This window comes from Peromyscus californicus, unplaced genomic scaffold (assembly GCF_007827085.1).
Source record: "Peromyscus californicus insignis strain IS unplaced genomic scaffold, ASM782708v3 Scaffold_16__1_contigs__length_79575227, whole genome shotgun sequence".
NCBI classification, from domain to species: domain Eukaryota; kingdom Metazoa; phylum Chordata; class Mammalia; order Rodentia; family Cricetidae; genus Peromyscus; species Peromyscus californicus.
Genome location: NW_026294458.1, coordinates 66656872 through 66801050, shown reverse-complemented (window position 1 = coordinate 66801050; position 144179 = coordinate 66656872). Strand labels below are relative to the sequence as shown.

Below are 144179 nucleotides of genomic sequence, written 5' to 3'. Positions count from 1 at the left end.
ATTCTCACTGTTGGCAGTGGGGCAGGGGGCAGACTGCAAGCTAGGAAGGAGATACACCTAGTTCCACTACTTCTTTGTATGCTTCAGGTTGGTGGCCGTCCGATTCACAGACGCCAGTTGCATTTAACAATACAATGGTGCCGGGCAGACCCTAATTTATCAATTGCTGATCAAACGGCATGCAGTTGGTGATGAACAATGAGGTCTCCTCACATGTTACCATCAAAGACTCATTTATCATCTTTCAGCTCTAATTGCCAAGCCCAAAGAGATTTTGCTGTTGTTTTAAAGAAAACATGGTATCTGACCACACAGTCATGACATTGCTCAAATAGCGTTAGAGAGCTGGTTTTCAAAATATGCAGCTTTAGAACTCTATAAGTGATGCATTTTAATTTTAAAACCAGTACAAAACAAAAGATACTGAACAAAACAAACTAGTTTTTTATAAGTGCTGCCCTTACCACGGGCTATATTCTCTGATATTTTTCTTTCCCGTCTGGTCTCTATCACATTTTTCAAATGCTGTTCAAGATGTTTAATGGATTTCACAACTCACTAATGGGTCACAACACACAGTTTGAAGCATGCTTTCCCCAAGGCCTCAATAATTCCCCTCCAGGGATTCACCAGACAAACCACAGAATATTACAATCAGCCAGAGAAAGATCAAGGAAAATTTATCCTAACTCTTCAGAAGGTCCAAATGGCAACGAACTTTCCTTGCAGAAGGAAAGGCCAGAAGCACACAGATTACTCAGAAAGTGAATCAGAACAGCATCCATTGATATGTCCTACACTGTCATCAATTCAAAGGGAGCCACCAAATGCTTTTCCTTCTCTTTCATACAAACTAAAACAATTCATTTTTTTAATTTTGAGTTAACTATGCTTCAGTAGTAGGAATGTTTCAAATATCATTCAAAATGCCTTTGTGATTGTTGGCCTTCATAGAAACTGGAAAATAAAACCCTCTTGGAAATGCTGGAGGACAGAATTTACACAAGAGAAACCCCTACCCAATGAAAAACAGAAGTAGGGAAAATTAGGCATAAGCCAGAACCTGAGGGGGAAAAAATGAAGGAAGAATGCACAAGAAGTCAGGCATGCACTTGTAAAAACATTAGGCTGGCATTGGTTTTAACACAAACAGATAAATTGAGAAGCCTTGGAACACTAAAATTTGGTGACCAGGAGATTCTAGGTAAAAGAGGTAGTCAAGACTCTTTGGTGTCCTAACTGTTGGAAACTATGGAGGACATGACCAGCTAATAAATATTACCAATTATTCATGAGGAAACAGCATTCAGAATTTATACATCTAAGGACCTATAACATGAAACCCAAGAGAAAGTCGATCCCCGGTGCCCTGAATAGAAGAGGAAATTTGGATTATAATATGATCTGCATTTTCTAGAGATCCCAGCTCTACCACAGCAGACATTAATACCTGTAGCTGGCCTTCTTAGACTGCCAGTCCCCAAATCATAACACAGAGACATTATTAATTATGAATGCTTGGCCTTAGCTTAGGCTTGTTCCTAGCTAGCTTAAAAAAAAAACTTAATTTAACCCATTTCCTATTAATCTATGTGCTGCCCTATGGCTCATTTACCTCATCTGTGTACTGTCCGTCCTGCTTTTTTGCTTGCTCAGTGTCTGGCTGGCTAGCCCCTGACTGGCTGACTTACTTCCCTTTTTTCTCTGCCTGCCAGCCCTGTCTATCCCTTCTCTGCCTACCTATTAGCTGTTAAGCTTTTTGTTAGACCAATCAAGTGCATTAGGCGGGCAAGGTGAAGCAGCAACACATCTTTACATAGTTAAACAAATGCAGCATAACCAAAAGCAACACATCTTCACATAGTTAAACACATATTCTATTCCACAACAAGTACCTATGAGTAGATAGACAGGAGACTCACTTCAGTCTAGAGGACACCCAAAAGTCATGGACTACCACCATCCATGAAAACATGTGTGATGTCTTTCCTCATAAGACAGGAGGACATTCCAGAAAGAGATTTTTGAAGTGTTCTTGTCTACAGTATCAGTATAAGGTGGATTGAAATTACAATATCAATTATGAAAAAGATTGAAACTATTTCATTTATATGATGAACTTATAAATGCACATAATAGATTACTACTACACTTTTGAGCTGGAATTGAATTTAAGGAAATAATCCAATGTATGGTCCTTCAATTTCATTATGCACCCAAACTACCTGGACACAGTACAGTACCTACCCCTTGGCTATAGCTTTGCTTTCCACGATTTTAGTTACTTGTACCCAAGTAGTCTGGAAATCTTAAATGGAAAATTCCAGAAGTCAGCCATTCAGAAATATTAGTTGACCACCATTCTAAATCATGTGATTGAGTTACACTCTGTTCTGTTTAGGACATGATTCATGCTTTTGCTAGGTGTATACACATGCTGTGTATAACACATGCTGGCTACTTGGTAGCCATCCTGACATTCAGATCAATTGGATCATGGTGGTTCTGTTTGAAGAACCTTTATTTGACTTAGCAATTGCCTCAAAGCACAAGACAGTGAAGCCAAGAAGGTGCCAGTACATAAAACATGAAAGAACAGGTTAACTCTGGTTCAGTGTGGACAAGCTTCAGGACACACAGGGAACAGAGTATTTTCATAGACTTCAATACTATTCACAGTGAACTCACAGAGCACAATCCCTTCATGTAAAGGGAATTGCTATACAATGAGTTATAGCCAGTGAGTAATAATAATCTTTTTTTTAAATGAATGTTATAAATAGGAAACAAAGGGTGCATTTATTAGATAAGAAAATTGGAAGCTCACAGGCAATCTCATCCTAGTTTCAACTTCTTATAGAGATGTTATTAGAAAACATTATACAATCTAAAACTATTTTTGAAATAATGAAAGAGATAAAGAGGTATAAAATTCCTTCATCAAGTTTCCACATAAAGTTAATGACAGAGAAAGAACTGGAATCCAGTCCTAGCCTATTGTTTATTCTAGCAAAGTCCATGTATGAATACACAATCTAGTTTAAAACTGAGCTACTCAAAGAGGTAGAAATCATTTGTATATTAAATTTCTCTTCATTCTACATCATCTGGAAAAGTAATGAAGAAGGTAAGTGAAAGACTTCAATAACCCACTTCTGCACTTTGTGTATTATGTATGAGCAAGAAAGACACATATTTATCATCATGACCTCTGAGAAGAGATTAGAGGGTAAAGAGGTCTTTTGAGTAAGAAACTGTGATACCCTGGTGAGATGTACATAAGGAAGATAGATAATTATGACAAAAGGAAAGACTCAGTTGCAAATTCAAGGACAGAAATCTGTGCTAACATAATTTTATATGAAATGAAATTTATTCCAAGAACAATTTTTATGAGATATAGGAGACCATATTAAAATGGAAACAAAAGTTTCTAGGTGATCACATTTCTAGATTACTATGACGATTATAAATAAGGACATGGATATAAAATCTTATCTGGGAAATTTCCTCTCACAATCCTAAACTCAGTGCTAGAGCCTGGATTCTACCCACATCTTTTCTCCATCACGGAAGTGTTTTCTACTGCTGACTAATCCCTCACTCTGTATATTTCTAGCTAGTCATCTATGAAGGGCCAGAATAGTGTCAAAGCATTTCAGAAGCTTAATAACCACTGTTTCTATTTACTTAGAAACTTTAGGGTCCTCTTGCCCCTTCTTCCCATCACTAATTTTTTGAAATGATTCAGTCTATGATGTTGCCTGCTTAACAGGAGCATAAATCAAGTGTAAAACAACTTTGTACCTGGTTCTAGTATTTCCTGAAAGCAGAAATTAGCATTCCAGACTTTTCATTAAACTCATTCAGAACTGAGACTTCCTGTGTTTAATCTCCAAAGAAAGGTCAAGAAATGCTTCATGGTAACAGGACAGTCTCAGTGTTGTAAAGTCTACAATTAAATCACATTTAATGTCTCCTTGGCATTAGTTCAACATCTTAGCCACTTACAGTTATAACATGATGATGCTCAAAATGCTCAAATTGCTTGAAATTTTCTTTAAAATTAAAAAACTAAAATAATTTCTACTGACATTTCTGTCCCCAAACATGCAATCTGAGTAGTAACTGAGTCTATAAGGAATGTATCCACAGCTGAGAAGATTAAAAACTTAGAAATATTTGATGTCTTGAAGATCGCTATTCTGACTGGAGAAGATAAAATCTCAAAGTTATTTTAATTTGATTTTCCTAGTAACTAAGGGTGTTGAACACATTTTAAAGTGTTTATTAGATATATATTATAGCTGGAGTTTACTCCAGTCCCGCTCAGGCCCACAGCCGCTCAGACCCAAGTAAACACACAAAGACTTATATTACTTATAAACTGTATGGCCGTGGCAGACTTCTTGCTATCTATTTCTTATATCTTAAATTAACCCATTTCTATTAATCTATAAGTTGCCACATGGCTTGTGGCTTACTGGTATTTACATCTTGCTTCTCATGGCAGCAGTGGCTGGCAGCATCTTCTGACTCAGCCTTCCACTTCTCAGCATTCTCCTCTCTGCTTATCCCACCTATACTATACTTCCTGTCTGGCTACTGGCCAACAACATTTTATTTATCAATCAATCAGAGCAATACACATTCACAGCAAACAGAAAGACATCCCCAGCAATGTATAAATTCTCCATTCAGGTATAAAATCCATTTTTAATGGAGTTACTTATTTTCTTGATGTTTTTTAATTTCTTTATGTATTTTAGATGTATTGTCAGATGTATAACTGGCAGAGATTTCCTCCCATTATCCACTTTATTGACTGTCTACTTAGGTGTACAGACTTTAAAATTTCATGGTATCCCATTTACCCATTGTTGGCCCTATTTCTTGAATGACTAGAGCTCTATTTTAAGAATCCTTACCTATGTTTACATGTTACAGTATTCTTTTTCCCTTCTGTTTTAACAGTTTCTGAGCATCAGGTTTTGTGTTAGTGTCTTTTATACATTTGGAGTTTATTTGTGTGTAGGTTGGGAGATAAGCATCTAGTTTCAATCTTCTATATATAAACATCCACGTTTTCCAGCACCATGTGTTGGAGATGCTCTTTTCTCCAGTGTGTACTTTTGAAGTCTTTTTTGAAAATAAGGTAGCTGAAATTGCATAGACTTAAATATGGGTCAACTATTTTATTCCATTGATCTATGTGTCCATTTTCATGCCTGTACCACATTGATTTTATTATATGGGTATGTAATATAACTTGAGATTGGGTATGGAAATTCCCTGGACATTATTCTTTTTGTTTAGGATTGACCTGGCTATCCAGGGTCTTTTGTGTCTCAGATTACATTTTGTATTGTTTGAAGAACATGGGGATTTTGAATGAGACTACATTATAAATTGTTTTGTGTAAGATAATCATTTTCACATATTCTATAAGCATGGGTAGGCTTTCTGACTTTCCATGTCTCCCTTCATTTCTTTATTGAGAGTTATAAAACTTTTACCATAGAGTTCTTTGAATTCCTGATGAGGTTTGTTCTGAGGGCTTTGTTATGGTAGTGGTTGTTGTTTGTTTGTTTGAGGATATTACGGATACAGTTTTCCCCAGGTTCCTTTCTCAGTGTGCTTGTCATTCATAAGAGAATTGTTAGGAAGGATATGGGAAAGCCAGGCGGTGGTGGCGCACACCTTTAATCCCAGCACTCGGGAGGCAGAGGCAGGCAGAGCTCTGTGAGTTCAAGGCCAGTCTGGTATATAGAGTGAGTTCCAGGACAGCCAGGGCTTGTTGCACAGAGAAACCTTATCTCAAAAAACTGAAAAGAAAAAAAGAAAAAGAAAGGCTATGGGGAAAGAAATTTTTATTCACTATTGGTGGGAATATAGAGTGGCACAACTGCCCTGGAAGTCAGTTTGAACATTCCTCAAAAATCTAGAAATAAACCTACCATATGACTCAGTTGTTCCACCCCTAGGAATATGTGCAAATATCCTACTACAGAGATATTTGTTCATCCATGTTCATTGCCATTGTATTTACAATAGAAAGGAAATGGAATCAGGCTACATGTCAATCAACTGATGAATAGATAATGAAAATGTGATACATATCCACAATGAGATTGCATTAATTTGTAAAGAAAAACAAAATATGAAAATTGTCAGCAAATGGATATAATTGGGAAAAAAATGAGTGAGGTGACCCGGGATCAGATAAACAAATGTCACATGTTTTTCCTCATATGTGAACCCTAGCTTTGGAGTGTTCTAATTTAGAGTGTTCAACTGTAAATACCTATAGATTTTCTAGAACTCTGTGAAAATCAATATATAGCACACCCAAACTTATGGCACACAAGGGAAATGGTGCTAAGAGAAAAGTTCATAGGACTAAGCACCTACTTTAAAAAAAAAAACTGGCATTATCTCATACTAGCAACTTAACAGCACTCCTGAAAGGTCTAGAACAAAAAAAAAAAAAAAAGGTAAGCACACCCAAGAGAAGTGGATGGCAAGAAATAAGCACACCGAGGGCTGAAATCAATAAAAAGGAAACAAAAAATTAGTTATTTGAGTAAATCAACAAGATAGACAAACCTTTTCCAAACTAACTAAAAAACAGAGATAGAATATCTGAAGTAATAAAATCAGAAACAAACAGGAAATAGAACAGATACCAAGCAAATCCAGAGAATTAAAAGGACAGACTTTAAAAAACATGTACTCCACCAAACTGGAAAACTAAAGGAAATGGATAATTTTCTTGGGAGGTACCACTTATCAAAGCTAAACCAAGATCAGATAAACAATTTAAATAGACCTATAACCCTTAGTGAAAAAGAAGCAGTCATTAAAAGGTTTCCAACCAAAAAAAAATGTTCTGGGCCAGCCAGTTTTAGCACAGAATTCTACCAAACTTTTAAAGGAGGGCTAATGCCAATACTCATCAAATTATTCCACAAAATAAAAACAGATGTAACATCATCAAATTCATTCTATGAGGCCATGTTAGCCTGATACTCAAACCATTTAAAGATTCAACAAAGAGAATGAATTACAGACCAATTTCCCTTATGAACATAGATGCAAAAATACTCAATAAAATACTTGCAAACTGAATCCAAGAACACATCAAAAGATCATCCACCATCATCTAGTAGCTTCATCCTTCATCTTTATATTTCAAGATACAAAAACAATTATATGTAATCTATTATATAAGCAAACTGAAAGAAAAATCACATGATCATCTCATTAGACACAGAAAAGGCCTTTTACAAAATCTAATACAACACCCCTTCATGATAAAAGTTCTGGGGGGATTGGGGATATAAGGAGAATACCTAAACATCAGCAAGCCTATAGCCAACATCAAATTAAATGGAGAGAAACTTAAAGAATTCTATTAAATCAGGAATAAGACAAGGTTGTCCATTCTCCCCATGTCTATTCTATATAGTACTTGAAGTTCTAGCTAGAGCAATAAGACAACTGAAGGCAATCAAAGGGATGCAAAGTAGAAAGGAAGAAATCAAAGCATCTTTATTTGCAAATAATACAATAAAACAAATAAGTGACCCTAAAAATTCTACCAGGGAATTCCTACAGTTGATAGACACTTTCAGTTATGTGCCTGGACTCGAGGTTGACTAACAAAAACCCATGATCCTCCTATATACAAATGACAAACAGACTAAGGAATAAATCAGGAAAACATTTTTCATAATAGCCTCTACTGACATGAAATATCTTGGGGTAATTTTCACCAAGCAAGTGAAAGATTTGTATGACAAAACCTTCAAGTCTTTGGAAAAAAGAAACTGAAGAAGATATCAGAATATAGAAAGAAAGATCTTCCATGCTCATAGAGTTACAGGATTAACATAGAAATGTCCATCCTACCAAATGCAACCTACAAATTCAACACAATCACCATCAAAATTTGAACACAATTCTTTACAGATGCTAAAAAGGACAATTCTCAACTTCAGATGGAAAAACAAAAAACCCAATCCTGAACAATAAAATAACTGATGGAGATATCACCACCCCCAATTTCAAGTTGTACTACAGAGCTATAATAATAAAAAACCACAGGGTATTAGAAACAAGCAAACAAACAAAAAACAGATACATCGATCAATGGAATCAAATTGAATACCCAGACATAAATCCACACACTATATGAACACCTGATATTTGTTAAAGAAGCCAAAAATACACACTGGAAAAAAGACAACATCTTCAACAAATGGTGCTGGTCAAGCTGGATGTCTACATGTAGAAGAATGCAAATCAATCTCTACTTATCACCCTGCAAAAAACAAGTCCAACTCCATCAAAGATATAACATAAAGCCAGACACACTGAACCTGATAGAAAAGATAGCCTTGAATGCACCAGCACAGGAAGAGATGTTCTGAAAAGAACATGATAGTACAGGCACTAAGATCAATAATTAACAAATGGGACCTAATGAAACCGAAGAGCTTCTGTAAGGCAAAGGACACTGTCAGTCAGACAAAGAGAGAGTCTAAAGAATAGGAAAAGATTTTTGCCAACTCTATATCTTATAGAGGATTAACATCCAAACTATATAAAGAACTCAAGAAACTAAATGTCAAAAAGACCTAAATAATCCAATTTAAAAATGGGATACAGATCTAAACAGAATTCTCAACAGAGGAATCTCAAATGACTGAGAAACACTTAAAGAAATGTTCAGCATCCTTAGCAATCAGGGAAATGAGAGTCAAAGCTACTTTGAGATTCCACCTTCACCTGTCAGAACGGCTAAGATCAAAAACACAAGTGACAGCTCATGTTGGCAAGGATGTGGAGCAAGAGGAACACTCCTCCATTGCTGCTAGGAGTGCAAACTTTTATAGCCACTTGGGAAATCAATATGGCAGTTCCTCAGAAAATTAGGAATTGATCTACCTGAAGACCCAGCTATGCCACTCTTGGGCATATACCCAAGGTACACTCCATCCTACCACGAGAACACTCACTCAACTATGTTCATTGTGGCTTTATTCAAACTGGAAAAAGAAAAACTAGATGTCCCTCAACCAAAGAATGGGTAAAGAAAATGAGGTACATTTATACAATGGAGTGTTAGCCAGCTATTTTTAAAAATGTCATCATGAAATGTATAGGCAAATAGATGAAACTAGAAAAAAATCATCCTGAGTGAGGTAACCCAGACCCAGAAAGACAAATATGGCTTATATGAACTTATAAGTGGATATTAGCTGCTAAATAAATGATAGGCAAGCTACAATCTGTAAACGCAGAAAGGTTAGGTAAAAAGGAGGATGGGGGGGGCAGAGGACACAAGCATCTCCTGAGGAAAGGGAAATAGATAGATTTTTCAGGTGTGTTGATGGGCTCTGCTGCTCAAGGTTACAGTCCGCCATGTTCAGACAGCTCTCTGAGCTCTGTGCCAAATAGAGGACTCCCTTTTCCCAGTGCAGCTTCCTGCTCTCTGCCTGACCTTATCTGCAAATCCTTGAGCTTGGATGCCTGACTTAAGTGTGACCTTTGACATAGTTCCCTGCAAATGCTCTCCTCCTGCCGTCCCTATAATAATCAGGAATTGTGCTGCAGCTGTATAGTAGGACCGTGATGCCAAATGCAAATTAAGCAATGCCTCAGCCACTGTCTCAATCCTATATATTTCCCTTACTGGAATAAAACTGAGCTGTCTCACTGAAGCTGACTCCTGGAAAGCTATTTCTGCCATATTCTCTGAACCCTGCTGTGTTGATACTTTTTGTCTCAAGAAAATAAGTAAATTGGCCTATTGATATATCACATTTTCCACAGGATAACATTTCATGAATCTTCCCAAATGTTTGTTTCTGCTGTTCTCTACAGACATATAATGCAAATATTCTTTTTGTAGTTGCAGTCTGATTACAAATTAAAGCTGGCTTTGGAGTTGGAGCGTGGCTCTCCTTCTCTAAACCAAAAATAAGTAAAGTAAAATCCAAAATCTCTGTCTCATGGCAGAAGAGCCAGCCACCTGATAAGGGACAAAAGAAAAACAAAAATCAAGGGACTATTTTATTGCCACTAATTTCATAATCCTTTGGTTTTATTTTGACTCTTTAAAATTTTTTCATAAGGTATGAATATTATCTCAAAATTTATAAGACATATATATTTGAACTTTTTGTCATGATGTTAATGGTCATATAGAGTATTAACTAATTTTAGAAAATAAAAAGCTTCATCTAGCTTCCTGTACATGATGATTTCAGGTTTGAGTCTCTATCAAGTAACTAGGAATTAAGTTTTTGTACTCTGGATGTACATAACATTGATCCTTTAACCTCTTTGAGATCTGCTGCATATGACATTTAAAATGTTTAAGTTTTCTGCAGTGAACAATGACCATGCCTAACAGTGACCTTTGAAGTCTCCAAAAGGAAGATGGGGCTCCACAATGATGATTCCACCAGGACTATGATAGCACCACTAAACTGAAAAACACCACCTAAGGATTGGCTTTGGATTACAAACTACTCAGGACCATTTCAAGGTGGCTAGTTGAGATGACCCAGCCTCACGATGACTATCACCAGGACTTGAGACAAGCTCTGCACTTTCCCATCACATAGAGACTGGACAACAAATGATACAGTTACTTCTCCCAGGACTTGACAATTAACCCAAAATTTTTCTTTTCAAGATCCCCCAAAGATGCCATCATCCCCAGACAGCAGGAAGTAATTTTAAGAACATGATGCCCACATTCCCAAGAGATGGGGTGGGTGGTTTTTTGCTTTTCAATCGGTTATGGATATTTGTCATTGTTAGGGTAGTTGGTTGCAAGTTGTTATTGGTAATGGTTAAAAAAAGAACTGAACAAAGAAGATTAGATTCAGGTTTCTTGTTTTGAAAAGAAAAAAGGGTAATATAGATATGATACGATGAAAGGGTAGATTTTTTTTAATCTACTTTTTAAAAGCAACTACTTGTTTTACATACTTTTACATTGATATGGATCTTTGTATATTGATATAAATTTGAGATTATTTTTTGTTAGAATGTACTATACATACATTTCTACTGTTGTTCAAGGTATTGTACCTATACAACTCATTTAACAATGTAATGCAAATTCCTAGTCCTTGAAAGTTATTATTACCAACTATTTAGGATGATAAGGAAATGTAGGTTAGTAGTTAGTCACCTATTACAATCAAACTTGTAGTCATAAAGTCAAACAGAGATATATTTTAGATAGATCAGCTTCAAACACTTCAGAATTCTACAGAATATGGCATTTAAGATGTTTTAATAACATAGGTTCTGTGTGTGTGTGTGTGTGTGTGTGTGTGTGTGTGTGTGTGTGTGTGTGTGTATGTGTGTCAAGAAGACATGTCTGCTCCTGAAAGCACCAATCTACTTTGGATAAGATGATGGGCATTGAAGAAACTCCATAGGGAGTTAACTTTCTCTGTGACAAAAGTTAGCCACTGAGCAAGAAAGTGCTCTTGCCTCAACTGCTGACAGCATGTTGTCCAAATTTGACAAGCAGGACACAAAGAAAGTGACTGCTGAATTTTTCCAAGACAAGGTAGGACAGCCTTTCAGAATATCCTGCTTCACAGAAAAGTCTATCAGATATTCTAGACCTATAGGCTGAAGACAGATGCCCCAACATTGCAAAGGAACCTTGGGTGACTGTCCAGGCAGCCAGCTGTTTCTGTCATTTCTCACATTTTTTGAAGTCACTTGCTTGCACTTCCTGCTTACTCAGATAATATTATTTCTTTCTTGGGTCTCTGATGGAGTTGAAGACTTTACAGTTATAGTTTTCCTTATTACCAGATTCAGAAAAGAAATTTACTAAAGAAATGTAAAGTGTGTAATGTTGAGAGACGTTAAAAGATAATTTTGGTAATGCAAGTTAGAATGGAAAATAAATTAGGCACATCCTTTTAGACTCACCAAGATAGGACAGACATGGAGTATTTTCTCTGAATTTGTCGATTGCTAATGGACTAGACATAGTTGATGTATTTATTGCCTGTATATATTGTATATAGTTGTCGTCCTTATTATATATAGTTTTTCTTATATTAGTTATAGCTTTCTTTTTTTCATTTTAGACAATAAGAGGGGAAATGTAGTGATAGTTTGTTTGTCCTCTAACAAATAAAGCTTGCCTGGAGATCAGAGTGTGGAGATAGCCACTAGTTAACTATAAAGGCCAGGCAGTGGTGGCACACACCTTTAATCCCAGCACTTTGGATCCCATGTCTTTAATCCCAGCACATGGGATCTCATGCCTTTGATTCCAGTAGTTGGGAGTCGCATGTCTTTAATCCCAGCACTAGAGAGGAGGAAACAGGAAATGATACAGCTGGGTGAAGAGAGGAATATAAGGCAGGTAGAGACAGAAACTCCACCCCTTTTGGGCTGAGGAATTGATGAGGTAAGAGGTGGCTGTGGCTTGCTCCTTTGTCTCTCTGATCTTTCAGCATTTACCCTGATATCTAGCTATGGGTTTCATTATTAAGACCAATTAGGATTTGTGCCACACCCTGCTCATTTTCTCTGCTCCCTTCTCTCTCGAAAACCAGTGGTCAGTGTTCCCTGAGGAAGAAGGAAACTCACACAGGTGAACTGGGGATGGGTGAGGATGGGAGCTCCAGGGATCAGGTAGGGAGAAGACAGAATGGAGACAGAGAGTATAGGGAGAGACAGCTGGAATTGGGGGGTTATTTGGAGGGCAATGTGGAAACCTAGCATAGTGGAAACTTCATGGGTCTTACGTGGGTGATCCTAGTAAGGACTCCTAGTAATGGGGGATATATAGTCTCAATTGGCCATCTCTCCCACAGAAGATGGTGTAGAAAGATTGTAGGAGTCAGAGGGCATGGAGGATACCAGGAGAACAAGGCCCACCAAATCAGCTAAAGCAGAGTGCATATGGGCTTTCGGAGACTGAAGTAACAATCACAGGGTCTGCAGACATCTGCACCAAGTACTCTGCATGTATGTTGTGGCTGTTGGCTTAGTGTTATTGTGGAACTCCTAACAGTGGGAACAGGTGTGGGTTTGACTCTTTTGCCTGCTCTTGGGGTTCTTTTCCTTCTGTTTGGTTGCCTTGTACAGCCTCAGTGTGAGGACTTTTGCCTTGTCTTACTGTATTTTGTTTTGCTGTGTTTGGTTGTTGTCTGTTGGAAGCATGCTCTTTTTCTCTGAAAGGAGACAGAGGGTGGGTGCCTCAGGGGAGAGGAGAGGTGGTGGTGAGGGAACTGGGAGGAGTGGAGGGCGGGGAAATTGTATATGAGAATGTATTTTTGTGAGGGAAGAATCTATTTTCAATTTAAAAAACAAACACTTATAGAAGTCAAGAAACAAGAAAACGGTCATTGGAAAAGTGCTGTCTCAATGGAGGGAGGATAGTATAATGTAAATAATATGAAAGTAAAGAGGGAGAACACTGGAGTTTGAAGGATTAAACAAGGAGTGAGGAAAAAGAGGAGATTGGAGATGAGAGTTAACCAAAAGGAAGGGGTATAGAAAAGCCATATTGAAATTTACTATCTTGTAACTAATTTTTTAGTATAATTTTTTTTTTTTTTTTTTTTTTTTGGTTTTTCGAGACAGGGTTTCTCTGTGTAGCTTTGCGCCTTTCCTGGGACTCACTTGGTAGCCCAGGCTGGCCTCGAACTCACAGAGATCCGCCTGGCTCTGCCTCCCGAGTGCTGGGATTAAAGGCGTGCGCCACCACCGCCTGGCTAATTTTTAAATTATAATTTGAAGAGAGAGATATTCCATGGCTAGAAAACGCTTCTCCTAGAAGCCATAGATTATTGAACAAAAAAAAAAATCTCAGTGTCAAGAATAGGATAGCTTTTTAAGAGTTCTTGTGCTGAGAAACTTGGGGGCCCTAAAGTAATACAAGTTCTTGCCATTCCTCTTGGTTGCCCACCGAAGTTAGATGATAAAATAATGCTGGTGAAGATACCACATGCTTTGCTTTCATGATAGAGAGAAATGAAGTTAGAACTAAGCTGGAAATATCCTGTTTGCTGGCTAGATTTCCTAGCCCCAGCAGGCTGCTAGGTGAGAGAAGAACTCAATGGTCTTACCAGCTGTGGATACTACAAACTATGAGATCTTTCTGCCAGATAAGATATGCCAACTTGTGCAGCAGAGACACTAATATCACAGGTGAAGCCAACACTCTCTGGTTGGATGTAAGGCCCAATCCACAGAAAGGAGTGCATGTTTAGTACTGTAAACCTGCTGAAAAATCCAAGGTTAAGGAGGTCATAGGTCCTAGGGAAAGAGAGGAATACACTTTAGATAAATTGATGTTTAAAAACTGCCTTCTAAATATTTATATTTATACCTATAGGCAAGTGCTGCTCACAGTGTTAAGCAGAGTCTTCTTATTAAAGCCTTCACTTTCCAGTGAACTGTGGTGAATACAGGAAGTTGTGACTGCACAAGGTGCTCTGAACAAATGGCAAATGAGTTCTCAACCCTAAACAAGACATTTATACCATTCACTTTAAGGCCCAGTGAACAGTGTGGAAAGAGGGTCAAAAGAAGCTAAGAGCTGGAAAATAGGATGAAAGGCTGAGAAATGTCATCTTCTGGTTGAGACATGGCTATTAAAATCATGAACTCATTGCTGAGGATGCCTACATTGGTTCTTCATGAGAATGGGGCCATCACTAATTGGGTATGTATGGAGGAGAGGCTCAGGAGTCTTAACCCTCATAACTGGAATATTTGTCACTGATATATTCAGAAAGAAGGGAAGTCATTACCTTCAGTTCTGTACTCATGATGACCACACCAGGCTCCAATAGATAGTCCCAAAATTATGATTGTGGTTTAACTAAATGCGTCCTCAAACAAAACCAAAAGTCATGAGTATAGAAAGTAGATTAAAAAAGAAAGGGCGTTGATGAAGCTGGAGGAATAAAAGAGGACGTGAAGAGAGAGAGATTGGAATGCCTTATATGCATGTATGAAAAAACCTAACTAATAAAAAATTAAAACAAAACCAGCATATTTTCACATTCAGCTGAAGAAACCCTGCTATCTACAATTTGGTCAATAGCAAAGGCACAGTTTAGCTCACTCCTTGGAGTCTGGGAGAGCTCTAGCACCTTAGCTGGGGACACTTGCTTCAAGTAGCCTTTTTCATTTTCAACTAAATCTATTTCACAGTTTTTTTGCTGGTTGTTTCATTTACACTGCCAACTTTTAAAAGCTTGCTAAGGCTCACTAGACAATAAAGCAAGCAGAATTGCTTTTCATGAAGAGGGAAAGTCCAAAAGGCCACTTTTTAGAGAGAACCCACAGTTCAGATTTATTCAGAGAAAAACTTTTAGTTATTGAAATAAAATCCCAGCCATAGCTTTCAACTCCACATGCAGCTGAGGATAGTGCTATGCTAAAATAATGGACTTGAGGCCACCCATGCCTGCTTTCTGTCTAATGTTAACAACTGTAAACAACGTGTCTAGTGTTTGGAATAGTTCTCCTGGTGATAGAGAATCTATGATAGCATTTCTGTTCCCTGCACACCATAGGTTCTTTGTTTTCTGGGCTATCTTCTCTTCAATTAAGCCAGTTTTGATGCTGAAGGTCTTACAAATCACAGGAATTTCGCTTAACCCTCTGTTGGTAACAATCATGCATGTAACATCAAACTATGTCCAAATAGCTTGCAAGGGCAATAGGTCCAAAAAAGTGTTACTTGGATCAGGAATTCTTGGCTTCAGACAGGAATACTGTCTGTTTTTCTTTGTTCACAATATCTTCAAGAGAAGGATGGATGAACCTTGTAGTGGGTTTACCACTATAGGATGTTAAGTGTCACATCAACATTTGGTAAAGAAACTGGGTCAACACATCCTTCGCTGTCCATTCTCAAATCTTTCAATACAGTCTTAATACTCACAGACTGAGCATTTCTACTTGGGCTTCAGATGCAGCAGCATCATAATTCTGCAACCTAAGGGAAAGTGTGGTATTGGTTCCCAAGGAACAGGGCAGTACCCATAAAAAGAAAAACAGTGGTTAAAAAAAAAAAAAAGACTACTTTTCAGGGTCTCTAACCCAGTTCAATTTTAAGACAAAAATCCAGGCTAGAAAGTTCTTTTTAAAATAAAACAGAATGAGAGTCTAAAAAGTCTGGTATGCCAAGGAGGTCTTAACAGTCTGGGTGTGTCAGCTTCTTTGCTAAAGATGCAATATTGGATAAAGGTTCTCAAGTTTCCACTTGGGAACATTCTGTATACTGAGCTGGCTAGTTGTAAATATTGTTACACTCATAGCTTTACCAAACACCTCCATTATTACCACAGAGCCATAAAAATAAATTTTGCTACTCGTACTGTTTAATAATAGATTTTTAATTACTGCTTATTTTTTCCTTGGGATTTGGGAGGTTTGCTTCATTTTCTGTCTACTTTATGAAGAAATAATATACTCATGAATTATTTTCTCAAGGGATTATGGACACATTAAAAACCTTAGTCCTGACATTCATTCCACTCCTTCCCCAAACACCATGCCATAAGGTATGACTAACCCAAATAGTAATGTAAAATGGCAGCTTGTTGTACAACCCACTAACAGGTTATTTGCTTCCCCCATGTTTATTCATGTAACTGAAGTGGTTTTTTTAAATGTGTATTTTCATAATTCTTAGACATTTAGAAAGAAAAGAGATTTTTCTCCTAATCTCTTGAGCTATAAACTTTATTTGGCAATGTTACCTAGTCAATCAATTGAAAATAGACCTAGGCTATCATTTTTTTAAAAAATGTAATGCTTTAGAAAACAAGTGTTTCTTTGCATGATCTTTTATTTCTTTACTTACTGTTGTTTATCTACAGTGAGAGATTTTTGTTTGGTAGCATAGCAGCTGCTTGGAGCTCAGTGGGAAGTACTTTGTTTATTGGAATTGCCCCGGGTTAATCTGGATACTTGATGATGATATTCCATCTCTAAGCAATAGGCACAGCCTGAAATCTCAGTCATGATTTACTGGTCGCTTGGTTATGTTGATCTGCTTTTTGTTTGTTTGTGTTCCCATTAAAAGACATTTCACCATCTCGTTGTGCTCCTCTGCATCATTTTGCTTGCTGAGAAGAAAATGTGTTCTTTTTGGAGGATGAAGAAATCTTTGTATAATGTTCCTACGCAGGCAAATTCTATAAGCTTCTACCAGCTACTTCTTTGATGGACATGAATTGACAGCTTGTTAAGGCCTAAGTGCTTTCAAAGAGTGAGAAGGAAATCTGTGGAAAGAGTGGGAGAGTACAAAGATTATTTTCCTCTATTTCAGAACACTCTCTGGGGTATCTATTCCTTAGGGTAAGATTGCATGAAGGCACTTTCCCACTCTCGCCTCCAGGAATCTCACCAAAATGAGAGCAAACGATCAAAAGAAAGTGGAAGTCATAATCTTATGAGGATGCAGAGCAGTAGAGGCAAGAACAGGCCACAAAACATCAGTTTAAAATCTAGAAAACAGGCTGGGCGGTGGTGGCACATGCCTTTAATCCCAGCACTCAGGAGGCAGAGTCAGGTGGATCTCTGAGGTTGAGGCCAGCCTGGTCTATAGAGTGAGTTCCAGGACAGGCACCAAAACTACACAGGGAAACCCTGTCTCGAAAAAAAATCTAGAAAACAGATATGTGTGTAAAAAAAGCTGAGGACCAATCAGGCCTACAGAACAACAGAAGTGTGGGCAAGACAGATTGTGTTCCAAGCAGGAGGAATGCTTGAGACTCTCCACAAAGTACCATTCTCTAATGCATCCTTCCCTACTCCACAGCCCCCACCATGGAGTAGATCTTTGGGAAGGGGAATAGATGTCTGCCTGGTAGCAGTTAGGGTCATATTCTTACCACTTTCTCCCCAGGCACAGATGAAAATGAAAGAAAAGAAGGGAGAAGAATAATATCACTTCCTTTTATACCACTCAGTGGTATAATAATGCAGTACTGAGGTCAGTATCTAGATTTGAATAGGCACCTCTCTTGGGAAGCTATCAGCACATAACTCACGAGCATATAATTAAAACAATCCTTTTCTACTAAGCTTTGAACTGCATTAACGGGATTTCATCTTTCTAATTCTTTACTTATTTTTGTAATTATGTTTTGTTTTCATGGTATTGGTAATATTAAAAGTTGTATCAATTCCTCACTTACTTGCTGACAGAGAAGAGACAGTCTTAAAGTGAAGTGGGTGTTAAAAATACAGTAACCCCAAAGACAGACACCTTGTAAGCCTAATGGAGGCATATCTTCCTAAAAATATCCATTACTTTTCATTTTTATTTAACTGCTAAGGTGAGTTAATTCAATCCTAAATCCTGCCCAGTCGTAGAATCTATAACATCAGAAATGAATCTAAGAATCAAAAGGAACTTTCAGGGTGTATTTGTTTCAAGTGCAATGACTGAACAAAATCTCACTGTTCTAAGAATACAATCTTTTCAACCAATCCTGAGGTTGACCTTATTTCATGGCTTCTTCATTTATTTCTAGCTCTTGAACAAAGAATGCCTCTCTGAAAGAGAAAGCTCACCCTGACAATGTTGTAGACTTTCATTCTGTCTCAATAGGACAATCATCTCTGAACACAGGAGCCCTGGATGAAGCTACTTCCAAGTATCTAAGTTATGTGGTTTTAGACAAGACTGAAAAATAAAGTGTCCAGGCTACCTGAAAACTAATGCCCTTGGTTTTCTGTTTCTTTTTTATAAGTTGAAAACATTGTCTGTACCATTCTCTTGAAGTTCTCTTTACCTGGAATGAGAGCCTTATTCTAGGAAATACCCAGTCAAGGAAGAAGACACGTAATCTACAAGAATAAATTACAGTATACAAGCATATTACAATATAAATACATTCACAAAACAGAACATTTCTCTAAGGAGTAACAAAATCCATAGATACATAGCTTTGCCAGAAACTTATGCATAACAGTTAAAATTACCAAAGAGACTATATAGTTTCCCAGTTTATAACATCTGCAATCATATTTACATACTGAAGAAAAGAGCTAGAGAAGAAATATATGCCAAAAATGCAGAATAAGGAAACATGCAGAAATCAAATCTCTTGGAGACATAATAATTAGGAAGCAAAAGTCAAAACATATGTAGGTGGATTAACCTTGGAAAGGAGAAAATGCAGATCTTGGCTTGGGAGTTGAAATCTAGAAAAAGATTCTAATCTAAAATTGAAATCTATAATACAATGCAGAGAACAGACAAGCTATAGTTTTAGATATCTTAAAGCTGCACAATTAACCCTTAGGTGGTTGGAAATGAGACTGTCCAATGAGCCATGTAACCCAGACCCAGAAAGACAAATGCCACAGGTTCTCTCAACTGTGGGTCCTATTTTCAAATCTTTATATATGAGTGTCTAATCTAGATTAACTGCAGAAACAAGGAAAGTAAAATGGAGCCCATGGGGGTAGGAAAAGGAGCTCTAGAGAGGGTGATGGTAAGAAACCGGTGTAATGATGAGTGACATGGCAAAAAATGGGGGAGGGACTTTGTCTTGAAAGAAAGAAAAAAGGGTAACACTGAGGGAGAGGGAGGGGAGGGGGTAAAGAAGACTGAGGGTAATTGTAAAAGGCATAGAAAACATTCTTTCATGTTTACATAAAAATCATACATTTATAAGAATGAATATAAATATATATTATATATGCGCAAACTTAAACGTATATATGTAAACAGTTTAAACTAAGTTATGCCACTTGTAGTGACAATGCACAAGAGCATACACTACATAACAGAAAAACCAATGCCAGGCTTGGGAAACCTCCCTTTGAGTCATTGGTCAGAGGAGTCCAAGAGATTTTTTGAACAGTATAGGCTATTATTGTTAGCCTTAATTGTCTCCCAAGCTGCCACACATTTCAGACTCAGACCTTGAAGGAATTGAGCTGGAATCAACCAGCTCCATTGTATCAGAAGGTGCTACACAAGCTGTCAAAGGAGAAAACAATTGAAAGAAATACCAGCTATAATAATGTCTACATTTACCATGGTCTCCTATTCCTTGTTCTCCCTCTCTGTTGTTGATCCAGCTGGGATCTCCCGCTCCCCCGAGCTCTCTTTCCCTCGCCCTTCGCCCTTCATTACCCCCACTCATGTCCAGGCTGTTCATGTAGATCTCTTCCATTTCTCCGTCATTGGGCAATCTCCGTGTCTTTCTTGGGGTCCTGTTTTCCAGGTAGCCTCCCTGGTGATGTGAGTAGCAGTCCAGATCAACAACAGAGAGGGAGAACAAGGAATAGGAGACCATGGTAAATGAAGACCACATGAGAATAGGAAGAAGCAAAGTGCTAGAGAGGCCCACAGAAATCCACAAAGATATCCCCACAACAGACTCCTGGCAATGGTCGAGATACAGCCTGAACTGACCTACTCTGGTGATGGGATGGCCAAACACCCTAATTGTCATGCTAGAAACCCCATCCAACTACTGAGGGATCTGGATGCAGAGATCCATGGCTAGGCCCCGGGTGGATCTCTGGGAGTCCAATTAGCGAGAATGAGGAGGGTTTATATGAGCGAGAATTGTTGAGACCAAGGTTGGATAAAGCACAGGGACAAATAGCCAAATGAATGGAAACACATGAACTATGAGTCAATGGCTGAGGGGTCACCAATTGGATCAGGCCCTCTGAATGGGTGAGACAGTTGATTGGCTTGATCTGTTTGGGAGGCATCCAGGCAGTGGGACCGGGGTCCTGTGCTCATTGCATGAGTTGGCTGTTTGAAATCTGGGGCCTATGCAGGATCGCTTGGCTTGGCCTGGGAGGAGGGGACTGGGGGGTGGGGTGGGGGGAAGGTAAGGGGGGTGGGAGGGGGGGAGAACAAGGGAATCCGTGGCTGATATGTAGAACTGAATTGTATTGCAAAATAAAAATAATAATAATAATGTCTACAAATCACAATAATTACCAACAGAGCTAGATATGCCTAAGGGTGCAGTAGTGGCACTCACAGTGTGGGGATAAACAAAGGCCCACTTGATAAGAAGGAATTAATGCCTGATACTGTAAACCTAGCCTGTAAACCTGGGTTTGGGGAGGTCATGGGTCCAAGAGGAGAACCTACCATTGCCCCTTTTCTAAACCACTATAATTCCTAATTGCATTCTAAATTCCATCACAGAGACTATCACAAAAATTCACAACTGGTCAAAAATGCAGAGAACAACTAACTGTGGTATATTCATCTCCAATTGATACATCCACAAGACCAGCCCATTACCTAAGGCTCAGGTATTATCACCGAAGAGAGGAAGAACAGAGTGTAAGAACCAGAGAGCCAGGATGTCTGTTACAAGACAGTGTCTTGTATCTATGATAGGAAGCAAGTTGCATCCATAAAATTCTTAAAAATATTGCTGCCTAAACAAGATCTTCACAAAATAGGTGGGGGACATCTCAAAACACCCTTCTCCTAGAAGAATAGCTACATGCAACTAATGGCTGGTAGGAGAGGGAGACTGCCTTTTGCAGGTATGAGCCCCTGATAGGTAATTCAATCCCAAATGGCCAACCCTAAACACATACACATATAAGCACTACTAAATGGACTCAGCAAATTGTGTTTAGATATACATACGTTTATATATGCATATAGCAATAATAGTTGAAGAGGTCATGAAGTTGGGAGGGAGTTGGGAGCATTGGAGGAGTTGGAGAGAAAAAGAATGGGTAGAGAAGATGCAAATACAATACTCAAGTGAAATTCTAAAATTTCATAGTAATAAAATATATGCTAAAAATACTGTCTTGATTTGCATTTCTCTGATGATTAAGGATGTTGAGCATTTCTTTAAATGTCTTTCAGCCATTTGTGATTCTCCTTTTGAGAATTCTGTTTTGCTCTTTAGCCCATTTTTTAATTGGATTGTTCAGTATTTTGATGTCTAGTTTCTTGAGTTCTTTATATACTTTGGAGATCAATCCTCTGTCAGATGTGGGGTTGGTGAAGGTCTTTTCCCATTCTATAGGCTGTCTTTTTATCTTATTGACCATGTCTTTTGCCCTACAAAAGCTTCTCAGTTTCAAGAGGTCCCATTTATTAATTGTGCTCAGTGTCTGTGCTGCTGGTGTTATATTTAGGAAGTGATCTCCTGTGCCATGCGTTCAAGAGTACTTCATACTTTCTCAATGAAACATTTCACTATCAGGATAAAAATTTATACTGTATCAAGCTGATAATAGAAAAATAAATAAATAAATAAAAATGAAAAAAAATACTGTCTACCACCCTAGATTTGAGTTAACTGTATAGAATGGAAGTATTGCTGTAATTCTGCTTACTTCTTTTTTGGGGACACAGAACTAGAAAATTGTTTTGCTTATAGAGAAAGAGGGTGGCAAAAGTGTGTTAAAATACATCATGTTTTCATAATTAAGAGGGAATATACAAGTAAGGCCCTAAATGCATGTCTAATAACTGTGGAGCAGAGGTATTCATTTCTAAAGATGGAAGCCAGGGTTTCCTTCTCAGTGTCCCATTCTGAAAGCAAGTTAACCGTTCAGTCTACCAGTTGGTACAGAGTACAGTCCGCTTCTGGTACTAGTGGCTCCTGTCACCAATGGACTTACACGTGACAGATTATATCAAAGACAGTCAAGAGTAAGGTGTACTAAACCAGAACAGCATTGTCTGCAGTGCTCATTTGTAGAGATGACCTCATCTCAGAACTACACATTGACAGTGGAAAGAGAAAAAAATTTCAAAGTCCTTTGAATATGTTTAAGGTTCTGGTGTTATTACCAATAATTAGATAGACCTGTGAATAGAATGGAAGCAAAACTGCCCAAGTTGGCTGTCCCTCCATGCTCTTCTAATAGTGAGTCAGTACTACCATGAGTCATTGAAACAGATATAAGCATAAGCAAGATACTAGGTGAAGAGGGTTTAGGTCAGATGCCATAAGTCCATCAGTGACAGAGCCACTAGTATCAGAAGCCAACTGGACTCTGTATCAACCCCATAGAACTACCAATTAAAGTGCCTTCTGGATGGCTCATTTCCTAGCCCATTTTCCTCTAGAGAGTCTTCCCTTAGATATCACCAATACAGTTTCCCATGTGTGCCTCAGCCCCTTGTATCACAAACCAGGTTAAAAAATAACTTTCACTTTTCAAGTTGAAGTGTCTTTTTTTTTTTTTTTTTTTTTTTTTTTTTTTGGTGTATGGAATCAGATGTTAAGAAAATCCCAAGACAGACCTTCCAACCTCAGCAAAGAATTCTTTGGTCTTAACACAGTTTCCACTATAATTTACAGCACTCAGCATCTCTGCAGATCTTTGAAATATTTTAGAGCTCTAAACTTTCCATTGCATATGTCATGTATAATTTTCTACTTTTCACATTCTCTTTTAACAAAGTCATTTTTCACCACCAGGAATATTTCAATACAGTAATGTGTATGATACTTACACCCCTGATTTCATAATTCTTATCTTCACACCCCTGATTTCATAGTTCTTATTGTTGCACAGGAGGAATGGCTAGGAAACAGTAATCAATACACAAGGAAATAAAGATGGTGATGAGTGCTGCGTAGATAATTAATGTAGCGTGCTGGAGATGACGGCGTTACAACAGAATGAGAAGAGAAGAAGGTGACATTAAACTGGAAGGTCAGGAGAAAAGAGCATCACTAATCTGACTGCTTCTGATTCAAAATCCCAAAGACCATTAAAGGACATAATTAAGAATTTTCAATGTGTAAACTTAGAAGAACACTCCCTATAAAGGAAAATCTATGATGTATGTGTGGATCCATAAATTGTGTTCATGTATATATCACACGTGTAGATTAACTTCTCTACTTCATTTCTCCCATTTGTACACATTTGATTTCTCCCTCATTAATTTAGACAAGTAAATAGTTTTTTCCAGGTGGTACTCTGTCTGAAAGCAATGTCCTGAATATTTTGCTTCACTACTATGGCTCGTTATTTGTATATTTTCTGATTTGAATTCCAATGTATTACAATCCAATGTGCCACTCTTACCTCTCCCCTAAATGTGTTTGTTAGTTTTCTGTTGCTATGACAAAACATCATTTCCAAGGTAACTTGTAAGAGAAGGGTTTATTTCACTTCCAGTTCAAGCCTCAGCAGGCATGGAGGCTGGGGCAGGATGCTAGGAGCTGACATCTTGAACTTCAAAGTTGAAGCAGAGAGTGAACACTGGGAATGGCTCAAATCTTTAAGATCTCAAAGCCAGCCTACAGTGACATACTTCTGTTGTGGAATACTAGTTTAAGGTGTGTTGCATCCATTTATTCTGTGGAATAATTGTTTAATGATGCAAAGATGTGTTACATTCTTTTATGTTGCATTTGTTTAACTCTGTAAAACTGTGCTGCTTTGCCTGTCTAAAACATCTGATTGGTCTAATAAATTGCTGAATGTCCAATAGCTGCAAGAGAGAGGTAGGCAGGGCTGTCAGGCAAAGAGAACAAATGGGAGGAGAAATCTAGGCTCAAGAGAGAAAAAAGAGCAAAGAGTGAGAAAAGGAGAAAGAGAGGAGGATGCTAAGGGCCAGCCTATCAGCCACACAGCCAGCCATGGAGAAACAGGAAAGGAATATATATATATAAAGAAAGATAAAAAGCCCAGAGACAGAACACAGTTAAAGAGAAATGAGATAATTTAAGTTAGAAAAGCTGGTTAGAAATAAGTCAAGCTAAGGCCGGGCATTTATAAGGAATAAAAAGTCTCCATCTATTTATTTGGGAGCTGGGTGACAAGCCCCTAAAGAACTAAAAATTAAAAATAAATAAAAAGACCAACTACACACTTTCTCTAACAAGGTCACGCTTCTTAATCCTCTCAAAACAGAGCTACCAACTGGACAGGAAGCAGCATTCAAATGCCTGGGACTGTGGAAGACATTTCATGTGAAGCACCCCACAAGGCAATGTTTGGCCATCTAGGAAATGAGTATTCAAATCTGATGCCCTTTCTTAATCTAATAAACAAAGCTATGAGAGAAAAGGTCACTTGGTAATGTAATGTCTGCTTGTCATTCCCCATGTGTGCTCCTTGAGTGACTATGGTCATGTCAGCTTCCCTTAAAGAATGTGGGTAAACAAGTTTCCTGAATGACAAAGCTCCAGAGATCCCAACCAAAGCATCCCTGGCTATGCATTCAAGATTACTCTATCCTCCAACTCTGCTCTCATCTATGTTCCATTTTTAATTTATCTTCCAGAAAAATCCCTGGAAGACATCTGGGAAGCAGTCTTGGCAGTAGCGAAAGTTAGAAGCCAAGAAACAAACATACCTCTTCCTCCCAAGAGGGTAAAATTGAAACTAATGTTTTTCCCAGACAGTGAAGCAAATATGTTTTATATTTCTTGGTTTAACTTTTCTTGTGTGAATTATAATGTCATTTTTTAAACCAAAATTTACTGCACATCTCAATGAGACAAACCATGTTTAAAGGTCCTGATAAAAAAACAAACATGAACAGATTTACAGCATACTTTTAAAAAAAGTTACTGTAACTAACAAATTAAATAATTTCATCTCATTTTAATTAATTTGTTTTTAACCTAAAATTAATTCCTTTAGTTACTAGAAAGTGTACTATGGATGATTGATTGATTGATAAATAAAACACTGATTGGCCAGTAGCCAGGCAGGAAGTATAGGCGGGACTAACAGAGAGGAGAATTGAGAGAACAGGAAGGCAGAGAGGAAGACGCTGCCAGCCGCCGCCATGACAAGAAACATGTAAAGATATCGTGGGCTGTCAGACTGCTGGGGCTTGGCAGGACCCGGAGAGAAAATTCTCTAGCTACAAAAGTGTCAATAATATTAGAATCAAATTTGATATGTAACTCAATATTAATTACTACACAGGTAGTCTAAATATTGATCAGATATCTCTGTTGAAATTTTAAAACTAAAATTGAGATGAGTTGTAAACATAATAAACAAAGATTTTGAAGACATTATCCTAAAAGGCATTATAAAACATGTCATAAATGAGTATTTATATTACTTATAAATTGAAATGCTGTTTGGGATTGATTAAGTTAAGTAAAAGACATCATTAAATTGCTTTTACTTCATTTATTTTACTTTTAAAATGTAACTATGAAAAAAATTTGATTACATATGTGGTTCACATATTTTTACTGAACAGAAATTTTGCAGATCATTCGTTCTCAAAAATTCACAGGTGTTGGAATTACCTGGAAGTTATTTTAAACCAGTAATACGTTTGATCAAGAACAGTGCATAGTCAACAAAGAAATGAGCTCTGAGAAGATCCTAACTCAGGTGTGATCTATAGGTGGAGGTTGGAAGAAAAGCAACTGCAGAAAGATGGAACATGTGTCCAGGAAAATGATGCTCTCTTCTGGGAAACTTCAAGGATGTAGTGGTGTTTGCTCTGCCCATGACCTTGTGTTATAGGGCCCCAAGGAGGTGGTACTTCCTGCCCTTGTATGTGACCTCTTATGAGGGAACAGAGAAGGGTCACATGCCCCTTCTCCCTGTTCCTGCCCTCAAGGTGCATTTGCTCCTGGTTAGATCAGAGGATGACTTCAGCTGCCTACTCTGTTCTGTATTTGTGAGTGTATTTCCTTAATTTATATCTTAATAAATTCTGTTACCCACTTAATAGACTTACGTGGATTGATCGTAATATAAGGAGGCTTAAGTTGTCAGGTCTGGTCAGCAAAAAAGGACAGAAAGTCAGATGCAACTCAAGGTTTCCATGACGCCAAGTCTCACAGAGAATCATAATTATATTCAAATTCCAAGGAGATCACAACAAAGGGTTTCAGTTAGCAGAGAATTTGGATATATTTCCATTTTTAAAAAGACTGGGCAACTAAAGTACAAAAAGCTTTTTAGAACTGATCAAGAGTGAAAATCGACATACACAAAGACTACCGTCACATTAAAAGGAGGGTTGAGGAAGTATGCTAAAACAGCTTTGTGGAGTACAGTGATAGCTACTGAAAATAATGAATGAGAGCACTATTCCAATTTGGGAAACCTTCACTGTCTTAGTCACTGTTCTGCTGCTGTGAAAGAGCACCATGACCAAGGCAACTCTGAGGCCTTCTTACATTCAGGGATTAGCCCCAAGCTGGGAAGCATGGTACAGGCAAACATGGTGCTGGATCGGTAGCTGAGTGATCTACATCTGGATTAGCAGGCAGCAGGGAGAGAGAAAGAGAGAGATAGTGGGTCTGATCTGAGCATTTAAAACCCCAAAGCCTGCCTCCTACTGACATACTTACTTCTTCTAGAAAGGCCACATGGACTCCAAGACCACACCTCCTTGTGCCACTCCCTGATGACTAAGCATTCAAATATGTGAGGTGGGGGTCATTCTTAATCAAACCACCACACTTACCACTCACCATGCAATGTTAACTGAAAAGGGAGATGAGGTCATGATTTTATCAAAGGCATATTTACATACATATATTCATGCAGAAAATTTACACAAAGTAAATGAATAAAATAATATTGTTTCTAAAGGGAAAGGAGGATAGCATTCAAGAAGCACACATGACAGCATCGTGTTACTAAGCTGTATTATTTACTTTTCTGGTTGCTGTGACCACATACCCAACAAAAGCAAGAATAAAGAATAAATGCTGTGGGAGTGTGGATGCCAACTTTCCTTTCCAAATTTAAATTAATGTAGCATTTTACAATACAGATTGAGAAACTTGTACTAATTAAATGAAGGAGGTCTCTCTCACTCCTGGAAATATTTTTATTTGTGATTATCATTGCAGGCTAAAGTTTGTTTTGTTTTGTTTTAATACAAAAAGGCATCCCATTATGTTCTCTCTGTGCTTCAAGCACAGATAAGATACCATCCATGAGTTAGCTGTACTGGCTAGTTCTATAAGAACTTGACAAGCTAGAACCATGTTGGAAGTGGAAATTTCAATTGAAAAAAAAAATGCCTCGACTAGACTGGCCTGTGAGCAAGCCTACAGTATGTGCTTTCTTGATGACATGTGGGAGAGCCCAGTTTACTCTGGTGGTGTCACCCCTGCACAAGTGGTCCTGGGTGTTACAGAAAAGCAGACGGAGCAAGCTGTGGGAGTAAGCCAGTGAACAGCACTCCCCCGTGGTCTCTGCCTCAGTTCCTGCTTGCTTGAGTTCCTGTCCTAAAGTCCTTTCATGACACACTATGATATGGACTGGTAAACTGAAATAAACTCTTTGTTCCCTAAATCACTTTTTGTCATGGTGTTTTATCTCAGCAATAGAAACCCTAAGACGTGCACATTCCAGTTATACTAAAAATTGATGCGTTCAACCTCCAAATGGACAATAATGTTGGCCATTCTATTTCATGTCTCCATATAAAACTGTTCACCAGTGAAGAGGACATAAAACAGCTTCTAAGTACTTATGATTTCTAGGCTGCAATATCATAGCTTGTTACATGTTAATTTTATTTCCTGCTGCCTTACCAAATAATGAATAAAATGAAACTTTAAAAGTATTACTATTGAGAGTAAATTCTTCTATGCTCTGTGGTTTAAAAAAAAGATTTGTTAATGATAACTTTGAAATTCAGATATAAAAAAGACTAAAAGATTAATATTTTTTCTCTACTCGGCTAAGGATCAAAGCCTGAGTATCCTACATGAAAAATCAATTTTACCTCTTAAAAGCTAAAATTATGGACTGGCAAGATGGTTCAGTGAGTAAAAGCACTTGCTATTCTCTGTCTCTCTGTCTCTGTCTCTGTCTCTGTCTCTCTCTCTCTCTGTCTCTGTCTCTGTCTCTCTCTCTCTGTCTCTGTCTCTCTCTCTCTCTCTCTTTCTCTCTCTCTAATCCTGAGGTTGCAAATAAAAGTCTACTATCTCCTACCTGTCTTGTGTTTTTCCTGTTTTAATTTCTGAAAATTACATATAAAAACTTATATGACAGTAAATTTGTATTTGTTCAGATGGGTCACTGTTGGAACTCCCCATGTAACATCTAAGTCAAAATATCATTATAGCTTAGACTTAAAAAGAGCTTTATTTGATGCTGGCTTCTTCACTTCTAAAACTGCTTCTAGCTTTCATGCAGCTCTCAGAAGTGGCCTGTATGTCTTCGGGGTTTTAGTATTTCTATATTACGAAATCTGATCCATTTGGCCTAGTAATCAAAATTACTTTTCATCTGTGACTATTTTATCATAGTTTCCTTGGATTTTTATTTTTAAATTTTAAGCTTTTTTTTAAAAATTTCTGGAAACTTTTCTGCCTGTAAGTTTTCTCATTCCCTTGCACATAAATATGCTTGCATATTATAAGCTAATGATACCTTGAGTACTGCAAGATACTCTCTTGGATTGTGATGAACAAGCAAGCAAGGTGGCTTGATCAGTCTTTTGAACCATATCAGGATTTCTGTTCTCAGGATCTGGGAGAAACTTCTCCAACCAACATTGCACCTTGTTAGTGACACGAGTTGTGGGGTGTCAGAATATTCTAAATCGGTGGCTCTCACTATGGTGCTGACACAGCAGTTTCTTCAATAGGATCATGTTGGAAATGCAGGTTCTTAGGCCCACCTCTGACATCCTGAACTGGGTATGGGGTCCTCTGAGTGCTAGTCTAACAGCCTCTTCCAGAGCCATGTACATCCAGAGGTGGGAGAGATTGCATCTTCCATGCTTTGGTGCCTGTCCTCACCCTGAAGATCTGATCTATAGAGGCAGTCATCTTCTCATCCCAAAGACTATAACGCCATATCCCAGCTCTGCAAAAACTGCCATATACCTGTGTATTCCTTTTTAAAGACTTGAATTCTTTCTGTGTTAAGGTCTTCTCCAGGTTCCAATCATAAGAGTAAAAAACTGTTGAGTCTTACTCCAATGCATGAATGTGATTTATTCTGTAACTTAAGAAAAACAAAAACAGCCGGGCGGTGGTGGCGCACGCCTTTAATCCCAGCACTCGGGAGGCAGAGGCAGGCGGATCTCTGTGAGTTCGAGGCCAGCCTGGACTACCAAGTGAGTTCCAGGAAAGGCGCAAAGCTACACAGCGAAACCCTGCCTCGAAAAAACCAAAAAAAAAAAAGAAAAAAAAAAAAAAAAGAAAAAAAAAAAAAAGAAAAACAAAAACAAAACTGTAGGGACAAGTATTTCTGGGATAGGGAATCTACTTCTTCTAATGCAGACTAAAAGGCCTCAAGTCAGAAACGCAGGTTAAAATTAGAATAGATAGTGCCGTACAAGCCAAGTTTGTTCTCTGAGACACACGTGTACAAGAAGACACAGTTGTCCTTGGTTATATGTGCACATAGCGCCTCTCCCTTAAATAAAATAAATGTATTAAAATATTTTTCCAGGTTACAGTAGATTTGAATGGTGTCACTAAAACTTCAATGTGTTTGGCTGAAGGTGAGAGTGGAATTGATCCGGCTTCCTCTTTTTGGGTTTCCTCAGGCATAAAATGTAATCAGAGGTGCTGTATATTCTCATCCTTTGGTCTTTGGCCCATGTACATAGGTAAAAATTCTTCAAGGAAGATTGACTAATTTAAGGTGCAGATATATTTGACTTTGGGGGCATGTGTTGCTTCTCAAAATTAGTATTTTAGTTGCTTGATTTCAAGCTTAACAAGTAATGTCTTCCAATCAGTTTAGTATTTAAAAAATAAGAAAATGACAATAGCATATGTAGCAGAATTGTCTGTAAATATCTCCAGTTTCCTGTTTGCTGTTTTGTGGCTCTTACATCTTCATTTTTTTTTTTTAGTTTTTCCATTCCTGCCAGAAATTCTTTTAAATCTTATTTTATAATTTAATTTAATTTTACATATCAGCCACGGATTCCCTTGTACATCTTCATTTTCTATACAAGCTGTGGAATCCAATTTACCTGAAAAATTTCATGTTGGCAACAATATTAAGATCTATTTCATCCTCAATTTGCAGAATTATTGAGGGGAATGCTTTATTCTCCCCTGTTTCCCTTTCTGCATAGTGTTGAACACTTTGGTTTTGTTTTTAGAAAAAAGCTTCAGTGTTGGTTGAGTTTCCCCCATATGAACACCTAATTTGCTAATGTCTTTGTTTCCAAGTTTTGTAAGTTTTTTTTTTTCTTTCTCTTATCTAATTGCATAGGACAGTAACTCCAGAGCAATGGCGGTGGTCAGACACCTCTTTTTTCATTTTGTTTCCCCTGAATTGGTTGACATGCTTCAATTATTTGATTAATATACATTCTACCAGCTTTCAGCAGAGAGTCCGTGTAATTCCTGTAGTTTAACATTCTGGGAAGCCTTCACTGTTGTTGTTCTTTGTGCAATTACCTTTTAAATCCCCAAACTCCCATCTTCATATGTTTAGACAGGGAGCTAAGGTCTCCATCCGTTGCTTCAGGGCAGATGGGAAGTGTTGTGACCCAGAGGAGACAGTAGTCCCCAGGGTTTGGCTAAACTGTAGCAAAAGCCAAACAGTTCAGAAGTTCCTTCCTGATGGAGCCAAGCACTCTGTCATTCTATAGAGGAAAACTCAGGGAAGTGGGGAGGAGTCCGTCACCTCCCCACCCCCATCCCGTTTTGGTGCCACCCTGAAGACGAAATGTGAGCCTGGGTGGCCAAGGACGCCAAAGAAGCTGCCTCTTGTTTGACAGAGCCAGCACCTTTGGGCGGGACAAAGAGCCCCTGCGGCAGCTCAGCCAGGCAAGGACCACCGGCGCCCAGCTCTCCGAAGCCAGCTTCCTGAGGGCTCCGGCTGGGGTCATGGCCAGGACTGCTCTGGACCCTGCTCTCGGGAGCATATCCCTGTCCACCTGACCACCCTGTATCCTCCGCATCCCTGCTGGGTTTCCTGGCTGTCCCTTCACTCCACCCTCTACCAGGTCCACCCGTCTGTCCTACAGAGCTGCTTGGGGCCACCGGCTTGGATGGACGCGCTGAGGCTGCCCCGGCGTCCAGGGGTCTTGCTTCCGAAGTTGGTCCTGCTCTTTGTCTACACAGGTCAGTAGTAGCGGGAACAGGGAGAGGGGGTCCTGGGGCTTAGGGCCAAAGCAGGGCCGGCCGTAGAAAAAGCGGCGATTCTCTAGGAGGCAACACGGGATGCTCGAACCCCCACCTCTCCTTTAACATTGCTGTTCTGCTTTCTTGTCTGTTTGCAAAACAACTCAGAAACTCTCCTTTAAGGGATTTAATCAGACTAGTGTAAAAACACACCCAGGACTTAAGTAAACCCTGCTGGAGGCCCAGCAGAGACTTTTTAAAATACTTGAAACTTAAAGGCGAAGTTATTCTAAATAAACGCATTAGTGACTTTCGCATTTCATCTCAGGCTGCTCACGTTCTGAATTATCCAGTTTTTCCTCTTAGAATTCAGATACTCTAGACATTTCCCGTATTCTTTAGAAGATCCACAAGGACTGGGCAATCATGTGCTGTGAGCTATATGATTTGGGCGAGTGTTTCACCAGGGCCAGTAGGAGTTTCTTTCTTTTTTTAATGTGATTAAGCACCTGTTTGTGCAAAGCCCCTCATTTTCCTCCTTATAATTATTCCTAGTGGCAATTGCTAATAATTAATGAAGCAGAGTGGTTTTCTTGTTCTGTGATTGACAGGGAGCCTTACATGGCCTTTCACTGCTTACTCAAGTATAAAGTTAATTACAAGCTCACTCCTTGCATCCTCCTATTCACGGAGGGTGAGCTTAAAACATCGTGTGTTTCTAACTTTCTATGACAAAGACTCATAGGTTGATCTCTCAGTCTGCAGAGCTGTTCATTTCTCCATACTTACCAAGACACTGCAACTGAAAAGATGGTCTTCGACCTCATTGGTTGCAGCAAAATAATCAAATTCCTCACCCCCCACCTACCCCCACCCCAGCTCTGCCAGAAAGGAGTCCTCACTTGTAGAAAAATGCAATCTATCAAGATGCAAACTAGGGCCTAGAGTTGAGCACAGTTGGTCAAGTACTTGCCTACCATAAACAAACAAAAAAGGCTTGGCTTCAATCCCTTGCACTGCATTAACCACCTGCGGTGGCCCATGTCTTTTATCCCAGCACTGGGGAGGTGGAGGCAGGAGAATCTGTAGTTCCAGGTGATTATCAGCTGCATGGTTAGTTTGAGGACTCCCCACCCCCACCCCCAGGATATATGAGACCCTGTTTCAAAAATAAGCAGATTTTGAAAAGCAAATTACTATCTAAAAGTTATATTGAAGATACTCTAGGGGAAATGCTGACTTTCTAATATAGAAATTACTGCAAGAAGGAGGAGTGCCTCTTATTTGATGAAAATAATTCCAATTCTAGTGATTGCAGCATTTCTGCTGCTTAGATTGTACACAGGTTTCCGGTGTGGGGGCGCTAAGTATCAACTGCGTTCCTGATTTTTACATCAGCTTCTCTCTTCTTGTTCCTTGAAAGGGAAGATTCTTCCCACCTCTTCAGTTTATCAAAGAAACACAAACACAAGAAAATAGCAAGAAGCCAATGAAGCTTTAATGATGTTCTTGCCCTGACTCAGTAACTTCATGGAGCCACAGTTTCCTTGTGCTGAGTCTCTTCCCTGTGGTAGGCTGAACAGCTTCAACTTTACACACCTGCTCTTGCCTTTTCCAGTTCTTAGGACTACATGCACAGCTGCTCCAGTGTTCAGGGAACCAACATCACTGGACAGCAGTTAGGTGGTTTCTCTAGGCAGTTTTCCCTTTAAATTTTTCTCTCCCAAATTACTAATAAACTACAGAATATTTGTAGGATAACACTAGGCTATCTTGCTGTCTCATGTAAGAAATGCTAAGTTGATGAATTCTTTGATGGAAATTCCTAAACCTCATACATCAGAGGCTGTTTTAAGGTTGCCACATTCATTTGATACCAGAGCAGAGGCCATGCTCTGAGTTGTCAGAGGGTGATAAGGTGAGCTCATATATCAGTTTAATGCAGGAAAGCATGTATCACAGAACAGGTACAATCTTGTACTAGAGCTATCAAAGAAGGTTGCCATATTGCTATTTCAAAAGAGTAAGCCCCTTTGGGTAATGCTTATTTCATTCAATAAAATAGCCTCACAGACAGGCAAGGCTAAGAGCTCAGTCAATGTGCCCTTAGGAAGTCTGAGTAAGGAAAGCATGAAGGAATAAGACCCTTAGAGACTAGAATAGTCCTAGACCAAAAAAACATTAGGGTATAGTGTTAGCACAGGCTGCATGGTAAAATGGATAATCCCCAAAAATGGAGAGTTCAGTTTGGTTGGAATTAAGAGATGCAACTGGACACATAGGTTGTGGTTAGATGCCTGAACATTCAATAAATGAATTGATAGTTTCACAGCTCCCCCCGACACACACACACAAAAAGAACCCTAAGTGGATACATTGACTATGGCCTAGTATATTGCACAAAGTAAATGCAGTACATTCATGTTCTATTTGTTTAAGCCAATAAGAGTAAATTCTATGCTTAACACATTGTGTTTTTTCATGGAGGAACTTTTGGAAAGAGATCCCGATGAAGTGTCTATATTATTGTCCAACTCCCGTTTCAGGCTACAGAGACAGGATTCTATCAAGGTTTTACCTTCTGGGCCTCAGCCTATGGCTTCTGCTGCCCCCCTTTCCTTCCTCTCTTAGCCTCAGCTATAGCTAGCAGAAGCCATTTCTAAGCAAGGACTTTAAACCAGATAGTGATATCCAGTAATACACATTCCTGAAGGTGGGGTGGTCAAGTACCCTGGGAGAACCTCCAGATCACACCTTTCATTAAAAAATGCTAGACGACAGTTTGAACTCATTTTTAGGGATAGTTGAATATTAGGAGTGATGTTGTTTTATCTTCAGAGGGCAACTGGACTGTTCCATTATTTCGCAAAGGACAAACAGTCCATACTGTGCAGTCCAAACTATGATCTTCATCGTTTTAATCTCAATATGAGAAAAAGTAACTATGACAATACAATAAGCTTTGAGGTCTGATTGAGGCCTCAGTTAGGAAGGACTGTGATCATGAGTACATTCGTCAAACTACTAAATTTACCGTTTTCCGTCGTTTAGTTCTGGGAAGTAGACAACAGTGCTAGAAAACACCATAAAAACACCATAGTGAACAGTGTGTGACATGCATGGATATTTGCTGCAGGAATTATTCAGTTTCTTGGCTAGAAAATCTGGGGCTTGGTTTCCTGTAAAGTTGGCTCACAGTATTTTGATAACACCGTGTCCTTATGGCAGCAGTAACTAGTGCAATCGGGACAGTTGAATCACTGAATTCCTGGCAAGCTTAATTGTAAGTCTCTGTTCCCAGCACCACAAGTAGTGGAGTCTTGCCCTCATGATTTGGGTCGTTTTAGACAGTGGCACGTCTCTGCTAAACTCTGGAGGTAGCTGACTTGGCTAAATTCTTGAATCAATTCGACAACAAAAATATCAAGCTGGAGAAATTCAGTAAGAACACTGTAGAATAGGAAGCCTAAAAAAATTAGAGTGAGTGTCCTAGACAGGAGAAGTGGCATATACCTCTAATCCCAGTGTTCAGAAAAGTCAAGAGATCTGGAGTTAAACGTCATCTTCAGCATTCATGTAGCCAGTCCAGTCTGGGCTACATCAAGGTATATCTAGAAAACAAACAAAGTTTAAAAAATGATGCATTTCCTTGAAAACACTATTGACAATGCAGTAACTTCTCTCTTGGAGCTGTATGATTTATTGTGTTTCTCATGTGGATTTAAGTAAAATAGCAAAACTAATTTCCCTCTCCAGTCAAGTGGAAACCTTTAAAGTTCATTTTGTTGATATGTGATATAGAAATAAAATAAAATACAGGAAGAAAATATGACTTTTCTCATTTGCTCCACAAAAGACAATAACAACAAATAAACAAAAACATTAATTAACAACGTCAAACAGGATATATTCCATTTGGATAATATTTTAGGAAGACCTGACACAAAAGCTCCTTAAAATTTCCTTTTTTTTTTTTTTTTGGTTTTTTTGAGACAGGGTTTCTCTGTGTAGTTTTGGTGCCTGTCTTGGATCTCGTTCTGTAGACCAGGCTGGCCTCGAACTCACAGAGATACACCTGGCTTTGTCTCCCGAGTGCTGGGATCAAAGGTGTGTGCCACCACCACCACCACCACCACCACCTGGCTAATGTTTCCTTTTTTAGAAAAAGCAATAAAAGAACATGTGATAAAAAAAAAAAGATAATACTTTGTACTTTCAATATTGAAACTTTGATAGGAAACCAAAATCTTCATATAATTTATACCATACAATTGACATTATTTTCAGGAGCTGAATTGAAAATGCCTTATTTTAAAATTCTTGAACATACAGTATAAATTGTCAGACTACAATGCGTTTTAAAATATGTACCCAAAACACATCTACCATAATGTTTACTGTTTGTTAAAGCTCAGTGTTAACTCTACACTGAGAAAGAAATCATTTAGGTGGAACACAAAGCTCTTTAAGGTCAGTGTGATTCTTATTAAATATTTTTGTATGAATTTTCTTGTTGAAAAGCACACAAGAAAAAGCAATGTGGTCATATTAGGTCCAACATATCCTTTTAATCAGAAATTTCCTGCATCACATTGTGTTGTTTTATAGTTTATTGATTCTTCAATAGGACATTAACTAAACTCTCAATTTACAAGTTATTTCTATGAACATCTGTACACCAACTCATTATCTTCCAAGCCTAATGGATGGACAGTCTGCAGACTAAACTACGTAATTGTATATATAGGAACTATAATTATAGAGGTAACAAATAACATAAAAGGAAAAGCATTAAGGAATTACCATGACAAATATACACATTAGTTTTCAAGGATCATTGTTGGCATCACCTATGTCAATAATACTTTCCATTAATCGAGGTTATTAGAGAATCAACACTCTAAAGTCAGGAAGCTTTGTTGTTTAGAAACTATGAGAAGAACTCCATTGGCCACTTTATTGACTGATGAGTTGATACATTCCTGTCATCATAATCTTGTTCACCCAAAGCCAACTACATTAGAGTGTCCAGAGCAGGGACTTGGGAAGAAGGGCTTTATTTCTACCAACTTGGAGTCTATTGGGGAGAAAGGCCAATTTAGACCCTTAGAAGCGTTTTGGAATTTAGAGTGTGAAAATGAACATCTCTATGTGCTAAAAACCGGTTGACTGATTGAGACACGAACAGAATAATTTTTCCTTAAACTGTGACTTCACAACTTCAACCGCTCTCCTTTTGCATTGTAGAGAATTGCCTTGCTCAGTGTGGCAAAGAGTGCAGATCTTACTGCTGTGATGGAAGTGCACCCTACTGCTGCTCCTACTATGCCTACATTGGGAACATTCTCTCGTGAGTAGCGTAGAGCTTGAACAGTGCTCTTCTTCCTTTTGTCAAGTTACTCTTTCAAGTAATGCTAAGTTACAAGGACAGACAAGAGAGTGAGGGTTGGTGCAGAAGACGGTGGCCCCTGCCTGTAATTCCAGCACTAGGGAGGCTGAGCCAGAGGGATTACTGTAGGTTTGAAGCCAGTTAGGGTAACATAATTAGTTCCAGTCTGGTCTCGGCTACTGCATAAGATTTCATCACACACACACACACACACACACACACACACACACACACACACACGAGTGATTATTGGTTTAAAATCTTTACTAGAGATTTAATTATGCATTAACACCTCATGTATCGTATTAGTTGACAGATGTGTAAATTAATAAAAAAATTACCTCTATTAGAAGAGTTTTAAAGGGATCATGTCATTGTTTCTTGTGTGATTATAGTAATGCCTTATGTAATCACGTTATTGACAACTCTTTCATGATATGCTTTTGTCTCCTGTGTTGAAGGATGCATAAGCTAACATTTGTTGTTTAATTATGATCAGCGTATTTTACCAACCATGCCCTGAATTGTCTAATACATCCACTAGTTAAGGAAAAGGAGAGGTTGTGGATAAAGAAAACAACGGTAGTAAGAAATCTCAGTTATTTACATAATGTATATAAGACAACCCAGAAAAATAAATTTGGAACCTAAATGAAGGTAGGCATGAGTTATATATAACTTACACACACATAAAGTACAGATGGTATTAAGTGTACCCCGTATGGGATTAAAAACATATTTCAGTGCTGCTTCTGAGCAGAGGACAATAGAAGTGAAGCCTGCCTTCGGGTTGAAAGGCCAGAAAATTATTTCCTAAGTGTGGGCTTGCCTGTAAAGTTGACAAGTGAAAAACCAAGAGCTGGTAGAAATGGTCTCCCTGCAGTGAGCATCTCCTGGGGTTCCCTCTCAGCCATGAGCAGTGGTCCAGGCTCTACCCTGTTCTACTTTCCTTTTCCACGTGCACACGGGTGAGTGGGAGGAACTCTTCCATTCTCATGTAGTTCTGCTTATCTCTGCCTTCTGAAGGCTCAAGTGGAAACAGGGAGTGTTGGGCTAGTTCCCATAGGCCCAGCTGCTCTGAGAACATGTCCATTGAAATGCTCTGCAACAAAATCCTCCTTGTTTCTTGAAAGGGAGACATGTCACAGAAACTTTCTAGAATCCGTGTTAGCTCTGATATTAGAGTTCTGTTTGACTATAAACCTCACTCCAAAAATATTTGGGAATGTTCTTGGAGACTATTAGCTATAAAAGAAATGCCAGGATGAAATTTAAAATATGGAAATTTTAGTAATTTTAAGTGGAAATCAAATATTCAATAAAATATAAACTAAGTAAAATTTCTGAATTTTTCCTTATGGAAAATTCATTGAGAAAGCAATTAATTGCCTATCAGCATAATTTTTTTTTTTTACAGAAATGGGGTAACTCAAATATTAATCTATAATGATTTTTATGATTATAGATCACTTCATAGACCATAGATAATACAAAGCTTCTGATGAATGATTTGCAGTGATTTCTGAATGCCAGGTAGATGTGTGAGTGGAACCAGTGATGGGTATGAATGAGTAAGTCTGGGATTCTTTGGTCCTGTGCCCCTGAGGCTTCCATCTGTGCACTCACTACATTCCAATGTGCATTGTGCCCAGTTTCTCAACTCCACACTCCCTCTCAGAGGGAAATAACCATTGTGGACTTAACTGTTAACCAGAATATCTTAAAAATTGTAATTTGAAGATATGCTTTCTGTGGCTTAGATTCAAAAAATGAAATTTACACATTTATCTGGGTTATTAGAGTCATGTGATTGTTATGTGCACAGGAGAAAAAGGAATTGTATTTTAGAAGAGAAAAGTAAACACAGATGGCATTATATTTCAGGCAGTTAAAACTGAACTTTCTGTCAAAAATAGAAACTTCTGAGTAAATCTCTTGCTAAACAATTCTTAGGGGAAAAAAATAACTTTAAAGTGTTTTTCCCACTGGATGAAGGAGGATACATTTTCAGGATTTCCACTGATTGTTTTACATTTGAAAAGAGCTCTCAACTCCACCCAAGCTTTTTTTTTCTGTTATGCTGTAGTGGGGAAATGGGGGGTGGGGAGATCAGTTCTAAGAATGCTCACAAGAGTTCTTTCGTGAACATGTTTGCCAACATTTCTGGTTTGGAATTCAAAAACTATGCTTCCGCTTTCTCAAGCATCTGGGCATATATACTGTTAAATAATTTGAACCATCTTAACAGAAAGTTAAATTTTTATATTATCAGAAAAGTAGCAAAAAAGAAAACAATTGAGATAATAGAATATTGTCTTGAATAATTTTATAAATTGGTTTTAACCTCATAGTTTATTTTTAAAATAAAGATGTTAGTTTAGTTTTAAATAAACTTTGAAAGAAGTGAGGGAGAGCTCGGAAGATAACTTAGGGCCTTCTGTAATGTCTGTAAATAGGTTAAGTAAGGTCTGTGAGACCTTCTTCCTGTGGCTTCCCTCTGCCACTGTAGCAATCACAGCTGAGGAGAGAGGTGTTGCTTTTTTTAAAACGTGTGTGTGTGTGTGTGTGTGTGTGTGTGTGTGTGTGTGTGTGTGTGTGTTTACAGTGAGATGTTTAGAGAAAGCTTCATAAATGGCGTTTGATAAGAGTTTTGAAGGAAGGGTACATGTTTACACAAATGAACAGTGAATGAAGGGAAATTCCTTCCAGACAGAGAGACTCCTGCACACACAGCCAAAGATAGAAGCAAGGAAATGCTCTCTTGGCCAAACCCATCTTGTTCAAAGTAGCTGGAGGGGAAAGTTAAGCTTGGACTCAAAGACAGAAAATCGTGGGTCCGATAAAAGGTGAATTGCTGTTAATAGACTCTTATTGGCTATGCCTCCTCAAATTAAAATGAAATAATTCTGTATTCCATGGTAAAAGTAGACACCTGGCTTTATGTAGTGTGGACACAATCTTAGATACCACTCAGGATGTAGAGTACAAGATAATCTCCATTTTCCTCAAATGGAGATAAATACTAGAGTATTCTATAGATGAAAAATCAGAATGTACACTCTGAGACTGGGGATTATGTGGGACACTTTGGATAGACTCCACAACCTGATAGTTTTTCTATATTTAAGAGATTTTTGATAATATGAGCAGCCACTTGAAGTTTGGAAGCCTCTCTATGCTTAAAAAAAAAGGGGTTAATTTGAAAAATAAGGAATTTCCCATCAGATTTATTCATACACATCATTCAGCAACTCTCCTACAGAGAAGGCAGGACAGACACCTGATGGATAGGAAAAGAGATACTGCAGTGATTGGCACTCCCTAGAAGGGAGTCCAGGGGAAAGCTGTGGTTTGCAGAGTACTCTTTAGAACTGGGAGAATCCAAGGGAACACAGGGTCTTACTTAGTCACTATTTATTACTTTCCACTGTGGCAAACTAAAAACTAAAATTTTCTTACTGAAAATAAAGACACTCTGTCACATCAGAAAAAAAATAATTGTACAATCTTAAATGTGAGCCAGATCGGCTGAGAGTGTCAGCCAAAACATCCGATGTAGGGCTTAAATCTCTAACTCAAAAATAGGATTTTGTTTTTCCAGTCCTCTGCTGTAAAATGTAGACCAGTCCAAATACATCTAATAGCAAAAACAAAAAGTACCACAGAAAGAACCAATATTGGAGATCCTGGTGGGATTCAGTTTTTTTTCTTCTCAATGACATGTGAAAGATGTATTACCCACAATTTCACAAAGACAGCTAATAAATACCACTACTGTGATTTTTAGGGCCATGCCACGCATGAAAGCAAAAGGGAGCTAAAAGATAAAGGTTTTACATTTTCAAGTGACATTTGTGGTCCTGTGATCATTAAATAGTTGAGGATGCTAATTAAACTCAGGAGACTTTTGCATCAGTAAAGAACAGCATTTAAACTGAAATGAAATTGTTTTAGTTTCAGCAATGAGAAAAATAACTGAAAAGTAAGCACTGAGCAAAAAGTTGCTGGGTATTCTAGTTTGTTTTCTATTACTGTGATAAAACCCACAAGCAGGAGCACCTTCAGGGAGGAAAGAGTTGATCTGGCTTACACAGTCCATCATAGAGGGAAGTGAAGATGGGAACCTGGAGGCAGGTACTGAAACAGGGACCATAACGGAATGGCTTTGCTCACCATGGCTTGCTCAGCCTGCTTTCTTATACAACCCAGGAACACCAGTCCAGAAGTGGCACCATTCCCAGTGGGCTTGGCCTTCCCACATCAACCTCTAACCTACAAAATGCTCTACAGAGGTGCCCACAGGTCACTCTGTTGGAGGCAATTCTTCAGTTAAAGTTCCCTTTTCCTAGGTGACTCTACCTTTTGTCGAGTTGATTAAAAAAAAAAACTAACAAACAGTGAAAGTCTCATTTTTGTTTTAATAACAGCACCATGACGAAAAACAGCAACAAACAATGTTAAAATAAAGATGAACCTGATTGAAAATATAACAATAATTTCTGTTTTATCAAAGAAGAAAGTAGATGTCTCCCCAAAAGACAAGATTATGTATTGGGGATTATTGTATTAACAGGAAATATGAATTTTAATAAATGAAACTTTTCAGTCAAATTTATTATCTACTCTTTGTATATGAAGTCCAGTGATCATAAATATAATTTGCTTTAAGAAGAAATAAGTGAAGTTTCTAGGACATAGTCTCAACAAATTATTTGTGCAAATGCACTCCCAACTAACTATTCAGAGGCCCACACCAGGCTCCGGGATGAAGCCAGCAATCAAACACTGGTCTGCCCATGTGTTACTTAGGAGCTGGTGGATAGCAAGAGCTCTAAGCTGACTGCCTAGCCTGCTGTGGGAGGGAGAGCTGAAAGACTGGCAGGACCGAAGAGCAGGCTTCACGCTGACCTGAGGATGCCCTGAAGGCTTCTCGAAGAGCAGTTATTCTAAAACTGAACTGAAGGGCTGGGCGTGTTGCACAGTGGCTAGGGAGCTTGACTAACATGCACAAGGCCCTCACTTGGATCTCCAGCACTGCCTAACCCAAGTGGGATGGTACATACCTGTAATGCCAGCATTTGGGAGGTGGAGACAGAAGGGTCGGGAGTTCAAAGTCATCTTCAGCTATGAAGAGTTCAGAGATACCCTGGCTTCGGGAGACTCTGTTGTAAGTAAATAAATCTCAAAAGTAAAAGGAATTAATAAAAGTATATTCCACGTTGTTAAAACACTTAGAAAACTAAGGATAGAGGGGAAATTTTGGTTAATAAATTATCTTCCTGAAGTCAAATTATTTTGTATTAATTCCCATACTTAGGGGTATGAAATTGGATGTCTTCCTTTAAAGCCAGCAGTAGAGAAACCTGCCGTTCACTGTGGCTACTCAGCATTGTACCGAATATCTTAATCAGTATGACCCACAGATGGTATAAAGAAGGTAAAATAATTGAAAAGGCAAAAACTATTGTCATTTATGAATGATGTGACTGGAAATACAAAGACTTTTTTAAACCAACAAGAAAATTTCACAATCTGTACACCAAAATTAGTGGACTATTTATGCCAGCCACACATACTAGGAATCCTAACTCTATGAAAATAAACACCCTAAACCACCCTGGGGTCACAAGAGAGATGAGTTATAACTCAGCAGTAGAGTACTTGTCTTGTGTGCAGAATATCTAGGCTTCCATCTCATCATTCATCTGCTTCCAACAAAAGACTCGAAGTAAATAGCAAGCAACTCCATATCTGCTTGACATTTATGGAGCAATACAAACACATGAAAGTTCAATAGTATTATTTACTTTTGTGTCATTGTGACCAAAACACCTGATTGCGTGGCCCACTATGCTTGGGCAAAATCTCATGAGTAGAAGAGTGTGTGTGTGTGTGTGTGTGACAAAGAATCTTCCTCACTGCTTGTTGGCAGGAAGCAGAGAGGAGACAGGCAAGGGTCAAGGATAATATACCTTCAAGGACCTGTTTCTAGAGGCCACCTTCCTCCAGTTAGACCCCACCTCAAATTCCCAGAAAGTGCCAAAATAGCACCACCAACTGGGTACCTAGGCTCTAACATGCGTGCCTATGGGGACATTTCATATCCAGACCACATCAGGATCAGAGAGGAAGAGAGGCTGGCATCCTTCTGTGGGTGGGATAGTGTAGTGATGTCAATAATACTCAACTTTTCCAGTTCTTCCAGGACTCTCTGTCAATTCCATGTCATTTCAGTCAAAATCCTCAGAGCTGCTTTTTATCGAGTTTGGGAGACTGGGGCTAGGGCTTATATGTGATAAAGATCTTAGAAAACTAGAAATGGTTGTAATAAAAGGAAGGCAAACAGACATTCCCTATAGGCATGATAGATATGAACATTTATCATACTCCTATGATCCCAGTTACTCAGGGGCTCAAAGCAGAATGGGCTTGAGCCCAAGGCTAGCCAGGGAAGCATAGTGAGATCCTATCTCCAAAGCAAAAACAGTGCCTGTGAGATATCTCAGTGGGTCAATGTGCTGGCTGAGCAAGGCTGAATCTGATCCCTACCACCCACAGTGGAAAAAGAAAACCAACTCTAAGGAGTTGTCCTTTGATCTCCACACAAGCTCCACAGCACACACGGCTATGATCACACATATCACACATACACACACATGTAATAATAATAAATAATAGTAATAATAACAATGCATTAAAAATAAAAATAAACTTATCAAAAAATAAATTGTGCATTATTAGATCATGGATAAATTGAAAGAATGTCAGGCTTAGAAATTTGCTGGCCTCAATTTGATAACCTTGAGAGAAACAGCCCTGGCAGCCACAGGGAAGAGTGAGGCTGGAAAGGAACTAGCTCCGTGGACAGACATCAGAGAGGAAGAGTTCTTAGCTGTATGTCCAAACGGCCATTCTTCCCAGGCTAGCGACACAAACGCAGGCATTTACAGGCTTTTCAAATGGGCAGACAGCAATTGTCTAATCTATGTCTTCAAAAGCTGTAAGAAAGGATTTTAGTGTTTCCTCTGTGAAGAAACAATACAGGTTTGAGACCATGATAGGTTGAACATGATTTAAGTGGCACATGATGCATGTGTATAATCTTCATTATATATGCGTCCTATAAGTTAAAGACAAACTTAATTTATTGTGAAAATCATATGAATTTAATTTGAACAGCACTTCAAATTTTGGGTTTTGCTCTTAAGCTTGCAATAAGGAATCCCTCACTAACCCATATGATGGCGACAGCTGCAGCTAGCACAACTCCATCATCCATCATGTGGGCTGCAGTCAACCCGCCATTACCCCAGGAGCACGCGATGCCTCACAAGGCTCTGTCCCAGCATTTCTTGAATATTATGTGTTAGTCATTTCTGTTAGTGTAGCACAAACCTGGACACCCCTAACTTAGTAAGAGAAAGGGCTTATCATGATCTATACTTCCAGGTTTCCATTCAAAAGAGTTACTTTCTCTTGTAGTTTTGAGCCCGAGGCAGCACAGTATATCATGAGCAGAGTATGTCGTCAAGAAGGCCTGTTACCTCTGTTACCTCACGGTAACCAGGAAGAAAAGAGGGAGATGGAGGACAGGGTGTGGTGGCGGAGGGTGGGGGGAGGCTGGGTCACAGTATTGTCTCCAACAGCACATCCCCAACTTCCATTTATTGAATCGTACCTCTGAAAAGTCTCACATGTCCAATCACATCAAACCGAGGAAGAAGCTTTTAACACATGGGCTTTGGGAATATTCCAGACCCAAACTATAATATTGTGTTTTCACATTTCACCATGTCTTCAAAGTGCTCATCTCCCTGTGTGTGAGACAGTCACTCCTTGCTTTTTTTTTAAAGGGAGTAAGGCTTTGTCTAAGATAATTGTAGCTAACTCTAGATTAATTAAGTATACAGAGCTGACTTTAAGTCAGCTCGGCTGAATTTGAGTGTTTTATAGGACATACATTCAACTTTCCATTGCATTAATAGGGGTGAATGAAAAGGATCCATCGCCATCATTAGGAGGACCTCAGCACTGTACTTGGAGAGGTTCCCTTTCTTGAGCTCAATATCTGGATTAAAAGCTCTCTTCTCTGCTACTATACCATTGCTCTTTCTCTACCCTATTATCCATCAGTTTCTAAGGTCACTGTTTGCCCTTCTGTCCTCCAGGACTGCAAGGGTAAGAAGTTAGTGTACCAGCCCGTCATCAAATCTCTTGGTGCTAGAGGACCAATAACATGTCATTTTAATGCTAGTCAATTCTCCATTGAAGCATAACACCTTGAGAGTGTGTGGGCATTGAATTATTAATATGCATCATCTGGATAAGTATTTATTTAGAAAACTCAAATCACAATTTGCATATGTTATTGGCTTCTGAGACTATCTTTCCATGGAATACAAATTAGGTATCATCACAGCAAAGGGTCTGAGAGTCACTCATCACTTCCTAATCACGCTGTTTATGATAAATTAGAATGAGATGAGAGGGACTAGAGTTGAAACGCTGATGTGATTATAATGATTTAACGTCTGTATTTCGTGGTGAGTGTGCTCCGTCAGTGAGGCAAAGTGATCCACCAGCCACAGACTGTTATGGCAACGGCTCCTATGTGTCTTTATTGGCGTCCATGAATACGTGAATATTGGGGAGATAAAGTGTTTTATGAGAAGGGAAAAATTACATACACTGAGTGATTTTTTTTCTTTGCTCCATTATATCTGAAGAATTCTGGTAGACAGCTGTAGCCCAGAAAACAGCCCAGCTGTTTTCCAACTGCTGAATGTTAGAAAGAACACAATTCATAACTAATGAAAATTTCTGCAGGAAAAGATAATCTCATAAAGTCTAATAGGATTCCATCTTGAAGTGCCACGGGCGGAAGTCTGGGCTATTTAACCCACAGAATATCTGCGACTCAAGACAAACAGAATTTGTGGTTTCTATATCATTGTAATGGAAAGGGGCAGAAGGAAGTAGACCTTACCCGTAACAAGAGGCTTTTGTGCACATCACACAAAATTACAGAAAAAATTACTTCAACCATATTTCTATAGGCATTTGCACTGGCAAGAGGTCAGCAGAACAGTATCTCTCCATGCTACATTTTGCAAAAACCATAACTACCTGGGGTTGTGGAGTGCCAACTCTAAAATGTTAAAAAGGCATTCTTTCCCCACAGACATCAAGAATAATACAAGATCAGCCTCCAAGATATTACACACAGAAGAATTGTAGAGTTTATACATTTTTATTTTTCTAAATTTATTTTTGATAAAAAAAATATTAATTGTGCAAGTTCGTGAAGTCCAGTGTTGGACAACCGCAGAAGACATGCAATGGTCAGCTCTAGCTTACCTTTATCCATCCACCTCCCACTTCATAACCTGTGCAATTACTAGTCTATTTAAAATATGATATTTTTAGAGCCTCTACATACAAATATGGTGTTTTTGTTTCTAGTTTATTTTGCTTAATGCTGCCTAGTTCTATTTTTCTATAATAGTCTGTTCTTTCTGTTGCTGAATAGTGAATAATGGATATCATTATTTATTCACTCATTCATTCATCCATCCACCCTTCCATTCATTGATGGGAAACTAGACTGATTTCACATCTTAGATACATGATTAGAATAAACTTAAGCATGTGCTTTACATCTAAACACTCTAAGGTTGTAATCTCAATAAGTAATCCATTCTTACACTAACTGTAGAGTACTCACCATTTGCAAGATAAAACTGAACAGCAAACATTTTTGGAAGATGCTTGTCCTTCATAATGACTATGATGAAGGGAAGTTATAGAAGAAAAATCATGAATGTTTGGATTCGGGAAAAAAATGTCCCTGGAATTTTCTTAGTTTTTATAATTTTATTGAACATCCTTTGAAAATGGTTAAAAGGGGAATAATGGGAACAGTTTGCCTTTTTGTCATAAAGGGACTAGATGATTTATTTATACATGAAAATATTCAGCAAGGATTTGTGCATGTTTCTTGCCCTTAGTAAACATCAGACTTTGGAAATACCTGGACTAAGAGGGAAAAGATACAAGTGTAGAGTAAAATGACTTCTCTGAGGTCGTTCAGAATGCTGGAGGCTGTACAGGGTGCCACTCCTGGTGAGGGCTTTCTCTGGCTCTCTAAACTACAGACACCTGCTACAACCCCCTGCTGACACAGGAGCATCTCAGCCCCAGAGAGCACCCGAGGCCTTCAGGGAAGAAATCCACCCTCTCCATCAAAAGTGATTATAATCTGCTGATTGGAAGGCAGCTCAGTAAGTGATGTATCCCTCTGTTCAGTGAAAGTCATGCCTCCTAAATTACATGTCTGCCGTGTTACCATAGACTGACCAGGGATTTAGAATACAGAGTCAGAAGCAGGAACAGGTCTAAATAAAGATACATAACTCCTACTTATGAAAAAGAAATAACATGTGCAATAGCAAAAGCCAAGAGGTAAAGATTTGCTTCACAAGTAGATTTGTTATAGAATTCTAATTAATTTTCTTTTCAAAATTTAATTCATAAGCTAGCTTTCTGGCATCTATTTTGAACATGTTAGGCTCTTCTCTATTGGTACATGAATAATTAATGCACGCAGCAGTGTTCTGGCGGCTGTGCATTTCAGTAGTGTAATCATAGTGATCTATAGAACGAGTGTGCCTTTGCATGTAGCCATTTAGAATTGCCCTGATTAAGCCTTTCAAAGATTGTGCTAATTAACAGTTCTCTCAATAGAAGTCAGTGCTCATAAAACTTACAGGAGTGTTAAGGACAACAGCTTGCCTTGAAGATATGATAAATAATCCACGATCATAGGGGTCTCCTGACAGAAACCATTTCCAGTGGCAGCATATAAAAGCCAGATTGTATGCCAAATCAAAGCGATTGATTATTCCAAGGACTGAAGTTTATCAAATCTGAAACAATTTATTTTCATTCATCTTGTTGACTTTATACTGACTTTATACAGTCAATGTATTGTATGTGTCATAAAGTATGTGCAATGTTTATGGTATTTTATAATTATTTATTTATTCATTCATTCATCTATCTATCTATTTATTTATTTATTTTTGGCTCCTTATCTTGTACTGAAAGTCTTGGTTGTGATTCTGGGCAAGATGGAGGAAACACACTCTGCCCCATGCCAACACTGAAAGCAGCTCTCAATCCTGGACAGTGTGTGTGCAGCAGCTACCTCAGGGCTATGGATACTTGGCAGATCCAAGCCAAATTCAAACTTCTTCATAACGAGTTAAGCTTTTGCCGGGTTTTTTCCTCTATTCAACCTACTATGAACCAAACACAGTGCTGACATATAGGTGGACCTCAGTACCACACAGAGCTACAGGAGGAGCTCTTTAGCTCCAGCTGGGCAAGCAAAGTCTCTTTGTGCTCACACACTGCAGAGGGGGGATGGCATTCTGTAAAGTTTTTCTTTTCTCTAGTCACTTATACCCCACACCCTGGGTGAGCCTTCAAACACTGAAGCAGCAGTAGGTACATTACCAACAATAAGACCCAGCAGGACCCAGAACTAGGACAATTGCATTGCAGACCTGACTTTCTCATCAGAATGATGTAGCACCAGAAGGCCAGGATGCATCTCCAATCTTCCTGGAGAAAGTCTCAATCTCTCCCCCATTTATGCTCTCTCCCCCTTCCTTCCCTCCCTCTCTCCCTTTCAACCTATATATGAGCGCATTGTGGATATGTTCAAAGAGTTGGGGGTGGGGGAAGCACATCTTTTGGCAAGAGATCTGAAAAGGGGGTTATCTCAGGGAAGCAGAAAATACTATGGAGATAATAAAGATGGAGAAACTCAAGAAAGGTCCCTATAATTATATATGAACTCCTGAACAAATGTCTATTTACCTCAGATAGGGAATTAACAATCGACCAAAATAAAGGTACTTCCTAAGTTGAATTTAGTGAACCAGTGAGTTTATTAAGGTTACTTACAGGAGTATGTGCTGTGAGATATTCTGTATGCTCTGAATGTGTTGCTCTGATTGGTTAATAAATAAAGTACTGATTGGCCAGTAGCCAGGCAAAAAGTATACACAGGACAAAGAGAGAGGAGAATGCTGGGAAGAGGAAGGCTGAGGAGGAGACGCTGCCAGCTGCCGCCATGAGAAGCAGATGTAAAGATATCGGTAAGCCACAAGCCATGTGGCAACATATAGATTAATAGGAATGGGTTAATTTAAGATATAAGAACTAGATAACAAGAAGCCTGCCATGGCCATACAGTTTATAAGTAATATAAGTGTCTGAGTGATTATTTTAGAAGTGGGCTGCGGGACTGTGGGGACTTGGCAGGACCCAGAGAAAAACTCTCCAGTTACAAGTATGGGTGAGGGGTTACCTATGGGAGCAAAAAATGACTCAAAAGCAGTTACATCACTGAACTACTACTGTAGCATGGGTTCATGAGGGAGAATGAGGGGGCCTAGAAAAATCTTGTTAGTTTTAGGAATTTCCTGAAACTTCTGAGTTGTTTACTCCCTGAGTTTTAAGGACCCTCATTTTAGAATATGCTGAGTCTTAGAATATGCAGATTCCCTACAGCACAGAATGTCCCAACTTGGAGGAAATTGCTATATAACAACTGCCATTCATGGAAGTGGGATCTCTGTTCTCAAGAGAACCTAAGTGATTACTTTCTCTAACAGAATTCTGTCTTATGACATGGACTTAAGAAAGTACAATGTACAAGTTCATCATTACCCATCACACTGAGCACTGAGTAAAGGCCATCTCACAAAGGAGAGGACAATCAAAACATAGCAGGGATGTTGGTATTATCTGGCAGAAAACACAGAGAGGCTACTGTAAAATGTGGTAGACGAAGGGAAAATACTATTTGAAATTAGTGAGGAGACTAAATTCTTTTTTTAAAGTACTGAAAATATGGTGAACAGAATAAAAAAGGTAAAATTACCATGGTTAAATAAGTTCTCTAGATGTGCTCTGTGACAAAATAGAGATATCATGGTAAAGGACATAGACACCTAAAGAAAAACCAGTTAAAGTTATCCAGCTGATAATCTCCAACAAAAAGAAGAGATATTGAACAACAAATGAGCCAAGCCTCGAGTGCCTGCAGGGTCATAACTGACATGAATGCTTCATAAGATTCACAGAGGAAAGTGGTAACAGTGTGACACACTGAAGAAATGTCCAGTTTCGTGAAAGAATCTCCATATTTAAAAAATCTCTGCCAATTCCAAATAGGAAAAAACCAAATAAACTCTTACCCAGGCAAATCATAACAAAAAAAATTAAAAACTAAAGAAAATATTTTGGAAGGACATTACTATAGGCGATCTATGGTTTCAATCCTTCTTTGAAGGATTTATCTAAATTGTTCTATTATTACTAAAAACTCAAGAGTGAGATATTGGGGTAAAAACCTGACATATCAAGAAAGCAGCAGAGGAGCGACCAGCTGACCCTTTACCTCCATGCTTTCCTGAGAAAGGGCCCACCTATCTTTCTAAGCCCTTCCCTACTCTTTCCTGTTCCTCTCTATCATATCCTGGATCCACCAAAATCTCTATGGCTAATTCCAGTCAGCTAGTCACTGACTTTGTCCCTGATTCAAGGTTAATTTTATTAACAATCTCTGAGTGACACAGTGCGATCAAACATCTCACAACATTTCTTCTTTTATCAAAATAAAAAGGAAAGGTTTTAACTCTAACATGGTAAAACTATACACAACAAGAACAATTATCAAGTAACAATTACATTTACAATGTCCAATCCATTTGTATTTGGCAAATTCGGAGAAATTACCCCTATTGTATACCCTATCTTGATGAGTCCAAGGTTTTATATCTAAACCACTTTCTCTCATGGCTTGTATTACCATTCTAAAAATACCTTTTTAGATCTTAAAACATTTTCTTAGATACACAACTTAAACTTTTATATCTCTCAACCTTATAAACTTTACTATTATGGGAATTCTGTCACCGGTCGGCTAACCAATTGAAAAGAACATTTTGGTCCAAGAGGTAGAGTTTTCACTGGGAATGGACATAACTGAAAGATAAGGGATGCATGGGCCCTTTTGGAATGAGGAATGAGCAGCAGCAGCAGGGGAGCGGCTAGTGATTTGGTTCAGATTCCCTATTCTGTCTTACGATAATTGTACACGAATTTTACTGATAATAAACAGTTATCATTTGACTTCCTTTATCACTTTACATCTCTCTTTTTTTGTTTCTTTCCTGAATTTGGTAACAAGGAAAACTATACCTATAATTATCTAGTCTTTAACCTCATCAGAGAACCAAGAAGGATAAAATATTATCTGAATAATCAGGAAGTGCAGAGCAAGTAACTTTCAAAACTATAGAAATGGCAGAGATATCTGGCTGCCTGGACCATCACCCAAAGCTCCTCTGCACTGTTGTGTAGTGATATTTTATTTGTGCTCTAACAAATAAAGCTTGTCTGAAAATCAGAAGGAGGAGTTAGCCACTAGTTAACCAAAGAGGTCTGGAAGGCTGTACAGACAGACAGAAAGTGATAGAGCTGGGCAGAGAGAGGAAGTGATAAAGCGGGGCAGAGAGAGGAGCTCACTCTCTTTCAATGGAGGATTTCATAGGGGTAAGAAATAGTGGCTTGCTGCTCTGCCTCCCTGATCTTTCAACTTTTACCCCAATATCTGGCTCCGAGTTTTTTATTAATAAGACTGTTTAGCAATTTGTGTTACATCTGGTGCCCCATGTTGGGTGTCATTATGTTGTTTGAGGGTTTTGCTCTTTTGGGGGGACCTGCCACCCCCCCCAATAAATCACACATGGAGGCATATTCTTAATTACGAATGCCTGGCCTCAGCTTGGCTTAGTTTCTAGTCAGCTTTCCTTAACTTAAATTATCCTGACTACCTTTTATCTCTGGGCTTTTCCTTTTCTCTAACTTCTGTAAATCTTACTTTTACTCCATGGTTTGCTGTGTAGCTGGGTGGCTGGCCCCTGGAGTCCTCCCCTTCTCTGGCTCCTTCTATATCTTAGATCCCTCCTCTCAGTTTTCTCCTTCTATATTTACACTCTCTGCCTGCCAGCTCTGCCTATCCTTTCTCCTGCCTTGCTATTGGCCAGTTCTTTATTAAACTATCAGGTGTTTTACATAGGCACAGTAACACAGCTTCACAGAGTTAAACAAATGCAACATAAACAAAAGTAACACAACTTAAAATAATATTCCACTACAATGTTAGGGCATCCATCATTGGCCTACAGGCCTAGATTATCTGACAAATTTTTCTATGAAGGAGGAATTTTCAAGAACTGTCTTACCTTGTCTTAGCAAAGATTAGCAGCATACTTCTTTTGTGTCCTGCTTTTCCAATTTGGACAGTATACTGTCAACATTCAAGGCAGGGACAGTTTCTTGCCCAGTGGCTAACTTTGCAACAAATGAAAGCAAACTCCATATCGAGGTTCTTTGATACCCATCATCTTCTCTGAAGTAGATTGGTGCTGCCAGGAGCAGATGTATCTCACTGTTATGAAAAGTCTTACGCTATTAAAACATCTTAAATGCCATATGCTGTAGATCTCTGAAGTATTTGAAGACATCTATCTTAACTATATCTGTTTGACCTTGAAAACATATCTAATATGACTACAAGTTTGTGTGTTATAGATGACTACTAACCTGCATTTCTTAATTATCCTAAATAGTTTATAATAATAGTTTTCAAGGGCTAGAACTTTAAATTACATTTTTAAATGAGCTGCATAGGTACAATACCTTAAATAAGAGTACAAACCTTTATATATATATATATATACATAAATGTAAATATATACATAAATATATATGTGTAAATATATATGTATATGTAGTATGTTCTAACAAAAATATCCTTAAAATTGTATCAATAAACAGAAATCCATACCAATGTAAAATATTTGAGATTAATAGTTGCTTTTTAGTTTGAAAGTTGATTCAATAATCTACCCTTCTATCCTATCATTCCTATTTGTCCCCTCTTGTATCCTTTCAGAAAGGGATCCCTGAATCCAACCTCCTTTGCTTAGTTTCCTCCCTGAACATGACCAATAATAACTTGTAACCAACTCCCCCAATTGATGATAAACATCCATAATCCACTGAACAACCAAAAACCAGTCATCACACCTCTTGGGAATGTGGTCAATGTGTTCTTAAAATTATTGCCTGTTGTCTGATGGCAAGGGCCATCTTTTGTAGACACTGAGAAAATGATCAAGTCCTGGAAGAGGTAGCTGTGGTCCAGCCTTGGTATGATAGGAAAGTGCAGGGCTTATCTGAAGTCCTGGCTGGAGCAGTCTATGAGGTTAGGCTATCTTAGCTAACCACTTTGAAGTTGTCTACAGCCATACCACTCTGAACATGCCCGATCTCTTCTGATCTCGCATGCTAAGCAGGGTCATGCCTGGTTAGTACTTGGAGGGGAGACCACCTGTGAATACTGGGTGCTGTAGGGGGACGGACAGGAAAAGCCCACACGGTAGGAGTGAGGGTGTAGGGGCCACGTGAATGATAGTGATGGCTGTGAGGGGTGACTCAGGCAGCTGCAGAGTTGGCTGCTTCAGAAGACATCTTGTGATCTTGTGCTCCATGTTGGGCACCAGATGAAGAGTTTATCTAAATTGTTCTATTACTAATAAAAACTTGGAAGCTAGATATTGGGGTAAAAATCTGATAGATCAAGAAAACATTGGAGGAAATGACTAGCTAACCCTCTCTCTCCATGCTTCCCTGATCCAAAGGGCCTGAGACTCTTTCTAAGCCCCTCCCTACTCTTTCCTGGGTCCTCCATAATCTCTATTCCAGTCAGTTAGTTGTTAACTCTGCCCCCAGATTCAAAGTTAACTTTACTAGCAGGCTTGGAATATCACAGTGTGATCAAATATCCCACATCACCTCTATTTTTCATCAGAAATCACAGGAGACAGAAATGTGATACTTTTTTTTTAAGTTCTGGAAAAGTAGAACTATCTTTCTACAGTTCTGTATCCAGTCAAAATATCTCTCAGCAAAAAAAAAGCCATTTTGAGGTTAAGAAAAACTAAGATTGCATTAGTAAGAAAAACTATGACAGCATTCGGCCAGTGGATCTGATCTAAAAAGATTACTAAAAGAAGCTAAGAAATAAAGCAGATGGTGCCAGAAAGAAAGCTGGAATACAGAAAAGAAAATCAGATTAAGAAAATCTGGTCTGGAGCTGGTAAATATTAGCCTGCTTTTTGCCTCCTTGTGGTCTCTAAATTGCAGTTGATAGTCACATAGAAAAGCATAATGTGCTATAATGCACTTACAACGGGCACTGTCACATTACTGGTACAATTTCTAATGTAACTAAGGGCAAAGGGGGAGAGTTGATGACAGGGTTTCCTGTGAAAGTGATACCAAATTCGTTCAAAGTGCAGATAAGTCTGCCTTCTATTGTCCCCTTGAGCACCCACTAAAAAGCAACAGTTTTATTAATCTATAGTATAATATATTGAAATCCACAATCCGTAGATTAAAATAGAATGCCGCCGATAATGAACAATGTTCACTGTCAACTTGATTTAAAAGCATCTAGCAGTACACCTCTGAGTAAGTCTGTTTCCGGAGAGGTATTACTGAGAGTGGAGCTATGCCCTGAATTTGGTCAGGTCTAGCCTTATGGCAGGGGTCCTGGATTGAACAAAGAGTAAAGCAGAATAAAGGAGCCAATAATGCCATTCATCTCTCTTCATCTCCCCCTGTTTCTGGACTTCGGATACAATGTGATTATCTACCTCATTTCCCACTTGCCTCTATACCTTCCCCACTATGATGGGCTGTGCTCTCAAGTCATGAGCCAAAATAGACTCTTAAGTTATTTTAGTCATTTATTTTGTCACGGCAGTGAAAGGAAGTAACTAAAACACTAATAAATGTTTATATAACCAAAAATGAAGGAATAAAAAGGAATCAAATGAATGAAGAAAGAGAAGAAAGAGACAATGTGAATTATAAAATTGTAGGCTTAAATCTAAAAATACTAATAACTACATTAATAGTCTAAACATACCAAATAAAAGACAACAAATGACTTAAAAAATGCAAAATACTAACTCACATCTACACTTTCTATACAAGACTCATCTGAAGTACAATGATTTAAATTTGTTAAAAATCAAGAGGATTGGGAATGATATACCATGGAACCAGGAACTGAAAGAAAGTGGGTGGTGTGGCTACATTAATTTATGCAAAGTCACATTCAGAGCAGAGAGTATCATCAAAGATAAAGTAGGATGCTGCATAATGGTGCAGGGGCCAATTACTCAAGGATATGTGGTCAGCCTAAGGGCATATGCAGCTGCTAATAAAGAACAAAAGTTCATGAAACAGAAACTGGAAAAGCTGGGATAAACAAAAGACAAGTCCATACTTAGGCTGGACCTCCCCTCTCAGAAGAAAAAGTTACTAGAGTGGAAAACCAGTAAGACTTAGAAGACTTGACCTACACTGTGGAACTAATTGAAATGTGCAGAATACTCCAGTCAACAGATGCCAGTATCTTCTGCAAGTGCTTTCGTCAAGACTGTGTTAAGATAGACCATATCTGTGGTCACAAACACACTTAAAATTGAAATGGATGAAGTGTACAATCTGTCAATAACATAATTATACTAGAAATCATGAAACAGAATGATAAGAGGAAACTTAATGAAGGAAATACTTGAAAATCAGTCTACCTGCAAAAAATAACACATGGCCAAGAAATCCTAAGGCCAATTTAAAAAATAAAGGCTTTATACTGAACATAAAAAGTAAGGAATGGTGCTTACAGTGTCTGAAAAGAAATAGCTAGCATTAAAGCTTATATTAGGAAACAACTTCTTTGAATAAACAATCTGCTTCTGTCTTTGGAAGTCAGGGAAAGACAAAGGAAAAAAAAACACGAAGCAGAAATCAATGAGCATGAAAACAGAAGAACAGTGGGAAAAGTAATGAAGCCAAAAGCTTATCCTTTGAAAATATCAATAGAATTGACAAGTTTCAAGGAACACGGGGAAAATGAAGGGAGGGCATAAATTACAAGTGTCAGGAAAGAGTAACATATCTAAAGTATCTTTCATACTATTTTAGTCCTGCAGTTATGATTAATAACCATAAAATGGAGAAATGTCAAGCTACAAAATGAATTTAAATCAAGGGATACACATATCAATTCTTCCTCATTCTTCAAAATTTTCTGTCCATTCAATCAATAAATAATCATTTAATCCCTTTCTCTGGATTTTTCAAGCAATTTGTAATCCCAGTTCTTTCAACGTTTCTCCTTACCATTTGCATATTTATATATATATATGCCAGCTGAGATATCACTACTGGATTATAAACTATCTCTTTTGTTCACTACATAACCCAGTCCTGTAACAGTTTGGAGTATGATAAAAGGCCATCCATCCACTTAGTAGACATACACAGACTTAAATAAATAATTCTTCACTTGTAAGATCCAAAGAGAAAGAGCTGTGGAGACCAGCAAAGCCAGATTCCTCCCTGGCAGTATAATATCTATTAAATGGTCAAATTCATTTACTCTCCAACACTCCATTTCATCTTACTTCATAGGAGATCATGATATGAACTTCAAAAATCTTGTAAAGTCTAAACAATGGCAGTGCCCGACTCTAGAGCTGTGTTGGAGTGGATGCACAGCTGTTAGGTGCTGTCACCCATGACATATTTTTATTGAAAAGTATAGACTTATGCCTAACAAAGGTGGTTCCCCAACTGTGTTCAACCAAAATCTGTGAAGATGAGTCACTGAGCTGTTAGTAGGAAACCATAAAGTTTATGTTCATGTTTGTCTTCTCACTATAAAATGTATATATCTGTGTTATAATGAACATATATAATACTACAATATATGTATATCAGTCAGACATGAAAACACCTAGAAGATAGTTGTATATAAAAGTGTTTCATGTATATGAAGAATGAACATAAAAGTTTGGAGAAAATGATTCACCAACGGACTCTGGGTAAGATATACCAAGATGTATCATAGCAGTGAAATTAGATGACCTTGAATGAAAAAATAAAAATCTTGAAATATTTTTTCTTTTCTTTTTTTTTTTTTTGGTTTTTCGAGACAGGGTTTCTCTGTAGTTTTGCGCCTTTCCTGGAACTCACTTTGTAGACCAGGCTGGCCTTGAACTCACAGAGATCCTCCTGCCTCTGCCTCCCGAGTGCTGGGATTAAAGGCGTGCGCCACCACCGCCCGGCAAAAAATCTTGAAATATTTAAAGCAGTGGTTCTCAACAAGTGAGATTTTGCCCCTACAGTGGATATTTGAAAATGCCTTTTGAAAAATATTTAAGAAAAGTGGTGTCACTGACATCCAGTGGGTTGAAGTCAGACATGCTGCTAAACATTCTCTAACACACAGGTCAGTGTTCACCATAAAGAATGATTTGGTTCAAAATGTCAATAGTGGCAAGACAGAGAAACCCTGATCTGTATTAGTACACGTTCAGGGTTCTAAGTAGCTCTGTCGTATAGATGCATCCAGAAAAATTCTTTGAGCTTTTTTTGTAGATAGTTCAACATACTTACAAAGAATATCTAACAATTATTTACAGTGAACTAAAATGTCACTCTCATGAGACATTGAAGTGCTTGATTTTTTTAAAAATTTATTTATTTATTTATTTATTTATTCTGATTTTCCAAGATGGGTGTTTCTATGTAACAGCCCTGGCTGTCCTAAAACTCTCTTTGTAGATCAGGCTGGCCTCGAACTCACAGAGATCCACCTGCCACTGCCACCCGAGTGCTGGGATTAAGGCGAGCACCACCACGCTTTGTTGTAGAATGTTATTTTAAGTTGTGCTACATTTGTTTATGCTCTGGAACATTTGTATGATGATGCAAAGATGTGCTGCGTTCTTTTATGCTGCATTTGTTTAACTCTGTGGAGCTATATTACTGTGCCCATCTAAGACACTTAATGGTCTAATAAAGAGCTGAATGGCCAATAGAGAGGCAGGAGAAATGATAAGCAGTATTGATAGACAGAGAGAATAAACAAAAGGAGAAATCTTGGAGGAGAAGAAGAAAGAGCAAGAGAACAAGGAGAGGAGGACTTTAGGGGCAAGCCACCTAGTCAGCCACTGAGTAAGAGTGAAAGTAGAATTACAGAATTAAGAAAAGGAAAAAGCCCAGAGGCAAAAGGTAGATGAGATAATTTAAACAAAGAAAAGCTGGCAAGCTTTTCCCCTGCCACTACCGAATTGCGCGGAGGTGGAGGCTCGGGTGCATTCAAGATTCGGCCTCACCCATAATCCACCGCCATGGCCAAGGAAGGCATTGCTATTGGATGTGTAATGGACATCAATGGACAACATGCTCTACAAGAGATGTTGAAGACTGCCCTCATCCATGATGGTCTGGCATGTGGCATCCGTGAAGCTACCAAAGCCTTAGACAAGCACCAAGGACATCTCTGTGTGCTCTCATCCAATTGTGATGAGCCTATGTATGTCAAGTTGGTGGAGGCACTTTGTGCTGAGCATCAAATCAACCTAATTAAGGTTGATGACAACAAGAAACTAGGGGAATGGGTAGGCCTCTGTAAAACTGATCAAGAGGGAAAACCACGGAAAGTGGTTGGTTGCAGTTGTGTAGTGGTTAAGGACTATGGCAAAGAATATCAGGCCAAGGATGTCATTGAAGAGTACTTCAAGTGCAAGAAATGAATAAATACAAATTTTGGCTCATAACAAAAAAAGAAAAGCTGGCAAGAAACAAGCCAAGCTGAAGCCAGACATTTATAATTAAGAATAAGCCTGCATGTGAGATTTATTTGGGAGCTGGGTGGTAGGCCCCCCAAAAGAGCCAAAAGAGTATGAAGAGTAAAAAAACAACCAACAAAAACACCTGGCTAAAATTTTTGATTATTATATGATTCATTACAACATAAGACCCATATGTCCTATGTTGGTGTAAATCTACTTATGAGAAATATCCATCAACAGTTGTTTATATTTGACCAAAATGTCACTCTTGGGAGTTGCTAAAATGTGTGGCTACCATATGGTCTATTAACAAATCATCCTATGTTAGCATAAGGGGACAAGTGGACAGAACTTTTACATTTGTCAGGTAGATAAAAAGGAGTACATGGACCCATTTCATTAGCCCACAAGTCATAATACCTTAAAATTTTCAAAAGAGAACAAATGCTGAGCTATCCACTGCCCACCAAGGACACTGAGTCTCCTGGGGTGCATTATTGTGGGAGAAATGCTTAATGAAAATATCATGATTCCCTTTTTTAGTAAAAGAACAAATCTAAAGCAGAAGGGCACAGTTTTGACACTGGATTTTATAAGCAGCAAATGAAAAACCTCATGTTTTGAAAACCATCTTCCAAGGGCAAAAGAACAGCATAGCTATGGTGAAGTTCATGTGGGCCTACATGTGATTATTTAAATCTCTCCACTATATCATTCTGCGTTGTTACTTTTGCTTTTCAAGGAAGAGTTTCCCTGTGTAGCTTTGACTATCCTGGAACTTTCTTTGTAGACCAGGCTGGCCTTGAACTCAGAGATTCCCTTGCCGCTGCCTCTGCCTCTGTTGTGCTGTGATTAAAGGCACATGCCACCACATCCAGCCCTCTCTATTACATCTTTTATTTCAATTGAATGTTATGCCGGTGGATTATAAATAATACTAAGATAGCTTATATCTCTGTCATTCTACTCCAGTTCAAAATCTGAACACTTCTTATCATTTTCTATATGGGTGAGTACCTCAGTTAGTAACTGAGATCTTTGGAGAAATGGCTCATTCTCTATATCCACAGTTCACTGGAAACCCCATGCAGCAATAGTTGAAATATCAGCTTCACATGCTTTATGGAAAGGGAGCCCATAGACAACATGGAATAAAAGTAAGGACATGGGAAACAGAAGTGTAAGGATGTTGATAATTAAATTTCATGATGAAAATGAGTAAAAATGGCTTTAGTAAGTTTATTAAGAGAAAATAATGTTTCATGAAATGTCTCAGTGCTATTTGGGAATGAAGATGTCAATATTCAAATCAAGACATTGACAAGCTTTCCAAACTATGTTCATACATTTGTAAAATTCATTAATTAAGCAAAAAGAATTTATCTTGATTTTTTTCTTATGGCCTAAATATTTAAGAGAAGAAAAGGAGGCTCCCAAATCTATGTATTTCTGGATGGAGGAAAAAAATAGTTCTCAAGGGAAAGTAATCCTGGAATGATTTTTCCAAAGCCAGTAAAATCTGTTCTGCTTTTCAGATTATGCCATTAGGCAGTCCAACCCCCAGTTGTCTCAAATAATAAGTGGTTTGATTTAAAGACCTAGAAAACCATGCAAGTTACTTTTTTCCTGCACAGCATCATTTACTTCAAATAATGTTTTCAGGCTGTATCTCGACCATTGCCAGCAGTCTGTTGTGGGGGTATCTTTGTGGATTTCTGTGGGCCTCTCTAGCACTTTGCTTCTTCCTATTCTCATGTGGTCTTCATTTACCAAGGTCTCCTAGTCCTTGCTCTCCCTCTCTGTTGTTGATCCAGCTGGGGTCTCCCGCTCCCCCAAGCTCTCTTTCCCTTGGTCCTCGCCCTTCACTACCCCCACTCATGTCCAGGCTGTTCATGTAGATCTCTTCCATTTCTCTGTCATTGGGCGATCCCCGTGTCTTTCTTGGGGTCCTGTTTTCCAGGTAGCCTCCCTGGTGATGTGAGTAGCAGTCCAGTCAGCCTTGTTCCACATCTAGTATCCTCCTATGAGTGAGTACATACCATGTTTGTCTTTCTGAGTCTGGGTTACCTCACTCAGGATGATTTTTTCTAGATCCATCCATTTGTCTGCAAACCTCATGATGTCATTGTTTTTCTCTGCTGAGTAGTATTCCATTGTGTATATGTACCACATTTTGTTTATCCATTCTTCAGTTGAAGGGCATCTAGGTTGTTTCCATGTTCTGGCTATTACTAACAATGCTGATATGAACATAGCTGAACAAGTGCTCTTGTGGTGTGGTTGAGCATTCCTTGGGTATATGCCCAAGAGTGGTATAGCTGGATCTTGGGGGAGATGGATTCCCAATTTTCTAAGAAAGCGCCATATTGATTTCCAAAGTGGTTGTACAAGCTTGCATTCCCACCAGCAGTGGAGGAGAGATCCCCTAGCTCCACATCCTCTCCAGCATAAGGTGTCTTCAGTGTTTTTGATCTTAGCCATTCTGACAGGTGTAAGGTGGTATCTCAGAGTTGTTTTGATTTGCATTTCCCTGATGATTAGGGATGTTGAGCAATTCCTTAAATGTCTTTCAGCCATTTGAGTTTCCTCTGTTGAGAATTCTCTGTTTAGTTCTATAGCCCATTTCTTAATTGGACTGTTGGGCATTTTGATGTCTAATTTCTTGAGTTCCTTATACATTCTGGATATCAGTCCTCTGTCAGATGTGGGGTTGGTGAAGCTCTATTCCCATTCTGTAGGCTGTCACTTTGCCTTGTTGACCGTATCCTTTGCTCTACAAAAGCTTCTCAGTTTCAAGAGGTCCCATTAATTGATTGTTTCTCTCAGTGTCTGTGCTACTGGTGTTCTATTTAGGAAGTGATCTCCTATGCCAATGCATTCAAGACTACTTCCTACTTTCTCTTCTAGCAGGTTCAGAGTAGCTGGATTTATGTTGAGGTCCTTGATCCACTTGGACTTAAGTTTTGTGCACGGTGATAGATATGGATCTATTTGCAGCCTTCTACATGTTGATATCCAGTTATGCCAGCACCATTTGTTGAAGATGCTTTCTTTTTTCCTTGGCCAAACACCCTAATTGTCATGCTAGAAACCCCATCCAACTACTAAGGGATCTGGATGCAGAGATCCATGTCTAGGCCCTGGGTGGATCTCTGGGAGTCCAATTAGTGAGAATGAGGAGGGTTTATATGAGCGAGAATTGTTGAGACCAAGGTTGGATAAAACACAGGGACAAATAGCCAAATGAATGGAAACACATGAACTATGAACCAATGGCTGAGGGGTCACCAACTGGATCAGGCCCTCTGAATGGGTGAGACAGTTGATTGGCTTGATCTGTTTGGGAGGCATCCAGGCAGTGGGACTGGGTCCTGTGCTCATTGCATGAGTTGGCTGTTTGAAACCTGGGGCCTATGCAGGATCGCTTGGCTCGGCCTGGGAGGAGGGGACTGGACCTACCTGGACTGAGTCTACCAGGTTGATCTCAGTCCGCGGGGGAGGCTTTGCCCTGGAGGAGGTGGGAATGGGGGGTGTGCTGGGGGAAGGTAAGGGGGGCGGGAGGGGGGAGAACAAGGGAATCCGTGGCTGATATGTAGAACTGAATTGTATTGCAAAATAAAAATTAAAAAAAATAAAAATAAAAATAATGTTTTCAAGCCAGTTTTCACGTATAAGGAAAAAAACACTTGATAAAATGTATCCATTTCTTAAACTGCACACAGCTTCTTAAGTGTTTTTGCATTCATAAACAGTGGTCTTCATTATGTCTATTCAGCAAAATATAAATCAGAGATTTTTACAGCACTTAAGTTAGTTTAAAGTATACGCGCCCGATAGCTGATATGCATGAACCTGTACTGGGAGTGTCTTCTACAAATGCATTTTCCCAGGACTTAATCTAGACATTCAGATACAGTAGGTGAAATGCGGATTTAGCAAATCTGTTTCCACCACCTCTTCTCACAGGAAAATCCTAGAACAAATTGTCCTTGGAACATGCCAGTCTAAACAAACTATACCAAAAATCATTTCATTTTGGAGTCCGATTAATCTACTTAGTTATCAAATATGATACCTAATTAAACAGTCATTTCATAAGCCATAACTTCTTTACAATTAAGTAGACTGACCCTGAGGAGTTATCTGAAATTACCATGGCAACTATATTGAAGAGTATTGAAAGTGAAATACGAAAATTCATTTCTGTTTGGTTAAAATAATTGAATAGAGTAAGGGGAGCAGCAAGTTCTCAGAAGTTCTAAAAAAAAAAGCCAAATTTATAAAGCATTGCCTTTACTAAACTGAGGGTCATAAAATGGTGATGTCATTAGAATCTCCCCCACTGGTTCCCACAGGATTAAATGAGTCCAGAATAGGAGCTGGTGCTCAGCCCTTATTAACTACCACACGGTCTTTCTCACCGAATGCTTCGAGCATATCCACTGATACATGATGGGGTGTTACAGTTTGAATCTGAGACGTCTGCTGCAGGCTTATGCTTTGAATGATCGGTCCCTGGCTTGTGGCACTAATTTGAAGGTTGTAGAGTCTTTAGGAGATAGAGCTGGGCTGGCAGGAGTGGGTTACCCGAGGTGAGCCTTGAAGGATAGGCCCGTTTCTGTTTCTGACCCGTTTTGTTTTCCTGCCTGCCATGGTGTAAGGAGTAGGTGCGTCATGCTCTTGTAGCCACTGACAGAGTCTCTCCCAGCACCATGTCTTCTCTGCCTTGATAGATTAAACTCTGTCTGCCAAAATTAATTTTTCATTGTTTGAGATGTTACACAATCTGGTCATGGCGACAAGGAAGCAACACATCTACTGGGTAAGTCAAGAATTGGTACTAGAATAATGAATCCTCAAGGGCTACTTCTCTTCTTAGTGCCTTGATGCCACAACGCTGTTATTTCTACTGGATTCTCTGTGCCATTTTAATTTCCTTTGAGGCAGCTTCGGGTCTTAGGAGCTTTCTTCTGTCACTACCAAGTTATTTCCTGGGGTAGATATCACTGTTGCTGTGGTACTCTCAACAGTCTGAGTCTGTTGTGATATAAATCTTTCTCTTCAGGGCACCTCACCTCCCTAGACCTTATCTTTGCATGTTGTATGTTGCTGTGACAAAGTACTGAAGAACATAGTTCTTTGACTATGGGAACAACCTCCTGTGAGACTTATCTCACTCCTAATGAGAGGAAAACTAATTTCTCTTAAAGAGCTAAACACATCTTTTAAAGACACCATGACCTCAATACTGTTGCAGTAGCATTTAGTTACTTTTTCGCTGCTGTGTCACAATACCGTGATCAAGCAATCTGTGGAAGTCAGAGTTTATTTGGGCATACAGTTCCAGAAGGAGAGTCCATAATGCTGGGACATTTGTGACAGTAAGTGGCCAGAGTAGGAAGCTGAGAGATTACATACCCATTCACACGCAAGAAGCAGAGAGTGAAGGAGAAGTGGGGCAAGGCTATAGATTTCCAGACCTTACCCCAGTGACATACTTTCTCTAACAAAGATTCATGTCCCCAAGGGTCTATAACAAGCCAAATAGCACCACCAAAGATGGAAAAACTAAAACCTCAGCTGATCAAAAATATACTGGTGTAACTGCTGCTTACTTGACCAATTATGTTTGAGATGATTTAACTGCTCTGAAACTCCCCTAGCAGTGCTTAAAAGGAGCCTGAACACTCCTCCCATTTTGTACAGGTAAATGACCCTGCATATGCTGGTAAATAAACTCTTTGCTCTTGCATACTATTTGAGTCTGGGGTCTTCGTTCAGCGTTTTGTTTTGTTGTGTTGTGTTGTACTATATTTTGTTTTGTTTTGTTTTTGGACCCCTACAATGAGAGGTTACTTAGAGAATTATGGAACTCTCGAAGGCAGCTGCATCACTAAAATCCGCTCCAGCATGGGTGACAGATCACAAAGGCTGTAACTGTGGAGCTCTCTGGAGGACTTGCAGACAGCCAGGCAGGTAGAAAATTCTCTCCCAGGACATTCTGCTGCTTTCAGTCTCTTCAGCAGTTCTAACTGCTTGTATAATCTTGAAGAGGAGAAGAAACCACCATGTACATCTAGTCACTTTCAGGGACTTCTTGAGACATAGGAGTTGTTTTTTTCCTGAATCATAAGAAGCCTCCCTTTAGAATTTCCTACAGCTTAGTGAGCTTCCCTCTGGGATGGAATATTTCAATTCAGAGGAAATTACTACCCAGCAAGCTTGAAACTTTGTGGGTCAAACCATATCCAACTCATAACAGCTTTGTCCTTTGTGACTAAGACAGGTCATGGGCTGTTGCTGTTCTGGCTCTACTGGCCTGGGTACCCTTGGGGGCAGGAGGTGAGAAGACATAGAATCAACAACACAGATTCTGGGAGTTGTGAACAAGCTCATTTTATTAAACAAAGGGCTGAATTTATGTGTGTGCTGTTTGGCGGGCTTTGCTTCTATAGTTATTGTGACATTTCTTGATTTGGCCCTGGGTCTTACATCAACAGTTATCATCTTGGGGGTCTAGTTTCAGGCTCTTCTGGGTCAGGACACTACTGAACAGGTCATACCTTTTTTACTTGAAGATTAGCCCATTTATCTGGTGTGTAGGACTTATCTGACTCAATGGACTTTTTATATGAATTGAGAAAGAAGTATTTTAATCATTTATTTCAAAACCATTGTTTCACTAATCTTCAATTCTTCTTCCTTCAAATGGCTTGGGATGATGGCATGATTTAGGGTATCCTGCTAGGGGGAAAAGGATTTGTGATTACATTTAGTCTGGGTTTAGTGTGTATTCATGTGGGTGATAGTCACTTTCAGGCATAGCTAAGTGGCTGCTGGCCATTCCAGTTAAGAGTAGCTCCAAAAATCTATACTATTCTCAAATACTGACTTATTGTCACTGACAAACAAAAAGCTTAAAAAATAATCAAGATCAGCTAAAAGCAAATTGCAACACTGTTAGTTTTTTTCTTCTCCTCTTGGATAAAGATATTGTAAAGTAGCCACATAAAAATGAGTTCAGAAAGTTTGTGGCCGGAAATTGCAATAAAGTATGTAGGAATCTGTGCTGCCAGGCTCTGACTGGTAGTTAATTTAATGTATTATTTTCCTTAAAGAAAGCTCCCAAGACTTTACAAGAGTCAGACTTGAAATAGACCCACCACTGGCTCTGATAAGCAAGTTTCATAGCTTCTAAATATTCTGCTGCAAATCTGTTTTCTTAAGTTCTGCTTTTTAAAATGCATTATATTTTAGAATGTTGGGGCTTTGTGATATGTGTGTGTTTATGTGTGTGCACCTGTCTGTCTGTCTGTCTCTGTGTTATATTCAATAGAATTAAAGCCCATAGAAACACTACATTTTTTTCAACAACTTAAAAAATCATATTGCATGAGTTACATTTCTTGTTGTTATAATAAAATCCCTCACAGAGACAGTGCAAAGGAAGAAGGATTTCTTTTGGATCATGTTTTCATTTTGACTCATGGTCCTTGTAGCTGAAGTTTTCTCCAGTCCTGCCCAGACCCTACAGCTGCTTATAAAATAATCACTCAGAAGCTTATATTAATTAAAACTGCTCAGCCATTAGCTCAAACCTACCACTGACTAGCTCTTACATTTAAACTTGGCCCATTTCTGTAAATCTATATGTTGTCACATTTTCCATTGCTGTACCTGTGTGCTGTTACATGCTGTTTCCTAGACAGTGGGCTGGCATCTCCTGACTCAGCCTTCCTCTTCCCAGAATTCTCCTTGTCTGTTTATCCCACCTATACTTCCTGCCTGGCTACTGACCAATCAGTGTTTTATTTATCAACCAATCAGAGCAACACATTCACAGCATACAGAGTGATATCACCCATTAGGTCCTTGGTATGGACATACCATGGACAAAAAAGAGAGACAAGGACAATATATTCCAAGAGACATCTCCCAATGACTTCTCTCCTTTTGCTAGCTCCTACCTATTGAATTTTCTACAATCTCCTACCATCTGGGGATCGGGCCCCTAATACACGACCATATGAGAAGAGGAAACATTTAATATATAAACCATTACCCAAACTATTGATTTCCTGAAACATTAATTAATTCCCATTCAATTTTAAAAGCTATGAGAACACATTTTAAGAAAACTCTGATATCTAGCTTGGATAGGAAGATCCATTTCCTTAGAAAATATGTAATTTGCATGCTAAGTTATATTGATTTTGGTTTTTCATTACTTACAAATAAATAACATAATCTATCTTTAATTTTATTATATAGTAATATATTATTTCATTATTAATGTAATTATAGATTTTTATTAAATATATATATATATATATATATATATATATATATATATATATATATATAATAACTATTGTGTTAAACAGGAGATAGAAACCATTACATAATGCACCTACTGACATGTGCCGTCATTTATGAGCTCTGCCATCTTGCACATTTGAGTTGTTTATTAGCATCTTTTTGTGAAGAAAAGACAGAACAATGGGACAAGTGCTGAGGAGGGGACTTCAGATCAGAGAATGGAATGACATGAGAAGATGGGCCAGGTGAATGCTTTGAAGAATATCATTAAACATGCAGGATGCAGTTCCTAAGATTGTGGACAGAAAATCACATGAGAGAAAACTGAATCTGGAAAAATGTGTTTTTTCAAAACACCTGAACTATTTTATAGTGATAACAAAACTCATGATTTTAATATTAGTAGATGTATTTGACTAATTAAAATTTAAACACAGACTATGATAAATAGTAGATTAATTTTATCGTTTAATGTGCTCTGTTTTATGTTGATCCTGGAGGACACAATCTGTGTGTCCCAAGTCAGGTTCAGACACTGGTTCTCAATAGTTAATAAAAAGAGGCAAATTAATAGTGGAATGCAGAAAAAAAGGAGATTTACCCAATATGGCCGTATAGGGGAAAGAGGCAAAGAGATGGAGCAAACCCTCCAGCTCATCTTCATGGAGTCTAAATAGAGGGTGGACCAAGATAGGCAGCTAAGCAGTCCCAGTCAAGGTGTGGTCCAGTCCACCTCAGACCCATCTTGTTTATGCTTCAATCTCATACTGTAGTGGTCTGACAAGTTGTTAGAATTGTTTGATATCTCTTTCAGGGAGACAAGTTTTCCCTCTGGCTGGTGCCTTCCTCCCAGCATGAGACTCCTGGGGAAAGTCCCATTTCTATGGATTCCATTGTTTCAATAATCTGATAGGTTGAGAGACACAAGTGTCTCCTTAAAATACCTTAATTTTTACCAGATTGGTTACAAAGCCACCTTAAACATTTTATATTCATAACAAAATTCATTATGTTAATATTAGCAAATATATTTGCCTAATTAAAATTTAAACACAGACCATGATACATAGTAGATAGATTTTTTTTTTTACCACTTAATGTGTTCTGAATCATTTAACATGCTCTCAGATGTTTTAGGCATTTAGTTCAATGAACATTTACATGTCATTTCATGTTCACATAATGATTTATCTTAATCAGTATATATCAAACAGATATGTTTTTATTATGAAATTGTTCTTTAAAATATAGGTAGGTGTTATTTTATTATAAAATGTTAAATATCATTAAATAATTTAAGGCAAACGACTTGCCTTCTAACATTATCTTTAGTCAGCATGTCCCAAGTGTCACTAGAAAGCATTGGAAAGTATCCTCATCAAGGGTGCCCAGAGTTTATAAAAAATCTAGTTTTGTGAAATTGAAAAGAAATTTGTAAACATAGCATCCCTCTGGTAGTCACTCAGGCAGTAAATCCAAGTAAGCTTGGATTTATAAATGTTTCTGTTGCCCTTGGGAATTCCCTGCTTGATTTATGAGTCAGTATACAAAAATCTATAATTTGATCAGGCACAAATCTTACTCTACCATTTCTGCTTTAACATGTAATTCATAAATCCTGTTCAGCATGCTTTTGGTTTTCTAGATGATCAGCACTTAGCAGTGAGTCTCATATGTTTTTATTTAAGGGGTTGAGTGAAGAAAACTGATTTTTCTGCATGCAGTTCCAATGGTGACTAAAAACATAAGATGGAGGCAGGTAAGGTGATTTAGGCTTGTCATCCTAGCATGGGAAAAGTCAAGTCAGAACGGTGGCTATAAGACCAGATTGGACAAGATGAGGGTTTTCAGGTTAGCTTCATCTGCAGTGTGAGATCTCAACATAAGAAGACGAAAGAGAAAAGAACTTTCTCTGTGTTCTGGTGGGTTAGTGAGAATGACCTATAAATGCACTAATAATGCCAGTGTTTCAAATTATTTCTAAGTATTCTCAAGTTTAAACTGCAATCAAAGTCTTCCTAAGTGTATCTTCCAGTTAGTCAGCACTTGTGGGTCAGAAACCACAGGTTGTTTTCTATCTCCTTCACTTACTAAAAATTTGAGTTTCAATAGAGTGCCACACTGTCCCAGGATAAGCATTCCACTAACCTACCTGTCTTGAAGTGTATGTGACTGACCAACTCTCAGCCAACGATTTGTGAACACTGCTCATATGTAACATCAGTCCCTATTCTGTCTAGAGTGTCTATGAGCTCAGTTCCAGGGACACAAAGGGAAGACCGTGAGTCCCTAAAACAGGGTTCCCTCTTTTAAGTCTGGAATGTTTATTCATGGATGAGTAAATGAAACAGAATACAATCCAGAAAGAAATAGAGAGGTAGTGATATAGATAGATAGATAGATAGATAGATAGATAGATAGATAGATAGATAGACAGATAGATAGATAGATGTGTGTGTGTGTGTGTGTGTGTGTGTGTGTGTGTGTGTGAGAGAGAGAGAGAGAGAGAGAGAGAGAGAGAGAGAGAGAGAGAGAGAGAGAGAGAGAGAGAGAGAGAGAGAGTTCATTTGGGTGCAAGTCTGCCTGCCTGTGTACTGTGTGCATGTGTGTTGAGGACAGAAGTCAACCTTATATGTACTTTGCTTTTTGAGACAGGGTCTCTCAGTGGCCCAGATTTTGCCAATTAGTCTTCACTGGCTGGAATTATACCCCAGAGTTCCTCCTATCTCCACCTAACCAGCACTGGAATTACAGCCCACTCCATTATGCCTGTCTTTTTACTTGAGCCTTAGAAACCAAAATCAGGACCCTATCCTGCATGGCAGCACTCTACTGACTTCTAAATTTTAAAGCAAACTTCTAATTCCTTTGATAGAAAAGAAACAATATTTGATCTTTGAGTAAATTAGTTGAATATGTTGTTCATCACTCTGATACTCATTATATAACTAGAACTTTGCCTTTTTAATGCTGAGTTGTCATTTTCTTTTAAATTTTTTATTGTAAAATTTAGTTGTAAATTTTGAACTACAACATAAAAAATTATATGCATTACTAATTGGCTGTATTAATTTGTTTCTTAACATGCTAATACAGAGAACTCTTCCAGTGCTTCCTAATTGTTTACTGCAAAATTTTAAAACTGCAATGGTTTTTACTTATTGTGGATCCAACAACCTTATTAAATTTACTTTATGTTTTGATGAATGACTTTGTACATTCATTAAGATTCTCTATGTAATATTTATGTATTTTTCTAATATATGTATACATATATATCATATAAAATAGGACTTTACTTCTACTTTCAAATGTATTCTTTTCCTTCTTTGTCTTACCTTAATTACCTGGACATATTGAATAGGACTTGTTAGATAAGACAGTTTGTCTTGTTCTGGAACCTGGGGGAATAGACTCAGTTAAGTGTGACCTTAACCATTTGACTGAGCCTCTTTAGTGAGCAGAGGGAATTATCTTCTGCATCTAACTTCTGTACACAATGCCCTGGGCCTCTTATAAGGGATGGAGAAGTTCATCAAGTGCCTCTTTGCATCGATTGAAAAGATCACCTTTAGTTCTCTTGAAAAGTGCTTTTAAATGGTTGATGTTCAAAATTTATATCACTCTTGTATTACTAGGAAAACATTCTTCCCTTCTCCCTTTCTCTTTCCCCCTTTCTCCTCTTTCTGCTTTCTTCTCTCTCTCTCTCTCTCTCTCTCTCTCTCTCTCTCTCTCTCTCTCTCTCTCTCTCTCTCTCTTCCTCCCCCCCCCTCCCTCTTTCTCTCTATCTCCCTCTCCCTCTCCATCATTTTCCCTCTCCCCACCTTACCTTCTTTTGTGGCAGGGAGTAGTATTTTATCTTCCCAGCTTCCAAATGAGTCTTGGTATTCAGAGTTCATCTCCCTGGATTCTGTATTCAAAGTACCAGGCAGCTAGACAGCAAATAATTTGTGCTTTTAAAAGTTTCTCTGGCACTCCATACCTTTGAATTGAATTCTGTAATTTCCAATCAGTGTAATTATTGATATGGTTGGATTTACTGGCTCACTGTGTATTTCATGTTTGCTATGTGTTTTCTGGTTGCCTTTCTCCTACCACTTTTGACATCATTGAAATTGCTTTTGGGATTCCATTTTATCTCTTGGCTTTCTAGATTATTTCTTTCCATGATTGTTTCAGTAATGATCTATAGATTATAATGTAGTACCATTAATTTTTTAGCATATTGAAAGTTAATGTTCTATGACTTCTTGTAAAGCACAATGGCTTTCTTATAAATCTTTTACACTCTCTCTGTAATTTATACAATGGTTTTCACATAATGTGCTATTCACACCATCATTTAAATTTAAGCAGGCATAATTATTTTAAAGAAATGAAGATCTAATTTTGAGATTGTGTAGGTAGCCCAGTGGGTAAGCATTTTCCCAGCATGTATAAGGTTCAAGTCCGAGAAGACCAACGAAATTAATCTGAGCTTTTATCTGGCATAATTTCCCCTTTTCTTGAAGAACTTGTGTTAGTTCTTCTTTTAGGAATGATCTATTGGATAACTTCATTGATTTCTTGTTTTGAAAATGCATGTGTGCCACACTCCCTCCCTGGTGCTTAGTGGCCATTAAGGAAGAGGGTGCAGATGTAAGAGCCAGAGGTCAGGGAAGACCAGGGCAAAACAGTGTCTGCTGGTTATGACAATGCACTCATGAAATCAAGCAGTTGTCTGCACAAGACCAGCACAAGGTCAAGCCAGTCAGAATCCCAGTGTGGGGGTGACTCATATGCACACATAAAATTCTCAGAGAATGAATTAAAATATTGTAATTTTTAAAAACAAAGGAAATGCTTATATAATACTCTGAAAATTTTGATCTTGAACATATTTTTGTTCCATGCCAGTCTGGATTGGTGGTTTGGCTCACCTCCAACTTATACCTGAATTTGATCTCCTACAGTGTTGTCTTAGAGTTGCTTTCCTATTTTGTCAAGAGTTTGTAGTTGTTATCTGCAGCAGGATTTACCCACAAGAAGGACACCATAGCTACTCTTCTCAGAGAAGAAGTAGCTATCCTCTGGCCATTGCCTTTGGAGAAGAACACAGGCTTATGTCCTGAATAGAGATGAAGAAATCACCCACAGGTGATTCTATCAAGAAACAGATTTCTAAGACGAAATAGCTTCCTTACAATGCATTATGCCTGTTTCCCATTTAATTTTCTACTAAACCACAGAGGAAGAGAAACTTCTATTTGGGACAGGGATACATTTCAGGTATGATTTTTTTAAAAAAAAAAAAGTTACTTATAAATGCACCAGGCTTTGGGTTATTTTGTGTAGACTGAATGCAAATGTCTGCCTATAATTCCCCCAGAACATTCACAAAGCTATGATTGTAAAATGATTAAACAAACAAACCCAAGGACAAACTGAAGACAGCAGACAGAAAAATAACATTTTGAAATCTGGAAAATAGTTTAATTCCTGGTACCTGCCTCAGAACAGGGAACACAAAATGCCAAAATGCTGAGCACAATGAGCTAGGAAGCTAAAGACTGATTATCTCTACGTAAAACTAATTGTGCAGATTGGAGTCCACTGATTCTTTGCAGGCAGATATACCTGCCCTTTTAGAAACTGGAATTAGAAACTTAAGTGTTGCTGAAAGATCAAAGAGAAGTTGGATTCCCCAGGGCCCCTCTGAACCTCTGCTGCACCAGGAAGAAATCTGAAGTTCCTAGAGGGGTTTTGTCACACAGTCTCTGAACTTGGACATGGCTAACGTATTGGAAATGGAGTGTGATGTGAGGGTCATTAGCAAAGACTTCCCAGAGAGCAGAGGTTTATTCTCTACATGAGAGGCTGGAGGTTGGTGAGCTGCTTCCTGGAAACACTGATCCACCCTGAAGATCCTACAGCAGAGATTTTAACCAGTGAGTTTGTGAACCTACATGAGAACAGTAATTCATCCCTGTTTTCACAAGCCTCTAAAAGTTAACATTTCTCTCATTTCTAATGCAAGCAGCATGCCATCATAATATAATCATACCTGGGGACTCTGTGACAAGTAAGAATCACACCTATTTTTTTTATTTAGGACCCATTCTACATTTCTCAAAATTACATCATTACTTTATAAATTACGGCAATCTGAATATGTAATTTTGAATGAGCCCATGAGCTTCACCAGAGTGCCATAGCACCAAAGGGTCTTTGAACAATAGGCATGGTATTAGAGTTTCCCCTATCAAACACACAGGGAGATTGGTAAACTGATAACCTCACTCAGGCTTCTGAATACAGTTTTTATGACCCCTCTCCATTTTCTTCCTGATATGCTGAGGACTGAACACAAAGCTTTTCACAATCTAGCCATGCGAATGCCTTTTTTTTTTATTTATTTGCTTGTTCATCTACTTATTTATTGAGACATAGTCTTACTAAATTGCCCATATGGGCTTTGAACTTGTAATCCCCCTGCCTCAACCTTGCAAGTAGCTTGAATAAGAGGAATGAACAAGCAGGCCCAGCTTGAGCCTCATTTTTAAATATAATTTGGCATATAATAAAGAGCTGACATTTGAGAAAAGCCTTGCTATGAAAGTTAGAAGCAGGACGTATAAACAGTCAAACAAGAACAAAGAGGAGACAGACAAAGTGGTAGGAAAATAAACTACTAACAGAAACTTAATAATGAATGTCCTAAGAGAAATACACAACTGTATTGCATCCATAAAAGAAAACCAGGATAATACACACCAAAGAACAAAGAGCAGTAAGTAGCTCTTGGAATTAAAGCTGATAGTTTTAGCTAAAAGTTCAGCAAATGACTAGAAAGTAATATTTAAGACAGAAACTACTCTTGAGCTAGAAAGTAGAGCAAAGAGATGGAATGGCGTTGTGGACATTATGCTTACTTTACATCTGCAAAACATTATGTATCCCAGTAAACACCTTCTGATCTCTGCTTTTTTACGATACCCCCTGCCTCTACGTATAGTTAAAAACAGATGGTCAGAAGTAAAGAGAGGTGCCCAAATGGCTTGGATGCAGGCAGGGCATCAGTATCAGCAATTTGTTCTTCACATCAATATCTGACAAAGGAAAGGCTCATCTCTGTGGTAGTTGCTACTATTACTCACTGATTCAGTCCATTTAGACTATGATAACATAGTACTGTCAACTTGGATACCATGCAAACAACAGAAATTTATTTATCGTAGCCTTGGAAGTTAGGAGATCCAAGATCAAGGCACTGGTAGGTGCAATGTCTAAAGAGGGCCTCATTTCACATACATGTTGTCTTTTCACTATGCCTGCATGGTGGAAGGGGTTACACGGCTTCCTGTGGCCTCCTTTATAGGAGTACCAAATCCATTCTTGATGGCTTACCCTTCATACATAATCACCTCCACAAAGGTTACCTCCTAATAACACCATCAGGGACTAGGTTTCAGCATGAATCTGGAGGGCGGATAAGTACTGGATCTATAAGAATTATTACATAGGTCCAGCTTTCCACTTAACAGGCTCGTTGTGGGATTGCTCCACCCTTCTCTAATTTGAACATTGCTCTTGATTTGCTTTTGGACAGCATATTACTGTATTATTTACTTTTCTCATTGCTGTGACTGAAGACCTGATGAGAAAAAAGTTAAGGGAAGGGGAATTTAATTTTGCTTACCGACGGTGCAGGGTACAGGCCTTTAAGGCAGAGAAGCAATGGCCTAAGAAACATGAGGTGGCTAATCACATGGCATCCACTGACAGGAAACACAAGGAAGTCTAGAAGTAGGACTGAGCTAAGAAACCTCAAGGTCCACCCTCAGTGACCCACTTCCAGCAGCTAGACTCTTCCATGTGGGCCCTCCCTCATGTGGGGACCACGTGTGTAAACAAATAAGTCTATGAGTATCAACTCACATTCAAACCAGAGCAGCCAGCAAATGCACAATGCTCCTCGAGAAAGACTGGTTCACAATCTGGTCTGGAACAACCTGTTCTCAGCCGCAGTGAAGGAGCCTCTTCCAGCCTGAATCACTGGGTGCCAATGGAGGACAAAGCCCTCCTTTCTGCCAGTTCAGGCTGAACGTAAAACTTGAACTAGATAAACCTTACTTGCACCCACACTGAGAGCTCAAGGTTGTTTTTGTTTCATGAGAACAACCGTCTATTCCCAGGAATCTACTCTCTTTGTGTTCTGAGTTATGAACATGCCCGCTCCTCAAATTCCTCTGTTAGAAATCCAACACCCAAATACATATGAAAATATTAGGATATGAGGTTCTTGGGAGACATTGACATGAGATGAATTCATAAGGGTGGGGCTTCTATAATGGCATTGGTGATTTTATTTTTTTTTTCGAATTTCTTTTTCTTTATTAAGAAATTTTCTACTCACTCCACATACTATCCACAGGTCCCCCCTCCTCCCTCTCCCACCTCCCAGCCCTCTTTCCCGAGCCACCCCTCATCCCCACATCCCCCAAATCAAGGCAGGGGGATCGGGATCTGTCCCTGGTCTATGGGCAGGCTTCTGGGAATCCGGTGCCTGCCGTGTGACGCCTTGCACAGCCTTTGTGCAGTGAGAAGGAGCTTGGACCTGCCTAGGCTCAGTGTGCTGGACTCTGCTGGCATTGGTGATTTTAAATCAAAGGATGAGAGACATGAACTGCCTTGCTGGGTCTCACCATGCTGTGCTGTGGTGTGATGCCCTATGTAATGTTGTGACACAGCAAGAAAGCCCTCAGCAGATGCTGGGAAGATGTGCTTTGACTTGCTAGATTCTAAAGAAGAGCAAAATAAATTTTAATATAAATGGCATGGTCTTAAGGGTTTTTTTTTAATAGCACAGAAAATAGGTCAAGACATGAACCAAAGGGAATTGCTTCACAAAAAAAAAAAAAAAAAAGATCAGGAGAGAGTAACCCAGAATCTCTTTCTGCCCGAGACTTTACCTTATCCATTTGTGAGTTGGCATCCATCAGTTGTAAGTCAAGCATGGCTATCAGCACCATTCACTGAGTGAATGAGTCCTTTAGAAGCTACCCTTTCTCTTTGATAAGCTTCTGCCTAGAACATCTTTCTCCTATCTCTTTCTATTCCTTAGTTAATTTAGATTCATTAGTTACAATTCTCTTCTGGACATCTCTTTCCATGAAATACGTCTGAACTCTGTTCGTTAAGGAAGCTCTCTTTATTTAAACACTTATAATGTGGGGCTGGAAAGATGGCTCAGCAGTTAAGAACATTGGCTGTTTTTCCAGGGTCTAGGTTTGATTCCCAGCATCCACATGGTGGCTCATGACCATCTGTAAATCCAGTCATCACCCTCTTCTGGTCTCCATGTGCATTGCACAGATGCGGTACACATACATAAAACAAAATATTCTTGTAAATTTTCTTAAAGATTAATTACAAAGAAACTCCTCTGATATGTTTTCCTTTACAAATCTGACTAGTCTTTATCATTACTCCTTTTGGAAAAGTTTTTAAATTGCCTTTATTTATTTATTTATGAGCATGTCTATGTTTATGTGTTTATGTGTCAGAGGACAACTTGCAGGAATCTACTCTCTACCATGTGCATCCCAGAGGTTGAACTTGGGTCCTCAAAGATTGACAGCAAGGGCCTTTACCTGCTGAGCACTGGAAAGTGCATAGTCACTCAAGCAGGTAACTCTTGGGCTTGGCTGGAATGTCTGGATTCAGTATTCAAAATCACTGCTTGGGTTGCTGCACAGGAAGTCCTCGATGAACAAATGAGCAAGCAAATGGACCGTCAAGAAAGCTCAGAATAAGTCTAAAGAATGCAGACATAATGTGGCTTAGGAAATTGAGAAATAAAGATGCTGGAGTGGATGAAAGCCACAAAAGGATTGCCAGGTAGTGAGGCTTGGATAATGTCATGGAGCAGACACACTTCCTTCCAGTGTCTGGGCTGGCTAGAGTTATAAAAATAGAGAGTGAAAAATCAAAGTGGAAAAAAGGTACCATTTCCTTTCCATCTGAATGTTGAATTTTAAAAGCAAGCTTCGGGCCCTTTCTAATCACATCAGAGTGACTCCCGCCATGCCTTTCAAACATGAAAAGCCTCTGAGCGTTGCAGGAAACAGTGTTCAAAGTGGACTAACATGACTTACACCTTCTAAAAAAGAACTCTTAAGTTGCTACCCTTCCTGATTTTGAAATGTTATAATTTGACATCTTCTTTTGATCCTGTGCACTGTGTCTTTGCCTACATGGGTTAGATGCCCATTTGTTGAAACATAATAAGGCATTTTTCATGGAAGCAGAGCTTAATACCTATGTTTGTTCCCACAATGTGTTATCCATCTTTCTTTCTCATGCTTCTCTGGCAACTTAACCTGTAATTCCAAAGGAATTCCCGATGGAGAGTGGCCTTCTGAGCATGTGCCTGTGGAGGCCTCCGGTTCCCACTGCTCTTGAGCCTGGTGAGGACAATGAGGTAGCCTTGGAGGATGGGGCTCTGAGAGACGCCACTGATACAGGACTTGCACAGGCAAGGAAAAGAAGCCAGAATTTAAACACTGGGAAGCAAAGGAAACTGTAGAGTTCCAGTTACCGTGATGGAGAAATCATGGAAACGTTTGTGAATGGGCAACCAAGTATTTTAAAGTTCTTCTTTTTTGAGTTTCTGGTTGACCAGTTACTTAAATTGATTAGAAATAAATGGGCCACAGTGCCAGAAATGGTAGGAAGTGACATGTCATATGTACTTGGAGTGTTATGTCAAGGTACATTTTGGCTTCAATACTGAATTTTATATTCTTTGACGACCCTTATGCGTATCTGACCTCTAAATTCTAAACAAACGTTTCTAGGCACTTGCCATGAGATAACATGTGGCTTTAGTTCGTTAGTATACAAAACGGTGTTTTCTTTTACTGTTATTATGTGGAGTTTCATTTGGTTTAGTTGTTCTGTTTTTGAGACAAGGGCTTATTGCAATTCAGCCTGGCCTTAACCTTGTTATGTAGCTAAGGCTGTATTTCAGCTCCTGATTTTCCTGCCTCCACCTCTCCGTGGTGGAACTAGAGCTCAGGTGAGCACCAGGACACCTATTTGGCTTTAAAATAGTATTTTCGAGCATTAATTTTTTAGTCTTCTTATGATACCAAGCCTTGATCAGTACACACACACCACCACCACCACCACCACCAATACCACCACTACCAACAACAACAGTAGCTGTGATATCAATAAGCTAATTGTGCAGGTCAATACTGTGTGCTTGAATTGCTAAGGGAATTTGGAGTGTGCTGTGTTGACACTTGTGAATAAGATTAGCATTTAAGTCCTTATCCAGAGTAAGGGATAACTCTTGCCAGTCTGAGTGAGCATCATTTAACCCATTGAGGGCTCAGTCAAAACAAGGGGGCAGAGGGAGAAAAAGGTTGTGTTTTTTGGTCCTTGAACTTTAGTGTTCATGATTTTCAGACTTGTGGACTCTGTGGACTTACTCCAACCAGCAGCCATCCTCCCCTTAACTCCCTCTAGACTGTGGTTCTCAGACTCTGGTCCAGTCTACCACTGGCTGTCTCCAGTTTGCAGATGGAGGATGGTGCGACATCTAGACTTCCACAATCCTGTGATTTTTGTGATTTAGATACTGTTGCACTAAAGTATACTATTGGTTCTATTTCTCTGAAGAACTCTAATACAGTAACTAATACTTATATATGGACAGTTTTTGAACATATGGCCTAGAGTGCCCCATTCATAAAAAATAATTTTATTATAGGCAAAGCAGTCACTCATTCTTGTGACAGCTTGAATTCCAGAAGCCATTTCTCACACTCTTTGACTGTCACAATACTCAAACACAAGCAAAGAGCTTGTTAAAGCTAAGCTTCACAATGCACCACAATCATGGCTTAGACTGAGTTTAGTAAGTGTGCAGAGGAAATCTCCATTCTAACGTCTTGCTGATACATATTAGTGCTAAACACAGTTCGCCACTGTCAAATAGAAGATGTGATGGACAGCAATAACATGAAATCATCAAATAAAAAGGAGGCTTTGAAGACCTGTTATCTGTTATTACCTAAGATCTAAGGGCGGATTCCATAAGCTCTAGATACACCTTTGCCCTCTTAATCATTGTAGCAAACAGCTAAGTGCCTAATAAGATAAAAACCCAATTGCAGTGAACCACGGGGACCTTTGTCAAAAGCAGCATTGCCCACAGCTGGTAACTTTAATTTAAATGAAATTAGGATTGATGGCATTGTCCTCAGCTGTTACAGACCGTGCTTGTCTGTGCCTTTGTGATCTGTTCCTAAGTGCTGTGCTGATTGAGCCAATCTCCAGCTCTACACAGCAGGGCACATCTTCCAAAACCACATTAATGGCTGCTCCTACAAAACCATGATTTGTACAGATTTAGTCCCTTCTTGTAAGCCAAGAAGATTCACTAGCATGTAAAGCCTACAAAATACCCATGTGGGCCAGTATTCTTGACAAGCTGAGTACTTTACAAATGTCGTGTGTGACATTTAATGAATGTCTCCAGTATATGCTGAAGGATCTGGATTCCAAAACATTACTTTATCTAATTTCCCAATAACTCAATTATTTCCTAAAACACTGTACATCTTCCTTAAAATATGCAAAATGAACACATGTAGTGTGCTAGACACAGAATGGACTCTGAACTAGACATTCTACAAATGAAAATGCTCCATTAACTACTATGTTACTTTAGGCAAGCTACTAAATTCTTTTGAGTCCCATTTTTTTCTGTATGTCTGGCAGCCATGACAACTTCCACCTACAAGATTGTTCTGAGACATAAGGACTATGAATAAAGTATGTATGCAAGTGCTGTGGAGAAGCACTTAGAACTGTTGAGATGGAGTCAGTGATTGTTTTCACCATACCTTGGGCCCTTTGCTTGCTGCCTACATGGGCTATGTTTGTGGAGAGTGGACAGTTACCAGCAGAATCTTACAGGGTTAACCCATCTGCCCACCCTGGGAAAACCTTTGTTAGAAGGCTTTAAAGAGATTTATTGGCATGATCCTCCTTCTCTTACTCTTTCCTTCACTGATTCCCACCCGGAGTCTAGAGCCATGTTTTTTAGTAACAGTTAAGTCTAATTGAGTTCTGATCTGAAAATGACTCAAGTTTAAAAGATAGTACCAACCCAACAGACTGAACCAAAGCTTAGATTTCATGTCCACTTACTTCTCCATTGAAGCCCGTTCCAATGTTACATTAATACATTTCTGGAAAATATTATTTAAGACAAACATCTAAAGGAAACCTTTGAGAGCAAAGCAAAATTACTCATTAACAAAATGATAATGATTTTGTGTAAAATAAACATTTATTTCTACTCTGTCAAAATTGTTTTTCTGTAGTCCCTCTCAATCCTCTTTCACTGACTGACAGCTGTCATGCCTTCTAGCAGAAAGCATCTCTGGATTTTCAGTCATTAGAAATTTTGCTAAATCTTCTCCTTTATTTACAAGAATTGCTGTAATTACAGAATTAGAGTTTGTTTCTTGAAGCATCTGTGTTGTTTTTATGAGCTCACTTGTTTGTCTAAACTTTGAACAACAAAAGGAATGATACTGTCTTCACCTTCATTATTTCTGACTTCGTGGAATTTCGAGATACCCAATGAGTGAACAGAGTGATGGCTGAACTGTTGTGTCATTTGAACCAAGTATTCTCCTGAACCCAGAAAAGACTGTGATGCTTCAACCTTCAATGCTATTGAAATAGCCCGCTCTGTAGGAGCTGTGTCTTATTTATTGTATGAATCATCTAGCTATAATCATGCAAAATGAAAGGAATGTACAGCAGTAACAATGAAATGAAGCATGCCCATGCCAACACAGACCATCTTTACTTGATGATGGAAATAAATCTATTTAGTTGTTAGTAATTGCCAACATAATAATAAAAGATATTTAAAACCGGAAAGAGTGTTCAAAGCTACTCTTTGGCTTTTCTTTCTGGTCAACTTTCTAACCTTTGGGGTTGGTGTGACAGCCACTGAGTGACAATTAAGACAGTAGTGCTTTATTTGTTAAATGCATGGCTGGGACTATTTTACAAAATTAAAACATATCAAGTGCATCCAAAACCATGCTGAGTAGGGGGAGGGGAGAACTTCCGGAGTTATGCTGGTTAGTCATTAATTCCAAGCCCTCATTTATTGACAAGATTTTTATTTTCGTAGAATTTTGGTCTGTGGAGAAAAAAAAAAAAGAAAGAAAGAGCGGAGCCTGTCAATGCTTCTGAACTTCTATCTTCTATGTAGCTAGAGTTTTCCTGCCTGGCCCACAGTCAGGACAAATCTTTCTCACCTGCCAGTCCCACAGCTGCTCAGACCCGACCAAGTAAACACAAAGACTTATATTGGTTACAAACTGTATGGCCATGGCAGGCTTCTTGCTAACTGTTCTTACAGCTTAATTTAATCCATTTCTATTAATCTATACCTTGCCACGTGGCTTGTGGCTTACCGGCATCTTCACATGCTGTTTGTCATCGAGGTGGCTGGCAGTGTCTCTCTGACTCAGCCTTCCACTTCCCAGCTTTATTCTCCTCCTTGTCCCACCTATACTTCCAGCAACACATTTGCCATACAGAACATCCCACAGCACTTCCCTTTTTTTTTTTTTTTTTTCAAAAAGGAAGGTTTTAACCTTAACAAAGTAAAATTACATATAATTTGGGAATTTGGGCGTAGCTTCTCTTACTACTTCCTGCTGGAGGGGGCGCTGTATCTTCTGGGGAAACAAAGAAAATTTTAGGATTATGGAATAGTCCATGAGGGTATATCGGCTGAGCCAGTTGCCTTGAAACCATTCTGGATGTTGAATCATCTGGGCCATGGTGTCATCAGAGACCTTTCAGGGGGTCTTGGCTGGTCAAACCTGATGTATCTTAATCTGGAACAAATCCATAGCCTCTGGCTTTCTGTGGAAACAAAAGCAGAGTCTCCTTTCCAAAGCAACACATCCTTACATCCAAATTTTGAAGTCAAGGTATCTTTAAAATATACATATTGGTTTAACTCAACATCTTTTACGATCAAATGTTTTTCTGCAGTTAAAAATCCCAAAGACAACACAATCCAGATTCTCTGTGTAATATTCATCTTTACGTGGCTTATTTTCTATATTAATTTTACTGTCTCTTTAAAGACTTTATTTTTTAAAACTATGTATTTGTTTCTATAACTGTATATATCACCCTTTTTGTCTCTTTCAAGCCTATGTATATTTTACACACATTGTAAACTATTACATCTGAATCTGTCTTATTGTGAATCTATTGCTTTAAACTGCAGCAGCTGTGGCTGCTGGCTCCGCCCACCTCAGCTTCCCAACATGGCTACGTTTACCACCAGCTCTGGGAGCTATTGTGGGTCTATGCTTTTATCCAAGCAGCGGGTAGCCCAGAAACCTCTTTTTTTTGTTTTGTACTAGCAAACTCTAAATCCACCATGCAACTTAATGTGCCACTTGCAGAGGCCTCATTCCCGCCGTACTGCAGGTCGAGCATGCACGCTAGGAACCCACCAGAAGCTCAAACCGGCAGCTGCCACTCATTTGAGAGAGACAATTAGGAAGCTGTTTTTAGCTCCGTTTTAGAATCTTTTCTCAGGTTTTAGGTGGAAACTCTTGCCACCACGTTGGACGCCATTTGTAGCTTAAGTTTTCCTGCCTGGCCCACAGTCAGGACAAATCTCTATCACCTGCCAGTCCCATAGCCACTCAGACCCAACCAAGTAAACACAGAGACTTATATTGGTTACAAACTGTATGGCCATGGCAGGCTTCTTGCTAACTGTTCTTACAGCTTAATTTAATCCATTTCTATTAATCTATACCTTGCCACGTGGCTTGTGGCTTACCGGCATCTTCACATGCTGTTTGTCATCGAGGTGGCTGGCAGTGTCTCTCTGACTCAGCCTTCCACTTCCCAGCTTTATTCTCCTCCTTGTCCCGCCTATACTTCCTGCCTAGCCAATGGCCAATCAGTGTTTTATTTATTGACCAATCAGCAACACATTTGACATACAGAACATCCCACAGCAAAAGAAAGAAAGAGCGGGGCCTGTCAATGCTTCTGAACTTCTATCTTCTATCTGGCTTTAGCTAGGTTCCAATGTCTAAATTGCTGTTATTTCATGCGTAGCACAGTTACAAGAGGGTAGGCATCCCCTGGCTTCTGAGCGCTCACGCTATGAATGAGAGCAGGTATTTGGGGGTAAAGCATTAATCCGAAGCCTCTCTTCGCTTCTGGAGTCAGCTCACTTTGTTTTCTATTTCATTCTTAGTGATTGACATAAACTCTTGGCTTCTCTTATGCAGGAAAAAAAAGGAATATCTCTTCTAAGGGAGATAAAATTAACAAAGTCATAGTGTTTGCAGGTCATGGGACAGTTCCGGAGTGGGGTTTCTGAATTTTAAAATACTTTTAACTTCCTTATTTTCTTTCATTCCTAGGGCCCTGGAGCAAGAACAGGGATTATTCTGAAATTTTCACAATGAGAAAAATGTAAAATAAGAATTAAAGGGGTGAAGGAGGCTTATGAAGTTTCACAGACACGTAGCTAATAAGTGGTTCCAGACTGGAACTTGGGGTTTTTCTGCACCAAGGTCCCAAGGTGCAGTCATGTGCTCCTGGAGTCCTTTGGATGATGTTGGAGTTTTTTTCCTTTCATTTTTAAGCATAGTTGTTGTATTATATTTATTCAGATAATTTAAATGGCTTCTGAGCTTAACAAGAAAATAAGTTCTATCTTACACTAACATTTAAAGGATGTGTTTTATAAAAACCATGTGATAGTAAACTGGAGATTGTTTATAAAAAGAAAACAATTTGGGGAAAATTAATTATTTATTAAAATTCAATGGGGACTGCCCACATAGACAGTCAGTAAAGTGATTTAAATGTAAGCACTGATTAGAATGGCTTAGAGAGGTCACAGAGCCAATCACACCTTTAATTAACAAAAGGATCTTTCAGGAAGCAGAGAAGCTTCCATTTAATATACTGCTGTGAATTCCTTAAATAGCCCATATACAAATAATAATAATGTCATTTTAATTAAGAAACTGCACTGTTCGATAACAACATAAATATCTCTGTACACACACGTCCACTCACACACAATGGCACAGAATCTCATATTGTCATAATTATAATAAAAATAAACCAATTAGCACATATTAGAAGCCAGAATCATTTGAAATAGATTCTACTTAACCTTTGAATTTTTTAAGATAAAGGAAAAAAGTGGTATAAAAATGTTGAAAGGAAGAGAGTGAAAGGGCTATATCATGCAAACATTAATCAAAAGGAAGGTTGGCAAAACATCTCAGGGAAAACAACAGCATTAACTGTGGGAGGAAAGTACAATCCAATTGTACAGTTAGCATTGTAAAGACACAGCCCTAACTCACTGCAAGTAGAAACATTGTCTTAGACTAAAATAAAGCAAAATTGACCGAATTTTAAAGAGGAACGAGTAATGCCCCCTAGTGACCAGGAGAGATGTTAAGAGAACTCTCAGAAACCAAAAGATTACTTAGATGAATAATAACCATTTAAAGGGTACAGGTAAAAATTTTACTCAAAAGATGCTTCAAAAAAGCAGGAAATTTATATTTCTTTCAAGAACACATTGGGGGCATTTATAAAGTACAGTAACACAGACATAAAATAGTAGCTGGAAAGTGGTATCATACAGACCAACCAATGCAAAATTAAATATTCAACACATCAGGACAGACCACCTACAGTTCAGAAAACATCTTTTGCTCCCATTACTAATAGAAATGTAAAGAGAAACCTTTGATACATGATGAAACCAAGTTGAAAGATATTCACTGGAGCATTATTTGTCACAGGCGGGTAAATATTTAAATAAATTCACACAAGATCATCCACTTGAGAAAATATAAATAAATTGTAGATTATCAGGCAATGGAATTCAATACAGTGATAAAAGGAAAAAAAAGTCAGAGTTAACTAACTCATAGAAATACTCGTAGATAAAATTTTGATAAGGGAATGCTATTACTTATGGATGTAGGCCTTTAGAAGAGTAGAAAATGTGGCCCAGCTAGAATTGACATTTATAAGAAGTTTGACTTGAAAGAATAATAGAAGGAAGGAAGAAAGGAAATAAATACTTGAGGCAAAGTGATAAAATGCTCAGGCCAGTTAATTCCAGATGATAGATACACGATTGTTTAAATGATCCTTGTTGGATGAAGCAAAATGTTAAAATGCCCAGATTTTCAAAGAAAAAAATTACAGAAAGGGGCTTGGGGAGATAGTTTTGTCACACAAGCATGGGAACTGCAGCTCAGGTTGCCAGCCATTGTGAAGAACTACCTATAATTCCAGCAGTCAGAGGAAGATACACAAATTCCCCAGGGGAACCTGGCCAAATAGACTAGATGAAATTGGCAAATTCAAACAAGAGATCCTGCCTCAATTAAAAAAAAAAAAAAGTGGAGAGTGATGGGGGAAGATATCTGATAGCAACCTCTGGTCTCAACATGCATGTGAACACACACGAACACGCATATAAACATACACACACTCACACCACACATGCAAAAAATAGAGAGTCTTCTAAGTTGATGATGGAGCATTTTCAGTGTCTAGGCAATCTAGCTCCACTGAGTCGGCCAAAGCCTACTTAAGCCATTCTTTTTCAACCGCAAGATAGTTTATTTTAGACTGTCTTGTAGAGTTTGTTGCTGAGGAAAGAGGATTAAGATTTCTTATGTGTACAAATCAAATATATTTCTTCCTTTCCACAACACCAACTTTGTCAGGAGTGGCCCAGACATTCAGAGTGAGCTGTTCGGCATTGTTGGGTGAATGAAACAGTAACAAATTTGGATATTCCAGCTGAGAGTCAATACTTTGTAGTTATGCTTCATGAATAAGATATTTAAGCATAAGAAACATAAGCATCCCATAACCTGCAAAAGGAATGGGTAAGCATATATTTGTCTTAAATGTCAAATCTGAACCTTAGAAGATACTTTTAATATAAATTATATAAGATATTTTAATTATGTAATTCTGGTTTGCCAAGCTATCTCACAAAATCTCATTAATCCAACTATAAATTTGTCAAAATTTTCCATTCTTGTTTTGTTCCTATGTGAGAATAATCCTAGTTCCAGCTGAGAGTATTTGACATTAATTTTCTGTAGTTTTAAACATTGTTGGAGGGACCAAGTTGTTCCTTATTTCTTATTCTTAGTTTATTAAAGAACTAAATAGATTTCTTCTCCTTCCCTCCTTTTTGATGACCACAGTGGAGCTCTCTGTATCTCCCTGACTGTCCTAACAGAGGGGAAAGGGCTGTTCTCCACACACTCACTTAGTGTGGCTAACTGCAGGGAGCCATCCCCGGCAGAAGATGGGTCCTGCAGACATGTAAAGAGTAGGCGGAGAAGGAAGTGAGCCAGGCCATGGTGGTCGGGAGAATCTTGCAGCCTGACTGACTAGCAGCCAGCATGCTTCTTTATTTATACAGAATTTAGTTAGCAGGGATACATTCATGATGTTCCAAAACATAGATCATATCATTTTTGTTTTTGTACATGTGTTTCACTTCCTTTTGCTCATCTTTTAGTCATCATTAAGAAACTATGACAGAACAGAATTATCATTTCCAATCATTTTCCCTCAAGTTTTGGCATCATTAATAAACAGAGTTGTCATTCTTACTCATTAACCCCATAACCCAATTTTTGAGAATCTAGAGACATATGACAGCCTGTGTTCAGGCTGGTTGTTTTGGTTGCTTCAAGGACACTAGACCAAAACAAAATATTCAACCACCCTGGGCATTTTTCCATGTCCCAAGCAGTGTATTATTAACTCTTAGTGGTCAGAGTGCCCAGGAAAAATCTTCAGGCCAAACTGCTGCAGTTATTATTCAAATTCTGGCATAATACAATCAATGTTCACATTTATATCTTTATAGAATTGGTCTATATGTCTAATCCTGGCATTCTGTTGTTCCTTGGTCATATGACATTATAGTGGCTCTACATAAGCTAACTTCTAAGAGAGGGAGGTCCTAACATCTCATACTTTTATCATCTTTCCACTCCACACTTTACTTATCAATATATCTCTATGTAGGGCAGAGTTGTATGCCACGTAATTGTCTGAGTGTACAGTGGGAAGGGGCTTGTAATCTGAACTGTAGACAGTTCCTCTAGCCCACCGAATCTTGTTGACCTTTTTGAATTTACTTTGGTTTGAATAGCTTGTTCCAGTGTAAGTATAGGGACAAATGTTTCAAGAATGTCTCATAGCCTCATAAAGAGACCTCTGGCTTCTTCATGTGTCACAACCTCCAAGGCATAAGGAAGACCTTCAAGTAGATAAGGATATCTCCCTCAAAGTGTGTATGTGGGGATAGTATGTTCAGGACTTTCCTGTGTAAGCTTAGAAGCAACATTCCTGGGAGAAGGCATAAATGATTCATAAGGAATTTTCCATCAATCCAACATCCCCAAATTGTACAAATATTAAAAGTACCCCAAGTATGTAACAGGTGGAGATAAAAACCAAAGGTGGCATGGCAGCCATCATGCAGCTCAGCTTTGCTGGATCTTGGTCAAGCAGCTGTGCTGGCTTTATGACTCTGCCGTTCCAGTCAGATATGGCTGTGCCAGATAACAAGGGTGTGGTTCCTTCTAGCCAAGGCAAAGCAATGTATAGTGTCCAAAATCTGCTGTCTTCATCACTTAAGATACTTTAATAAGCTACCAAACAGTGTACATTTTTCATAGTATTCCACCTGGAAGTACACAGTTAAGGTGATGGCTGATGGAGTTCATGACGAGGGCAGACTTTCTGGCTTACAGAGACCTGCCTTTTATCACTGTGGTCTTGCCACCACATACAAGACATTGATCTTGCTTCTCTTTTTATAAGAACACTGATTTCACGACTTCATTCTTCATTTGTTTTCCCATAGGCCCACTTCAAAATGCCATCACACTGAAAGTTAGGGCTTTAACACATGAATTTTAAGGGCATATGAAACCCAGTCCATAATAGTTGGATAGTGGGGGCTGGAGAAATGGCTCATCAGTTAAGAGCACTTGCTGCTCTTGCAGAGAACCAGGGTTCCATTCTGGGCAATCCTCATCAGACAGCTCACAACTACTTGTGACTCCAGTTCCAGAGGATCGGACACTCTTCTGGTCTCCTCACTCACACTAACACACACATATATGCACATGAATAAAAATAAATATCAACAATCATTGGTTATTCATATCTTAAAGGTAATCTATATTACAACCACAGTTTCTTGTCTCTCATTTCCTTCCTTCATTACTCCTTTCTTATCATTTTCTTTCATTTCCCTTATATAAGTAAGAAACTGGGCTTTGATTTGATTTTTGTGAAACAAGTAGCCCCTTACAATGACATCAAGCTGAGGTAGATGGCAGACCTCTTGGTATTCATTGAACTGTTTACTTCTTCCACAAGTACACGTTAGTTGTCTGCCACATGCCAGGCCCCTCTGCAGTGTTAACAATTCTATTTCTGCCAACTCCAGTGTGTTGATTACACGTGACTCTTGAGCACTGGAAATGATACTAAAAAAATAGAAGTACTTTCTAATTCCATTAAGTTTCATAGCCACATGTGGTTAGTGGGTACTGTGTTAAACAGCACAGTTAGACACTCTTCTACACCAGGAAGAGAGTAGGGAGTAACATGGGCAGCACTCCCTGCTGTAAGGAAAATGAATGAGGGGAAAACAGGGAGAAGGGTAAAGATGCTGAGGATGCAAACAGGAGAAGTAGAAAATAGAATGAGAGTGATGGCAGAGAAGAATGTGATTGGACAGCCTATGGGGGGACAATAGGTCAGAAAAACCCGTGTTCTGCCAAGCTGATCCCACGTACTCTCAAATCTGTTGTTGTGTGTGCCCAGAACCCTTTTAATTTCTCTCTGTGTCTGGATAAACATACACCTTTCCAGTTCCACTGAATCTCCAGCTGACTTTGGTTATCCCTGGAATTAAACTGTCCTTGAATTTTTTTTTCATAAAGGACTTTTTGTGCTATATGGTCATTAACTGTGTCTGAATCTCCTCTGGTGAGCTAAGGCTACCACAAGTCATCATCAGCTCTTTTTTTTTTTTAATCTCTGTATCAACAAGCTTCCTCCAATGTAGAGTGCTTGCTCTACACTGAACATTAACTGAAGTAAATCAAGGTCTATCTTACTATGAAAAGGTTGATTACCTTCACACAGGTTCGGGAGCAAACCCATCCATCGATGTCATCAATCCTTCTTTCACAAAGATGCAAGCTCTGCACTGTGGCTGTGTCTGGTCAATGCTGTAAGTGCTGAGACTCACTGATAGAGGAGTCAAGACCTCAGGTTCCTGTGAGAGCAACAGTAACACACTTACAGGTCACAAGCAAATGCTATAGTCCCCAAGAAATGCCTGTCTGGGTCCATGTGAAAGCCATCTGGAGTTTCCTACAGGTTCAATAAAGAATTATCATCTAGGTTATTGTTGCTCAAATTTCTATAGGTCTTATAATAATAAAAACTGGAACTAGATATTGGGGAAAATGCTGAAAGATCAGAGAGACAAAGGAACAAGACACTGTCATGTCTCACTTCGACAATTCCATGAATCCTCTGTTTGAATGTCTCTGAATTCTTAAACTAAAGGGGTCCTCTCAGCTGAAAAGCCTTACCTAAAAGAGCCTAGCCAAAAGGCCTCTAGCTGAAAGGACTTCCTCAGTCTAAAAGTCTTTAGTTCCTGTCTCCTCACACCTTATATACCTTTCTCTGTCCAGCCATCACTTCCTGGGATTAAAGGTATGTGTGTTTCCCAAGCAAAGGTATGAGATCTCAGGTGCTGGGATTAAAGTTGTGTGCCACTACTGCCTGGCTCTGTTTCTCTCCTAGACTGAGTCAATCTCATGTAGTCCATGATCCAGATGGATCTCTGCCTCCCGAGTGCTAGGATTAAAGGTGTGTGCCACCACTGTCTAGCCTCTATGTTTAATCTAGTGGCTTGGTCTGTTCTCTGATCTTCAGCCAAAGTTTATTAGGGTACACAATATATCACCAAAGGTTATCTCAAATTTTAGGGCTTTCCCATCCCTTCTAAAAGCATTTAAACATATGTCTGATTTCCCCTGAGTCTGTTCCTTTAACAAAATAACACTGTAATATTAATTTATGTGAATGGCTAACATTTTTATATGAATTAAATATATCTAGATGAATGACTAAGTTTTCTCCTGTAATTTTCTTTCACTCGCACACCACGGAAAAATAATTAAGTTTATCTGACAGGGTACTTGAAAGATTAGAGGTAATGCCATATTAAAACTGTATATAATAACATAAAAAGTGAAAAATAGATTCCAGAAGGGACAGATTGGACATTCCTAGCATGAGGTTGTTTTTCTTCCACAGTAATTCCACTTTATTGAGAGGCCATTATTTTTTAACCTTGATTATAGTCAAAGTTATAATTGGATAGATTATCCTAGTAAATTCTTATTCCTGGCTAAACCTTGTTCCTATTATTTCCTAGAACCCCTTCATTAATTTTTAGCTTGTATATGATTTTAATATTAAAGAAAGGAAAACGTTTGGAAACAAATGCTGCTTCAAATGTATAATACACTCTAGTGAACAATGTAAATGACTTGGATTTTGAACATGACCATGCACAATAGAGACAGCTACTATTGCCTAGTTAGGCAGATAATGAAAAATTGATTTTATTTTGGGAGACTTCTGTAAATCTATCAAAAGTAAAGAACTTTTTACCTAGCAGAACACTCCAGTCTAATATTCTGCCATCAGTGCTTTTTAAGATGTAATTTTTAGAAGGATGTTCAAGTTTTTAGTTGTAATAGTGGTAAATATTCTTGTAGACACTGAAAATGAAGATAATTTTTTGTAATCTAGTACCCATTTTTCACCTATTAATAAAGATATTAATATTTATCAAGTGAGGAGAGTCTTTTTTAATATAACTTAAAACATCCTTAATATGGTTTGCCCTTCAGTTCAAACTGACTTTCAAAGGGCTTCTTAAGCTCCCAGACTGTTGCAGCACTGTAAACTAGAGAAAAGTATGCAGGGATTTGACTGGAACTTCTTGGCAGCATCCATGAACCTAGGATGCAATCATTGTAGAGTTTTGTTAAAGACCAAAAGTGAGACTCCATGCTGACGACACTGTACACACTACTGGCAGTGAGAAGGGCTTGCTTGACTCCGATCTTCTCAAGATCCCTGCACTCTGGAGGCTAAGACACGTGGATCCTTCAAAGCTACCTAGTGGTATCCTGCATCATACAAAAGACAGGAAGAGAAGAAGTAAGAGAAGGGAGGGAGGGACGCATACTCTAACTCTCTCATGCCAACTTCTGCCATGTCCTACAACTGCTTCATTCCACAAAACTCCAGTCAGAAGAAAGACTACCACAAATGGGAAATAATGGAGCCAGAGAAGAGGAGTGAAGTGAAAAAATAACCTCAGGATCCCATTTTAATTTCTTTCAAAATAAACTTTTGAAGGAAACACTGAAATATCTGAAGGGGCCCATATTAGTTACTTTTCTATTGCTGTAAGACACTGTGACCAAAATAACTTACAGAAGGAAGAAATATTTGGTGCTTATGGTTCCAGAGGGATGAGAGTCCATCACCATCATGGCAACAGGTAGGCATAGCAACAGGTAGGCATGGCTGCTGGAGCAGCAAGCTGAGAGCTCATATCTTAAACCATGAGCAGGAGGCAGGGAGCAAACTGGGAACGGCACATGAATGCTAAACCTCACAGCCTGCCCCCCATGACAAACTTCCTCCAGCAAGGCCACATTTCCTAAACTGACCCAAACACAGCCATCAACCTGGGGCCAAAAATTCAAATACTCAACACCATGGAAGCCACTTCATTCAAACCACCACAGGGCCTAAGAAAGTGATATTTTATTTAGGCTATTTTATTTAGGCACTGATTTTGTATAAGTGGTACTACAAGAAACATGTGTAAAATTCAAAAAATGAGTCCAAATTATTGGATGTTTACAGTATGTATCTTGAAGTTTGTAGCATCTATACAATTGCTATTTCAGATCAAGTACATTACCACATAAATAGTATAGGAGAACACAGTTGGAGAAGGAAGGTCATTTCTGAATTCAGAAATAGGATTGGGTCCTACTGAAGATGTGACTTTCAATGCAGAGGGTGCACAATGGCAGTGACTAACTGAGAAGACTCTGAGGTGAATGAACACAATAGCAAAAGCATTGAAATTCAGTGTAACCACTTTGTCTACGACTTTGATGGCCCAGGATCTAAAGCAGTTCCCAAACACTAAGTATGTTCTTTTATTTTCTTTATTTATTGATTATTTGTTTGCTGAGTAAAGTAGGATCTCCTTATACATCCCAGGTTGGCCTTGAATTCATGATCTTCCTTCCTCAGCTTCCTGGATATTGAGATAGGACCAAGCCAAGATCCAGTATTTTCTTAAATTACTCCCTGTATTTTGGAGAAGGTAGGACAGAGTACACATGAGTTGTAACCTACATAGGAGTTCTATAGCAATAGAAGAGAGACAAGCTATCTAACGAAGAGAAACTTAAAGAAACATGGTGGGGGAAAGAAGTCACATTATCAGGCATTCCATGTAGGACCTTTACAAACTATCCATTCCTATGTTTTTGTCTTCCTTATTTATTTAAAAGCATTTATTAATGAAGTATAATATTGTTCTGAGATGCATATAGAAAAATTGGTTTAGACTCATGTATGCCTGCCTTTAGTCCTCAGTTCCACCAATTACTTAATCTGTTAGCCTGTATTTCTTTGCCTATGGAACATGGGAATTTAGCTTCCTTGTACAGTTACTGCACATGGGCCATGAGAAACTGTAGTAGTCATACCATGAGCTTTGATAAGTAGTTAGTGCTAAAGTCGATTTCTTCTACGTGGGCCCTCTCTACACTCAGCTTGCTTCTCTCCTCTATGTCTCTCATTTTCACCTACAGATAGAGACAGTTTTCTTCCTTCATCGGTTTCTCTCATCTCCAGGCTCTGGGTAATATGTATAAATCGAATCAGGAGTCATTTATAGAGTCCTCAGTGTTTAGGGTTCCATTCAAACCAGTTTCTCTAGTGGTTTCTCTCTAATTCATGAAATGATCTTATATTTTAGAGTTCAGTATGGTATCTGCTGGATTCAATATCTGGGCTCATGCCTTTTCAAACTCTTTTGTTTCTTATAGAATTCAGCCTTCCCATCACATCTTTATTGCAACACTAATGTGTCTTTTACAATGGCACTGGAATTTCCTTGGGACCTTCAACTAAAGAAGGATGGAATTGTGGGTTCACTAAGGGTTGACCTGACTCTTAGACTCAGTCTCAGCCTCTGGAGACTGGACAGGACCTGCACATATCTGAAGTACCCTTAAAGGTACAAAGATGACCAAGTACAGTCCTAATGCTTAAGGACTAAATGATCCAGTAACATATAGGGGCTGAGTGCATGACCAAAGGCCATGCAAGACAGAATATAGAAAGTGCATCAGGAAATCCAAAGTACCATGTGAATTCTTCACAGCAGAAACTCACATTAGTTTGACATATTTCTGAACTGCCATAATGAAAGTGATGCTTGAGCCTAGATTTCAGTGTTAAGTATCAATAGGTAAAGAGAAAGGTAATATGAGCAGACACGGGGCTGGCAAAGCGGTACCAAGGGAAGAATAAGTGGTGAGTGGAAACGTTAAATAAAGACATTCTCAGCTGGTCCAGACTCTGGAAAACCAAAAGTGCTTGAGTGAGGAAAACATTTAGGATAACAGATGTTTGATGGTAGGATGGTGGTACATAGCCAGCCACACAAGTTACACACTGCCAACTGGCAGGGGCGTTACTCCTATGCACTGGGGCTTAGACAACTTCTGTGTGTTTTATGTGACCCACTAGCAGACGTTTTAGGCTGTGGAGCTTGTGTACTCTAGTGTGCAACTATTCAGCCCTGCCCTTGTAGTTCAAAAGGAGTCACAATCAAGTGCATGAGTAAAGGATAAAATGTTTATTTCTGAACAGTAAAATTTAATTTGACAGAATATTATTGTGAATTAAATGATCATGACTACTTAACCATGTGAAGAAAAGTGATGTTGATAGCTAACTGGACATTCAAAAACAGGCAGTAGGTCAAAATTCTGGTCCTCCAGCTGTAGCTTGGTGAGTCCTGGTAGAGACTCAATGTAAATGATACAGTTGGAGCTGCAAGATGAAAGGTCATGGTGGAAAGCCATTGGTAGTATGCTGACTAAAGTCTAGCACATTACTGCTTATGTGGACAACAACAGACTAGCAGAAAAATGTGTGTGATAAGAAAGGAAACAAGTTATGCTGCTGTCATTATTCAAGCAGTTTGTGCGGGGTGTGGTGTGTGTATGAGTTATGTGTGGTATGTGTGTGTATATGTGGTATGTGTGTGTGGTGTATGATATATGTATGTATATGGTATATATATGGTGTGATATGGTGTGTGTGTATATGTGTGTGTATGATGTGTATGTATGGTGTATATATGGTGTGTGTATGGTATGTGTATAGTGTGTGTGGCATGTGGGGTGTGTGTGTATAGCTACATCTTCTGGTCTGGGATTTATATTTTTACATAGCTACTTTCTTAATCTTTTTATTCCAAATACTCCTCACAACATGAGCGCATTCTGGCACTGTAGCCATCTGGCTAAGTATTGTTTTTATCACAGAAGATGGTAGAGGCAATTCTAAAGAGAATAAAAGAAGAAAAGCAATCTTTCTCAAGGTTACAGTCTTTTGCATGGGGGAGTAGCTCACATCCTTGAATGAGGACAGTAGTATATGCTTTCAGCAAGTTAAAACAAAGAAGCAGTCACTTTACAACAACCATGTCCTTTTGGATCACAGCACCGTAAAAAGCACCCTGTGGAACACACTGCACTGGGTTCTGTCACTTTACTGTAAAGGCCACCACTTGGTATATTTCAAATCGCTTGTGCAATGACCCTGTAAAAGGCCTTATCTTAATAGCCATGTGTCATCTGACTTCCAGTGCCTGGCTAAGGGTGTCTATTGATGTCTGGCCTGACTGAGTCCATCCTTTTTTGAGCAGCACAGCTGAGCTATGTAGACCAATAAGAAAACAGGAAATTTCATGACAAGGTTTAGTTGGAAGATTCTCACCTGTATTCTGTGTGTTGCTTAACCTAAAACTGCCAGTTTATGATCTCTAATAATTTAAGCTTCCTATCTGTGGCCCTCAAGTGACTTTGAAGATATTCCTAATGTTTAGTGTATACAATACAGCCACTAGTAGCAAGGAATATCTATTAGTGCGGCAACAGGTGGAGTTTCCACAGAGCAAACATCAGCTTACTATATGAAATACTAGCTGCTGGATACAGATGCACACAAACACAGTGAACAGATGAAGTGTTTATAGAGACCATTTATTTACTTTGTAAGTAATTGGAGTAGATAACATATATACACATAGTTATATGTTTTGAATTGAATGTGCCTAAGACACTGTTTTCTTCTCTTTTTTCTTGCTCTTTACAATACTTTTCCAAATATAGAAACCTAGTCAATTGAATATCATTACAGCTATTAATAATATTTGTCTTTTATCATCAATAACCACCTTGAGGAGACTGACAAGGGATTAAATAAATTACTTTGAAATTTAGCAAAAAAACATACCCATTAATCATCCAAATCTGTAAAAGGTAATACTATTAAATGATGTTGTTATATCTTTCAATACAACATAATAAGACTTTTCAAATACCTGGCACTTGGTCATCATCATACTCTGTGCTAAATAGACAGGAATCATGAGCTGTTGATTATACAGCATACCAGCCTATCCAGAATGGGAATCCCCACACAGAACTCCCATACAGACTTCCAGTATCAAGTGCATTGAGAGTCAGAGACAATGCAGAGAAAAGTCCCCTGCTGTGGATGATTGATTGATAAATAAAACACTGGTTGGCCAGTAGCCAGGCAGGAAGTATAGGTGGGACTAACAGAGAGGAGAATTGAGAGAACAGGGAGGCAGAGAGAGACACTGCCAGCCGCGCCATGACAAGCAACATGTGAAGATGCCGGTAAACCACGAGCCATGTGGCAAGGTATAGATTAATAGAAATGGATTAATTTAAGATGTAAGAACAGTTAGCAAGAAGCCTGCCACGGCCATACAGTTTGTAAGCAATATAAGTCTGTGTTTACTTGGTTGTGTCTAAGCGGCTGTGTTACTGGCAGGTGAGAGAGATTTGTCCTGACTGTGGGCCAGGCAGGAAAACTCTAGCTACAGTCCCCTTGTAGTCTATAAACATGTGCTTTTACATTCTCTAATTAATCTTCCTTGTGCTCCATAAATATAAAACAAGCTAATGTCAATTCATAAACAGGTACTTATTTCACTGCTGAAGGAACCCTCAGATCTGGAAACAGTAACACTCCCTATGGTCCTAATTATGAGCTAACTTTATCAATCTTGATGTAAAATGAAAACTCAATTTGTTTTATCTTATCTGAACAGATTTCTCCTGTGTGTTAAGCAGCATTGTTCATGGACTTGCATTTGAATGTGAGCCTACATTTGAAAATTCTTTTTACAAACTCTGTGGTAGGGGTCCATCTGTATATGTACGTGCAAGTACATATACATGCGTGTGGAGGTTCAAGTTCTACACGGCATAATTTTCCCCTCTTACTCTCCACCGTTAGTTTTTGAGCCAGGGTCACTCATTAAGCCTGAAGTTTATACATTGGGCTTCTCTGGGTAGCCAATGAGCTTCAGGAATCCACCTGTCTCTACTTCCCTCAAAGCTGGGGTTGCAGGAGTACACTGCTGTGCACAGCTTTTTTTTTTTGCATTGGTTCAAGGGATCAGAATTCCTTGCACTTGGACACAGCAAACACTTTAGTAACTGAGCCCTGTCCCCAGCCCCTCTGTTTACAAACTTCAATATTTGTCACTTGAAACTCCCCACGTATAAACAGGGCATATATTGTTTCTCTATTTTATTTTTAAATTTGATATCAGAATACCGGAACCAATACCCGACTTTTATTTATCCCACGTGAGTAGTGGTTTTCTTTTCCAGTTCTTATGCCCAGTCCTGATGCATTCTCCTCCCAGAGCTCTCAGTACTGAGCCACACTGCAGCTTAAGAACATCAGCCCAGTGCAGAAGATGTAAGCCGTGATGAGTCATTGTTTTATCCACGTCAAAATGGCCATTATCAAAAAGACAGAAAGCAAACAAGCAAATGCAGTTCTCAACCAGGTTTGCTGGGCATCTAAACTAGTATAGCCACAATGGAAGACAGTATGCCAGTCTACCCAAAAAAGCCTGAAAAACATGATTTTGATATGATTCAGAAATCTCCTAGAAGGTAGATAACCTAAGGTAATGAAATATGTGTACAGCTCACAATTGACAACATATGGGATCAACCTAGGTTTTTAGGAATGGAAGAATGTATGAAGAAAATATTATGTGTATGCCATGATGAATATTTATTCAGCAAGAAAAATAAATTTCTGTCATTTGCAACAACATGGATGAGACTGGAGGACATGTTAACTAAGATAAATCAGGCACAGAACAGCCAAATGCTCCATGTTCTCATTTATGTGTGGCGGTCCATAAGGTTATCTCTAAGAAGCAGAAAGTAGAACGTTAATTATCAGAGCCTGGGAGGGGTGTCAGGGAGGGAAATAAAAAGAGTGTGATCCAATACAGAGGTGTAATTTGCAGAAAGTAATTTCTAATGTTGCACAGTACAGTAGGACAGCAGTGGTTGTCAATAATAAACTGTGCACTTCCACACAGCTTGTAAAGAGGGTTCTGAATGTTCTTAACACAGAGAAGTAATAAATGTCTGAGTAGATGGCCATGCCAACTATCATGATCTGACTATGTGTCTGCATTATATACATGTCTTAAGGTCAGAGATTTGAGGAGTGAGGCACATCCTAGGAGGTCTTTCAAGCAACTGTCAGAACTTTGGCCCTTATTTTGAGTAAAATTGTAAGCCAATGAAAAAGGAAGTGCGATGTAGTAACTTCCAGATTCTTTTCCCCCAGAGGGTATTTTTATTACAAGCACAAGCTTTTCCTACAATGTATTTTGATCATCTTTCCCCTCTCCAAAACCCTCTCAGATCCTCCTTACCTCCCTACTCACCCAACTTTGTGTTCTTTTTCTTTCTCTTTGAAACAAACAAAAATAATGAACAAACAAAATTAAAAGCAAACATGCAAAAAACCCTACAAAAACGCAAAAGCGAAAGATTTTTTTATGATCCTGAACAGTTACTTGCATTAGTTACTATGGCAATGTACTGCTGTCATCCATCATGGGACACTTGACCCAGAAGTAATTCTAGCTGATAGTTCACAGTGTGCATCACAGTGACGATAACAAGGCTTCTAAGTTCCCTATACCCTCTATTGGAGTTTCCTAGTTTGAAATATTTGCCAAACAGCCATCAAGGAGATCTTTGTAAGAGTCTCTATCTTTCAGAAACTACAAAGATAATCAAAAATATAATTCCATAATATACAAAGCAATCATTTGGTATGTCCTAGGTCATGACAGAGAAGTATTGATTTCACAATTTACTATAATACTTCTAAATGGATACCCAAAGAACCCTGAAATTTATAACCATTGAATTGCTTTTCCTGGTGTGGAAAATTCCCTAGACTTCCTCAATCAGAAGCCTCAAACATTACTAGAAGTTTTTTTCTCCAACAATGTTTCTCCAATCCCCCCTTTCACATAACCTAACGCAGCGTCAGACTTAGCTCTTGCTTACTGACATGCGGACTGCAGAAACTGCCCCCAGTGAGCTTCCCTGGCCTCTTCATCTCACTGTACTCTTGCAGACAGTATCTCTCCAAAATCAGATTGGCTTATGCCATCCCCTCTTTCTCTCATTGGGCTTAAAGACTCCCTCATGATCAAATTCCTGGATGTATTTTTAGCTCCTAGATAGCTCCTTTGCCACGCCTAGATTTCACTGGCTGCTGCAGCCATATAATGTCATTTGTTTTCCTGATACCATAAGCTTTTTCACACATCTGTGACTTTACAAAACCCATGCGCTCCAGTGGAAGATTTTCACACCTTGTCTATCTCACTATTTCCTACTGCTTTCAGCTTCTATTTATATGTCAAAACATTTGTGAAGTTTTCCCTGGCCTCACCTTCAGAACTCTTTAGATCAGAGTTGACTTTGAACTTACCTGCATCAGCACCCGTAAGACAACTCTTCGGATGTCAAACCTCTGAAACAAAGGCAAATAGTAAGTGCTCAATCACTGTTGAACTCTAAATACAAAACTACTCCATTGCTGGGTGTTGACACAGCTACGAGAATGTGGTAAGTGCATCTCAACACACAAATAATGAAGCTCAAGAGACCAAAAAGGGGCATTGTGTTCTCACATTACTGCCTTAGGAAAATAGGCATTTATTTCAGTAGTTTATTGGATAATTTGAAAGTGAATAGAAATTAATATCAAACTGGGTCTTTCACAGGGTAGGGTCTTGCTGATGTTTTATTTGTTGTTTATTCCTTTATCAGTATTTTGTTTTTTATTCACATTTTGATGCCCAATAGTAATTTATCTTTGAAATTCTCATTGGCCTACACTGGTTATTATTAAATAATGATTCTTCTATGGCTGACCTCATTTTATTGTGTTGTGTGATTCCTTGGCTATAAAGGAGAAAATGGTTGAGAAAAATTAGACCATGGATTATGAAATTTGTGTAAGGAATGGTTTCATTTAAAGGAGCTATCCCAGGAGCAATGATCAAGTAATGCACATAAAGATGCCTAAGATGCCTACCTTCAGCAATGCAACATTGGTATTTATATTTAGCTCTGTGTTTCTTATTACAGGGTAGCATATGTTTGAGGATGGGACACTGCTGTATTTTGCTCATCAACTTGAAGCCTCTCTCTAGTCAGCATAAGGTTGACTACTGCAATAACATGCTTTTATAGTGGTGGTTGAGTCATCTGTTTTCACATGGTTGGTACTGTAAAGAATTGAGACATATGTCTCCTGTGTCAAGATTGAGCGTGAATCTGAAAGATGAAAGTAAAAAGAACCCTCAAGCATACTCAAGTAGAGATTGCTGCAACCTGTGGGCAGAGTGTTTTCAGAGCCACTGTGACTTTTTCCAGACTTCATGATTATTCTATTCTCTATCCTTTTGCGCAGTGCATAGAAAAAAATTCTAAGCTCCAAGCTTACTAGTTCAGTAATGAAGAATGTAATATTTCTCTGTGATCAGCTATAAACCTTGATCCACTCTTATTCAAAAGAGCTGTATTTATTTACCTCGCAAATGTGAGCATGTAGCTAAATGAGAGGCCAGGGTAACTTACCAAATGGGCACCCACCTACATTGGATAAGAACCCAACAGGAGTCCATGCAACTTTATAATTAAGGCTGTTTCTCTTCCCTAGAATGGAAAAATTCACAACATGGACATGTGGGTCAGATCTCCAGGGTAAGATCAGGGACACTGGATGCCTTGATATGGAATCATGGACAGTAACATCCCACCAAGAATGCTAAGCACGTTGCATGATGCTTTTACTCCCAAAATGGAAGCAGACCTTCATTAGGAAGGCTAAGTTTGAGAGTGTAGCTGCCCCTACATTTTGCCTTCATGTCTTCTTAGAATCTCCTTTCTCTGAATCCTTGCTAAGCCTTTAGTCAAGTTGCTTTGGAATGCATAATATTGTGAAAATAAAATTCAGAGTTTATAAATAAAAAATGTGGTGACATCAAACCTTAGAAATTAATTGTTCAGAGGAAGTCCCTATTTGTCAAAAAATATTATCATGCAGATGAACTAGGATTAGGGGCATACTGGAAACAGGATGACTTCAGCATAAAGCCAAGGTGATCAAGGTTGTAAATACTAAAAGTAATAGATAAGGACGAAAAGTTAGCAAAGGAGGAAAATAGGGACTTCAGAGTACTCAAGGGTCCTTTTATTTAAGGACAGAATGTAAACCCTGAAATACTCAACAGAAGTGACCCCCCTTTGGGCACAGACAGTGAGGTGATAGTGAACTGAAGGGATATGATAACAGTCCCATAGGGGCATGCTCAAATCCATAAAATCCATCAAGCTGTATATTTAATGTGTAGGTACTACTAAAAGCAATAAGAGAATAGTAGCAACTAATATTAAAATTGTCAGGTTGTAGCTTGATCATGCTAAAGGATAAACAGCACATAGGGAATTCAGAGGGGTGGAAACTTGATTCATGCCATTTCTCCCTCATGCCTAAAAACTTTGTTGTTAAGTTTTGTTTTCTTATTAACGTGCATCCTCTAGGAGGGATAATCCTCTTTAGATGGTATTATGTAGACAGTAACTTCCTTCTATTTTCTTAGCACAAGTTCATAATTAGCTGGGCCCCACGGCTGCTCTGAGTAAACTATCTTAGGAGCTCACGGTTTTAGCAGCTTAATTAACCTGAAGATAACACTAATGGTCATAGCTGATGTTAATATCAAGCATTTGTGATGCTTCCGGCATGCTGTATTCACACATGTTCTCATTTAATTCTCATAATGCCCTAGTAAATGAAGAACATTAAGAATGTGCCTTTTTCTTACATTAAAGAAAGCTTGAAGGCTGGTGAGGCTGCACAGCCGATGCGTGGCTGCACTGTGAAATATGCAGAATTGAGGTCATCAAACTTCATCTTTAGCCCCCTGAGAAGTAGCATCTCCCAGCATCTCTGAATTCTTATGCTGATACTTATCTTCATTTGCAGCACAGGCTTTTAACTGCTCTTTATTCACATGGGGATACAATTGTTGCAGTAAATATTAGCTTTGAACATTTCACTGCACTTTGGAAGCCATGAACACTATATGAAAGTCCAAGTTAGATAGAATCAAAATAAATGCATCCAAACCATAAAAGTTTAGAAATGAGGGGTCCTGTTTCCTCTCTGGTTTCATTCTGAGTTGTGTTGTAATTCAGATAGCTTCTAGATGGCAGGGTTGTTTTCATAGCATTTTATCCTAGCACTAAGTTACCTGGGCAATATGTGAGTGGCGTGGATTGTTGGATTCTACTCCAATCTGAGATTCTAGGAAGCCATGCAGATATACAATTCGTATAACTGCCTTTTGTTTCCTCTATTATTGCTGTTCCCGCTCATGGTTCTTCTTGTTCCAGTTCATGGAATTGGCTGTTTCAAAATTCCTTTGTGCTGAGGAGGATGATAATGAGCAAATAACAGAGCAGAAACAGAGAAAAGTAGAGATCTGCAGAGTAGCTTGAAAAGTCAAAATAAATAACAAAGAACAGGAAGATTGTCTCATAAGCATGATGGAGATTTTATTTTTACCTGTCCCTCTCCCTCTGTGTGTGTGTGTGTGTGTGTGTGTGTGTGTGTGTGTGTGTGTGTGTGTGTGTGTGTGTTTCTGTTTCTGTCTCTCTCTGTCTCTCTCTCTCAGATGCAATGGAGATTTTTTTAGAAGTTCTTTCTCCTTACATCTTCTACTTTAGTTGTTATGTATGATTTCTTGAATCACTAATATCTAGACAAATATTTTATTCCATCTTTTGGAACACTGTTACATGCTCAGAAGCAAACCAATAATGATTTTGACTCCTCATTGGAAATCTTAACACTCAAAGAGGAAGCAGCAGTAAATGGTCTTCAGCAGTGGTCTCCTGGCAACAGAGTTTCCAGGCAGATCATGCTGAGGACAGAAGTGAACAGAAATAAGATGAGAGATAGTAAATTTAGAAAAGGAAAATATATATATATATACCTCTGTGTGCACATGTGTATGTGTGTGCATGACTTGAAAAGAATTAAAAGGTTTTTAAATAATTTCTTAGTGTCGACTGTAAGATTTATAGCTATTTTTAATAGTGTTTTACTTAAATCAAAATATATAATATCCAATATCTTTTTCCTAATAGAATTTTGATTTAATTTAATTATAAAGTAGTTTTACTAATTTTTTTTTAATATATATTGAGAGTGTCGTTGAAATTTTCTCTGGTCCTGCCCAGCCCCACGGATCCCACAGCCTCTTATAAATAATCACTCAGAAGCTTATATTAATTAAAACTGCTCAGCCATTAGCTCAGGCCTACCGCTGACTAGCTCTTACATTTGACTTAGCCCGTTTCTGTTCATCTATATGTTGCCACACGTTCCATGGCTTTTCCTATGTGTTGTTACATGCTGCTCCCTGGACGGCAGGCTGGCGTCTACTCACTCCGTCTTTCTCTTCCCAGAATTGTCCTTGTCTGTTTATCCTGCCTATACTTCCTGCCTGGCTACTGGCCAATCAGTGTTTTATTAAACCAGTGTACAAAAGCATTATTTTTGTTATATGTAATTTTAATAGGTTAAAGTTATAACCTTCCTTTTGTTTAGACAGAAAAGGGGAAGTGATGGGGGAATGTCTTTCTGTGTTGCTCTGATTGGTTCATAAATAAAGCCTGTTGGCCTATGGCAAGGCAACTTAGAAGCCGGTGGGAAATTCAAAGGGAGGGAGAGGAAGAAGGCCAAGAGAGACACCAGCTAGGATTCCAAGGGGCAGCATGTAATGGGATGCAGGTAAAGCCACAGAACATGTGGCAACATATAGATTAATAGTTATAGACTAATTTAAGATATAAAAGCTAGCTAGCAAAAGACTTGAGCCATGGCCATGTGGTTATAATTAATATAAGCCTCTGTGTGTTTACTTGGAGGATGCAAGGGGGAGAGATTTGTCCTAACCGCCAGCAGACCAGAAAACAGAAAATCTCCAACTACATGAGAGCAGTGGTTAAAATTTACAGGAATTAAATATTTAAAAGTGGGTCCCCCACTCAAGAACAGATTCCAAACTCTCTAGAAAAATGAATTCTCCACAAATTGCTTTTTATATTAGAATCTCAAAAGTACCCTTAATAGTCTTAAATTACTATTCTGAAATTAGAGCTATTGTCAGAGTGAGTGGTTTTGTATCTATATGGAATCCAATAAAGTTGTAAAACTGAGCATTCTGAAAAACAAGAGAAAAAAATAATGTTAAGTTTCCCATAGTTATGTCCACTCTCATTTTCCTTGGCTTACTTATCTTCAGAATTAATTATTAAATAGATTTTTTTTAACTGCACCAAATATACTCAGACTATCTCTGTCAGGAAGGTTATAAATATCTTGACAAAAATAAAGTATCATATGTGAATAAGGAATAAAAAGAAAAAAACATCTTAAAAATATTCATCGATGGTGGCAAATCCCCACCTGTTCCACATGGTCCTGGAGAAGAAAGGACTTGAGACAAACAGCTCCTCTGTAGTGTTTATTACAGCTCACTGATGTATTGCACCAATCGGTGTGGGTTGTGGTGGTACAGGCCTTTAATCCCAGCACTGGGGAAGCAGAGGCAGGTGGATCTCTGTGAGTTCCAGGCCAGCCTGGTCTACAGAGTGAGTTCTAGGACATCCAGGTCTACACAGAGAAATCCTGTCTCGAAGGAGGAGGAAGAGGAAGAGGAGGAGGAGAATGGATTAATTTCTTACCCTGGTGACTACAAAGACCAAGAGAAACTTCAAGGACAGAGTGATTTTTTTTCAGGAAGGTTATAGAATGAAATAATTAGTGTATAGGAAGGACCTGGTGACTTTTATTTTCTTTAACATTGTCTAAATTCACAAATAACATAATCATAATCTCTTATTGCAGTATTGCTCTGTAGATGTAGCCAGGGTACGTCTTGGTTACTCTGCTTGCTGAGTCTGTTCTGCTTTCTACTCGCCCCGAGAAATCTTTCTGGGAAAGCACTATACATATCCCCATCTCATCCCCTTTTGTATGATTAAAAACAAGGCCAGGATCAATTTGATACATAGATGTTAATTCTGCCTATGATGTGTTTCAAATCCAGATCACTCGAGTGTTCCTGCAGTCCTTGTCTTGATTCTGCTTCTGAATGTCTGCCTTCCATTTTTGCTTTTCTATGCAGATAATTCTGAATTTTCCAAGCATGCTGCTGGATTTCACTTCAGCCTGAGTGTATAGACAATGCTGTGATTTAAAATCCTATGCTGTCCGTTCAGGATGCAAAGAATAATTCACTACTGATGTTTTGGATTTTGTACTTTGTGACTGCTTTTGGTTTTTAGTTATTGTTGCCCATGTTCTGTTCTATCCTGAGGCATTGAGACATTGGGCCAAACCAGCCAAAGTCCTCTGCATTGTGGTTTTCTTTCCACATTCCACAAATATTCGTATCCCTTGACACTTACTAATACTACCCATCATCCCTTCTCTCTCCTTCTCCCTCCCTCCTCCCCTCTCAGTGTGTTCTTCAGTAGACTGTAGTTAATTTTTATAATACTTTAGAGAGATACACAGCGGTCAGATTTGTATTTAGTCTAACTGTGGGGATCCTTCTATCAAGATAACATGAGATGAAATTGGGACTCCTTATCTCCACTGTACACAGGTGAAGAAAATGAGGCTGAGATAGCTAAGTGTGAGATGAGGGAAAAGACAGAGTGTGTGCAAATGAACTGGAGAAGATTTCAATCCCTGTTCTCCATCCTGGATCATTGCATGCACCTTGCTCCAGACTTCTCCCTTGGCATGGGAAAGCAAACAGAACCATCATATGATACTTTCCAAGGTTCTACGTAGACCGTCCTCTCACAATCAGGAGATGAGATTAGCCACAGACACATACACTGCACCCTGTGATTTAACCCATCCTTAGTGCAGGGCCAAGGAATGGGAAAACAGCCATTCAGCAAGGACCTTTGCCACCTTGTTGGTTTTGTTCTAAACAAAGGTTTCTATCACCAGCACTTATTAGCAGGACATGTCTGTCCTTTGCTTTCAGTGTTTATACACATAGAACAAACACGAAGCTTATTAGAGGATCAAGCCGTAGCTAGCCCACTACCTGTTCACAGGAAGCTTTCCCATCTGGTGGCTCAAATGTAGCAGCACCTATGAATTTTTGCCTCCTACTTAACCCTTAGGTCTTGTGAGGCTCAAGGTACCATTGCTCAAAGGAATTTAAGTATCTTCTCTGCAATGTCAGCAAATATTTCAGATATCGGGTGAAGCTTCCCCCGACCTGCCACTCAAAGCCAGCAGTTGTTGGACCACATGCTTTTGAAAAAAGAGGGGTAGATAACTCTGTTGCTGCCTCAGTACTATGAGAGCTGAGGTGCCGGGGGAGAGAAGCAAGTAGCAGAGAACAACACAGGGCTGTGGCTCAGCCCTCCTGATCCATGCTTTCCTTGGCTGCTGTGCCCCCTTTTATAGCTGCCTCTAGCTGCAGAACCTCTCCTCTACTGAGTACATGAGCTTGATGACATCTGCAAGTGATAACTGTCCCTTCATCCATGTGCCACCTGATGGTCTTCCATCATCCATTCCATGTAGACAGACTCCCCTGGAGCAGTTCTATTATACTTTCAGGAGGGTATATCAGAACCTGTCCCACATGCTACTGTTATGTGGTCAACCCCTGGACCACAGGTCATCAAATTCCTCATCATACAATGAATATTTGCTTCCCTGTTAAAATGCAGCTTGCGAAGTGGTGGCATTGTGATATTAGAATGCTGAAGTCTTTGATGGATTTAAATGAGAATAGAAAGGTAGAACCCCATGATGAGATGAATGAATATGGGAAGTGACAGACACATCAGAGACTCCTCTCTCTGGCATGGGAAGACAGAGAGAAAGCAGCCATCTGCAAGCAGACGTCTTCCCCTTGAACTTTCTAGCCTCCAGAACTGTAAGAAATAAATATCCTGTTTGAGCCCTGTATGTGGGTTTAGTTATAGCTACCCAAGTTGACTGTAGCAGTGCTCCATGTGGACAGGGCATAAATTCTACCTGTCCTACAATAGAACACTACACTGCTGTGGACTCCTGCTCTCCCAAGAAAATACTGTGTTCTCTTTATTTTTATTACCTTTCTGCTTTTGCTTTCTACTGCTAAAAAAACAAAACAAAACAAACAAAAAACATTGTTTTCCTCTAGCTAGTCTCATGTACTTGCTAATCTTCAAACAGAAGCATTCAGACCCAGCTTCTTTTCACAAATGTAGCTGCCTAGATGCCTGCTCAGACTGGCTTCTAGTTATTCACTCATCATACAGTTGTATCCTGCTCTACTGGACTTGCTCAGAATTCTAACTAACCTGTGCTGCCTCCTTCCTCCTGCAGACTCCTTTGCCTTACTTACTATAACACTACCTATATGCAGCTGACATAACAAATTGCCTTAAAGAAGTCAGTCTAATTTAAAACATGAGTAATGTGTTTCCTGAAGGTCTGGAGACCAGAAACAGATGTCAAACAGGACCCCACACCCTCTAGCCATCTCTAGTCTAGATGTCTAGATTCTAGTGTTGATGTTATTCTTTGGCCTATACTGAGACTTGTTTCAGCACACTTAGTTGATCATGATCACGTGGCCTTCTCCTTTTTTGTCTGTCACATCTCCCTTGTGTATCCCTATGAGGATAGCTGCCACTGGTGCCTAATCAGATGGCCCAAAACAATCCCAATACCTCAAAATCCTTAAGTGTATCTGCCAATGGCTATTTCCAAACATCATAACATTCACAGGGTCTGAGATTTAGGACTTTAACATATCTTTTGTGAGGACCTCCCTCCCCCCACACTGAACCACTATAGTAGTCAATGTCTTTCCTCACTCCAGTCACACAGCAACCTCCCAGCAGGTGTCCTTGTCTCCATTCTTGCTCCTTGTAACCTATTTATCCTTCTGCTTGCATCCTTTGGAAACAAGAGTTGACCACTGGCCCCTACCCTCTTCTGTTACCACCCACTCAACTGTGGCTCTAAGCCTCTTGACCATGAGCTAATCTCTGTGTAAGTCCACCTGCAGCCATTAGTCAATCGCCTTCCTACCTTCAAAGACAGAAAGAACATTTACCATGTTGAACTCTGTGCTCTTAAAATAGCCTTACATTCTTTCATGCTTCTATGGGTTTCTACCTCCTTAGTTTTCTTCCTTAAGTAACTTATCTTTCAGGTCTGATTTTAATGACAAGGTTTGAAATACCTTATTATCTCAGATATGCTGTGGAATAATGCTTTTGTTCACTGGTTTAATAAAACAGTAATTGGCCAGTAGCCAGGCAGAAAGTATAGGTGGGATAAGTAGACAAGGAGAATTCTGGGAAGAGGAAGACTGAGTCAGGAGATGCTAGAGCCCACCACCCAAGGAGCAGCGTGTAATGACACAGAGGTAAAGCCATGGAAAACATGGCGACATATAGATTAACAGAAATGGGCTGGGTTTAAGTGTAAGAGCTAGTCAGTAGTAAGCCTGAGCTAATGGCCGAGTAGTTTTAATTAATATAAGACTCTGTGTGTTTACTTGGGTCTGAGTGGCTGCAGACTGGGCAGTACACAGAAAAACTTCTGACTATACAGATATTAGATATAACTACTGTGTAGCGATCCATCTTCTCTGTTAGAGATCAAATATATTATCTTCTAAGTCACCCTTGTATCAACAGGAAAATACTTATGACAGATAATTATATGAAGAGATGGGGTCCCCACTCCTCTCTGAGGGAAGTATGTAGTGACACCAAATTTAGCTGCTTGAAATTTAAAACCAAATAAAATATATGACACAAATGAAACTTGTGGGCATAGTTTGAGACCATGTTCAGTCAATTTAATCCAATAGAAAGCTCAGAATCAATATCTGTGTGTGGGTCTACCAAAGAAAATGTTGTACTCTTAAAGAAAGAGTACCTCCTTTGTTTTTTTTTCTTTCAATGTGTTTTAATTGACAAATGAGAAGAAGTATTAATGTATGCATTTACAGTGATATTTTGATACATATATACATTGTGGAAAGAGAAAACAAGGCTAATTGATATCTTGGCTCTTAATTGTCTAAAGTGAAAAGAAGTAATATATAATATCTGCCATCATAGTGTAGCCTTTGAGTTTTTTTCTAATCCCTTTGAGATAAATCTGTATCTTTCTAAAGTAAACATTATTTTAAGAGCCATCTTGGTAACATGCATGGTGCCATCTACCTGTATTTCCAGCATTTTGGAAGCAGAGGCAGGATGATTCTGAGTTTGATGCCAGCCTGGGCTACATACTGACACTGTGTGTGGAGGTGGTGTTGGGGGGATGAATGTGTGTGACAGAGAGACAGAGGGAGACAGGGACAGAGACAGAGATGGAGAAACAGAAAGATTAAAGCACTGAATAGACAATGACAACATATAATTATAATTACTCATATGAAATATTTATTATTTCCTATATGATTATCACATCTCCACAGACAAGATTGTTTCTTACTTTGAGAATAAGTGAGATAAGAATTATTGGAAAGAGATATTTTCCCTCTCAGAATTGGACATGATATTACCAAAAAATTATGTGAAAAACTAGTTTGACTTACAACCAGTCAATGTACATTGAATTTTGTTCCTATTGCTCCATAATTAATCATCACACAGAAATTTAATTCCAATCTTCTCTTTAGTGCTCATTAGGTTAAGATTTCTCCAGCTACTTCAATTTCCTTTGCTGACCTGAAGCAGCCATGTGACTGAAGCAGAATTTCTGTTAATTAGCCAGGGAACTAGAGGGAACCCCAAACATCTCTAAGCCAATTAGATTCTATCCGAACAAAGATCTGGGTAGCAAAATCAGACTGTATGATGTTATCAAAGAATAACTCAAAGACTAATTTTTAATTTATGATTCACAGAACTTAAGCACACAGTTCCAGAGGTCAGTTAAGAGGTCATTGATTAGAGACTGAAGCAAAGTTCCTATTGGTATGTGCTTGTTATCTTAAAATTCTACTGAATACAGTTAAAATTAGATGTGTTTTCTAAATACCCATTCACTTTTGGAAAATACACTATTTTCCAACTATTAAGCAGCAGGATGGACAAGTTTGTGTCCTGGTCTCCCTGTGAGCCCTTTCCTAGTCTGACCCTTCTTGTGTTTCCTATAAAAGGTCAGAGCACCCCTTCTGCAGAACACTTTTCTTTGGGAGTTATAAAAGATCTAATCAACTAAATTCATCCTAAAACTTTACAGCCATATATAGCCATACAGGAGCATCTGAACAGCCTACTTTTCACAGTAAGATACATGTTACCTCTAGGCTTAGTAACTTTTAAATACTAGGATTATTCAAAAGCTTTGAGTGCTTAGGGTAGCAGATGGTTACAATGGGTTTTTGGGAGTTTGATTTGATGAGTCAAAGACAGCCATCAGTGAATGTTATGCTCTTCCACTCCCACCTCCTCAGACTCTTCCCTGGACCAATGCCATTGTCAAGCTGAATCTTCTGTGCTCTTTCCCAAGATTGCTGTACAATTCTTTTACTAGACTTTCTTGGTGTAATCTACCATCCACAAGTCTACACTCCAATCCACACCTGGAGTTCTCCCCATTTCCCATCCTTCCCAGTCTCAACTCCTTTATGATGTCATTGAAACTTGTCCTAATCTTCCCACCCAAAAGCCAGGCTGGAATTTTGGTTTTACCAACTGCACAAATCTACAGTGTATGTGTGTTTTGGGATAATCTCTTTGTACACTATGAAGATGAGTCTCTGCCAAAGCACCTTCCAATTGATTTAATAAAGAGCTCAATGGACAATAGCTAGGCAGGAGAGGATAGGTGGGACTCCTGAGAAGACAGAGGAACTTGGGGGAAGAATCAAGGAGGTGCAGAATTCACCAGCAAGACATAGAGGAAGTCTGGTGTGCAATACTGAGGAGAGGTAACAAGCCACATGGCCAAACATAGATTAATATAAATGGGTTAATTTACTTTATAAGAGCTAGTTGGAAACAAGCCTAAGCTAAGGCCAAGACTTCATAATTTATAAAAAAAAAATCTCTGCATCATTATTTGGGAGCTGACAGTCCAAAGAAAGTCTGACCACATACATGGACATTTATCCCTTGTTAGCCATCCTCTTACTTCTGCTTCTGAACCATCCTTATAAACTTGTATTTTTTCCTCTGTGTTTAAATGGCAGGTTTGAGGACAGGTAAGTAACCCAAGCTCGGTCATCCAGAATAACCCTGGCCTTGGCCATGAGTATTGATCTAGAGATTGTTCTCTGACCCTAGCTAGCTAATTGCATTCTTTCTCTGGAACTGTCTCCTATTGAAATGGGACAAGATAAAAATTGAATTTTTTTTGCAAGTAGATAATAGTAAGATATAAACCCAGAAACAGTTTGGATGTAGCTATAGCCATCTATCCTGACAGCAAATGAAACAGTGGTCTGGGGAGAGTGGGTTGCTTATGAATGACTTTAATGAGAATGAAGCTAGATCCTAGGAAAAAGCCAAAGGTAGCAGCTCTAATCCATCACAGCAGGCTGGCACAGGTGAGGCTGTGAGCAAGACCAGGAGAGAAGTGTGACAGGGCAGCATCTGCCAGGTCTGGGCAGCCTCCAGCTCATAAGAGTGGCATCCAGAGGATAAATGTCAGAGCCAGGCAAACTGCAGGCAGGAGACAGCCTCAGTAGACAGTGATCAATCACAGGTTTGTCTAAGCACAGACAGGGTCCAGGAAGAGTATCACAGTTGTTTGGGAGAGTGGCCAGGTATGAATGTATAGTCAGGTTGTCAGCAGAACCATGCAAGCAAACTCCGGCCAAGGCTCATAGGCTCATTATCCCATCAAGATCTGTCACCTGCTCCGGCAGTTCTTTCAAGAAGGTCTCCGTCCTCCGGCATCAACCCAGGCCGAGGAGACCTTGGTAGACCTTTCTGCTTTAGGCCACGAAAGCCAGCTGCTGCTCTGTCAGGGCGATGACTGTGAATGTGCTTGTGGATTTGAAATTTTCTACCCTGCAGTCAGTGAGAATAAAAAAAAAATTCTTATGAGATCCAAATATGCCAAGATAATGATTAGTTTTCTTCTTTCTTTTTCTCTTTTGTGAATCATTTTAATGATTTCACTTAGCACTTTACTCCTAGGGAATTTTTAGTAACTTGTCTCTGTTATTCCCAGAATAATAACATTGGGGAAATCATATATGTTAGTGATTTTAGCCTTCACTAATAGTGTATTCATGGAAAAATAATAATAACAACCAAGCCATTTGATATCATAGTCTTCTAATATGATATTCACGTGTATATGTAGCTAGATATGGAGGTGAGAATAAGAATTCAGTTCTGGGGCCCTAGAGTCATTATTGGAAGTTAGTGCTGTTAGTATTGAAAACTATCCTCCATTGACTTGTTTTCCTATGTGCATGTGCTTGAATGTATGTATCTTCACCACGTGCATGAAGGTAGCTACAGAGGCCAGAAGAGGGCTATAGATTCCTTGGCATTAGAGTTGCAGACACTTTGGGGTGCTGGGAAATAAACCTGGATCCTCTGGAAGAGCAAAAACTGCTCTTGACCCCTGAGTTATGGCTCCAGCTACTTGTCTTCCTAGTCTTACAATGCTGTGATGATTTAGTAAAACATCATAGAAGAAAATATATTCATTCCTTCTAAGTTAGGCCAGTTGAAATTTTATTAAACTATATACCTTAGTATAAATTACTAAAATGTTGGCCTAAAATATTAGCTTTGAAGGGTATTACTGTAATGCATTGCTCCAAATCCCCAGAGTATTGGATGATTAGAATATTACATTGGGGAATTTTGTCATACTTCATTCTTTTTATGTATATGTCTTACTTTCTTCTGTGATTGGAATATTACTTTTTGCATTGTTCTGTCACATCATGTGTAGATTATCATAAATAAATTGGGCCATTTGATACTCTTTTCCAGAAGAAAAGACTAAACAATTTAGCTCACTTTTAATTTGTTATGTTCTAATAAGAAATGAACTCATTTTACATCTATTCTTGTGAAAATTTGGTTGTGTTTTTTTTTCCAGTAAGCACTCTCTTTAAAAACAAACTATCTATTGCTACTGTTCCATAGGAGTCACCTCCAGCTACACGGCCAGCATCCTCATAAATTCAGCTCTGTTCACTTGCAGCACAACTAGGCTTATTGAGTCTTGGCTTTTCCTCATAGAAGGAAAGGTTGGAAGGGTCGTGGAACCCTTACCCAAATATACAGCCCTCTGTCCAAAGATGAAGGCAACTGTGCCCTAATTGCATGTGGCCTCAGGGAGGGGCCAGAGTGGAAAGCTGGGAAGAACTAGGGGAGAGACTTTATCTACCCAGCCATGGGAGTGTTGTCACCCATGCTGGATTTAGACCTCCACTATGGCTGCTTTGAGGTCTCCCATGCTCCTGCCCATAACCCCCCCACTCATTGCTCCATAAATAATTCTATAAACTTCCTGGCTCTCTGAGTGAACCTTGGTGCAATTATTCTATGTTTTGTCATGAGGACTTAGAAAGAGGGGATGTAGGTGTTGTCTAGCATCCCTACACACACACACACACACACACACACACACACACACACACACACACCCCTTCCCCAAGGAGATTCTCACAACAGCTCTTAGAAATTCTTATGTCTGTATGAAAGATTTCTCCTGACAGAATTTCTTTTTCTGATTCTTCATATTTTCATGAGGGCCTTTGCTTTTCTAAGGCTTCTCTTTACTTTCCTGCCTTGCTCTGATTGATGTGATTAAATTACTAAACAGAATAATCATAAATATTGTATTATGTTGTATTATAATATGTATTTACAAATTGAGTCATGTCAGAGAGGAAGGGAAATATTACATAATTTTTTCATATTTACTATTTTACATAAATATTACTCAATAGGAAAATAGTGTCAAGATATCTGTACAAAACTGCTGTGGCGAAGCTGAGCTTAGGAAAAGTGCATTGTAAATATTATCACAACAACATTATCAGATTCTATTTCTATTTTACACAGGGAAAGCTATTTTGGGAGTAGAAAGCATTATCTCTGAGCCCTGTTATAAATGACTTTCCCATTATCACTAAAGCCACTAAAATACATTTACAGTCATGATTATAAAATGTCATTTTGTTACAAACTTTTAATCGATAATTTTGTTCTAGGTTTGTTGAGATTTTTTGTTGTTTGCTTTGTTTTTTAATAAGACAAAAAGGAAGTGTAAGACTTTCTATTCCTCTTTCACACACACATGCACTCATGCACACACACAGACACACACACACACAGACACACACACACACACACACACACACACACACACACACACACACACACACACACACACATACACGTCCAGTACTGGGGACTGAACCCAGGGCTTCCCCCCATGCTAAGGAATTGCTTTGCTGAGTTTACCTATTCTCAGCCTTATTTTTAAGTTTTATTTGGAGAACAAGTCTCACTAGGTCATCTAGGCTGTCTTGACTCACTACATAGCACAGGCAGTCCTTAAAGTTTGATCCTCCTGTCTCAGCCTCCAGTCTAGATGTGAAGATAGACCTACAGGACTCAACACTTACTTGTTGTTACTGGTATATGCTATTGTTATTGGTTAGTGTCAGAAAGAACTAAATGTAAGATGCATAAAATAAAGTGTTGGGAAGGGGTGCTGGCACTTTCTGAGCTTCATTCCTGTTGCAAAGTGTCCTCCAGAGAAGACCACTCAGACATGGGTTCAAGCCAAAAGAAAGTCTTTATTAGCTGGCTGGCAACTACACTGGTTGTTCTGGTACAGTCCTCAGCCTTTTTCAGGGTGAACTTTTAAGCACAAAATTCACATCCTGGGCTGACACACCCCAGTTAGCAAGAACAGTTAGCCAGAACTACAGAAGGCAAAAAGCAAGGCTTGTATATTTAGGGACCTTCCCAGAAATATGAACTTTGATGAAGTAGGTCTGTGTTCTGATTTGGCAGGTGGTGCTGCCTATGTGTTGGGTTCCAAGGCCTGAATGGTACCTCCATCGTGGAGTCAGTTATGCTAAGGTCTGGGGGCCTGTAACAATACTCATTCTTGACACACCCAAGTCCCAGCACCTCAGTGTGTACATCAGCCTAGAAGCTCTCTGAACCTTTTTTGTTTAGGAGGGTGTGTGTGTGTTCACCTAACTAACTTATGCAATTAGCATATGAAATAGTGGCTTTCATTATGACATTTTCATACATAGGTATCAATGTACTTCGGTCATATCCACCCTCATCAGCCTCTTTTACCCTTCCTCCACTCCCACCACCTCCTTTTCTTTTTCCAAATAGTTCCTCCTCTGCTTTCATGTCATATAAATTTTTAAATCATACACACACACTAACACACTCATACACACACACTTCCATCCACATATCGAAGTTTACTCATCTTATCCATCTCCAGGAGTACTGAGGGAGAGGAAAAGGCAGAGTGGATGTAACTATACAGCAGTGGCATGGGGACCCATTTGGGGTGATGCACTATTGCCCCTCACTGGCTGTGGTACTCATGTGGTTCTGTGCACATGTTAAGCTGACATAGAACTCAGCAGTCTTTAGGCCGATGTCAGTTTTCTCATTTGGTTGATAGTCTGTAGTTACCTAACAGAAAAGTATTGGAGGAAAGTGACTGAAGGTTACACCAGACCTCTCTACCAGTTTTATACTTTCCCTGGATTTATAATTATTCCAAAATAAAAACTTAAAGAGAGAAGAAATATGCCCACCTTGCAGAGCTTTTTTCAATGGGAAAAAAAATTTTAAAGTTTTTCCAGGGAATAATGATGCTGAACTTTCCAGGCTAGAAGCTTCTCTCTTTCCTGCCCAAGTTATTTAAATACAGATGATTGCTGTTTATTCTTTCTTTCAATTGATAGCAGAATAAATGGTGCTATAAATGTTATACTTAACATGTCTTAGGCACTAATTTGCAATTGCTGGTGGCCAGCAAAGGATCAAAGACACCAAAATTATGATTTAATCTAGAAAAATCCACCGACCTCATTTAGCACACTGCAGAAGTCCTCATGACCTTAGGAAGATGCGCTTTCACCAGACCTGTCCACAGGGGGACAAAATGCAACTCATTTCCCACTTTCTTCTTTCTGAAAGGAGGATTCATGAATATAAATTTGCTCCAATTTGATATCTTAACAGCTTGCAGAACACAGACTTTGGAAACTCTTTGCTTAAATAATTGAGCCATTGATTGTTTCAGGAGCATGAATTAAGCCCTCCAATTTAACTTTATTTAAAACTGAAAATTATAATACAAAGAAGATTTACAGATAACTTTTCATTGTCTTCCTTCAAATTACCTCCTCCTACAAGTCTTTCTCTTTGCAGAGAAGTATTTATTAAACGACTAGACTCCGCCACTCTTTAATTGCTAATAGGAACACTTCCAGATTTGCCTCCCATTCAACCTCTGTGATTCGATAACAGAATGGAAATTCCTGTAAGAAATAAGAGTGCTTTGGGCACCTCAGTGGCATTCTGTTTTTTAAGTGAGCTGGGGAAGAATCTTAGAGACAGATGTCTTTTGGGCAACGCCAGTTCAGATCCTTGGTCTGTCCTTTCACTTTTCAGCATGTTTAAGGATTCCAGACGTGCGTGGAGGGTTGATGGTGCAAGAACAGGTTTTGAAGCAACCTGGGGCCGTTTAGTGGTCTCTAGGTAACGTGCGCATATTAACACCCCCTCCTACACTGTAGAAACATGAGTGTTCTGAGAACACAACAAGGCTGCCTCAAGGGACCACATCCATACTGTCCTTTTCACTATTCCAACCTTTCTGGTTTGTGAGATACCTTGCTTTGAGGGAGAGATTATGAGCTAATCATAGACGATGTAGGATAGATGCTCACAGGACACTGGCAGAAAGAATCTATGTATCTGGCAAATGACTCGTGCACACAAATCCATGACAAGACATCTAGCAGGAAAGGCTGACAAGCAGCAAGCTGGAGAAAGCTGCGGTCAGAAAGTAGTCTGGCTTCAGAAGCCATGGCTTTAAAGCTAAAAGGCAGCAGTCCTGGCAGAACAGTATTGGGTCCCTGGAGTTAATGCATGAGGGCCGTGGGAAAATTCAATACCTCTCTAGCAAAAAGTCCATGCTTTAGGGAATTTCCAGTCAGACTCATGTTCTCCAAGAACAAGACTGTGGTAATACATTGTGTACCCTAAAATAAAATTTGGCTGAAGATCAGAGAACAGAACAAGCCACTAGATTAAACATAGAGGCCGGGTAGTGGTGGCACACACTTTTAATCCTAGCACTCGGGAGGCAGAGATCCATCTGGATCTCTGGGAGTTCAAAGCCACCCTGGACTACATGAGATTGACTCAGTCTAGGAGAGAAAATAGAGCCAGGCTGTGGTGGCACAGACCTTTAATCCCAGGAAGTGATGGCTGGGTAGAGAAAGGTATATAAGGGGTCAGGAGACAGAAACTAAAGGCTTTTCGGCAGAAGCATCCCTTTCAGCTAGAGGCTTTTTTGACTGAAGCCTTTTGGGTGAGGACTCAGAGGATTTCAGTCAGAGGATTCGTGGAATTGGTGAGGTGAGATGTGACAGTGGCTTGTTCCTTTGACTCTCTGATCTTTCAGCATTTACCCCAATATCTGGTACCAGGTTTTTTAGTATAAGACCATTTAGCAATTCGTGCTACAGCTTTTCTGGAGAAAAGGAAACTCACCAAGGAAAAGTAATATGAAAACTGACCATACATGTTTTATTTGTCAAATTCTGGTTTCTGGCATTGGTCACTAAGCTCACAAGAGGCTATCCAGAGCCTTTTCCTTTTCTTCTTTTTTTCTTTTTCATTAGTCTGCACTTGATTTCTGTAACAAAAATACCTGTACTTTTATAAAGAAAAAAGGAGATAGCATTGTTTATCTCACATTTTTAAAATCCAAAAGTCTAAAGAGCGTGGCTCCACCTTTGGCAAGATCCCAACTGGCTGTGTCTATCACATTAGTACAGATGGAATCATGGTAAGAACAGAGGTGAGAGGGAACAATTACGTAATAAAACAAGGGAAATCATGAAGGGGCTGCAAAGTCTATTAATCTTTGCTTTGGGTAAACCCCCAAAGATCTAACCACCTCCCATCAGACTCTTCATTTTACTTCTTCCCATTTCATATTTGTCAGCAAGCTCCCAATACATGTAACAGACTTTAACCACAGGCAGGACTCAAGGATGAACACTAAACATGAGAGCCATCAAATTAAGCAATCAAAAGAAAGGAATTCAGACAGGACAGAGAAAATATAAGGAGTATAGAAAGCTTCAAAGGATATGGCATCAGTACACTCAGAGGAAATAAAAGAGGCTGAAAATAATGTTTTAAAAGAAATGAAAAGAAAATTTGAACCAAAATAAATGTCTGTGAAAGGAAAGCAGAACATCACCAAAAAAAAAAAAAAAAAAAAAAAGTATAAGGAACATAGCAGATTGCAAGATATGGCGGTTACAAACTCAAGCTGTAACCGCTGCTCTATGAAGTCAATAAAACTTGGGAAGATTGAGTAAATGAAATCCCCATAGATTGTATTTAAAAAAGAAAAAAAACAATAGGAACAAGGGAGAACTAATGGCAGAAGGAATTAAGAAAAACCAGGAGTTTGTCTAAGAACAGATTCTAGAAGGATATATGTATGTGGGAAAAATGAACCTGGTAGAACTTCCTTATAACAGGTTGTAAGAAAAATTTAAGTTTACTACAGTATTCTGCTTGGCCCAACAAGGTACATTACAATGGTAATATAAATATTGTTAACTATCTTAACTAAAGATAGTGATTATGAAGGAACTACACATGTAAAAATTACCTCTAGATGAGACTGAAAATTTTTTAATTAAAAAGGATGATGAGAAATAGGCTTACAATTATTTTCAGCAATGAAGCTGAAAGTTGGAAATGGTTGCTTTGGGTACAATGTACAAATTAAGAGACTGAAAAATGCCTTCATTGCCCCATATTTACAAAACAACAGATAGGTATCTATTCAAAAATTTAGTTCATGAAAACAATTTCTCCCCGGGATATTACAGCTATCCTACTAATGTTGATAGTATCTGTTAATACTTGCGTTTTCATTCACAATATTGCTAGGAAGTTATCATCAATACCACGCCCATTTCACTTCAGTCACCTTGGTGGGCATTCTTGTTATATTATTTATGCATGCATTATTGTGTTGTATTTCCAGGGAAGCTTTGAAAGAAAAGATACTGCCCAGTCAGGTTCTTCATTTTGGTAAAGATGAACCACTTCTAAAAACACTGACACACACCGATGCTACAAATCATGTTGTGTACAAATAACAGTAGTGTCGAGTGTCTTCTACAATTTTTGTCATGTGGTTTTGTTGCATGAGCTAATGCTCTCTGGAGAAAACGATGAGCCATAGTGGAAATAGAGGGCTTGATGATGCTATTCCTGAATTTAATGGGATATTTATTTGTTGTTCTGTCCTCTGAGTATATGGGGGCTGCAGATGTTCCATTTGGTTTTCTTTGTTTTATGAGGAAAAAGCCCTTTTATTCTATGAAGCATTTTAATTAAGAATAAATTTTAAGTTGAATTTAAGGCTTTTTCACTGAAACAAATATTTTCCTTGCTCGATATACACATTTTTGCCATTCAAGTACATATTAAATGATTTTTAGATTATTATTCATTTTAGATTACTATTTTATAATTGGTATTCATATTACTATAAATTTATAATTTTTTTTTAAATTCCTGTGTGTGTTTGTATGGGTGTCTATGTGGCAGGGTATGTGCATGTGAGTGCAGTTGTCTGCAAAGGCCAGAAAAGAGTGATGGATCCCTAGAGCTTTGGTTATAAGTGGTTGTTAGCTTCTTTACCTGGGTTCAGGAAACCAAACCCAGGTCCTGTGGAAGAGCAGTATGAGCTCTTAACTGCTGAACCATCTTTCCAGCTCAAAATTTATGAAATTCTAAAAGGCAGAATCTGAACGGAGAGTTTGTCAAGTGGGCTATACAAAGAACCTCTTACAGGTTTTCAGTTTTTCTTACCTGTTGAATACAAGAGACCATGTGCGTAATTATCTCAAGGGTTTCTGTTAAATAAACAAAACACTCTCCCTTAAGCACGATAGTGGAGAAACACTTAGCTGAGAGCCGTGGGCTGTGTCTGAAGCTCAACTCCTTGCAGACTGTTGAGGCAGACTGTTTTCTTTTCCTTCTCAGGGGCACCGCAATTGCCGGCATCGTGTTTGGAATCGTGTTCATCATGGGGGTCATTGCGGGAATCGCCATATGTGTCTGCATGTGCGTGAAGAATAACCGGGGGACCCGGGTCGGTGTCCTCAGAACGACCCACATCAATGCCATCTCCTCTTATCCCAGTAAGCAACAAGGCTCACTTTTGAAGGACCAAACGGGCTTCTTAGGCTCTACTCCCTCAAGAAGCATTAAGACTCTCACTGAAATAATCGCAAATTTTCCAGAGTATTCCCAAATAAGTATAGATTGAAGCTCTAGCCTTGAACAGAGATCTTGGTAAAAAAGAAACAATTCATCTTATCTTTAAATATAGTCATACTCTCAACGGCTGTGTTATTAACTGCAATTGCCAGTCAGCCAGAATTAAGATAAATAGAAAATTCACAGCCACTGTGTCTATTTACCTGCCAATGAGTTCTGACAAGTAATTATGGAGAAAATGTGCCATCTGTCTCAATAAACTGCTGTCTAAGGCAGTAGGTACGCATGTCTCTAGGAAAAGTATCGAAAAGAGTTTTTGGAGTCCTCATTAAACAAAAAGTACAGCTTCCACATAATACAATTCTCAACAAAGAACGAAGATGATATATTGATAACTTCACAAATACACATTGAGAATCTTCTAGAAGTTCTACATATAAATACATTGAGCACATGAGATTCTACACACAAAGCCCTTCATCTTGAGATAGAGAATCAGACTGGTGTTTTCTATGTTACTTTGTGTATGTACCATACAAAAAGTGAGCAATTTTATGAACTCACAGCAACTGCAGTTATCTGTTCAAATTCTGACTTGGATGACTAGATTATCTTCAGGCTCCTTCCCTTTCTGGGGAGCAATTGGGAGTTGATAGATAGGGAGAATCGTTCTTCTCTGAGGATGTTGACACTTTTAGGTTTCCCATACCATATCCATATGGGCAGTACTAGTTTAGTAGATGTGGCTGTTTGAATGAAAATGGAGTGGCACTATTAGGACGTGTGGCCTTGTAAGCAGGTGTGGCCTTGTTGGAGGAAGTGTGTCACTGGGGTTGGGCTTTGAGGTTTCAGATGCTCAAGTCAAGCCCATTATAACTCACTCTTGCTCTAGCTCTCTCATATATGCAATGAAAACCTTCCTCTTAACTGTACCATGGGACAGTTATGTCACCAGTTTATACAGGGATGTCTCGTTCTAACCACTCTGCATTGTGTGATGACGTAGAGAAATAGGTACAATTTTCTTTAACTTTTACTTTAAAGTGGATCTAGAAAACAGAGATGATGCTAGATTTTTGCCCCATAGATGACTGTAGTTCATGATATCTTGTACTTTAGCAAATAAATACACTTACATAAAATAAAAAGGAGGAAGCTGATAAGTGTAAAGGGCACGAGGCATTATGAAAGATCAGAGTCTTAGCTGGAGAAATGGCTTACTGTGTGAAGAACTTGAGGAGCTGAGTTTAATCGCTTCAACTCAAATAAAGTTGGAAGGAGAGAACCGACTCCACAGAGTTGTCCTTTGACCTCCATGTGTATGCCAGAGCTCACGCATGCTCAAATACACACCATATACACACAATGATGTGTTTAATTTTTTGAATTCAGAATCTGAGCATTAGAGAGTGGGATCCCATATACAAGCAGAGTGGTGTACTTTCTCTCACTTAGAGGCAGTGGATTTGGTAGACATATATGAGAATATTTTCTTCAGTCTGGTCTTATTTTCTCGGTGAAATAAGAACCCAGTCTTTTGCTGAGAATAAAGAGGGTTAAGGATATGTTTGAAGTGAAAGAAAGTGAGGAAAGGATGAAACCCATTTCAGGAAGTGGGATGTGTGAAATGCCTAGCATAATACATGCTTTCTAAGCAACACCAACAGCCAACACATCTAAGAAAAGGTCACTGTTTTAAAGTGAGATCAGTCTGCATGGCTGTTTTCTTGTCTAGCCACAGTAAGCTCCTACATACAGATAGAGGATAGTTTAAATGTTGGACTTAATCAGAGCCTGACTGCTGCCAGGCAGTCGTGTTGCTAGAGTTGTTACATTCAGAGCCTGTGCCCTGGCAGCCCTAACAAGCTATGCTCAGCCATCAGACCTCAATGGGACAATTAAACAGACAATAATGAAAAAACAAAACAAGGGTATCTATTCACTGTTACTGCACTGGGAAGAGAAAAAAAATAAAGGGAGCCAAGGATCTCTCCCATTCACCATCAGTTCATCCTTAGGCATCTGACATGAGGCTTAGATTTAAATAGAGAGAAGTATACAGAGCTTAACAACCCTGACCAAAGTGTGGACCCATCCATCATTGAGCCATTCTTGTTTGGGCTCTAGTCTCTCCTACAAGGTAGTATAACAACTTGTCAAAATTATGTGAAATCTCTTTCCAGGAGACAACTTGCTCCTCTGGCTGAGATCAAGCTTCAGCCTTGTGCTCTCAGCGAGAGGTTCCTGGGGGTAAATTCCAATTCTTCGGGGCCCATGTCTTGACACCCTGATACCTAAGGAGACTCACACATGTCTCTCTCTAGTCACTCCTCCCACATGGTTACTATAGGGACAGAATGATATAAAAACATGGACAACAGATGCAACGAAGTCATTTGAGCAATGGTTCATAAATACCAGCTGATAAAGGACAGGCAGACAGAAGAGAGGTGACATAAATTTAAATTGTTTTCTTTAATTTGCCCTCAATAGGTTGGAAATTAACATAAGTTTCCAGCTTAGTGGAATGAGTAGTCCAGAAAAAAAATAAAAAGCAGAAATCATATTTTAAAATAAAGATTTACAAAACATACTATAATTGCTAATGACAGGGGGAAGAGAAGGATAATTAAAAGCATAAATGTCATCGTTACATAGACGTTTTAGTGGCCAGGAATGGTAGCAGATGTTGAGGTGGTTCAATAATTATGGACCCTATGCTAAGTCCTCAGTGAACACGTACTTGGGACAGGACGGGTTACAGATATCTATAAAATATAGAAATAGACAGAGGTACAAAGTGTTAGAATCCCATGGCTTGTGTGGTACAAATGAGTTCAGATGTTTAGAAAGAAAATAGGATGATGGTTTGAAAAACAGCTTTAACATCACAAGCGTCTGTATATTCTGACCCTGCATGTTGTAGGATGAGGAGAAAAATAATGATTCTATGTGGTGGTATTGTGTTCCCCAAAATATTGTGCACCCTTATAAACTTATCTGGGGCTAGAGAACAGAACAGCCACTTGATACAGAGGCTAGAAAATGGTGGCACTCACACCTTTAAACCTAGCCTTCTGGAGGCATGGATCTCTGTGAGTTCAAGGCAACACTGGAAATAGCCAGGCATGGTGACTCACGCCTTTAATCCCAAGAAGTGAGCCTTTAATCCCAGGGAGTGATGGCAGAAAGCAGAAAGGTATATAAGGCGTGAAAACCAGGAACTAGAAGCATTTGGCTGGTTAAGCTTTCAGGCTTTGGAGCAGCACAGTTCAGCTGAGATTCATTCAGGATGAGGATTGAGAGGCTTCCAGTCTGAGGAAACAGGATCAGCTGAGGAACTAGAGAGGCGAGGTAGCTGTGGCTTGTTCTGCTTCTCTGATTTTCCAGCATTTACCCCAGGTTTGATTTTATTAACAAGACTCTTCAAGATTCATGCTACAATTCTAGTTTGATAGTGCAGCAGAGGAAGCCATCTTTTGAAAGAAAAATCAGATTTTAAAAAATTTATTATTATTATTATTATTATTATTATTGTGAGTATTTGTGTGATAGTTGTGGGTGCTTGTGTCTCAGATCACATGTGGAGACCAGAGGACAACTCTGTGCAATTGATTCTCTTCTTCCAGCTTTTTGTGGGTTCTGAGGCTCAAACTCAGTTGCCAGGCTTGTGGGGTCATCACCTTTATTGCCTTGAGCCATCTTGTCAATGCAAAAATCAAATTTTTAGTTAGAGACAAACATGAAGTTATTGTTCACATTCATCTGCTTCAGATAATAGTCTTATATTCCCTTACTTAAATTCCTCTTCCTTCCCCAAGCTCAAAAGTCCTCTGAGCGTGCAGCAAACGCTTTCTCAACAGCTCATGTTTCTGTGAGAAGTAGACACTGTTAGGGCTGTGAGGAGATGGCAGTTGATAAAGGGTCAGCCGCTCGAGCAGGAATCTCTAGCAGCCAGGTAAAAAGCCGGGTGTGGTGGCACATGTTTGTGATCCCAGGCTAGGCTGCCAAGGGCTTGCTGGCCAGCTAGCATAGCCCAGTCAATGGTGAACTCCAGGTCCTAGTGACAGAGTCTGTCTCTGTGATTGAGATAGACACTTTTGGTTGATCTACGCACACATGCATACACACACCTCAAAACAGACACAGAAAAGAATGTCCTCCTTCCTTAGCTGAAGGGATGAAGAACCAGAAGGCTCCTAGAACTTTCCTATGCCCAGCTTTGTTTTCCACCGAGCACACAGCAAAGTGGGTTGGGGGAACTTGGGAAACTGGGCAGACTAGGTATGCAAAGCCCTCCTGCATTTTGAGTCTAAAATGAAGGACATGCTAGGAGATTGTCCTTCCCATAGTGACAGGAGGATGCAGGACATGAGCTGACATGTGCTGATGTTATCTGAGAGGAAGGGGAACAAAGCTTCTAATATGTTCAGCAGCCGTATTTGTGTGGTGTGTCAGAGGGTGGGGCTAGTGGGAATCCTGCCAGCCACTCAGAAGTCTTTGTGTAAACTTGCTGCTCTGGGTGGGGCTCAGGAGGACGGAGTAGGGGAGTGCTGAGTTGTAGCAACAGTACTAAAAATTGTGTGTAAAACAAAGTTTACACAAATACATAAATTATATACATACAACACCACACATTCACACACATACATACAAACATACAAAACACACGTGTATACACACACACACACACACACACACACACACACAAGTGATTCACTAGTCCTACCAGATACGAAATCCATTAAAATCATTAACAATTATGATAAGCTGCTTCTGGTACAAACAGGTATACCTGGTCCACAGGGATAGAGCAAGTAGATTCTCTAACGAAAACATAACCGGAGAACGGTGAGGACTATTTAATAAGTCACATTTAGATATTCAACTTAGCCAAGGTTAAAATCTTAGAAGAAAAGTAAACTTTACTACGTCTACCAAATACAAAACTGTGACCCACACCTCGATAGTCCTAGCATTCAGAAGAGAACTGAGCCAGGAGGATCAGAGCTAGTCTGGGCTACATTATAAGGTCTCTGTCAGCCTACACTTCATAGAAATAGCCTGTTTCCAAAAAAAGTATATAATTATATCAAATAAACAGTGTAAACTCCAAATAACATGGTTGTGAATCAGATATGTGAAAGTAAGACTGCTTTTATACTTTCAAATCACAGAGCAAAAAGGTGACAAAATACATTTTGTTATATACAAATTTAAACTTTGGAATGTCCGAAATTATGTAGTAAAATAAGCAACCTGGTTATTATTGTTTTGCTGTTTGTTTGATTTTGGACAGAGGGCCTCACTAAGTATTCTTGAGCCCCGGGAACTCCCTGTGTAGACCAGGTTGGGCTCAAATTTACAGAGATCTGCCAGGCTCTGTCTACCCAGTGCTGGGATTAAAGGCGTGTGCCACCGCACTCAGGTGACAAATTATTCTTAAAATGAAAATGTGTAATTTATAGGCTTGTTACTTCAATTATTCTTAACTCTAAGAGCCCAGTTTATAAGTTACTGGACTGAAACAAGAGTGAATAAATACATAATTTACCCTGTTTGAATTTCAAGCACCAAAACAGAATACAGGTGTTGTAAATTCCAGCCTTGGTCAAAGAAATGATGGGGTACAATAGCTGTTCTCTCACATGAAGTTTCTAATACCAAATGACAGCCTGTCTGCGCCATGTCAGTGTCTATAGAGGATTCTTCCACAATTCTTTTGAAAGTAGATTTCACTGTGGCATGCATTTGCAAATAATAACACTTTAAGTACTGTTTAAGCCAGAAGATTTCTAGAATTTTATGCCAAAGAAGTCATTCAGAATAATGAAGTCTCCCGTGAAAAGGTGTTTGTCAGTCATCTATAAATAATAAAGATGTTAATCTCAGAGTAGGGAAGTGTAAAGTGGAATAATACATACCAAGTAACAAAACATCAGAGAGAATACACAGCAATGTAAGAAGTCCTATGATACGAACTGGCAAAGATGGTACATTTTATGTGACTGCAAAAGGCATAAATGCACCAGGGGTTTCAGTGTGACACCTCATTGACAGACCGAGGTGACAATGTTCAGGATGATATTCTTCTGTGTCCATATTTTCTGCACCTTTTGAAATATTACTTGAGTGTGTTGAAAACATTGCATATCTTCGCCGAAACTCATTATCTTCCCTCAGTATCTATTTTCTTATTTCTCTATTTATTCAGTCAGTCAGTCATTTTTGAGACAGGGTTCAGCTGTATAGACCAAGCTGACCTGGAACTCAGTTTATATCCCAGGCTGGCCTCAAAATCAAGATCCTCCTACCTCAGCCTCCTCAATGCTGGGATTACAGTACGTGAACCATTATAGTCAACATCTGTTTTTTTAATATTATAGACACCTGTATCTGACATTAAAAATGAACAGCATATTTACACTACTTAGATCAGACAATTGGAATGCAAGAGCTTCAAAGGTCCCATCTCTAGAAAGGCATCCACTCGTCTTCCAGAAATCATATGCCCAACTGAAAAGAACAAAACCCTTTAGGATTAATTAGGAATTAATAAACTGATACCTTCTTCCTTATGAGGAAGAATACCTACTTCCTTATGAAACCTTACTCTCATGAAGCAAGATAACACAGTCCACTATACACTATTTCAGTAACATCCTCCAGTGCCTGTATTACAAAAGATGCACCACTTTCATGATTGACAGGACTCAAAGCAGCAGCCTCCAGCTTCCTTGTCATTTCACCAGAGTTCAAAGGTTCTGTGATTGAAAGAGCATGGCTTCATAGCAGAGAGTGCCATGTTCAACACATAGCAGCAAGAACTGTAAGGATTCCCACCAAACTGTCCATGAGCAGTGTTACGCCATGACAGAGTAGAGCATACGTGCACTGTCACGAATGCATAAACACGCACCATGGGCTTGTGACGGAGGAGGAGGAGGTAGAGGCAGTCTGTGGACTAAGTCAATCTGTGTTCCTCCTGCCAGCGGCGGGAGAAACCTCAGCATAATAACAAGGTGGAACCACTGTTTACAAGAACCAGTGTGACAGGCAGCCCGCTGGGACCTGCTAGTTTATGGAAAGGCTGTCGGGCCTCCTTTCTTGGTATGCATGAAACATTTTGCAAACCTTTGTATCAGCCCTTTGATATTTAACAGAGGCAGGAAATGGGCACAAAATCCAGAGGGAATGTGTATGCACTCCACAGGAATGACTCCATTTTGTTGCAGAAGGACAGTGAGGTGGGTCTGAAGGAAGGTTAAAGAAGCTGTGAGCATCTCTGCTGATGTCTTCCCTTAGCCCGGTTCCCTGACTGATGAAAGATCCTTGTCTCCCCAGTGCACTAGGGAGTGTCCCATCATCAGAGCAGGGCTCTGTGGGGACATGTCCCTCACTTAGGTGGATCCTTATTCCTCTTCTCTCTGGTTACTCAATTCTCTTTTCTCACTTCCTCTGTCTAGGGGGAGGTCAGTAAATGACTCCAAACGTCAGGGTCTTTATAAAGAGAGGCACACCGGAGGGATCCAGGAGAAGCATTGCTTCTATGTTCGTAGTGGTTGAGGCCCCCTGTGTGCACATGTGCCTGTTAGCGGTTGAGGCCGCCTGTGTGCCTACTTATCAGAACGCTGTTAGGTCCTTGGGGGAAGAGCAGTTTGCTGAAGTGCTAGCTGTTCTCCGCTGTCATTGCAATGCCAAACGCTTGGTGATTTAGTCGCACGATTGTGACATGAGCCCTGAGATCCATGCTACATGCATAGTGACCAGTCAAAGCCTGTCGCTTCCCAAGTAGAATCTGGATCCTGAGGATGATTTTTATTTTTGGCTTATCATCATGAAGACATGGATCCATTTCAGCTCCCAGGTGCCTCTCTTCCTCCCCCGGAGACGGGATTGGGATCACTACAGAATAAGTATCCACGAGAAGTCAATATCAAGGATAGTAAATGTGATTATCAAAGGCACTGACATATATTACAGTAAACAAAATTAAGACAGATTTTCAAATAAGATTTAGAAAAGGAAATACCTCATCTCCATTCCCAAACGTGTTTATCCTGCAAGTTCCGGGGGCCCTTGTGCTAACTGCTCAATGCTTTGATCTCTCCTTTCACTTTTAGCCCTTCCTGCGTTCCCAATGCCCTACACTCAGCCACTTGGTGTTTGATGAATATTCCCTCCTCGCTGTCATGAATGTCTTCTCATTCCCCTTGCATACTGTTCCATCCCCTCACATTTCTGCAGTCTGCCGTTGTGCTCTCTACTGAGAGAGTAGTTTCACCAGAGCACATTCACTAATCTGTTCCTCTAAGTGCCACAACAATACTTCCACGTCAGTGTTTACTACAACACTAATCACAGTAACAGTTATGAAACCAACCAGGGCCCAGCAGCACAGAGGTGGACAGAATGTGGACCCTATGCAGTAGAAATGCATTGAGTCACAAAGGAGAATGAGGTTACGTTGTTTGTGAGGAAATAGCACAGCAGGAGAACATCACACTAAGAGAATTCAGCCCGTCTCACAAAGACATCAGGACTCCCATTTGTGGTTCCTAGATTTTATACAGAAACCTAACATCATGTATGACGTGAAAGCAGAAATCAAACAAGAAGCAGGAGAATAATGGTGAGTAGGAGGAAGCAGGTGGAGCCTATGAGAAGGACATGTTCAGTGGACAATGTGTATTTATATGAAAATGTCCTTTCATAAACAGTATTGTGTTCAGTGAATATGTACAAGGAATAATTTTAAAGGAGTAAATTTTGTAATTTCTTCCCTAAGAATGCCACATCACTTACTCTTCCCATGACATCAAGTCCAGCATGATGATCCTGAACCCAGTTCCTCAGCCTCTTTTTCCATGTCTCCCTTTCTCTATTTTCTGCTGAAATGCACATACTCTCCTGCTTTTGTGCTTTTAGCCAAACTTGAATTACCCTCTGCTTCTTTGCTCTCTGCCCCTTCAACATCCTATTTCCAAGGGACTTCAGGAAGCCCCAACTCCAAATGCCCTCATCCAATGCCATCTTACAGAGAGCACACCTGTTCAGCCATACTTGTCCACATTCTAAACAAATACTAATAGTTTTGGAAGCAAAAAAAAAAAAATATTTCCCTTCTCAAAGTAGCTCGCACAGTGGTTTAAAACAGTAACTGATATATTTACTAAACGCCTGATATTTTTCCCTTTTCTTTTCAGTGACACCACCACCCTATACTTATGACCACGAGATGGAATATTGTGCAGACTTGCCTCCACCGTACTCTCCAACCCCACAAGCTTCAGCCCAGCGCTCCCCACCCCCTCCTTATCCTGGAAATTCAAGGAAACATTCCTCCTCCCACAACAGAATATGTGCCAATTAGCAATTTTATCCAGAACAAATGCCTTAATTTAGAAACATGTAAAAAAAATGATTGTCTACTGGTTAAGGACGGATAATAGCTCAGGCAGAATGTCCATATGGAGACCAAGATTCCTACCCTGCTCGAAGCTGACCTTAGATGGAGAATTATGTTTGGTTCTCTGAAGTTACATAGTAAGGGATCTACTGATCCACTCAAGCACAGTCAGATTAAAGCAATCCACTTAACAGGCCATCTGATATTGATGCTGCTTTAGGAAATTTCAATATTGTACCTGGAATAAAGAAGAACAGAGGATAGTCTGGTCTACATCAGGAAACAGGTGTGTTCCATATAGCTTTAGGAGAACTAGATTGTTCATTATTTCGTTTGTCCACAAATATGTATTCGGTGCCTTAGAATCTATTCTGTGCCTGGCACCATTGGAGGTAATGGATGGAAGGAACCAGAAGGGAACTTTGGTTTAGGCACAGGCATACCTCATCTTGTTGCACTTTGTCCTTTTGCATTTTTCAAGTGTTGTGTTTTGTTTTTGTTTTTTTTTTTTTTTTTTTTTTTTTTTGTAACATGAAGGTTTGTAGTAACCTTGCACCAAACAGTATCACTCACCCAGCAGTAGGAACTCACTTCTTATCTTTGTATCACATTTTGGTAATTCTCACAAAATTTCACATGTTTTCATTGTTGTTATTATTGTGTCTGCTGTGGCGATCTGTGATCAGTTACAGTTGATACTGTTATAGTAGTCTTCTATTTTGTTTTGAACTCTGTCCCTATAAGATAGTGAGATTAGCATGTTGATAAATACTGTGTGTGCTGTGTCTGTTACACTGGAAAGCTCCTCCCCCTCCCTTTTCTGGGAACAGTATTGAAATTAGGCCAATTAATAAGCCAACAATGACCTCTAACTTTTGAAACTAAAAGAAGAATAATACATCTCTTGCTTTAAACTCAAAGCTGGAAATAATTCATCTTGGTGAGAAAGGCTTGTTCAAACCTAGGATAGGCTGAAAGGCTGGCCTTTGTACCAGTTTATACACTAATGGGGATTACTTGAAGGATTACTAAAAAGGTCTCTCTCCAAGCACATGAAAAGAAAAGAAAAAGGTGACTCATTGTTTATAAGGAGGACTCTTCAGTGGTCTGGGTAGCAGATCAAAGCAGCCAGCTTCCCTTAACTCATAAAGCTTAATCCAGAGCTAGGACCTAACTGTCCTCATCCTACAAAGGCTGGCAGAGGTGAAAATACTGTAAGAGACTTGAAGGTAGCAAAGATCAGTTCCTGAAGTTAAGGAAAGGTGCTGCCTCTGCAACATTAAAGTAAAGGCACTGCTGTATAGGCCTCAGCCCGTTCTCCCAAAGACATAGTTAGGATCACATACAAAGATGGCTGCAGTAAACCAGAGTCTAGATGTAAATGAAAGATCCTACTGTTCAATTCATGCCCTTTACAACTTCCACAGCCAGAGAAAAGAAGTCATCCTAACTCCAAAGGCTCAAAAGACAAAGCTCAAAAGTCGTTAGTGTCTACAATATAAATGATGAACTCAGATGAAGCCAATATTCAATGTTCATTTACTAGCTAAAACTCCTAGCACTCTTAAGAATATACTAATATACTACTCTGTCTATAGTCTATAAATAGAACAACCACACCAATTTTCAATGTAGTTTGGTGAATATTTTAAGCCAAGTGTTGGGACCTATTGCTCAGGGGAAAACAAGGTTTCTTTCAAAATTACACTGTTCATTGACAATGCACTGATCATCCAAGAGCTCAGATAGAGAAGTATGAAGAAACAAAGATGTTTTTATATTTACTCAGGTCCCAAACCCACTCCATGTCCAATAGATTATAAGTAACTTCAATTTTCAAGCCTTACTATTTAATAACTGCCTTGTATAAGATCATAGCTGACACAGAAATGGGGCCTTCTGGAGGCTTGACAAAAAAAGTCTGAGGCATCCTTGAAAAAACTCACCATTGCTAAAGCTACTGAAATCATCCATGATTCCTGCAAAAAGGTCAGGATATCAACAATAACATTCATCTGGAAGAAGTTGATTTCAACCCTCATGCATAATTTTGGCAGTTTTAAGGCTTTGGTGGAGGAAGTACCTACAGATATGGTAGAACCACAAAGGAATTAGAATTAGAGATGAAAGTTGAAGATGTAACTCAGTTACACCTCATGATATCACTACCAGATGAACAATTGCTTCTTATGGGTGAACAATGAAGAGTGGTTTCTTCGGACGAAATATCCTCCTGGAGAAAGGTGCTGTAAGCTGAGATGAGGTGATAGTCAAGGATTTATTTTTAAGTAATTTGGTAAGTTAGCAGCAGGATTAGAGATGACTACAAATTTGAAGGAAGATGCGCTGTTCATTAAAAGCTACCAAACAGCATCACATGCTGCCGAGAAGCCTATGGTGAAGAGAACTTTCAACTAATACAGCAGGCTTCACTGTCCTTTTAACGAACAAACAGCCACCCAGCTTCAGCAACCACTAGCCTAATCGCTGAGCAACACTCACCCCACCACCACCAAAAAGATTTGGACCCGCTGAAAGCTCGGGTGCTAGTCGCCATTTTTTAGCAATAAAATATTTTTAGTACGGGTATGTATATTGCTTTGAAGACACTTAATAAACTGTAGTACAGTATAAACATAACTTTCATGTGCACTGGAAAACCAAAAAGTATTCATGCGATTCTCTTGTGAAATTTGCCTTACAAGAAAGACAAGCAACTTTACTGGGGACATGGAAGAAGTGTTACTGATATGGGCAGAAGATCAAACCCATGATGCTCTAAGATAGACCTGTGAAAACAAAATAACAATTGCAGAATTATTGTTGACTAGATAGCTTTGTGAAGATCCCTGCCATAAAGATTCCAAACAAAATCTGGCTATGTAGTAAAGAAATATTCTAGAAAGGATATCTAAAATGAATAGCAGATCAGTCCTTTTAGCTTCAATTTTTTTGCTTATGTTTTAGGTAGGTGTGAAGTGACCAGTTGTATCTCCAGCAGTGAAAACAGTAGATGAATTTTATTCATTAATTTGATTATTTAAACAAAATCGAAGGTACTCAACAGATTCTGGTAGCTAAGGTCTCCTTAGTTATTACTAACCTCACCTAAAAAACACTTGGCTTTAGTCACTGGTGTGTGATGAACGTTGTTCCAACTGTGGAATAAAAGGTGAGAAACCAGATATTCCCGGGGATTTTATATATAATAAAATGCCAGAATTTGACCACATACAACAGACTTTTTTTAAAGGGGGAAATAAAATTTGATTTCTTTCTATAGATATACATATACTGAAATGTAATAGCCAGTTTTTTACATTTTATAAACTTTAAATAATCTATTCTTTTAGAGAAGTTATATAATTAATGGAAAAAGTAAGTAAGGAGGCATTGTCTTTTACCCAAGTACAGATTTTTATGAAGTGTAAAAGCAGTCAATAAATAATTCAAAAGTGCCATAGTCTACTGCAAGTGACCTTAACATTTGTATTTTTACACGGATCCTTTTGTGTGCTTTTAAACTGTTTGCTGAACACTGGGGATAGACGGTGAGACCTTTATGTCACTTTAAAAGGGAACCTAAAACATTCAATCCAATATCATAATTATGATTCAGTGATATTCCAAAACGGCACTAAGAAATTTGATAAATAACCAAAAGAAATATCTTACGGTATAAGTTATGGAATCTGTGCTTGTAGTTGGGAAACTTAACATGAGTGAGCAGTGGCTTTTATTATATCAAATATCTACATTAGAAATGTGTTGATCTGACTGAACATGGTCTGCAGTGAGGTTTTAAGGCTGGATTTGTTTTGAATGACTTGCTTGGCTTAGGCAAGGATAATCTTAGGAAGATGTGAAGCCTTCAGGGGTTCCTGGCTGTTCTAACGAGAGGCTCCCTGCCTTGCATGAAGTATTAGCAGAGTGTTAACAGTACACAGGCTTTAATTTATTTTTCTTCTGCAAATGTGATTAGTCTTTACTGCTCTACAGCTATAATTCACAATGCCAAAGTCTCTGGGATTTGAGAATGTTGTTTGCAAATGCACTACATGTTCCTAAGGAAAAATGGAGAGGCAAGTCTGTTGAAATGGAATACTCATCTTTGCACTAATGTGGATCCACCATGTGCCTCTTAAGTTCTATAAATCTTACCTGATCATTTCTGTCCTCACTATCTCTCTTTGAGTTATGTATGGCTTCCTCTAAGGTATAGCACAAATATATACATTTACAATAGATGAAGGATTTTACTGTTTTTATGTAGTATCATAATAACAAATGAATATATCATAGATGTTTAAAGTTCACTGATGTATATTGGACGAAAACAATATTTGATATAAAATTTTGGAATATGGTTATTTAAAAACTAACATTTGCTATGGCTAAATTGTTTATAATAAGCAATAAAATTTAAAAGAACTTATTGTAACAAGAATCACATTTTAACTGTCAGGTGTCATTACTCTCCTGTTCTATTTCTGCTGACTTAGCCTTTTTTCTCTGCACAAGAAATAGGTCTGGAGCCACACTGACTTTATAATCCCATCTCTCACCTGATTTGAGGAAGGCTATTTTATCTCCGATAGCTAAATTTCTGCTCTATGAAATATGAATGATATAATAGGCCTCAATGGGTTTTCGGAAAACTAGATGAATATATGCAAAATTTATACTTTGGAGCCTGAGACTTGGAAAATATCTATCCATATGAGCCCACATTAAATTTTAAAAATATGCAATAAAATAACAGCCTCTGGACCTCTACATTTACATTTAAATGAATTGAAATTAATTGATTGAAAAAATTATTCAGTCTCACTAACCCCATTTCAAGTGATGCATAGCCTTGTGTCTTAGTTTGCGTTTTATTTCTGTGAAGAGACACCATGACCATGGCAACTCTTATAAAGGAAAACATTTAATTGAGGCTGGTTTACAGCTTCAGAGGTTTAGTCCATTATCATCGTGATGAGAAACATGGCAGCATGTAGGCAGGCATGGCACTGGAGAAGGAGCTCACAGTTCTACAGCAGGGAATAAACTGACTTGAGCTTCTGAGACCTCAAAGCCTACTCCCACAGTGACACACTTCCTCCAACAAGGGCAAACCTCCTAATAGTGCTACTCTCTACGGGCCAAACATTCAAACACATGAGTCTATGAGGGCCATACCTCTTCAAATCACCAAATGTGTGGCCAGTGTCTGTCATTTTATATAATGGTGCACTAAAAAGATCTGTGAAAACTGTGAGGTAACAAGGAGACTCTAAAGAATTCAGTCATCTCCAACTGTAGAGTTTGTTAACTTTGTCAGTTAGTTGTAATGTCCTTCAATATTGTGGGAATGAAGTATCGTGATACTAAACAGGCTGTACAGTGCAGAGGCCCCATGAGCAAAGATGCCCTCTCAGCTCCTTCCAAGAATGGAGATGTGAAATCTATTGCAAGAGTTAATGAGCTAATGGCCAGAGATAGACCATGAGTGTCATGTTGGTCAGACAACCTCAGTATCTTCTCAGAGTCAAATCAGTTCCTCAAATGCCAGCTCAGCTCTAGACACCACAAGAGTATTCAGGGCCAGCCTCATCTTTTTAAGGTGCATCACTATATTATTCCTTCTGTTTTCTATAATCTGCTAGTCTCCATCAAACAAAAACAACACACACCACACATCTACACTACTCCAATCTTGTCTTTGTCTAGCAAAGCCCATTTTGACAAATCTCAGTTGTAGATGATGTAGGTCTAGCACCCAGGAGATGATATCAGTATCAAAATGTGAAGTGCTGGATGCTATTATTTCTCTTTGTTTTTTAAATTTTGTTGCATGTATTCATTGTTCATGGTATTTTGTTATTTTTTTTTTAGTTTCATGAAAATAACCTAACACTAGATTCTAAAGTCACAGATTTCCTTGCTAATCACCACAGAAGTGTCAAAGGACTTCCAGATCTTCAACTGGAGCCTGCATAGAAAGTGAAATATGTATTAACTGATAATAGACACAGTCTGTAAGTGATAAGACTGCATTTTCATGATGGTCAATTCCTCTGTGTTAGGTTTCATTTCAAGCTGTCAGGATCTCCAAGAACAGAAAGTGACCTAGGTGACAAAAAAGATCCTCAGGCAGCCTGCTGTCTACCCTCTCCAAGCCAGCCACCACCCCTTATCTCCCCCTCATATTGAGAAATGAGCCCAGCTTAAGAGTGAAGACACTTTGATTTCTGTTTCAGTCTCAGCCATGTTTCAACCATATGTTCTGAGCCGTGTGTGTGTGTGTGTGTGTGTGTGTGTGTGTGTGTGTGTGTGTGTGATGTATATATCATCACTGTCTTTCAAAATATAATCAACATCACTCTTGCCAGGTTGTTGCAATTAATACAAGCAGGACATGAAAGACAACTGTCCCACAGACATTTTCTAGGTTGGTGACTCACATAGACATTCGTGTCTATACAGATTCACTTTCCAATTTTGTACTCCACCCAAAGCCATTCTGTGCCTATAATCAATGATATAATTATCTGTGGTTGTGTGACAAAACACCCCAAAATTGAGTGGCATGAAACACCATATCTCCTATCCAACTGGGTCTTCCAGCATGGTGTGGGGTATTGTGTTCCCCAAAATATTGTGCACGCTAATAAACTTATCTGGGGTCAGAAAACAGGACAGCCACAATATTAAAAATAGAGGATAGGCAGTGGTAGCACACACCTTTAATCCTAGCCTTCCAGGGGCAGAAATCCCTCTGGATCTCTGTGAGTTCAAGGCTACATTGGAAACAGTCAGGCATGGTGACTCACGCCTTTAATCCCAGAAAGTGAGCCTTTAATCCCAGGAGTGATGGCAGAAAGAAGAAAGATATATAAGACCAGAAACTAGAAGCATTTGGCTGGTTAAGCTTTTAGGCTTTGAGCAGCACAGTTCAGCTGAGACCCATTCGGATGGAGACTCAGAGGCTTCCATTCTGAGGAAACAGGATCAGCTGAGGGACTGGCGAGGTGAAGTAGCTGTAGCTTGTTCTGCTTCTCTGATCTTCCAGCATTCACCACAATACCTGACCTCTAAGAGTCCTGCTACAGCACGGCTCTCCCAAACTGCAGCATATCAGTATACAGCTAAAGAAGTCTGCTTTAAGCTCTCTCCCAGGCATAGTTATTGACAAGAATCAGTTCCTTGAAGGCATTTGGATTAAGGACCTCCTCTGTACATTGGCTATTGGCTAGAGGCCACATTCACTTTCTTACCATTTGGCCCTCCCCATAGAGCAAGCCTATGAGAAGATCCAAGGGGAAGTAAGTAAAGAGTACCAGCAGGACGGGAATCACAGGGTTTTGAAACTTCAACTATCTTGGAAATGAAAGCCCACTATTTCTACAATAGCTATTGCTTAGAATCAGGGTAATGGGTTCAGTCCACATAAAATAAGAGGAATTGCACCAGGGCACAGAAAGAAATAGGTGAATAGGTGGAGAGTGCCAGGGGTCATCTTGGTACTCTTTCCCACAAGCCAGGTATTTTATCACATTTACCTGTGGCTGCTATTTGGACTTCAGAAGATGTAGAAAAATAAATGTTTCCTTCTAACAAGAACATAGTAACTCAGCAGCTAAAGGAATCCCAGGGCTGTGTCCAGCTATAATCAAATTGCTTTTATTGAAGTGACAATAGTAGAAAGGATCTGGCACCTACCAAAGGCCATGTAACTAAAGAACGCATTCCTACGCAGTATTGAAAGAGACGCACGAGGTTTATGTTCCTCATAAATTTCATCTACACTCTGCACGTTGTGCTTGGCAGAGGAAGAAGCACACCACATACCACTCACTGCACACCTCTGTAGACAAGTCTCAGCCCAGTTCCAAATTCTAACCTTTTGTTTTCAATTCATTCCAAGATGCTTATGTAATCTTTACTGAGAAATCTCCCAGACAAGTTTCCAAATGAATGTTCATGGATCAAGTTGCTCCTTAGCCTAAGCCTGAATACCATCAGTAAAAATAGGAGCAATAAGTTGTGGAAAAGCTTGAGGCCACACAAATGTGGTAGGAATCTCTGCCTTCTCTGGAGCCCAGAGAGCCATCAATGCAGCTCACAAATCTGGTTGTTCTGCTAGGCTTCTCCTTGTCTAAGCCATGATGAGTGACTTATGGGTGTGGAGGGACATCATTATCTCACATGTATTTGACTGTGGGTGGTAAATGAACGAGAGATCTGTTTCCATGTCTCTGTGGCCTGAAACATGGAAGTTTTAATTTTCTCTGACTAAAATCCAGAGACATAAAACAAGATGAGATGATTCCCCCTTCAGTACCTTCTCATAAATCACTTTCTGATGATCACTTTGGAAGCAGATCAGAATTCATGAACATGCTTTAGAAAACAACCCCTCTGAGCCCTTCACTACCATGTGAACACAGAACATTAGTTTCCTTACCTGCTGACCTTGGGGATAGATAATTCTCTTGCTTATTCTGTGGAAATGTCTTCATTCCTCCAGATGTAACTAGAGACCCCAAACTCTGAGAAGACTTTAGTTGTTGTTTTGGTCAGAATTCACCGTGCCCCTCCTCTGCCCACTTTTGTACCCATTTTGTATTCTTCATACTCAGGATTATCTGTCTGTCTTCCCTTTGACATATAAACTCTTTGAAAGCAAAACCTTGGACATTGCCTGTAGTCTCCTGGAACAACCATACACTTAGAACAGCAGGGTGATAATATCTGGCCAGAAAAACATTTGACACTTTAAAATGTTAAGATTGAGTTGGGGTGAGAGCTCAGTTACTAATCTACTTGCTGTGCAAGCACGAGGACCCTAGTTCAACCCTCATAGCTAACATAAAAGAGATAACTAGACACGATAGCACAGGTACCAGCACAGGGGGAGCAGAGGCAGGCAGATCTCTGGAGCTCAGTGGCCAGCCTGCATTACCCAAGTTCCAGATAAAAATGAAAGCCCCTGTCTCTAAAAACAATGTGGACAGCTCATGAGAAATGACACCTGAAAGTGTCCTCTAGCCTCTCCATACAAGCAAACTCATGTGCATTCACCCTGTACACACTTGGGCACCCACACACAAACACAAAAATTGAGACTTAGTTGGGGTGAACTAATAAATGAGTAAATATAATATTCTACATGGTGTCCAGAATCTGAGATGTGGATCAGAGAAATGGACCAGTGCTGGAGTTTAGTAGTCTTTAGCTGATGATACATATCTATCCAGACACAAGTGAATTGTGATGCTAAATACAATGTACATGTCTGTCCATGAAAATGAAGGTACTCATCTTAACTGACTCCTTTAAAAGGAATAAAACAACATGCCAGCTTGGGAGGGTCACTTGTCTAATTCTTTAAATTGAAATCGAGTTTTCTCATATTTTATATAGGGAGAATTGCTTCATGGTCACATTTCCATAGGATGGATTCTAATGCCACTCAGACTTTAGCTACGGTGTACAAGCAACTCACTCTAGAGCATTTGTACTGAAATGAGACACCAAGATTTACTCATTTCCATTTCTTCGGGGTAGATTGAAAAAAAAACTGAATATTCTGAAAAGAAACAAAATCAGTTAAAACAGGATGGAAATGAGGACCAAATGGCAAGCAGCTTTTGTGCTATTATTGAGTGTATGGAGAGCCAATAGTGTATTAATTCACACTGAAAACTGCAGAAACACTCTTGTAAAATGATTCTCAGTAGATTCAGCCTTACAAATGTCACACTACATAACAATGACAATATCTGTGTGTGCATGTGGGCACAGGTAATGCCAAGTACTATTCTAACACACTTCACATTCAAATTACATTTGACCCTGCTCAACTCTGTGTGGTAGGGAGTGTGAACGTCCTCGGGGTTTTCACAATTAAAAACTGTACTATGTGACATCACAGTTACAAAGAAAAAGCATTTCTTCTAGTAAGAATAAAATTCTTTCAGTAAGAATAAATAAAAATAAAGAATACATCCAGATTTGCTCCTGTGAATCTTTGCTCCTGGGAGAGTCTTGGGCTTGGTGGAGAGGCTTCAATTCCAAGTGAATTCCTGCACATGTTCGGACAGTCGTCATGACTCACATCCTTCCATTTGCTCATCCACTGCAATTCTCCCTTTTGCTACACTGGTTTCAGTTTTTATGACAATATGGGCAAGACAAGAGATTGATCAGACTCATGTCTGAGACATCATCTGGACCCAGCATCCACCTTTAATAGATCATCCCGCAGGTTACCTGATACCTGAATATTAGATACCACAATGAACTTTCCATTCTGCATGTCCTAGAGTCTTAGTTATCTATGGCCAACCATGATCCAAATATAATAAATGGAAAATTCCAGAAATAAACAATGCATCAGTTTTGTATTGTATACTTTTCTGAGAACCATGATGAAAACTCATCCATCTTGCTACATCCTACTCTGGCCATGAATATTTCCTACATCCTGCATACCTACCCTGTATGCTGCTCATAATAACAGGTTATTGACTGATGTAGTAAAGCAGTGCTTGTGTTGAAATAACCTCTATTTTAATTAATAATGGTCCAAGATACAAGGGGAGCGTGGCTTCCAATTCAGATATGTCCAAGACAAACTTAAAATGCTTCTTTTAAGTGAAAAACTAAAAGTACAATTAGATATTCTGAGAGACTGCATTCATATAATTCTTATTCCAATATTTTATTATAATGATTCTGTCTTATTATTGTTGGTGTGAACTGCTTACTGTGTCTATATTATAGATTAAACTTTATCATAGGTATGTATACATGTATGTATATATTTATGTATGTATAGGTAAAAACAGAGACTACATAATTTAGTGTTATCTGTACTTTCAGGCATCCACTGAATGGCAGGTCTTCTTTGTCCAAATACTCCTGTGAAATTTGTAGTTGGCATTGCGTTATCCATTTGTAGAAGTTCAAGATCATTACAGAATATTAAAAGAAATATATATCTATGTATATATACATATACATATATATATACCAAATAATTGGAAAGAACTTTAAGATGAAAGTAATAGTTAACTTCCATATAATCTTACACAAACAGCAGAATTCAAAATCCCTCGACTATGGCAGGAGGTGGAATATGAGAACAAAGGAATAAGGGAAGAGGAGAAGACATAATCCACTTTTACAAGAAGCCCATTCTTGGGACAGTGACCTTAACACATTCTCTGAAGCCAAGACCAAGGCCTGACTCCTCTTTCTACTCCATATCTTATTTACTTTGTGTTTCACAAAGACATAGTATTTAGTATGCAACAAATATCATCTCATTTGGTCATAAAACAACCTGTATTCCATGGGTGAGGAAACTGACTCATGGAGCATTCCCTGTAGCCAAGCAGCTGAGAGAGCAATGCCGTGTAAAGTGCTTGCTCTAAGTGGAAGGTGAAAGAATATGCTATTTTGATAGAGACAGGCCCAATCAGAAAGCTTCTATCATAATGTTAAAATTCCACACTATCTTTAGCCAGTGTTGAAGTTGAGAGACTTCTCTAGATAATTCTTGGTTCTGGTTGTGACTGCCACCCTCTTTCAAAACTAAGGAGTTCCCTGCATCTGTTCCCTATATAGTGTTGTCTTGACCTGACTGGGGAGGTGAAGAAAAGACAAACACATGGACACATGGAAAATCTAGGTTTGGGTGGGCTGGGCCCTCTAATGGAGAAACATAGCACCCCCAGAAACTCGGCATGTTTATTATTATAGTTGAACAGGGATGCAGGGTTATTGCATATAGCTGAACAAGGAGGCAGTTATTACATACAGATAAAGAGGGAGTCAGAGTTTATGGTATATGACTAAACAAGGAGACAGGTTTAGCTAATCCCAGAAGAAGCAGTCTCTCTAGGCATGCAAAGTAGTCTTCAGGCCATACACATCTGGGGAGAAAGCTGTGGTGGACATTTTCCGCACATGCTATCAATACCTGCACATGGACCAGAGGAAAGCTTTGCAATCCCTCAGAACTGCACCCAGGAGGAAAGGCTTTGCCATTTTCCTGTGGGTCTAAGGCTAGGATCCTTGACATGGCTATGCCCATGTCAGTGTCACACATTCATTCAGAACTTCATTCACTCAGGGCTTTCTCTACTCCCTACAGTCCATACACTGGCATCTTTTCTCATCCTTTAGAAGTCTTTTCTGGCACTCCATCTGAATAGGTCTCTAACAACTACTTTGTGCTCCTTTCTATGTGCTGCCCATAGACATAGACATTTAACCAAGTATGCATCATTTACTTGTTTTTAATCCTGTATTCTTTCTCCACTGGACTTTAAATTCCATAAGAGTAGAGTGAGGGCATGCCTGCTGAATGCATAACTCCCAGGACCCAATATAGGCACTCAAATAAAATGGAATATGCTGAACTAATTATCTAAAATGTCTTACAGAACTACCATACAGGCTCTGATAAAAGCAAAGTTGGATTTACACTCAAACTTCTTCAATTAAAGGTTTCCATCACAGCTGGGGAGATGGTTCAGTGGTGAAGCATTTGCTGTGTACGTGGGGAGAATACCCCAGACCCAGGCTGAACTAGGTGTGGTTGCATGCATCTGTAATCTCCTGTGCTTTTGTAGAGAGAAGGAAAGCCTGGCATATGCAGCTGGGAGCAACAAAGCCTGTTTCAAACAAGGTGAAAGGCGAGGATGGACACTGGGGGTTGTCTTTTGATCTTTCCATGTACATTTTCATGTGCATGCTCATACTCATACACAAATGCATACAAACACGCATACTCAAAGTGTTTACCACAAAAAAGTTCTCTCCCTCCCCCTACTCTTCTCCATGCTGCCTTTCATCTGGGCATAGTTCACAGGCAGGGATTGACCAACCAATAATAACCACAGGTATTCGGAACCCTTTGGTAGACCTTTAATGGATATACTACCTAGAGTTATACTACTGATACTTACTAAACCATGAAACACAACCCTACCCAGGTACCAAGGGATGGGGGGCTCATTTTCGTTAATATTTGCTTCCTGAAGGTACCATAAAGGAGACCTAAAAAATTAATATGTAATTCCTAAGACATCATTACTTTAGAAATGATACCCAAGTGTGATGACCTTCACATATGCCGTTAGTAATGATGTGTTTCTCTGGCTGTGGTGATCTGAAGATCAAAGGAGTACTGAGAAAGGTTTAAGCTCTGCTCCTTCAAGCTTCAGGGATTGGTGGTTAAGCAGTGAAAATACCCCAGTGGTACATTGGCCTCTCTTGCTACAGTTTTACTGTGACAACTATGCTTTACCCAAGTCATGGCTCCAGGCCACTGCCTCCCAGGGAAATATGCAGATCCTCTGGTCAAATCAGGGTCTATTTTTTTCTAATAGCAACCTACATTCTACTCCAAGAGAAGCTACATTTTTGTTGGTAAGAAGCAAATTGTAGTATGTGGATACCTAAGGTGCTGGAGTATGAATAGCTGACACTGGGCAGAATATTTTGGGATCTTGATTTGTTAAGAGAAATTCCAACCCAGTAGTGCTATTTCCTGACACCAGATCTGATGTATACCTTTAGGAATGGGCTTAAGTGGCTTAGACCCTGTAACTGTAAGATAGAATTAAAATTAAAATGTTAAAAGCCACATTTATATCTACATTAGGAAGAAAAACAAATAAATTTAGTAAGATAAATCATTTGGTAAAATGACATCTCTGGGAATAAACTTAA

At 39.0% G+C, this 144179-nt stretch overlaps 2 protein-coding genes and 1 pseudogene across 2 annotated transcripts; all 3 read left to right on the top strand.

Annotated features, from left to right (window-relative positions):
- The first annotated feature begins 31641 nt into the window (after window positions 1-31641).
- Window positions 31642-135139, top strand: Cyyr1 (cysteine and tyrosine rich 1). Its single transcript, XM_052741068.1, has 4 exons — window positions 31642-32030; window positions 37278-37380; window positions 120803-120960; window positions 130246-135139. The coding sequence occupies exons 1-4, from the start codon at window positions 31958-31960 to the stop codon at window positions 130410-130412; spliced, it is 501 nt and encodes a 166-aa protein (XP_052597028.1). The 5' UTR covers window positions 31642-31957; the 3' UTR covers window positions 130413-135139.
- LOC128112334 (uncharacterized) lies at window positions 53797-53915 on the top strand (annotated as a pseudogene).
- On the top strand, window positions 58770-59238 carry LOC128112204 (40S ribosomal protein S12-like). Its single transcript, XM_052741069.1, has one exon. It carries the CDS (start codon window positions 58770-58772, stop codon window positions 59172-59174), a length of 405 nt encoding a protein of 134 aa, XP_052597029.1. The 3' UTR covers window positions 59175-59238.
- Window positions 135140-144179: the final 9040 nt, after the last annotated feature.

Bases quoted from the DNA above. Each gene is read 5' to 3' on its own strand.
- Cyyr1 (XM_052741068.1), top strand. From the start codon at position 31,958: ATGGACGCGCTGAGGCTGCCCCGGCGTCCAGGGGTCTTGCTTCCGAAG. The intron at 37,381-120,802 runs GTGAGTAGCGTA...TTTCCTTCTCAG, and splicing joins TACATTGGGAACATTCTCTC to GGGCACCGCAATTGCCGGCA. The intron at 120,961-130,245 runs GTAAGCAACAAG...TTTTCTTTTCAG, and splicing joins TGCCATCTCCTCTTATCCCA to TGACACCACCACCCTATACT.
- LOC128112204 (XM_052741069.1), top strand. From the start codon at position 58,770: ATGGCCAAGGAAGGCATTGCTATTGGATGTGTAATGGACATCAATGGA.